General features: G+C 36.3%; 1 non-coding gene across 1 annotated transcript; it reads left to right on the top strand.

Moving 5' to 3' along the window:
- Nucleotides 1-77,031: 77,031 nt before the first annotated feature.
- Nucleotides 77,032-77,138, top strand: LOC117091159. The gene has a single exon (XR_004440279.1). It is a non-coding gene; the product is annotated as a U6 spliceosomal RNA (small nuclear RNA).
- The last annotated feature ends 67,041 nt before the right edge of the window (nucleotides 77,139-144,179 follow it).

Below are 144,179 nucleotides of genomic sequence, written 5' to 3'. Positions count from 1 at the left end.
GAGACTTTAACACCCCACTGTCAATATTAGACAGATCAGTGAGACAGAAAACTAACAAAGATATTCAGGACTTGAACTCAGCTCTGGACCAAGTGGACCTAATAGACATCTACAGAACTCTGCACCCCAAATCAACAGAATATACATTCTTCTCAGCACCACATCACACTTATTCTAAAACTGACCACAGAATTGGAAGTAAAACACTCCTCAGCAAATACAAAAGAACGGAAATCATAGCAAACAGCTTCTCAGACCACGATGCAATCAATTAGAATTCGGGATTAAGAAACTCACTCAAAACTGTACAACTACATGGAAACTGAACACAGTGCAATCAAATTTGAACTCAGGTTTAAGATACTCACTCAAAAACGCACAACTACATGAAAACTGAATGACTACTGGGTAAATAATGAAATCAAGACATAAATAAATAAGTTCTTTGAAACCAATGAGAACAAAACCACACGAGAAAGTTCTGAAATTGGCACCCTAACATCAAATTAAAAGAACTAAAGATGCAAGAGCAAACAATTTCAAAGCTAGCAGAGGACAAGAAATAACTAACATTAGAGCAGAATTAAAGGAGACAGAGACACAAAAACCCTTCAAAAAAACCAATGAATCCAGGAGCCGTTTTTTTTTTTTAAAGATTAACAAAATAGGCCGCTAGCCAGACTAATGAAGAAAAAAAGAGAGAAGAATCAAATAAGACACAATAAAAAATGATAAAGGGGGTATAACCACTGATCCCACAGAAATACAAATTACCGTCAGAGAATACTATAAACTAAAACCTCTAGAAGAAATGGATAAATTCCTGGACACATACACCCTCCCATGACTAAACCAGAAAGAAGTCTAATCCCTGAATAGACCAATAACAAGTTCTGAAATTGAGGCAGTAATTAGTAGCCTACAAACCAAAAAAAGCCCAGGACCAGATGGCTTCACAGCCAAATTCTACCAGAGGTACAAAGAGGATCTGGTACCATTCCTTCTGAAACTATTCCACACAATAGAAAAAGAGGGACTCCTACATAACTCATTTTTTGAGGCCAGCATCATCCTGATACCAAAACTTGGCAGAGACACAACAAAAAAAGAAAATTTAAGGCCAATATACCTGATGAACATTGATGTGAATATTCTCAATAAAATACTGGCAAACCAAAAGCAGCAGTTCATCAAAAAGCTTATCCACGGCCAGGCGTGGTGGCTGTCACCTGTAATCCCAGTACTTTGGGACACTGAGGTGGGTGGATTACGAAGCCAGGAGTTCAAGACTAGCCTGACCAAGATGGGGAAACCCTGCCTCTACTAAAACTACAAAAATTAGCTGAGCACAGTGGCAAGCACCTGTAATCCCAGCTAGTCAGGAGATTAAGGGAGGAGAATTTCTTGAACCTAGGCAGCAGAGGTTGCAGTGAGCTGAGATTGTACCATTGTACTCCAGTTTGGGCAACAGAGTGAGACTCCATCTCAAAAAAAAAAAAAAAAAGATTATCCACCACAATCAAGTTGGCTTCATCCCTGGCATGCAAGACTGATTCAACATATACAAACCAATAAATGTAATCCATCACATAAACAGAACCAATGACAAAAACCACATGATTATCTTAATAGATGCAGAAAAGGCCTTTGATAAAAATTAACACCTCTTCATGCTAAAAACTCTCAGTAAACTAGGAGTTGATGGAATGTATCTCAAAATAATGAACACTTTATGACAAACCCACAGCCAATGTCATACTGAATGGGCAAAAGCTGGAAGCATTCCCTTAGAAAACCAGCACAAGGCAAGGATGCCCTCCTTCAACATTCCTATTCAACGTAATATTGGAAGTTCCGGCCAGGGCAATCAGGCAAGAGAAATAAATAAAGTGTATTCAGAAATGAAGAGAGGAAGTCAAATTTTCTCTGTTTGCAGATGACATGATTGTACATTTTGAAAACCACATTGTCTTAGCCCCAAATCATCTTAAGCTGATAAGCAACTTCAGCAAAATCTCAGGATACAAAATCAATGTGCAAAAATCACAAGCATTCCTATACACCAATAGTAGACAAACAGAGCCAAATCATGAGTGAACTCTCATTCATAATGGCTACAATGAGAATAAAATACCTAGGAATACAACTTACAAGGGATGTGAAGGACCACTTCAAGGAGAACTACAAACCACTGCTCAAGGAAATAAGAGAGGACACAAACAAATGGAAAAACATTCCATGCTCATGGATAGGAAGAAGCAGTATTGTGAAAATGGCTATACTGCCCAAAGTAATTTACAGATTCAATGCTATCCACATCAAACTACCATTGACTTTCTTCACATAATTAGAAAAAACTACTTTAAATTTCATATGGAATCAAAAAAGAGCCTGTATAGCCAAGACAATCCTAGGCAAAAAGAACAAAGCTGGAGGCAACATGCTGCCTGACTTTAAACTATACTACAAGGCTATAGTAACCAAAATAGCATGGTACTGGTACCAAAAAAGATATATAGGACGGAGGCCTCAGAAATAATGCAACACACCGACAACCACCTGATCTTTGACAAACCTGACAAAAACAAGCAATGGGGAAAGGATTCAGTATTTAATAAATGGTGTTGGGAAAACTGGCTAGCCATATACAGAAAACTGAAACTGGACCCCTTCCTTACACCTTATACAAAAATTAACTCAAGATGAATTAAAGACTCAAATGTAAGACCTAAAACCATAAAAACCCTAGAAGAAAACCTAGGCAATGTCATCCAGGACACGGGCATGGGTAAAATCTTCATGATTAAAACACCAAAAACAATGGCAACAAAAGCCAAATGGGATCTAACTAAATTAAACAGCTTCTGCACAGCAAAAGAAACTATCATCAGAGTGAACAGGCAACCTACAGAATGGAAGAAAATTTTTGCAATCTATCCATCTGACAAAGGGTTAATACCGAGAATCTACAAGGAACTTAAACAAATTTACAAGAAAAAAACAACCCTATCAAAAAGTGGGTGAAGGATATCAACAGACACTTCACAAAAGAAGATAGTGATGCTTCCAACCAACATACAAAAAAAAAAAAAAATCTCATCATCACCGATCATTAGAGAAATGCAAATCAAACCACAATGTGATACCATCTTATGCCAGTTAGAATGGCGATCATTAAAAAGTCAGGAAATGACAGATGCTGGAGAGGATGTGGAGAAAGAGGAACGCTTTTACACTGTTGGTGGGAGTGCAAATTAGTTCAACCATTGTTGAAGACAGTGTGGTGATTCCTCAAGGATCTAGAACTAGAAATAACATTTGACCCAGCAATCCCTTTACTGGGTATATATCCAAAGGATTATAATCATTCTGCTATGAAGACACATGCATACTTAGCTTATTGCAGCACTATTCACAACAGCAAAGACTTGGAACCAACCCAAATGTCCATCAATGTTAGACTGGATAAAGAAAATGTGGCACATATTCCATGGTGTCATGGAATACTATGCAGCCATAACAAGGATGAGTTTGTATCCTTTGCAGGGACAGGGATGAAGCTGGAAACCATCATTCTCAGCAAAGTAACACAGAACAGAAAACCAAACACTGCATGTTCTCACTTATAAGTGGGAGTTGAACAATGAGAATATGTGGACACAGGGAGGGGAACATCACACACAGGGGCCTGTCATGGGGTGGGGGAATAAGTCAGGGAGAAATACCTAATGTAGATGATGGGTTGATGGATGCAGCAAACCACCATGACACGTGTATACCTATGTAACAAACCTGCATGTTCTGCACATATATCCCGGAACTTAAAGTATAATAAAAAATATATTTCAAGACAAAGGTACAAAAAAGACAAAGAAGATTATTATATACTAATAAATGGATCAGTTCAGCAAGAGGATATAAAAATTGTAGGCACATATGCACCAAACCCTGAAGCATGCAGATATATCAAACAACTATTAGAGCTAAAGAGAGAGCTAGGCCTCAATGTAATAATATCCAGAGACTGCACCACCCCACTTTCAGCATTAGAAGGATTATTCAGACAGAAGATCAACTAACAAACATCAGATGTAACCTGCACTACAGACCAAGCAGACCTAATAGATATTTGTTTAATATTTTATCTGATGCCTACAGAATACACATTCTTCTATCCCATATGGATAATTCTCAGGGATAGACCAAATGTGAGGTCACAAAACAATTCTTAAAAATTCAAAATAGTAGAAATTATGTCAAATATCTTCTCTGACCACAATGGAATAAAATTATAGATGAACAATTTTATTCTTTTTCATATGGATATCCCGTTTTCCTAGCACTCTTTATTGAAGAGACTCTCCTCTTCAACATATGTTATTGGCACCTTTGTCAGAAATGAGTTCACTGTAGATGTGTGGATTTAATTCTGAGCTCTCTATTCTGTTCCACTGGTCTTTGTGTCTGATTTTATGCCAGTACCATCCTGTTTTGGTTGATATAGCTCTGCAGTATAACTTGAAGTCAGGTACTGTGATTCCTTCAGTTTTGTTCTTTTTGCTCAGGATGGGTTGGCTACTCTATGACTTGTAGTTTCATATGAATTTTAGGATTTATTTTTATTTCTGTGAAGAATGTCACCGGTATTTTGATAGGGATTGCATTAAATCTGTAGATTGCTTTGTGTAGTATGGACATTTAACAATATTAATTCTTCCAATCCATGAGCCTGGAATATTTTTATTCATTTATTTATTTATTTGAGGTGGAGTCTCACTCTGTCACCCAGGCTGGAGTGAAGTGGCAGGATCCCGGCTCACTGCAACCTCTGCCTCCCAGGTTCAAGTGATTCTCCTGTCTCAGCCTCCTGGGTGACTGGGATTATAGGCAGATGCTGCCATGCCCGGCTAATTTTTTGTATTTTTAGTAGAGATGGAGTTTCACCGTGTTCCCCAGACTGATCTCGAAATCCTGAGCTCAGGCAATCCACCCGCTTCGGCTTCCCAAAGTGCTAGGATTACAGAAGTGAGTCACCGCGCTCAACCCTTCAGTTATCTTTTAAAAGTTTTATTAATTATTAATTTTATTTTATTGTGATAAGAGCTTTAACGTGAGATCTGTGATCTTAACAAACTTTTAAATATACTATATAGTATTGTTGACTACAGGACTGATGTTATGTCACAGCTCTCTAGAACTTACTCATTTTCTTTAAGTGAAAGTTTATGCCTGTTAAATAATAACTCCCAGTTTGCCCCACTCCCTGCTCCTGGCAACCACTATCCACTCTTAGATTCTATTAGACTGTTTTAGATATCACATATAAGTGGAATGATGCAGTATTTGTATTTCTGTGACTCGCTTATTCCACTTAGCATAAAGTCCTCAAGGATCATCCATGTTGTCACATACGCTTTTTTAAAGAGTGAATAATATTTCATTATATGTATATATATGTATACACCACTTTTCCTTTATCTATCATTCTTTTTATGTATTCTATCAGTATTATCATTATATTCTTTTTATCTGTCATATTAGAATCCTAATATGTCTTCAAAATACTGACTTCAGTTCTTCTGGATAAATACCCAGAAGAGGCACTGATAGTCATTTGGTAGTTCTATTAATAATTTTAATTTCTTGAGGAACTTCCACTGTTTTTATAGTAGTGGAACATTTTTACATTTCCACCAACAATGTACAAGGTTTCCAATTTCTCTACATTCTTGTCGGCGCTTATTTTTTTTTTTAATTTAGACATACACTGGTTATCATAATGTTGGTAATACAGTATCTCATTGTGGTTTTGATTTGTTTTCCCCTGATGATTAATGGTATTAAACAAGCATCTTTTCGTATGCTTTTTGACTATTTGTACATCTTATTTGGAGAAATGTCTACTTAACTAATTTGCCCATTTTTTGGGTCAAGTTACTCTTATTGTTCTTGAGTTGTAGGAGTTCTTTCTATATTCTGAATATTGACTTCTTATCAGATATATAGTTTGAAATTATTTTTTACCATTCTGTCTGTTGCCTTTTCACTCTGTTAATTGCTTCCTTTGTTTCACAGTATTTTCTGAAGTTAGATATACTCCCATTTATATGCATTTCGTTTTTGTTGCTAGTGCTTTTGATGTCATATTCAAGAAATCACTGCCAAATATAATGTCATGGAGGTTTTCCTCTGTTCTTTTTCTAAGAGTTTTGTAGTTTCAGGTCTTACATTTAGGTCTTTAATCCATGTTGAATTGATGTCTGTATGGGGTGTAAGTTAAGGGTCTAACTTAGTTTTCTTATGTGTAGATATCCAGTTTTCCCAGGACCATATTTTGAAGAAACTACTCTTTTCCCATTTTGTAGCCTTGTCAAAGATAATTTGGTCATATGTATGAGAATTTATTTTGGGACCCTCCGTTCTGTTCCATAGATGTGTATGTGTGTCTTTATGTCAGTACCATAGTATTTTCATTACTATAGCTTTGTTATGTTTTGAAATCAGGGAGTGTGAGGCCTCCAGATTCATTTTCCTTTCTCACTATTATTTTTGATTCTTCATTCAAAAATAATTTGTTCTTTGAGATTCCACATAAATTTTGGGCTAGCTCCTTTTTAGTCCTGCAAGACTTTTATTTAATTATTTATTTTTTTAGACAGAGTCTCATTCTATCACCCAGGCTGGAGTACAGTGGTGGGATCCCAGCTCACTGCAACCTCTGCCACCCAGGTTCAAATTATTCTCCTGCTTCAGCCTCCCGAGTAGCTGGGATTATAGGTGCCTGCCACTGTGCCCAGCTAATTTTTGTATTTTTAGTAGAGATGGGGTTTTACCATCTAGGCCAGGCTGGTCTTGAACTCCTGATCTCATGATCCACCCTCCTCGGCCTCTCGAAGTGCTGGGATTAGCGTGAGCCACCGCACCCGGCCGGTGTAAACATTTTAAGACATTAATTCTTCCATTCTATGACCATATGAAGCTTTTCCACTTATTTGTGTTCTTATTAATTTCTCTCATTAGATTGTATAGTTTTCTATGTATCAGTTTTTTTGCCTTCTTAGATAGGTTTATTCCTAAGTGTTTTATTCTTTTTGGTGTTATTGTAAATGGGATTGATTCCCTAATTCTTTTCAGAAAGAACATTGTTAGTGTATATTAACTCACATGATTTTTTGCATGTTGATTTGTATCTTGCAATTTTATTGAAAATTTTCATTAATTCTAATAGCTGTTTGGTGAAATCTTTAGGATTTTCAATATATAAGATCATGGCATCAGTACACAGGGATAATATCATTTCTTCCTTTCCTACTTGAATGCCTTTTATTTCTTTTCCTTGCCTACCTTCTTTGGCTGGGACTGCCAATACTATGTTTAATAGAAGTGATAAGAATGAGAATCCTTGCTTTGTTCCTGATCTTAGAGGAAAAATTTTTAGTTTTTCACCATTGAGTAAGCCTATGGAAAAGCTTACAGCTTTTCATATATGGTCTTTATTATCTTGAAATTTTTTCCTTCTAATTTTAGTTTGTTGACAGTTTTTATCATGAAAGAATGTTGAATTTTATCAAATATTTTCCCAGCATCTATTGCGACCATGTGGTTTGATTCTCTATTCTGTAAATGTGGCATACCAGTTTGATTGATTTTCACATGCTGAACCATAGCATCATTCCAGGGCTATATCCTACTTGGTCATGATGTGATTCTTTTACTGTGCTGTTTGATTTGGTTTGCTAGTATTTTGTAGAGGATTTCTGCATCTAAATTTATCAGGAATACTTGCTCTTAGTTTTCTTGTCTTTTTGTAACTTTGGTATGATGATAATTCTGGCATCATAAAATAAGTTGGGAAGTGTTCTCTCATCTTCAATTTTTTGGGAGATTTGAGAATTGCTGTTAATTCCTTAAATGTTTGATAGAATTCATGAGTGAAGCTATCTGGTCCTGGACTTTTCTTTGTTGTTTCAATTGATTAAATCTCCTTGTTGTTATAGGACTTTCTAGTCCTTCATGATTTGGTCTTGACAGGTTATATCATCATAAGAATTTTCTTTCATGTTTAGAAAAGTTATTTAGTTGTTGGCATATAATTGTTTATAGTAGTCACTAATAATTATTTTATTTCTGTGGCATCAGTTGCAATATTTCCTCTTTTTTGATTTTATTTATTTGAGCTTTATTCATTATTTTTAAGGTAGTCTAAGGGTTTGTCAATATTATTATTATTTTTTAAACTTAGTTTTGTTCATTGGTTTTTTATTTTTATTTATTTATTTATTTATTTATTTATTTTTGAGACGGAGTCTCGCTCTGTAGCCCAGTCTGGAGTGCAGTGGCTGGATCTCAGCTCACTGCAAGCTCCGCCTCCCGGGTTCACGCTATTCTCCTGCCTCAGCCTCCAGCGTAGCTGGGACTACAGGCGCCCGCCACTTCGCCGGGCTAGTTTTTTTGTATTTTTTAGTAGAGACGGGGTTTCACCGTGTTAGCCAGGATGGTCTCGATCTCCTGACCTCGTGACCTCGTGATCCACCCGTCTACGCCTCCCAAAGTGCTGGGATTACAGGCTTGAGCCACTGCGCCCGGCCGGTTTTTTATTTTATCCATTCTCTCTTTTTCATTTATTTATGCTCCAGTCTTTGTTGTTTCTGCTAATTTTGTGCTTAGTTTTTCGTTTTTCTAGTTCCTAGGGGTGTAAAGTTAGGTTGTTTATTTGAAGGCCTTATTTCTTTTCATATAGGTTTTATTGCAATAAAACTTTTAGAACTTCTGCTGCTGCATTCCATAAGGTCTGGTATGTTTTGTTTTATAGTTATTTGTTTTAAGGTATGTTCTTATCTCCTTTTTTATTTCTATGACCCAAGGGTTGTTCAAGAATATGCTATTTAATTTTCTCATATTTGTGAATTTTTCAGTTTTTCTTTGGCTATAGATTTCTTGTTTTAGTCCATTGTGGTTGGAAAAGATGCGCTGTATGATTTCCAACTTGTTAAATTTGTTAAGGTTTGTTTTGTAAACTAACGTGATCTATCTTAAAGAAAGCTTTATGTGTGTTTGAGGAAAATGTATGTTCTACTCCTGATAGGTTAAATTTTATGTATTTGCCTCTTAGGTCCATTTGGTCTATAATGTTGTTCAGAATTTTCTTTCTATTTTCTTGATGATCTTCTGTCTAGGCAGTGTGTTCATTCCTTAAGTTTCCTACAATTATTGCATTGCTGTCTATGTCTCCCTTCAGTTCTGTCAATGTTTTAATCATATATTAGGTGCTCTAATGTGTGTGCATGTGTTTATGGTTGTTATATTTTCCTTGTGGTTTGACCCTTAATCATAAAATGCCTTGCTTTGTCTTTTGTGACAGTTTTTGCCTGAGAGTGTATTCTGTCTGCCATAAATACAACTACTCTTGCTCCCTTTTGGTTACTATTTGCCTAGAATATCTTTTTCCATCCTTTTGCTGTCTGCAAATGTATATATTCTTAAATCTAACACGAGTTTCTTGTGCAAAGCATGTACTTGGGTCTTTTTTTAAAATCCATTCATTCACTTTATGCCCTTTTGTCAGGGAGTTAAATCTGTTTACATTTAAAGCAATTATTGATAGGGAAGGGTTTAATATTACCATTTTGTTAATTGTTTTCTCTGAGTCTTGCAGTTCTCTGTTCCACTGTTTCTCTCTTGCTGTTTTCCTTTGTATTTTATTATTTTTTGTATCTCCCTTTTCCTTTTCTGTAAATCTATAGTTTTTTGTATGTTTACCTCTGGGCTTACATAAAATATTTTATAGTTATAGCCATGTATTTTAAGCTTGTAACAACTTAATTTCATTAACAATAACTCTGCACTTTGTCTCCTGCCACATACTTTATGTTATTGCTGTCACAATTTGCATCTACTCATATTGTGGATTTCTAAACATAATTTTTACTTATAGACCTTTGTAATCATTATGTCTTTTAACTTTTTTACTAGAAGTAAAATTGATTTAGCTACCATGATTACTATAATACAATATTTGGCATTTGTTAATAATATATATGTATTTTTACTATTAACAGTGAGTTTCACACTGTCTTATGCTGTTGTGTTGCTGTTTAGTATATATTTGTTCAACTAAAAGTACCCCCTTTAGCATTTATTGTAAAGCAGTTCTCAAAGTGATAAGTTCCTTTAGCTTTTGTTTGTTGCACATAGCTTTTCTCTCTTTTGTTTATGGAGGACACTTTTGCAAGGCATAAACTCTTGGTTAGAAGAATTTTTCCTTTAATACTTTGAATATACCATTCGATTCTCTCCTGGCTAATAAGGTTTCTACTAAAAATCTGATAGACTTGTGGAGGTTCCCCTTATTATGACAAGTTGATTTTTCTTGCTGCTTTCAAACTTTTTTCTTTTTTTGATTTTAATAATTTGATTATAATGTTTCTAGGCATGAATTTCTTTGGGTTAATTATTTTGTTGTCCTTTGGGCTTCTTGGATCTCAATGTTTATTTCCTTCCCCTGATTTGGGAAGTAGTCAGTCATTATTTCTTTAAATAATCTTTCTGTTTTTTCTTACTCTCTTCTCTCTCTGTCAACTAAGTATATTATACTTGGTAAAACTATCTTCTGAAAATGAAGAAGAGATAAAGACTTTCCCAGACAATCAAAAACTGAGAGAGTTTATTATCATCAGACTGTTTTGCAAGAAATGATAAAGGGAATTCTTCCAGCTGAAACAAAAGGATGCTAATCAGCAGCATGAAAACATATAAACATATAAAACTCATTCGTAAAGATAAATATATGACGAATATAGGATACCCTAATATGATAAATGTGCTGCATATATTACTTTTATTTCTAGTACAAAAGTTATAAAACAAAAATGTTAAAAATAACTGTGGGCATAATAATTTATTAATGGATACACAATATAAAAAGACATACATTGAACATCAATAACATTAAAAGATGGGAGAGAAGTAAAGGTGTAAAGGTTTTGTATATAAAAAAGTTATAGGCTTAAAGTAGACTGTTACAAGATTTATAATGTAAGTCTCATGGTAATAAGATAGAAAAAGCCTGTAGTAGATGCATAAAAGATAAATAGAAGGGAATCAGAGCATAATATCGGTTGAGCATCCCAAATAAAAAAAATTCCAAATCTAAAATGCTCAAACATTTAAAATTTTGTGAGCACTGACATGATACACACAAAAAAAATGCTTGTTGGAGAATTTCAGGTTTCAGATTTTCAGATTTGAGATCCTCAGCTGGTAAATAAAATGCAAACATTCCACAACTCAAAAAAATCTGAAATCCAAAACACTTCTGGTCACAAGCATTTTGGAAAAGACATACTCAATCTGTATCATAAGAAATGTTCAAAACACAAATTAAGACAGCAACAGATGAAGGAACAAAGGAATTATAAAACAGTCAAAACACAGTGAACACCATGGCAATAGTAAATCCTTACCTATTGGTAATTATTATAAATGAAAATGAGTTAAATTCTCCAATGAAAAGACAGAGTGGCTGAAAAAATTATGAAAAACTAACATATAATTATATACTGTCTATAAGAAACTCACTTTAGTTTTAAGGGCAAACATGTGACACTAAAGATATGGAAAAATATTTTCCATGCAAATGACTGAGAGTGGTGGGTGGCTATACCTACATCAGACAAAACAGATTTTAAGTCAAAAATTGTCACAAGAGACAATGAGGGTCATAATATAATAATAAGGAAGTCAATTCATCAAAAGGATATAGTAATTGTTAATATATAGCTACCCAACATCAGAGCTCATAGATATATAAAGCAGATATTAACAAATCTGAACGAAGAAATAGATAGCAATAAAGTAATAGTTTGGGACTTTACTACCCCAGTTTCAACAATAGGTAGGTTATCCAGACACAAAATCAGTAAGGAAAGAGTGGATTTGAACAACACTGTAGACCAAACGAACCTAACAGACATATACAGATCATTTCTTTCCAGCAGCAACAGAATATACATTCTTCTCAAGTGTACATGTATTGTTTTCCAAAATTGATATTGTATGTTAGGCACAAAATAAATTTTAACAAATTTAAGAAGATTGAAATCATATGAAGTTTCTTTTCTGACCACAAAGGTCTGAAACTAGAAATTGGCAACAGGAGGGAAAAAAAAACCTCACAAATACATTAAAATTAGACAACATATACTGGAACACCAAATGGAACAAAGAAGAAGCCAAAAAAAGAAATTTAAAAAATCTTAAGACATATAAAAATTACAAAAAATACCAAAGCTAATAGGATGCAACAAAAGCAGTTCTAAGAGAAAAGTTTGTAGTGATAAATGCTTACACTAAAATCTCAAATAAGCAACCTAAATTTATACCTGAGGGACCTACAAAATGAAAAAGAAACAAATCCCAAAGTTTGCAGAAGGAAGAAAATAATAAAACTTAGAACAGAAATAAATGAAATAGGGACTAGGAAAATAATAGAAAAGATTAGTGAAATAAAGACTGAGTTTTTTGAAAAGATAATAAAATTGGCAAACTTATTTTATCTAGGGTATCTAAGAAAAAAATCAGAGAAGGCTCACATAAAATCATAAATGAAAAAGGAGATGATGCAACTAATTCCACAGAAATGTGAAGAATTATGAGATGATACTATGAACAATTACGTGCCAACAAATTGAATAACCTAAAAGAAATTGATAAATTTTTAGGAACATACAATCTGCTGATACTGAATCATATAGAAACAGAAAATATGAACAGACCAGACCAATAATGAGTAAAGAGATTTAATCTGTAATCAAAAGTCTCTCACCCAAAGAAAAGCCCAGGACCACACGGCTTCACTGATGAATTTTACAAACATTTAAAGAGGAATTAACACCAATTGTTTTCAAATTCTTTGAAAAAATATGAGGTAGAGGAAACAGTTTCAAATCCATTCTAGGAGGGAAGCATTACTCTGATAAAAAGCCAGACAGGGACACTACTATAAAAGAAAATTATAAGCCAATATCTTTTAGAAACACAGATGCAAAAATCTTCAACAAAATATACTAGCAAAGTAATTCAAGAGGATATTAAAAGAAGAATACGCTGTGATCAAGTGGGGTTTATCCTGGAGATGCAAGGATGATTCAACATACATAAATCAATAAATGTGATTCACCACATTAAAAGAATACAGGATAAAATTATATGACCATCTCCATAGATGAAGAAAAAGAAGGTAACAAAATGTAACATCCTCTCATGGTAAAAACTCTCAGGAAATTAGGTATAGCGGGGATGTATTTCAACATCATAATAAAGGCTATATATGATGAACCCACAGCTAACATCATACTCAATGACAAAAAGCTGAAAGATTTCCTGCAAGATCCAAAACAAGACAAGTATGTCCATGTTCGTCACTTGTAGTCCACATAGTACTGGAAGTCTTAGCTAGAGCATTTAGCCAAAAAAAGAAAAAAAAGTAAGATTATCTGTTTGATGATAACATGATATTATATATAGAAAACCCTCAAGACTCCATCAAAAACTGTTAGAACTAATAAACTTACTAAAATTGCAGGATACAAAATCAACCTAAAAAAATCAGTTGTGCTTTTATACCCTATAACTGACTATCTGAAAAAGAAATCAAGAAAACGGTCCCATTTCCAGTAGCATAAAAAAAGAATAAAATAGGTGTAAATATAAGCAAAAAGACAAAATATCTATACACTGAAAACTATCAAACACTGATGAAAGAAATTAATGAAGACACAAATAAATGATATGATATCTTGTGTTCATGGTTTGGAAGAATTAATGTGGTTAAATGTTCATACTACCCAATGTATCTACAAATTCATTGTAGATCTGTTGAAATTCCAATGGCATTTTTCAAGAATTAAAAAAATCTAAAATTTATATGAAATCAATAAAGATTATCAGTAGCCAAAGCAATTGGCTTCAGAAAGAGCAAAGCTGGAGGCAATTATGCTTCTTAATTTCAAATTATATTACAAACGATAGTAATTAAGAGTATGGTACTTACATAAAAACAGGCATGTAGACCAAGGGAGAATAATAGAAAGCATATAAATAGACCTACTCATACATAGTCAACTAATTTTGATAAGGGCTCCAAGAATACACAATGGAGAAAGGATAGTTTCTTCAATAAATGGTGTTAGGAAAGCTGGATATCCACATGCAAAAGAATAAAATTAGACAATTATACCAAATACAAACATCAACTCAAAGTGGATTAAAGACTTAACCATAAGACCTGAAACCATAAAATCCCTAGAAGAAAACTTAAGAAAAATCTCCTGACAATAGTTTTGGCAATGATTCCTGGATATAATAGCAAAGGCATGGGCAACAAAAGCAAAAATAAACATGTGGGATTATATCAACCTGAAAAGTTCTGCACGGCAGTGATAACAATCAACAAAACGAAAGGCAACCTGTGGAATGGGAGAAAATATTTTCCAACCATATATCTAATAAGGGTTTAAAATCCAAAATATAGAAGGAATACATATGACTGAATAGCAAAACAAACAAACAAACAATACTAAAAAAAACCCCACTAGCACAACAAAAATCATGTAACCAGATTAAAAAATGGGCAAAGAAATTGAATAGGCATTTATTCAAGGAAGACACACAAATACCTACTGGTATATGAAAAGGTGCTCAATATAATTAATCATCAGGGAAATGCAAATTAAATTCACAATGAAATATCACCTTACACTTGTTAGAATAGGTACTACTTTAAAAAAAGATAAGTTTTAGTAAGGATTTGGAGAAACAGTATGGAGTTTCCTTAAGAAGTTAAAAATAGAACTACCATATGATCTAGTAATCCCAATTCTGGGTATATAGCCAAAGAAAATAAAATCACTTTCTTGAAGAGATAGCTGCACTCCTATGTCCATTGCAGTATTATTCACAATAGCCAAGATGTAGTATCAACCTAAATGTCTATCGAAGGATGAGTGTACAAAGTATAGTATGTACATACAATGCAATATTTTTCAACCTTAGAAAGGAAAAAAAGTCCTGCTAATTTCCATAACATGAATGAACCTAGAGGACATTATGCTAAGTGAAATAAGCCAGTGATAGAAAGACAAATATTGTATGATCTCATATATGGAATCTAAAATAGTCAAACTCATAGAAACAGAAACAGATAATAATATGGTGGCTGCCAGTGGCTTGGGGGAGTAGGAAAGAGGGAGGTGATGTTTAATAGATACAAAGTTTCAGTTATACAAGTACGTTCTGGAGATCTACTATACAGCATAGCACTTATAGCTAACAATACCGAATGTTATACTTAAAATTTCTAAGAAGGTAGATCTTACATTAAACGCCCTTACCAACAAAAAACAAAACAATAACAATAACAAAGGGCATGGTGGAAACTTTGGGAGGTAATGGATATGTTTATGGCCCTGATGGAGGTGATGGTTTCATGGGTGTATATGTTTTTCAAATTCATCAAGCAAGTTGATATGTAATTAAGTTGGAATTGTTGATGGGGTCATGAAAGACAACATTGAGGAGATTGTTAAACAAATCTTGTCTCTATGAGAACTGAATTTCTATATTTGTGTGAATTTAGGATGCTACATCTTATTCATCATTGTTTCATTAATATCTTTATTTATGTGTTCACTTATTTCCTCAATAAGAATTTATTGGTCACCTAGCAAGTGGTGTATTCAGTCTGGTAAATGATCACTAGAATTGGCAATCCACATTTAGGTCTAGGTCTACCACAACACATGACATCTGAGAAATTACCATTTCATCGATAAAATAGGGATGTGGATAAAGGAGGTTTGAACTTTGGTGATCTATGAAGCCTCTTTTGATTCTGTAAATCCATTTTTTTTACATATTTGTACAAGAGAATCTGACCTCCAGTTATTTACAACTTAACAAGAAGATTAAAAAAGGACATATTATGTTAAAAAGACAAGACAAATAATTTTTAAAATATTAATCAAAGTTTGAAACAATTCATTTCATAAGCAAAGGTACTGCAGAGTCAGGCAGTACGTTCAGGAATCTTTGGGGACAATAATATAGATTTTCAAGTCTGGAGTCTTGATCGTGAGTGTCCCCGTGACTCACCCGAACCAAAATCTAGAAGAGCTACACATGAGATTTTATGTTTACTAACATCTGGGTTCACGGCCTGATGCATCCAAGTCAATGAAATAAAAAAACCTGAAAGTAAGTCAAAACTCTGTAAATCACCTTACTCACTCTGGCCATGTAGATTTCTGGCTGACCAATCTCACAGATATATCTCTTAAGCTATATCCATAAATACTACTAAGGAACACTCATATCTTGTGGATGCATTTATATCATTTTTCCTATCTTTGCTCTATTCAGTAGTATAAAATTTAGAGTATATGTCACTAAAGACAATATTAGCCATCAGTCATGTATGTTCAATAACTTGTGCTGGAGAAGATGTGAAGCCTTTTTTTTCATTTTTAACTTTCATTTTAGGTTTGGGGGTACATGTGAAGTTTTGTTGCATAGGTAAACTCATGTCACAGGGGTTTGTTGTACAGATTATTTCATCACCCAGGAATTAAGCCCAGTACTCAACAAGTATCTTTTCTGCTCCTCTCTTCCTCTCCCTGATCCCACCCTCCACCCGCAAGTAGATCCCAGGGTCTGTTGTTTCCCTCTTTGTGTTCATAAGTTCTCACCATTTAGCTCCCACTTACAAGTGAGAACATGTGGTATTTGGTTTTCTGTTCCTGTATTAGTTTGCTAAGGATAATAATCTCCAGTTCCATCCATGTTTCTGCAAAAAAAAGTGAAATCATTCTCTTTATGACTGTATAGTATTCCATGGTGTATATGTAACACATTTTCTTTATCCAATCTGTCATTGATGGGCATTTAGGTTGATTCCATGTCCTTGCTATTTTGAACAGTGCTGCAATGAACATTTGCATGCATGTGTCTTTATGGTAGAATGATTTATATTCCTCTGGGCATATACACAGTAATGGGATTGCTGGGTATATACCAGTAATAGTAGTTGCTGCTTTTAGCTCTTTGAGAATCACATACTGCTTTCCATAATGTTTGAAATAATTTACACTCCCACCAAGAGTGTATAAGTGTTCCCTTAACTCCACAACCTTACCAGAGTCTGTTATTTTTTGACTTTTTAATAATAGCCACTCTGACTGGTGTGAGATGGTTTCTCATTGTGGTTTTTATTTGCATTTCTCTAATGATCAGTGATATTTAGCTTTTTCATATGCTTGTTGACAGCATATATGTCTTCTTTGGAGAAGTGTCTGTTCATGTTCTTTACACACTATTTATTTGGATTGTTTGTTTTTCTCTTGTAAATTTGTTTAATTTCCTTATAGATGCTGCATACTAGGCCTTTGTCAGATGCAGAGTTTGCAAATATTTTCTCCCATTTGGTAGGTTGTCTGTTTACCCTATTGGTCATTTCTTTTGCTGTACAGAATCTCTTACGTTTAGTCAGATCCCTCATGCCAATTTTTGCTTTTGTTATGATTGCTTTTGGTGTCTTTGTCACGAAACCTTTTCCTGTTCCTATGTTGATATGGTTTGGCTCTGTGTTTCCACCCATATTTCATCTTGTAGCTCCCATAATTCCCACATGTTGTGGGAGGGACGAGGTGGGAGATGAATGGATCACGAGGGTGGGTCTTTCCTGTGCTGTTCTCCTGATAGTAAATGGGTCTCATGAGATGTGATGGTTTTGAAAACAGGAATTGCCCAGCACAAGCTCTCTTTTTTTGCCGACTGCCATCCATATAAGACATGACTTGCTCCTCCTTGCCTTCTGCCATGATTGTGAGGCTTCCTCAGCCACGTGGAACTGTGAGTCCAATTAAAACTCTTTCTTTTGTAAATTGCCCAGTCTTGGATATGTCTTTATCAGCAGCATGAAAATGGACTAATACATATGTCCACAATGGTATTGCCTAGTTTGTCTTCCAGGGTTTTTGTAGTTTTGGGTTTTTGGGTTTTACGTTTAACTCTTTAATCCATCTCGAGTTGATTTTTGTGTATGGTGTAAGGAAGGAGTCCAGCTTCAGTCTTCTGCATATGGCTGGCCAGTTATCCCAGCACAATTTATTAAATACGGAGTCTTTTTCCCATTGCTTGTTTTTGTTAGCTTTGTCGAAGATTCATTGTTTGTAGGTATGCAGCCTTATTTCTGGCTTCTGTATTCTGTTCCCTTGGTCTATACACCTGTTTTGTACCAGTACCATGGTGCTTTGGTTACTGTAGCCCTGGGGTATATTTTGAAATTGGATAATGTCATGCCTACACCTTTGTTCTTTTTGCTGAGGATTGCCTTGGCTATTGGGCTCTTTTGTGGATCTATATGAATTTTAAAATAGCTATTTTCTAGTTCTGTGAAGAATGTCATTTGTAGTTTTATAGGAATAGCATTGAATCTATAAATTGTTTTGGGCAATATAGACATTCTAATAACATTGATTCTTCCTATCCATGAGCATGGAATTTTTTCCATTTGTTTGTGTCATCTCTGATTTCTTTGAGCATTGTTTTGCAATTCTCATTGTAGAGATCTTTCACCTTCCCAGGTAGCTGTATTCCTAGGTATTTTATTCTTTTTATGACAGTTGTGAATGGTATTGCCTTTCTGATTTGGCCTTTGGCTTGGCTGTTGTTGTTGTATAGGAATGCTATTAATTTTTGCACATTGCTTATGTATCTTCAAACTTTGCTGAAGTTAACTTGTACAGTATATAAAACCTGTTGGCGAGTGATAATATTACTTGAAACTTTTAAAAGTTTGATATTACAGCAATTGTTTTGGTTATTTTTGTACTGGCTTACTGTTTGGGACATTAAGATAAGTGAACTATGTTCTCTTTCTTAATTAAAATTGCCAACATTTCAGATTTTAAAAGCTTTGTATCATAGATTATTCAGTTTTACAAGTATGTGATGGAAACTAATATAATCAGGACAACATAATCATATTTATTATACATTGAAGACTTTCCCCTAGATTTTTATGATGTTAAAATAGTTATTGATTAAATTGTAGAAAGTTGAGTTGTTATATGATCAAATATATTTTCACATATATACCCTGGACTATATGAGCTTTTAATTGAATCATTTTGATAATATAGCACAATATGTTGACCACATTGGTACACATCAGTATAGACTGTTAAATTTTCCTGTATTACTATTTCTGCAAGTTCATTTGGCCTTTATAGCCAAGAAATGTTTGTCACATTTTTAATGATTGGTTAACTATTATCTCTGTGCTCCACATCCAATTTTCTAGCTTCTCTCCTCTCATTTGGAGCAGGAACTCTGCAAATCCTATTATTCAGATTCATTGGCTAGAGGGCTTCTGCCAGTAGGAGGCACTAGGTTTGTGGGTCTTAACCTTGGCTGCATAGTGGAATCATTTGGAGCTTTTGATTTTTATGTCCACAAATTCAGATTTCATTGTTTGCAAGTGTGGAGTGGGCATCAGAGTTTTAAATATTAAGTGATTCTAATGAGCAGCTAAATTAAGAAACATTACACTACATATAGGGTCATGGTCAGGGAGAGGGTCTTCCCTCTTATTTTTGATCATCCTTTACCACATGTGAGTGGCAGCAGTCACTGCAGGAGTGGCAGTTGGCTTCTGTTTTCAGCCTCTTTATGTGCACTCCTAGAATCACTCTCATTCTGCCCCCTCAAAGTTACCAGTGAAAGCTGGATGGTGCTGCTAACCCTTTCTCAGAGGCCTGTGAACTCCCCTTTAAGCTCTTAAGGTACTAGTAGCAACCAAGATGCTTCCTTCCTTTGAAAACCTGAGCTCTTACTTTGCAGAGCCTCACTTCTGAATTCCTAATTTCTGAGAACCCAAATCTTGTATTTTTATTCCACCAGCTTTGGGGTGGTAGCTGATACCTACAGTGAGCACCATCTTTTGGTCTTATAACACTCCAAAACTTGTGTAATCTATTTTCTGTATTAAAATGTCTTTCATGGAAATGTTGAATGTTGTCTATTTTCTGGACTGGGCCCACCTGTAGCCAGTGCCACGGCTCTAATTGTTGTAGGTTAAATTGGAAATGGAAAGATATTAACATGTGTCATTGGATTACTCAATTAAAATCATGGGGAAATTTTCTCCAGCTTTTGAATGAGGACCTATGAAAGCAGAGCTGGAGAAAACAGAGGCAAGCATTGTATAAACCCCAGGGGACACGGGTGAGCTGGTAGTGAGATGTGCATAGATGCAACCCTATCTCAGAATATAACTATGATGATATTTATGTGTGGTGGGTGTATATCAAGAGACTCTGCCCAGAGACGAAAATTTCCCTTAACTAAAAAGAGCCTAAAATTACTTTCAAAATGAATTACTTAAATAAATCACATTGCTACCATGGTCAGAAATTCAATATAAAGAATGGAAATATAAGTGATTGGTATAAATCTGCCTTTTATAAAAAGTGAATACATTTTTGAAAGTTAAACTTTAAAAAATACTTATATTAAATATCCCACTTTCTGATTGTTTATAATATTCTGTTTAAGATGTCATAAAGTCGACAACATTTAAAGCAGGAAAAACATGATGTCTGTTCCAGAACCACATGTCCTAGGGAGCACAATCACCCTTGCCTTTCCGTTTTTAAACCATGCTCTCAGAGTGAAGAACAGAAACCTACGCTGTGTGAATGTGGAGGATAAATGAGACACTGAACTTGCCTATGTTGCTTCAAGTTGCACACAACAAGGCCTTCCACTGCCATTTCATCCTTAAGAAGCAGCTCATTTGTTGTCACTGGCTAATTAGTGTAACCATTTAAAAATTATTTAGTTTCTTACAGAATTGGAGCCAATGGAAGTTAAGAAGATTGGGAGAGGGAGAATAGGGATTGGATGTTAGCTGGAATAGAGCTCATAGGTCATATACATCAGGGAAGAATAGAAAAATGGGAAGCATGGCCCCAGGAAAGTATTGGGACCTTCCAAATATACTTTGACCTAATTTAACTTTGGCCTAAGGCAAATTGAATCTGCTTCAAATTGTAGGCTTTTGGGAAACTTATATACTAGGCAGTTGTATAAGAAGGAGACTATCTGGACTTAGTGGAAGAAATGGGATTGCAATAAATTATTTGAGTATTTAGTTCAGCTCTAAAAATTAGAATAAATGCCTCATCTTTGTTACTGATCTTTAAAGTTAGATTTTGGTTGTGGTGACTAAATTATGTCTCAATTTTCAGGGAAGATGTATGTTCTCAGAAAGATTACTTTGCTGTCACTTAATGTTAGATATCCTGATATGCATATTCTTATACGTGTGTGTGTGTATATATATATATATATGACTATATGTATTCTTATATAAATGTGTAAGAATATATAACATTAAAAGTATTTATATAACATCAGCAATATTAGAATCTCTCTCTCTCTCTCGCTCTCGAGAGAGATTTCTGTCTCTATCATTATCTACTACCTATCTGTCATCTGTGGATATAACTAAAATTCAAAATGAGAAACTTTATCTTAGAACTGGATTGTAATTTAAAGCACCTAGTACTGCTTAGTATGGTATGTGACTGATTAACAAAAACGATAACGCATTATCATTTAAATTTTTGCTTTTAAAGGAACAATGAGGTTGTTTAAGAAAGGGATTGCAATTAAGAGTACTATACTAAGACTTGCCTTTAGGAAAATAATTTGACAATATTTAAAATATTCTAATTTAGACATATATATGTTATGTATTAAATAACTCAAAACAAGGTTACATATATTTTCCATATGGGATATTTCAATGCAATTATTTTACTATTTCTTTTCTATGCATGAATATTTAGAATTCATAGAGAGACTCACTGGAGCATTCAAATGTGATGAGAACATTTTTGTTTTTCCCCCTTTATGTTCATTAAAATCTTAATATGGCTGTAAAACAAGGATTGATATCCTTGATTGCTAAATCATAAAATTACCTCTTTCAAGAGAGTGGGTAATAGTATCCATTATATGATAGTATTGTGGTTGGGAAACTAATGAGAGGTGTTTAACTTTTAAAAACAGTTAGTTATACTGTTGCCCAAGAGCCCTCTGAGGTGGGTATGGCAGATATTAATGAAGTCCACATTGCTTTATAGCATGAAATGCTGGAGACGTTTTTTAGTTAGACACAGAGCTAAATAAAGCACATACATGTGCCTATTTTCCACATGAAGCATCAGAATTTACTTTTAAATAGCCACCAAAATAAAAATACTCAGTATAGAATAATTTGACAAAACAATTCATTAAAAATAAACATTAATACTAATGGATTGAAAGAATAGTCATAAAACTATACAGGCTTAAAAGGGCAAATTTCTAAAAGCAAAATAATTTAAAACTAATTTGTAGTTGTTTATTTTATGAAAAATGTACATCACTGAAACCTTTATGCAGATGAGTAACAATACATGAAGACATCAAATTCTTTCGAGAAGAAGATAATACAATAAATAAGTAAAACCTATCTATTAGGTGGTGACAGTACTTCTTACAAGAGAAATACAACTTCCTTCCTAATAAAATTTTCTAAGTCACTAGCATTATTTGTGTGATTACTAATAAAACAAGACCTTAGTTTAAAGGTTGTAATTGATTAAAGTTGTAGTTGATTAAAAGTAATGGCAGGTTTTGCTATTACTTTTGCTCCAAACTAATATTTCAAATGCATTTTACCACAGTACATTTAATAAAGAGCAACTTCATTTTAGTTCTGAGCAGAGAGCATTGGAATAGATTATGAAACAAAATAATTTAATGGAAAAAAGTAATCAACACATGGAAAAAGTTTATTTTAGAATGTCCTGCATTTTAAATAAGACAAATATAAATGGACAACCGGTAAACTTGTCAATACTTTTTGTTAGTATTTCACACTATAATGACTTTGTGGAAATTTCTGTTTCTGTTACAATCCTCAAGATATCTCTTTTATTCTTTCACAGCATGATAAAAGGAACCTGTTATAATTTGGTGAGAAAGTCATTTATATGGATTAGAAATCTAGATATAGTAACAAATTTAACACACCTTTAATAAACTTAGTCTTTCTATCTCTACACATAATAAATGGATTTTCCAGGACTTAGAAACTGATTTTTTCCATACAAGATTATTAAAATATGTATGATATGGAAACATTCTAACTTTGTTTTCGCCATAAGCTAAATGATGAAGATAGAACTCTGTGATACCATTACACTTAATAGAGTTAGAAGGTTTCTAATATCTTTAATAGCAAGTTTTATGAGTATTCAATAAAGCAGGTAACTTTTTCTCTTTAGTAAGACACTTGTAATATTTACATAGTATACTTTTGAGACAAAATTTCTTCTAAATATTTCAGTTTCAGATTAAGACAAAATGCATGGGTGTCAAAAAGACAACCAAAACAAGAATACTAAGGAATTGTTGTTAACTTATTACCTTTTAGTGAGCATATTTTAAATGAATGCAAGCTGTATGAGGATTTTAATTATTTAATTTTTGTAGCAATCTTCATCAGATATAAGAATTAGTAATCTTGGGAAGTAATAACTTACAGTAAACATTTTAGTATAGTTTCTTATTCATTCTTGCAATATCACTGATGAAATGACTTGAATTCTAATTTTTACTTATGTTGTAATATCAGTGTATATTTCATAATTTATTGTCCTTCAGTGGGGAAAGAACAGCTTTGATGCTCTCAGTACTTGAAAAGGTGGTATTTATAAATGCAGAATGATGACTCATACAGTTAATTAAATTATAGTTCTTGACACATTTAAAATTCAAACAGACAAATTTCGCTGTTGAAGAAATGATCCAATTTCAAAATGTACAGCATGGAAGATGTATGCAGCAACAGGTTTTAAATGTTATTTTTGCTTTGTGTAATGGATGTACCATGATGAAAATAGAACAAAATAAAATATTAAGCCAAGTTGCTCACATATTTCTTACTTTATCCCATGGGAACAAGTTGCTATCTGGATAGCAAGTAGAAGAGTCAGAGCAGAAGAGGCAAAATTTTTAAAAAGTTCCTGGTTCTAGGCCAACACCAACCCAAAATTAGCCACAATTATAGAAGAAAAAACATTCATAATCATGATCTGCTAAGACTGAAAGGAGATGTTTCTGGCACTTTGAGATACTGTAGAAATAAAGGATCAGAGATGTTCTTGAAATTTACAATTGCATTGGAAATTATTGAGTCAGACAAGATGGTATCCTATTAATTTTAATGTTTTTAACATTGGCTAAGTGGAGTTACAATTATTCTCTCTTATACAAGTCATATTTCAAATGACATTGGGTCTGAATAGTTGTTAGCAATATTGTTTATGTTCATTTTCCTGTTTGCTCAGATACTTTATTTGGTGCAGGACATTTTAATGCCTTTACAATATTTTGTGCAAGAAAATAATATTTACTTTTTCACTTTTATAATTGTGGAACTAAGGCACAGAAATCTTAAGTAATAGAACAAAAACCAGTGATAAGTCAGTAACAGACTCGAACTAGTTAGGTCCTTTGTTTCCTAACCTTTAGTGACAAAAAGAAAAAAATTCTGTAGAAGTAATGGAGGTGCAATGGTATTCAACACAGACCACTCTGTTGTTGCTTTAAAATTTTTAACCTGCCCTGTGATTGAGTTATATGAGAAATGACTCAAGGTTATTCATGTAGTAGGGCTATACCTCAGGCTTATAGAAGTATTTTTTCTTTTTATATCTCCTGCACAGATAACTATGTCAAAATCTTTAAAAGAATGAAGCAATAGCTGGAAACTTTTTACTTGTTTTCATGTTTAGCTTTGCTTTCTTCCTCCCCAGCTCAATACACAGAAAGATAAACATTTGACTAGGCCCATGAACTCTTAAGTTGTCTTCAAAACATAGAGCAATACAGAAATCCAAAACAAAACAAAGCAAAACAAAACCCAAAACCAAAATGAGTTGGAGAAGAGGGTAAGAAACATTAAAATTTTTTTCTGAGCTCTGGTCTGCAGCTCCCAGCATGATCGATGCAGAAAATGGATGATTTCTGCATTTCCAACTGAGGTACCTGGTTCATCTCATTAGGACTGATTGGACAGTGGATGCAGCCTAAGGAGGGCAAGCTGAAGCAGGGTGGGACGTCACCTCACTTAGGAAGTGCAAGGGGTTGAGGGATTTCCCTTTCCTAGCCAAGGGGAAGCTGTGACAGACTACCTGGAAAAACGGATCACTCCCACCCAAATACTGTGCTTTTCCCAAAGTCTTAGCAACTGGAAGACAAGGTGATTATTTCCCCTACCTGGCTCAGGGGGTCCCATGCCCACAGACCCTTGCTCACTGCTAGTACAGCAGTCTGAGATCGATCTGTGAGGCTGCAGTCTGGCTGAGGTAGGGGCGTCCGCCATTGCTGAGGCTTGAGTAGGTAAACAAAGTGGCTGGGAAGCTCGAACTGGGCAGTGCCCACCGCAGCTCAACAAGTCCTACTGCCTCTAGACTCCACCTCAGTGGGCAGGGCATAGCTGAACAAAAGGCAGCAGAAAACTTCTGCAGACTTAAATGTCCCTGTCTGACAGCTCTGAAGAGAGCAGTGGTTCTCCCAGCATGGAGTCTGAGCTCTGAGAATGGACAGACTGCCTCCTCAAGTGGGTACCTAACCTCTGTGTATCCTAACTGGGTGACACCTCCCAGTAGGGGCCAATAGACACCTCATATAGGCGGCTGACCCTCTGGGACGAAGCTTCCAGAGGAAGGATCAGGCAGCAATATTTGCTGTTCTGCCATATTTGCTGTTCTGCAGCCTCTGCTGGTGATACCCAGGCAAACAGGGTCTGGAATGGAACTCCAGCAAACTCCAACAGACCTGCAGCTGAGGGACCTGTCTGTTAGACGGAAAACTAACAAACAGAAAGGAATAGCATCAACATCGACATAAAAGAAATACACACCAAAACCCCATCTGTAGGTCACCAACATCAAAGACCAAAGGTAAATAAAACTGCAAAGATGGGGAGAAACCAGAGCAGAAAAGCTGAAAATTCTAAAAATCAGAGCACCCCTTCTCCTTCAAAGGATCACAGCTCCTCGCCAGTAACAGAACAAAGCAAGATAGAGAATGACTCTGATGAGTTGACAGAAGTAGGCTTCAGAAGGTTGGTACTAACGGACTTCTCTGAGCTAAAGGAGGATGCTTGAACCCATCACAAGGAAGCAAAACCTTGAAAAAAGATTAAATGAATGGCTAACTAGAATAAACAGTGTAGAGAATACTTAAATGACCTAATGGAGTTTAAAACCATGGCATGAGAACTTCACAACTTAGGAACAAGCTTCAATAACTGATTTGATCAAGTGGAAGAAAGAGTATCAGTGACTGAAGATCAAATTAATGAAATGAAGTGAGAAGAGAAGTTTAGAGAAACAAGATTAAAAAGAAACAAACAAAGCCTCCAAGAAATATGGGACTATATGAAAAGACCAAATCTACGTTTGATTCGTGTACCTGAAAGTGATGGGGAGAATGGAACCAAGTTGGAAGACACTCTTCAGGATTTTATCCAGGAGAACTTCCCTAACCTAGCAAGGCAGGCCAACATTCAAATTCAGGAAATACAGAGAACACCACAAAGATACTCCTCGAGAAGAACAAACCCAAGACACATGATTGTTAGATTCACCAAGGTTGAAATGGAGGAAAAAGTGTTAAGGGAAGCCAGACAGAAAGGTCGAGTTACCCACAAAGGGAAGCCCATCAGACTAACAGTGGATCTCTTGGCAGAAAGCCTACAAGCCAGAAGAGAGTACGGCCCAATATTCAACTTTCTTAAAGAAAAGAATTTTCAACCCAGAATTTCATGTCCAGCCAAACTAAACTTCATAAGTGAAGGAGAAATAAAATCCTTTAGAGACAAGCAAATGCTAAGAGATTTTGTCACCACCAGGCCTGCCTTGCAAGAGCTCATGAAGGAAACACTAAACATGGAAAGAAACAACTGGTAGCAGCCACTGTAAAAACATGCCCAGTTGTAAAGACCATTGATGCTATGAAGAAATGGCATCAATTAACAGGCAAAATAACTGTGTCTTTTTATTGGGGCATTTAGCCCGTTTACATTTAAGGTTAATATTGTTATGTGTGAATTTGATCCTGTCATTATGATGTTAGCTGGTTAAATTCAACAGTCCTTCATGCTAAAAACTCTCAATATACTAGGTATTGATGGAACGTATTTGAAAATAATACATGATATAAACGTTATGCACATGTACCCTAGAACTTAAGTATAATAAAAAAATAAAAAAAGAAAATAAAAAAAAAAAAGAAAATAATAAGAGCTATTTATAACAAACCCACCGCCAATGTCATACTGAATGGGCAAAAACTGGACACATTCCCGTGAAAACTGGCACAAGACAGGGATGCCCTCTCTCACAACTCCTATTCAACATAGTGTTGGAAGTTCTGGCCAGGGCAATCAGGCAAGAGAAAGAAAGAAAGGGTATTCAATTAGGGAAAGAGGAAGTCAAATTGTCCCTGTTTGCAGATGACATGATTGTGTATACAGAAAACCCCATCGTCTCAGCCCAAAATCTCCTTACCATGATAAGCAACTTCAGCAAAGTCTCAGGATACAAAATCAATGTGCAAAAATCACAAGCATTTCAATACACCATTAACAGAGAGCCAAATCATGAGTGAACTCCCATACACAATTGCTACAAAGAGAATAAAATACCTAGAAATCCTACTTACTAGGGATGTGAAAGACCTCTTCAGGGAGAACAACAAACCACTGCCCAATGAAATAAAAGAGGATAAAAACAAGTGGAAGAATATTTCATGCTCATGAATAGGAAGAATCAATATTGTGAAAATGGCCATAGTGCCCAAAGTAATTTATAGATTCAATGCCATCCCTATCAAGCTACCAAGGACTTTCTTCACAGAATTGGAAAAAACTACTTTAAAGTTCATATGGAATCAAAAAAGAGCCCGCATTGCCAAGACAAACCTAAGCAAAAAGAACAAAGCTGGAAGCATCACACTACTTGACTTCAAACTATACTACAAGGCTACAGTAACCAAAACAGCATTGTACTGGTACTAAAACAGAGATATAGACAAATGGAATAGAACAGAGGCCTCTGAAATAACACGACTCATCTACAACCATCTGATCTTTGACAAACCTGACAAAAACAAGAAATGGGGAAAGGATTCCGTATTTAATAAATGGTGCTGGGAAAACGGGCTAGCCATATGTAGAAAGCTAAAACTGGATTCCTTCCTTACACCTTATACAAAAATTAATTCAAGATGGATTAAAGACTTAAATGTTAGACCTAAAACCATAAAAACCCTAGAAGAAAACCTAGGCAATACCATTCAGGACATAGGCATGGGCAAGGACTTCATGTCTAAAACCAATGGCAACAAAAGCCAAAAATGATAAATGGGATCTAATTCAACTAAAGAGCTTCTGCACAGCAAAAGAAACTACCATCAGAGTGAACAGGCAACCTACAGAATGGGAGAAAAATTTTGCAATCTACCCATCTGACAAAGGGTTAATATCCAGAATCTACAAAGAACTCAAACAAATTTACAAGAAAAAAAAACCCCATCAAAAAGTGGGCAAAGTATATGAACAGACATTTCTCGAAAGAAGACATTTATGCAGCCAACAGACACATGAACACTTGCTCATCATCACTGGTCATTAGAGAAATGCAAATCAAAATCAAAATGAGATACCATCTCACACCAGTTAGAATGGCGATCATTAAAAAGTCAGGAAGCAACAGATGCTAGAGAGGATGTGGAGAAATAGGAATGCTTTTACACTGTTGTTGGGAGTGTAAATTAATTCAACCATCGCAGAAGACAGTGTGGCCATTCCTTAAGGATCTAGAACTAGAAATAACATTTGACCCAGCCATCACATTACTGGGTATATACCCAAAGGATTATAAATCATGCTACTATAAAGACACATGCACATGTATGTTTATCACAGCACTATTTACAATAGCAAAGACTTGGAACTAACCCAAATGTCTATCAATGATAGAGTAGATTAAGAAAATGTGGCACATATACACCATGGAATACTATGCAGCCATAAAAAAGGATGAGTTCATATCCTTTGTGGGGACGTGAGTGAAGCTGGAAACTATCATTCTCAGCAAACTATCACAAGGACAGAAAACCATACACCACATGTTCTCACTTATAGGTGGGAATTGAACAATGAGATCACTTGGACACAGGGCAGGGAACATCACACACCAGGACCTCTCTCGGGGTCAAGGGGTGGGAGGGGGATAGCATTAGGAGAAATATCTAATGTAAATGATGAGTTGATGGGTGCAGCAAACCAACATGGCACATGTATACCTATGTATCAAACCTGCACGTTATGCACATGTATCCTAGAACTTAAAGTATAATAAAAAAAATTTTCTGAGCCTACTGACTCATTCCCATTAAGACTGTCTTCTGATTCTTAATAAGTCAATTTAGATTTTCTTTAAAGCTCTGCTCAAGTGATCCCGTACTTGTTTTCATAGTTAGTGTGCAGTATTTCTTTACTAGACCTCTTAAATATAGGTTTTATGTTCGTGGTAACTTAACAAAACTTCAAGTATGGAGGAAAATGAAAAAAGATCCAGAAATAGATGGCACTGACTGGGAGTTGTATTATTAGACATTCTATTATTAAAACTTAATTTTAACGGAATCAAGGAATGGGCAGTATCAAAAGAAGAATGTTATTAAATTTTAAGCTCCTTCAGCAGAGTGCTTTAATACACTTATTTCACTCTTTGGTAAAATTTATTTATTCCTATAGATTTAGGTAGATGGGTATGGAAAAATCACAGCGCTTTTCATTTTCTTCACCTATTAAGCTTTACTTTCAAGTGAATTGGGTCATCACTATCAAATATCATCTTTATTTTCTGCCCTTATATGGCATCATTCTTTAAATGTCATGGTAAAGAATGAAGAATGAAGAATTCTTCATTCTTCATAAAGGAGAAACTCTTCTGTTTTTAAATGCCTCTGAAAGGAAAAACATTCTATGATCAGTTGTATGTGAGATTGGCTGTGTCTCGTATGTGTAGATGTGGTATTGGTTATCTGAGATCTTATGTTTCAAAAAGAAATATTAGAATGCAGAATCAGGAGCTGTTCTTAACCCTGTGTTTCCTTTCCTTCTTCATGTATGCAGGATCAGATTAATCTAGTTGACAGGTGGGCAAAACAAAAGGTACAGCTGCCTCAGTATGAAGAACTTTATCCATTGTCAAATTCCATTCTTGTTGTTGGTTCTTGCTAAACCCTTCCAGGTCTTTTGCTGCACTGTTTCTCCCAACTGACCTTCTTGTTCAAGTGAAAGTGCTATCCTAATATTTTCATTCATTAGCCTTTTGCTTTTTTTTTTTTTTCTTTTCGGTCCAAATCCCAAAACAACTTTAGATGAAAAAGCAAAAATAATTTGGGCTTAAGCTGTAGGGGAAATTAATGAAAACATACTAGACAAATGAATTTATACTATATTATTTACTTACCACCCTTATCTTCACTGTAGCATATTTATTTTTCCATTCACATTTGCATATCTCAGGCTTCTTGGCTAACTTTTCTGCTTATATTTATAATTCCAGATCTCAGATGTTGGAAGGATATTTGCAAACATTCACTACTCCCTTAGAATCAGTGACCACCGTTGTGTCTCATTACTATTCCAAGAGTTACTAACAGTCTCCCTTGTTACGCTGATGTGGTATTCAGTCTTTATTTTCTTTGACTCTAAAATTTGGAAGTCCTATCACCCCATTATTCCTGATACTAATTTGTTGTCATTCTTAGACCTTCCCGACTGTAACTTATTGTCTTCTCCATTCCCCTTCTGTAGTTCACTGGGCACTGAAAAGTGGAAACATCTAGGGAATATCATATTCTACTGGAAAGATTACTGGAATTAAAAATCAGATACTGAGAATTCCAATTCAGGCTCCTTCACTTACTATGAATCAATTAGCCTTTTTGGTCTTTAATTTTCTCATGTTTTATTTTATTTATTTTTTTGAGACAGGGTCTTTCTCTGTTTCCCAGGTTGGAGGGCAGTGGCACGATCTCATCTCACTGCAACCTCCACCTCCTGAGTTTGAAAGATTCTCCTACCTCAGCCTCCTGAGTAGCTGGAATTACAGGTGTGCGCCACCACACCCTGCTAATTTTTGTATTTTTAGCAGAGACAGGGTTTCACCTTGTTGGCCAGGCTGGTCTCAAACTCCTGACCTCAAGTCGTCTGCCCATCTCAGCCTCCCAAAGTATCAGGATTACAGGTGTGAGCCACCACGACTAACCAATTTTCTTATATTTCAAATTAAAATAATGGTAATAACATCTATCTTGCATAATTTTTCCATGAAATTCATAAAAGTTATTATATGTAAAAAAGATCAACAGTTGTAGTTGTGGATGGAAATTCTTTGAGGACAATAAGGTGCCCTAATAGATTGCAACTGGTCCATAAGTGATGAACAAACACATTTATAAATGGATTTTTAACTGTAAATGCTAATTGCTTTTACATTATTATGTCACTCAATAAACATTTATGGAATACTTACTGGGTACAATGCACTTGACTGTAAATTTTAGATAATACAAGATGAATAAATGCTTTATTCCAAGGAGTTCACCATCATAGACATTCCTGAATACTAGAATTAAAAGGGACTATAGAGACTTTCTAGTTCAGCCCCCTCATTTTGCATACAGGAGAAATGAGAAATAGGGAAATTATAAATTTTGCAATGTTAAGTAGGGAAGCATGGACTCTAAAATACAGTGCGAAAGACAAGCGTGTTTACAAATAATTTAAGTACACGGCAGATGTGTGATGTGGGCTATGACAGAAACATGAATAATGGTTCCATGGTTATATGGAATTCATGTTGTATGATCAAAAGAGCTGCACTGTAAAGGCCATTCCAGATTACCATTTACTATGTGACCTAAAAGTTACTTAAAGACAGAGACTAAGATTTTTTTATCTGTAAAAGTGATAGAATAATAAAGATCTTGCAATATTGTGTGAGTTTTAGAAATAAAATGAGCACTTAATAATATTAGTTACTTTTTTTGTGATGAGGGTATAGCATTCCACAAATTTAAACAAGTAACAGATCAGACTTTATTATCAGCCAAATGTATGTGTATATATTTACATACAGACACAGACATACACTCGGTATTAATTCCTTTTAAACTTAGAAAGTTCTGTTTGTGTATGGTGTCTTACTGAAAACCTAGTAACAGTTGAAATATTCCTACTCACCAAGGGTTAGAAGGAAGCCTACCCATGATAGAGGAAAGCCTGGACCAGAGATTGAAAACTAGACCTCAGCTTGGTAAGAAATGTATTTGATAGAAGGAGGGGAGATTAAAATTGAAGGGCAAATGGTTCATATCCCTTTCATCTCAAACAAAACAAAACAAAACAAAGCAAATAATGTTACATATGAAGTAAAATTACTAGAAGTTGGTGATGCATTGCATATAGTGTGTGAGAAGTTTCAAAGATAACCTCCAATTTTTTGGTAAGTGAGAGTCCTTCACTACTGCAGGAAACACTGGAGAAGTGAGTTTGGCTTTTGTCATGGTCAGATGTTTTTGGGACATCTACATGGAACTGCCAATTACATGGCTGGATACAGGACTTGAACTCAGTGGAATGGGGAAGGGGAGAGCATGGATTAAATATGGACAATGAAAGGTAGCTGCAAATTATTTTATATTTATACTTTGGAGAGGCTGTGTTTACTCCCCTTAAATCTTGGCAGGGTCTCTGACTGCTTTGACAAATAGAATATACTGGAACTAATTCTGTGGCAGTTTGCAGGCCTAGAACGAAAGAAACTGGTAGTTTCCCATTTCTGTCTTTTGAAATAGTTTCTTAGGGAAATGCAGCTGCTGCATTAGAAGCCTATCTTGAGACTGTCATGCTATGAAGAAGCCCAAGCTCCTCATGTGGAGAAGCTATGAGCAGAGGCCCACCTCGCTTCTGTTGTTCCAGCCACTCCTGCCCGAAAGCCCAACATGTGAGTCAAGAAGTCCTCTTGGCCATTCCTCATTAGGTAGTGATGGGAAACACAGCAAAACTGTCACCCAAGGCAATACAGAAAACAGGAGCTTCACCTACGGATCTGAACTGATGGATCTATTTTAGGGAGTTTTCAGACAGAATGTCAAAAGTGCCAGCAGGCTTCTTTTAGTTGCTAATAATAAGGTACAGATAGAGAGATATCATATAAAGTTATTATTCAATCTTCATGAAGAATTTAAAGGTAATATAAAGGAGCCAGGATTTGCTGACATAGAAAATGAAACTTATGGCCAGGTGCGGTGGCTCACACCTGTAATCCCAGCACTTTGGAAGGCTGAGGCGGGCAGATCACGAGGTCAGGAGTTCGAGACCAGCCTGACCAACATGGTGAAACCCTGTCTCTACTAAAAACACAACAATTAGTTGGGCATGGTGGTGTGTGTCTGTAATCCCAGCTACTCAGCAGGTTAAGGCAGGAGAATCGCTTGAACCCAGGAGGTGGAGGTTGCAGTGAGCCAAGATCACGCCCCTCCACTCTAGCCTGGGTGACAGAGCGAGACTCTGTCTCAAAAAAAAAAAAAAAAAAAAAAAAAAAAAAAAAAAGAAAAGAAAATGAAAATTTTTTATTCCAGTCTCTTTTTAGCAGTAGATTCTAGAAGTGAGATAGTGCATCAGGGCAAAGATCAAGTGTGCTATCAGGAAAACACAGTTTCCAGATAAAGATGAACCCAAACGTATAATGAATGTGACTGTAAAACTCTTCGTTGAGAGTTCAGAAAGATTTAAGGGCATGCTTTGCAGATGCTCTTCATTAGGCAGCACGGTTTCTGATAATCCTCGTGGGTCATTTGAAGGTTCTCTTCTCAGCACTAAATTTAGTACACATGTAATTTTTTAATGAATGAGCTGAAAGACCATAAATTATTTTATAAAGAAGTGCGTAGTGAGCATCCTCTAACAAAAGAAAAGTGAATCGTTGTTTGTTTTATATGCTACAAAAAGTCAAAGAAAGAAGTGGGGAATACTTAGTCCTAACAAACATCCCTGTGGGCAATATCAAGCAGATATACTAAGAATAGCAAATATTCCCAGAAAACTGTTAGTCCTGTAAAGGTTAAAAATCAATGTTTGGAAATAGGCAAAATTTTCTTCATGTACAGGTGTGAGAATAGCAAATATAACCGACCTAAATGAGCTAAAGAACCTTAGTTTTGGTGTCTGCATCACAGCTAATTAAGCGTTCCAGCTTCCAGCGGTCAAATCAAGTTTGCTATGGGTGAGCTTTTAGTCAGAATCAATTGCATGTGTTTAAGAAGAACATGGGTTGAATTTAATATCATTTATTGAATTTAGGATGAAATTCTTATTGCCTTGTATGGTATAAGTGACCCATCATTTATTTTATGAAAAATGTGGAACAACTTTACTCCCTCGCTGCCATATTTCTGAGAAAAATATTTGAAAATTCAGAATTATTAAGCAAGAATTCCTAGTATACTCATTTGATACTGTCAGGTTAAACCATGTCTATTTCTCATTCTTTTGTCAGAGGTAGGTTCTCTATGTATGACGGCTAATGCTCATCTTTAATTCTATCAAACATTCAAGGGCTGAAATCGGTCTGATGTTATGCAGACAGGGGGAGCTAAGAGATGTGCATATGGCTTGATACAGATAAATGGTATTTTCCCCCAATATGTGCTGGGCTAAGCTGTCCTTACTTGTTAACTTAAGGTATTTTTAGAATAAATATTCTTCATCCTTGGTGTAAACAATTGCCTGCTAGTGTCTCTTTTCCTTCTAGAGATGAAGTTATAATGGAAATATGAGTATATTGGCTGATGCAAAAACAAACAAGCAAACAACCACCCCCCCCAAGGAAAGGAAAAAAAGAAAACAAGCTAAATATAAAAAGCTAACAGTAAATGTCAACTGTAATATTGTTTTTATTTTTTCATTTTGAAGTGTAACATATTTTAAACCCGTGCAAGAAAGTTGAGAGTTCACTATATATTTTGGATGAAAAATAATTTATTTTAATGCACATATCCATAATATGATAATTTTAATCACAGAGCCTGAGAGATCCAAACCCCATCACAGTCTCAGTCTCTTTTCCTTCCTCTTTTCTAATCTGATTTCCTTTAAAAAAAAAAAAAAAAAAAAAAAACTCAGCAGCATCAACTTTAATGTGGTCATTGATTTCCCATGGGCTAAGGTTTCAGAGAAACATACCAGGGTGTGTTCACAGCTGATCACAAAGAGCCTTCTCTGAAATGAAATTTGTAAAGTGAAAGCAACAGTGTTACTCTTTCCAGAGGTTACTTACCTCTTCTATTCCCAGGACTAAGAGAAAACCATCAGCTGCTAAAATAAAAAAAGTAAGTGCTTTTATTGATTGATTGATTGATTGATTGGCAAGCAGGGCTTTATGCAGGAGAACTTAGAATAAGTCAGCACAAATATAGAAGTCTTTTTTTCAACTGATTAATTCCTAGGTACTGTAACATAATAGAATCTGGGGCTCATGGAGTTCAGGCCTGACAAGGTGCAACATTTAAAGACCTATAATAGACCAGGCACGATGGCTCAGGCCTGTAATCCTAGCACTTTGGGAGGCTGAGGCAGGTGGATCATCTGAGGTCAGGAGTTGGAGACCAGCCTGACCAATGTGGTGAAACCCCGTCTACACTAAATATGCAAAAAATAGCCTGGCGTGGGGGCGTGGGCCTGTAGTCTCAGCTACTTGGGAGGCTGAGACAGAAGAATTGCTTGAACCCAGGAGGCAGAGGTTGCAGTGAGCTGAGATCCCTCCACTGTACTCCAGCCTTGGTGACGGAGCCAGACTCCGTCTCAAAAAATAAGTAAATAAATACCTGTAATAATAACAAGCAAAAAAGAAGTTTACAGGGGTTTCACTATTTTACCCAAAGCATGTAGAATATTATGAGGTATACAGTTTATAACCCCACCCCAATAAAATTTTTCATGCCTTGTTCTAGAGAACCCCATTCCAGAGGATCTCAGTAATTGGCACCCTTCCCTCAAACTCCTCCAAATATCTCAGACTGCACTGAGGTCTTAACGTAGACTTTTGATAAATCACTTCTCTCCTCCTCCTGCCTTATCTATATTTCTCCATATATAGTTTTTGATATCATAAAAGTTAGTTCTAGGTGTGACAAATGATTCTCCTGGGAGAATATATATGATCTCTCTCTCTCTCCCTAAATACACACACACACACACACACACACACACACACACACATATATATATATATATATAATTCTTCTCCCAAACCCATATAAGCCTTCTATTATGGCTCACAAGTTATCATTTTCCTAGGTATTAAAGAAATTATTTATTGTGATCCTCAGTGTTTCCAGTCTCATGTTCATTACTCAGCAACATGTATCGAGCATTTACCATGTGTGAGTCCTTGTGTAAAGCATTCTTTGCTAGAACCTGGAAGGAACACGGAGAGGAATAATTTGAAATAGTTTGCCTTTAAGGAGCTCCATGTCTAGTGGGAAATAAAAATAAGATAATTCATAATCATAATGTAAAAATAAGGAAATGTGTGTTAAGATGGAGATATACTCTCTTTTATTATTTTTTTCACAAATACCTTAAGACAATATTGATTGATTGAAAGTTCTTTCAACTAAGTGCATAAGAAGAGCAAGAAAAAGAGTAAGTGGGTCAGATTGTAACCCACTGGAGTTGCGAATATTTATATTTGATTTATTTCCTGTGATTTAGAGAGTAGAGATTATTTACACAAAATTTAAATAAATTAATTCTTTATTGTTTCATTTCAAACCTTAACATATATTGAGTGTCAGCAAATATTTAAATGCTGTCTTGGTAACTAATTATTTGATTCTTTAATGTATAATTCTGTTGTTGTGATTATAGTTAAGAAATAGAAATTATAAAGAGCAAGTACTTCATGCTCATTTTTAAATAAATGTACCGAATGCTCTGAATCTAGGCACTCTTTGTTTTTTCACCTTAAACAAAGGTATGATTTATGTAAATTTAAAACAATGGTAAGAGTTCCTAATGTACGTAGGCAGACATCCTTAAACATGGAGATTTCCTTAATAGATGTAATTAGTTTTTACGAAAGGGTTTTAAGATAGCCAATTAAATTCCAGAAAGGTGTATTTTAATTTAGTAGGTGTTCTTTTTAACTTAGCTACTGTTTCTTAGCTAAAATTATTGAGTTCAGGGTGGAACCCATTAAGGAATAGGGCAAAGAAAGCATTCTCTAGGCCTGGACTCAGCATGGATAGATCTGAAAAAGGAGCAAGCCTGTTTTACCTGAGGGACTACCTCTTATAAGCACTTTCTGTAGGACAGTTTTCTTTTCATCTTTGGGGCAGGATAGTAACTAAGCCAAAAGGTTAGCAGATTTAATTTTCCTTATCAGTTAGTCACTTAGCTTTTTATTTGTCTTTAATAAAAATATTGAAATCTTTTTAAAAGCTTCTGCCTATCAATAGGCATCCCTAGATGAGACACTAATTTGAGAGCCCTCATTTTCAAATGCACTTCTTCAGTACAGTTTGTGCATTTGGAATCTTCCACTGTAAGTAATCTTTAGTAAGATTTTGCGATTTCTGTAAGACTTTGCTGCTTCCAGGGCCTAATATTTATGCATGTGTAAGCTGGAAGGTACTCAGTTCTCTAGAAACTAAGGATCCCATTTTTACCTCACATATTTACTTTGGTTTTCAGATCTCCTTGATCAACTTAGCCAATGATGTTTTTTTTCCTACCCAAGCATGCAAGAAAAAGAAAGGTGGTAGAACACAAAAATCCCTGCAAACTTTTAAAAGCCAAAGTTTATACCCTCTGCAATATTGCTATTTACTACTAGTTTCTTTCTGATCCAGTCAGACATAAGAGGCCTCTTTTATGGATCCAAGCCAGTTAATATAGAATCCAATCCTGGACTCAGTTAAGTTTCTGTCACAACTTCCAAACCCAGTTTGGATCAGAAATTTGCTCAAAGAAACTTGGAGAGCTCAAAACAAAAATCTATGGAGCTTCAGAGTCTGAGAGAGAACTTACCATGATCCCAGTTGCTGTGAGAGAGCAATGGAGACAATGGGTGCAGTGGGTACCTTTCGTGGTCACTCAGCACTCCTGGGGGTCATTAGAAGCAGTACTTCAGATCCTACTTCTGACACATCTGTTAAAACAAAATTCTTAGCCAAATAAAGTTTAACAGAATTTAATTGAGCAAAGATTGATTCACGAATTTGGAAGCCTCTTGAGCCAGGGGAAGCTCAGAGAGACCCTGTAGGCACACTTTTCTAATGGCACTTTTGCTCTTTTTGCACTTGGGTATTCTAGGTAAGTACTATTTTCTCTCCCTTCTGTGTTCTTCTATTCCTACCCAAAGGCAATCCTTGCGTACTTTGTGTCTGTCATCAATTTATTCTTTCTTCTGATCACCCATCTTTAATTCACATCTGTCCCCTGGCCCATTTCCCCAGAGACCAGCTCCATCATTACCCAGGGCTGTGTTTGGCAGTTAGATTTTGGACGTGTAGACTCCTGAAGGGGTTGATGTTATTGCTGATACATGTATAATTTAAGGAAACCATAGATTCTTTCCCTCAATAATAATACCATAACACCGCATAACTTTATGAGGTGCACAGACCTAACTTTAAATCTATTTGAAGCTCTCCTTAAAACAGATCTTTTGCCTGTATTTTTTTTTTAACCTATTCCTTAGTTTGTTGGAAGCAAAAATCTCATGGTACCGTCTCTCTCATCTTCCCCGCCTTCATTCAAAAACACATTGCTAAGGGTTCATGGGCAGCATGGCAAATCAGATTTTAATTACCTAACTGCTTCATGGGATAGTCTTATCAGTAACATGTTTGTGTTCTAATAGAGCTTTGATCAATTTAATAAGCAGTCACACTTCATAAGGATTAAATGTAAGCTTTCCCCCCCAAAAAATTGTTACCAACAGCGCCTTGTCAAACCCCTTTCCATCTGGAGAGCATGCTCCCTTAAAAGCATGGCAATCTGATTTCTAGCCATTTGCTAGAAATAAATACCATATTTCTAGCCATTTGCTGGAAATAAATACCATGAATAAATACCATAAGACTCCCCCAACGTTCCATCCCTCCTTGGCACTTTATTTATTTTATTTACTTATTTATTTTTTTATTTTTTGGCAGTGTTTGTTTACTTTAAGTTCTGAGTTACATGTACAGAATGTACAGTTTTGTTACACATGCCCAGGTGGTTTGCTGCACCAATCAACCTGTCACCTACATTAGGTATTTCTCCTAATGTTATCACTCCCCTAGTGCTCCTACTCACCGACAGGCCCCAGTGTGTGATGTTCCCCTCCTTGTGTCCATGTGTTCTTGCCTGCCAAGATGGCTCTCTTCCTCTGTTCTTGATCATATTCCCTGCCTCCTGACTCTATTCTCCACCTCCTCTTCAAGGATGTTGCTCTATCTGTTGTCCCTTAAAATATTATGGGATTTATTTTAAAATCATCTCACTTCAATTTTGGGTTTAATTCTGTACATTTAAAACTTTGCTTTCCAGTTTATTCAAAGTTTTTATTTCCCCCAAGCATAAGTTACACACATGACACTGTGGCTATGCTTTGACTACATAGCTCCACGGTATGGGTTCTGACCTATTGTTGGGGCAAAGAATGGAGCAAGCAAGACACATGTTTCCTATAGGATTTCCTGCAGTGAAGTTGCTGTTGAGTCATTGGATTGATTGATCCAGCTTGGCCGACTTGTCCAGGGTCACCGTTAGAATACCAATGGGCCCACACCTGACCCACATGGAAACAAGAAAGATTCCAACTTTCTTAGGCAAATATGGGCTCATTTTCTGAATTACTTGGTGTGGAACCTAGAAGAGCAGATTCTGACCGCTATCCCTTGGCCACATCTCCAGTGTCCTCTCTTCTGCCCCATTGGTCCAGATGCAGGTGAGCAAGCTTAGTAGCAAAGTGAAGTGAATGTCCCACCAGAAAACAAAATGTTAATCTTTCCTCACTCAAAGCCTTTCTTTATTGATTTAAGGAAGCCAGGATTTGAACAAACACATTATAGCTCCAGAGCCCCCATGTTCAACGAAAGTAGTATGTCCTACTTCCAAAGGTAGAAATAGACAATATTTTAGAGCAACCACAAAAGCAAGGATTCTGTCCTCTTGTACTTTATTGAAAATATTCAGCTAGAACTAGTTATTGTGTGCTGTGCCTCTTTAGACATGATTAAAATTTACTGCTTATTTCTTTCTAAATCTCATTTATAAATTAATTGAAATTTTTTTATAATTGATACTTATCTACATAAATGATGAGAAAAAACTCAAATTGTACAATATATATTTCATATCATCTAAAGGAAAAATGGGAATAAGAATTCAGGCTGCCATTTAAAAATATTAGTGCTGCTATTCACATCTTAATAAGTCAAGAACCCATTGAAAGCCACATAATATCTTTCATTTCTTTTTAATTTTTCAATTAGTAGTTACAAAACACTGTATGTAACATACATATACTCCATATGAACTAGGTCATTATCAATTCTGTTGTATTTTCTTTGTGAATCCTCCCCTGCCTTCCGACAAAGAATCTCATGAATTTTATGTTTGCAATACACAAAAATAAAAATTAGTTTTAGAATATCTGCATATCTATTTGAATACTATATTTTCAAGTTTGATTATCTGCAAATTTTATAAAACTGCTTTGTATTACAAGTAGTCTTCTGAGACTTGCTTTTCTTCCTGTCTTTTTTTCTTTTTTGAGACAGGGTCTTGTTCTGTTGCCCAGGCTGGAGTGCAGTGGTATGATCACAGCTTACTGCACCTTGACCTCCTGGCTCAAGCAATCCTCCCACTTCAGCCTCCTGGATTACAGGCACGCGCTACCATGCCTGGCTAATTATTTTCATTTTTATTTTTATTTTTGCAGAGATATGGTCTCTCTACATTGTCTAGGCTGGTCTCAAATGGTCTCGAACTCCTGGGCTCAAGCAATCCACTGGCCTTGGCTTCCCATTATAAGCATGTGCCACCTCACCTGGCCCCAACTTTTTAAAAATTTCAATGTGTCAAAATTTATCAGTTTACAGCTATGAGATGAGAAGAGACCATTATAAATAGCAATTGGAAATTATGATACTATGGGGTAACAGGATGAATAATTTCAGTGGCACAATGAGAGCAGGAATCAGATGTGCATTGAGACTCAGAAAGGAGTGGAAGTTTAAAAATCCAAACAGAATGTAGGTTTACCTTCAAAACATCTTATGAAAAATGAGGCCGGGCGCGGTGGCTCAAGCCTGTAATCCCAGCACTTTGGAGGCCGAGACGGGCGGATCACGAGGTCAGGAGATCGAGACCATCCTGGCTAACACGGTGAAACCCCGTCTCTACTAAAAACTATAAAAAACTAGCTGGGCGAGGTGGCGGCGCCTGTAGTCCCAGCTACTCGGAGGCTGAGGCAGGAGAATGGCGTGAACCCAGGAGGTGGAGCTTGCAGTGAGCTGAGATCCGGCCACAGCACTCCAGCCTGGGTGACAGAGCGAGACTCCGTCTCAAAAAAAAAAAAAAAAAAAAAAAAAAAAAAAAGAAAAATGAATGGAATGAGGTGGGCCAGGAGTTGGAGGAAGAAGGATCAGATGAAAGGTACTTAAAGACGAGGAGGACTTGAACTTGTTATTAGATGGGATTCAAGGAATCGGAATGTGAAAGACTGAAGATCCAAAAGAAGGGACAATAGATACAGCAAAATCCTTGAGGAGAAGGTGGAGAATAGAGTCAGGAAGCAGGGAATACAATCAAGGACAGAGGAAGAGAGCCATCTTAGCAGGCAGGAACACGTGGACACGTGGAGGGGGACATCACGTGGGGCCTGTTCATGGGTTGGGGGCTAAGGGAGGGATAACATTAGGAGAAATACCTAATGTAGGTGACAGGTTGATGGGTGCAGCAAACCACCTGGGCATGTGTAACAAAACTGTACATTCTGTACATGTAACTCAGAACTTAAAGTAAAAAACAAAACAAAACTAAACAAAACAAAAAACACCAAATAAATAAATAAGCAGAAATAAAAAATAAAAAAATAAAAAAAAATAACGTGTCAAAGAGGGATGGAAAGTTGGGGGAGTCTTATGGTATTCATTTCCTTATGTAAGCATTAAAGTGAAATCATCTGCTGAAAGTGAGGCAGGTAGGAATGAGTTGGAGTTAGTGGTGTGGAAAAGGTGATAAGTGACCTGGACAGAATAAGAAGAAAGCTGGTGTTGAATGAAAAGATTAGAGAGGAAGGTTGAGATCAGTTGCTAATGGCTGTTAGTGGAAAATCACTGAATATGTCTGTTTTGCGTTCATTTTTTGTTTACAGGTAAAGTGAATTCAGATACTCATTTTTTCTTCTTAATTACGTAAAATAAAAACATGATAATTTTTAAAGATTTAAAACAAATCTATTTTTCCCAGTAGAGTTAAACAGATTTTACAGCTTAATTATGCTAGAGAGGAGTAATATTTCATCAATAATAATTTCCCGTTACCTGCCTTTAAAACTTTTTATTTCAGAAAATTTAAATAATATCTAGATAACATACATAGAAAACTACCTGAAGAAAATTAAACCTTGAGAGGGATCAATACAATTATAATGATTTTTTATTTTTGTAGCATCTACTATTTGATAACATCTAGTTTCTTATATTCTCTTTAAAAATAATGTCAGATATGCAAAAAAGAGGAACTTCAGTCGACAACTGTTTATTGAAAACCTAATAAATGCCCACTAAATGGGACCTGAGAGTGGAAAAACAGGCACATACTGGTGATGATAACAATTATGGCAACTTTGAGGCTTCATCTTACTTATTCTTTTTAACTTCATGAAGTAGATACTATTTTTATCCCCATAATATGGGGACAATGAAGTTTATGGGGGTAAAGGAGTGACTTACCTGAGTTCCTAGAGGTAAAACTAAGAAAAATCCACATTGCTTTGGTGTACAAGAGTCTCAGTGCTTCACCAGTTTCATATCTTTTCTCTGTATATAGATTTGGGAACCTAGAGGCAAGTGCTTAGCCTAGTGAAATGATGTAGGGGGTCCCTAAAGTAGCCAATTCATGTACCTAGAAAGAGTGAACTTTAGTAGGAGAAGAGTGGCAGTGGGGAGGGAGCTGGTTTGGAACTAAGGCATAAATCGAGAAATCATGTCTTGTTTTCCCAGGGAATAAAATGTGAGGCAGGGAGTAGAAGAAAATTAGGCCAACAGAGATCAGATCAGAACTTCAAATGTCATCCTAAGGGGCTTGGGCATGTTGTAACTGAAAGTGAGAAAATTAGGCATAAAAAGAAAAAAGAAGTAAAAGGCATCCAAATTGTAAAGGAAAAAAGTAAAGTTATCTGTGTTCTCAGATGACATGATTATATACATAGAAAACCCTAATGATTTCACACACAAAAAAATCTGTTAGAACTAACAAACACAGCAAGCTTGCAGGATGTAAAACCAATGTTACAAAAACCAGATGTGTTGATATACACTAAAAACAAACTTTATGAAAAGAAGACTAGGAAAGGAACTCCATTTGCAACAACACCAAAAAGAATAAAATACTTAGAAATAAAGGTGGCAAAAGACTTTTACACTAAAATAACAAATCATTTATGAAAGAAATTTAAACAGAAATAAAAATATTCATGTTCATTAAAGACTTAATATTGTTAAAACGTGCAAAGCAATTCTTAGATTAAATGCAATCTTTATCGAAATCTCAATGATTTTTTTTTTTGCAGAGGTAGCAAATCCAATCCTAAAATTCATATAAAAATCCCAAATAGCTCTGAATAGCCAAAACAATCTTCAGAAAGAAAAACAAAGCTGGCAGCCTCACATTTCCAGACTTAAAAACATATCACAAAGTTATAATATTCAAAACAGTATGGTACTGGCATAAAGCAGACATATAGATCAATGGAACAGAATAGAGAGCCCAGAAAAATGCCTTACATATATAGTCAAATGATCATTAACAAGGGTACCAGGACTACGCAATGGGCAAAGGACAGTTTCTTTAAAATGGTGCTGGGAAAACTGGTTATTCACATGCATAAAAATGATATTGGATCCTTACTTACATCTTATATGAAAATTAGTTCAAAATAGAATAGAGACCTAAACATATAACATGAAATAATAAAAAAAACTTAGGAAAATACGTAGGAAAAAATTCTCTTGACATTGGCCTTGGCAATGATTTTTTGGATATCACACCAAAGCTCAGGAAACAGAAGCAAAAATAGAGAAATGGGACTACATCAAACTAAAAAAAATCTTCTCAGTAAAGGGAAAAATCAACAGAGTGCAAAGGCAACCTATGGAATGGGAGAAGTATTTGCATATCATATACCTTAGAAGAGATTTATATCCAGAATATAACAAGCTCCTACAAGTTAATGGCAAAATAAAACAAATATCCAATTAGAAAATGGGCAAACAACTTGCATAGACATTTCTCTAAAGAAGTTGTACAAATAGTCAACAAGCATATGAAAGGATACTCAACATCACTAATCATCAGGAAAATGCAAATCGAAACCACAATGAGACATCACTTTATATCCTTTAGCATGGCCACTATCAAAAAAAACAAAAACAAAACAAAAACAGAAAATAACAAGGGTTGGTGAGAATATGGAGAAATTCAACCCTTGTGCAGTGTTAGTGGAAATGTAAAATTGTGTAGCCACTATGTAAAACAGTATAGAGGTCTGTCAAAAAATTAAAAGTAGAACTAAGGTCATGTATCACATAACGTTTTGGTTAACAACAGAACACATATACTACATTTGTCCCATAAGATTATAATACATTTTTTTACTGTATCGTTTCTGTTTTTAGATATCTTTAGACAGACAAGTACTTACCATTGTGTTATAATTGCCTACAGTACTCAGTATAGTAACATGCTCTACAGGCTTGTAGTCTAGGAGCAACAGGCTATACCATATAACCTAGATGTCTAGTAGGCTACACTATCTAAATTTGTGAAAACACACTCTTACGATGTTCCCCAAATGACAGAATACCCTAATGATCCAGTTCTCAGAATATATACCTGTCATTAAGTGATGCACGACTCTACCATATGATTGAGCAATCCCACTTCTGGGTATACGTCCCAGAATTGAAAGCAGGAACTCAAAGAGATTCACTGCAGTATTATTCACAACAGCTAAGAGGTAGACACAATCTAAATGCCCACCAATGGATGAATGGATGAGGAACACACAGTAAATACATTCAATGCAATATGATTCAGCCTAAAAAAGAAGTAAATCCTGTCCCATGCTACCACATAGATGAACCTTGAGGGTATAATGCAAAGTGAAGTAATCCAGTTCCCCCTAAACATATGCTTCATGACTGCACTTATATGAGGTATGTAATCAAACTCTTTGAAACCAAAAGTAGAACAGCAGTTGCTTGAGTTGGGGATGAGAGGAAAGGGCAGTTGTTCAGTGAGTTTCAGTTTTGCAAGAAGAGAGCGCTCTAGAGATCTATTGCACAGGGTGCATATAGTTAGCACGAGTCTATTGTACACTTAAAAGTGGTTATGATGGTAAATTTTATGTTATGTGTTTTTTACTACAATTAAAAAAAAAAAAATCCTGGAGAGGAAACGTAAGCAATAATTTTGAAGGAAGGAGAGATGTGCCGGCAGAAATATTGCCAAAATGGATGACAAAACATAGTTTAATTTCTCTTCTAAGGGTTCTGTGAGCCACAAGAGGGCACGAAGACCCAGAGTACAAGCCAAGGATGAGTAAAGCTCCAATTCTATTCTTCTTCATGTTCTCCGTGTTTGTCTGAGGACAGAATACCAAAAAAATGTGAAAATTTGAGTTGTTATATAGTGCTACATTTTTAAAGTTTATTAACTTACAATATTATTTTCATTGATAATAATTAAAAATTGTAAAGCAAGTGACCAAAACAGAGTTGCTGAAGCTGTTTGCCAAATTTGAGTTTTCATTGCTTCCTAAAATAAGCTAAGAAAAAGTAAAATAATCCTGTTCACTTCCAAAGCAAGAGATGATTCATATTACCAGCATATAATGGCAAAATGATCCTGGGGAGAGTAACCATATTGTAATAACCTGAGCTAAAGAAAATTACAACATTAGAATTAGAAACTGAATACAAAATGTCCAAATTGCTAAATTTTTACTTCTAGGACAATTGTTTGAACTGAAACTTTAAAATTTGTGTATATTTTTCCTTGATTCTATGGTTTAGAGCTTCTGCCTCCAGAAAAGTCTAAAATACAAGCTTGGCCATGTCACATCTCTGGCTAAAAGACCTGTGCTAAATAGTGTACAAAACTAAATTCTGAAAAAAAGTATAATTTTGATATACTGTAATTATGCTCTCTATTACTTTGAAGCTCAATCTTTCATTTTGTAGAAAATCATTATGTGTTCATCTATTCTTGCATTGCTACAAAGACATACCTAAAGTTGGGTGATTTATAAGGAAAATAAATTTGATTGGCTCATAGTTATGTGGGCTTTATAGGAAGCATGGTGCTGGCATCTGCTACTGGTGAAGCATCAGGAAGTTTCCAGTCATGGCAGGGGTGAAGGGGAGTCAGCATGTCACGTGGATGAGCCAGAGCAAGAGAAAGAGAAGGGGAATGTCCCTAACTCTTTTGAACAAACAGATCTTGAGTGAACTAAGTGAGCAAGAACTCACTCATCACCAAGGAGATGGTGCCAAGCCATTCATGAGGGATCCACTCCCACGATCCAAAAACTCCCACAAGGCTCCACTTCAACACTAGGGATTACATTTAAACAAGAGATTTGGAAGGGACAAATGTCCAAACCATATCATGTTATTTTATGCAAAACAGTAATTCTTTAAAGTACTGAGCAGATTTTTAATTAACATGAATACATGATTGATTAGTTTTTCATAGGATTTTATTGTCATTGGCACTGTTCTAGGCTCCTCATACAAGACAAAGACTGTGCTTTCTGAGGGTCTGTATTCTAGGGGGATTGAAAAATGGGATAAACAAAATAATAAAATACCAATTAGATAGTGATGTCTTTTTCTTTTATATTACCAAGAAAACATATATACTTTCACAGGAGACTGTAGTGGAGAGTGTCACCAGTCATCATTCTAGTGATCTTTCATTCCAGCATACACCTGTGTCCAGCACAAATTGAGGAGCTTCCCAACCGTGTTCCCACTCCTGGCTTATGGGTATTTTGGATCATTGTATACACACAGAATAGTCAGATGTGGACCATGCAAAGTGTGAATCTTCCTTCTTAGACAGCAGTTGAGGCCTGGTGTAGAAGGAGTAAGAGTTCTCTAGTCTAAAAGGATAACAAACTGGAAGAGATTATTCAGATGTTAAAACAGTGCACCAAATGTAATATGTACAAAACTGAGTTCCTATTATTCCCTCCATTTTTTTTTCCTTCTTATGAGTCTTCCTAATCTTACTTAATGGGAATTCTATCTTTCAGGCCAGAAGCTATAGCTTTATTTTGACTCTTCTGTTTATCTTACACTCACCCACATCGGCAAATTCAACTATTTCTGCTTTAAAATAGATCCAGACTCTGATTACTTCTTACCACCTCCTATGCTACCATCCTGGTCCAAGTCACTCTAAACTCTTGCTTTGGTTTTATAATGGCCTCGTCACAGGTTTGTCTGCTTCCATTCTTTTCCTGTGTCTTTGTCAATATAGTGGCCTGAGCCATCTTATTAAAGCATGTCTAGTACATTTTAAAATACAAGGCATATCACTCCTCTGTTGAAAATGCTGTTAATTGCCATTCATCTCACTCAATGAACGCCACATTAATATTTGTCAACCTTACAAGGGTTTTCATAATCTCTAATACAATCTTACCCAGTCACTTCTCTGACTTCTTATCCTATTCACTTGTTTTCAAAACAAATGTGCCTCTAATAACAGGTCAAGCACCCTCCCACCTGGCCCCTTTGCCCCAGCGGTGCCCTTAGGCTGGGATGCTCTTTGCTCAGATATCCATATGTCTTTGCTGCCTCTTTCCTTCCTGTCTTAACTCGTATGTCATATTTTCAGTGAGGCTTTCCTCAACCAATTGAAAGTGTCAGTGCCCATCGCTTTCTGTTTTATATTTTTCTCTTGATGATCATAATTGTTTAGCATCTATATCTTTATGTATTTACTTTGTATATTGTCTGCACCTTTGTCTAGAACCTATGTTCCATAAAGATGTGCATTTTCTTTTTTGTTTTTCTGCATCACCATTGCCTAGAACATAGTAAATATTCAATAATTAATGAAAGTGGTTTTAAGAATGAAATCATTTCCTTTGCAGCAACATGGATGTGGCTGGAGGCCATTATCCTAAGCAAATTAAGGAACAGAAAACCAAATACCACATGTTCTCACTTACAAGTGGGAGCTACACATCGGGTATTCATAGACATACAGATGGCAGTAATAGACACTGGGGACTACTGGGATGGGGAGGGCAGGGGGCAAGGGTTGAAAAACTACTGGATCACTACTGGGGTGACAAGATCATTTGTACCTCAAACCTCAGCATCATGCAATATACCCATGTAACAAACCTGCACCTGTACCCCCTGAATCTAAAATAAAAGTTAAAATTATATATTTTAAAAAGGAAAGTTGTTGTAGAATAAGCTCTGGTTGTAGTAGGTGGACAAAATCTCAACTGACTTTTCATGTATGTAATGTAGCAAAGGAAGAAAAACAAAACAGTTTATTTTCCTTATTAAGCAAACCAAATGATTACTATTGTTTACTTTAACACTTGGGTGCTGAATAAATCACATCATGATTAGAAAAAAAACAACAACCAATGTTTGGAAGGAAAGTATTTGTTGCCTTAAATATATGCCCCTAATCAGCATTTTAAAGTCATGAAATCTTTCCCAACTGCATAAAAATTGAACTTTAATGCCCACAAATTGCTCCTAACTTCTATTCTTAATCATATTTGACCTACTAAACACAGTACTTTTCTAGTTCTTATTGATTTTCTATCTCAGGTACACTTTCCACTTAGAACTTCAAATCATACTTGACTCTGGCATCCAACACCAGCAATCCTTCTTGGCCTCCTCTGGTCATCCCATCAACAGTGCCCCAGAATAAATATCTCACCTCCACAGCCTGCACCCTGGTGCTGGCTCATAGCATGGCCCATGCATAGGGAAACATTTTAGTATTTGGGCATCCATGTGTCTTGGACCAGGAAATTGAAGGATTCTTTTAAAGCATACCTTAATATGTAGATAGACTCTGCATTTCTGAAGAATTGAAATTTTGTGCATATTAATAATTAAAGGTTCTGAAAGGGAACCAATATTTTTACCTTTTTACCAACACATACACAAATAAAAGGTCAGGTCCACAAACGCAGTCCTGTTGTTCGCTGACCTCATGAAATGTGATGGATATAAGAATTCTGCTGTTCCTGCTCTCTTCTGTTGCCAACCAGCCTCTTACTGTGCCACATGAGCTTCCTGCCCTGTGCCTGGGCCCCAGTTACTTCTCTCTCACTAGGGCTCTGATGTAGTTTTCTTAGCCACCAAAAATAAAACTTCAAATGAGGCAATGAAATAATAACCTTGGTATGTGGAAAGAAATGCATATTTATTTCTAACATTCTTATGAATGAATTTTCAACATGGAAAACTTTATCCATCTTGCTATCAGTAGGCATTGTGCCAAGACTGTGGTTGTGTATTTAAATAAGAGGAAATTTGCTTATAATAATAACAAGTGTTCTAAAGAACAATGATGGTGCCAGGAGAGGAAAAGAAGTGTCAGAGAAAAGAACTTCCCAAAGAGAAATACAAATAACATAATTAGGATTTTTCTAGACTTTTCATATGCCTTTTTTAGTACGTATCAATATTTTTCTTTCTCTTTGATTTTTATCAATTGAAAGAAATTAAACTTAATTTTTAAAAGGGGCCTACTATTTCTAAGAACTATGGAGCTTTGAGGCTTGTATAGGTCTGGTGACATTTGCCACTGAATCTTATATGTGAGATATTCATAGAATGACCACATAACTTATCATCCTACCTGATGTACTCTTGAGAGTGAAATATTGGGAATATCCATATGATTGTCCTGGTCATTTCCCAAGGCCTTTACTAAAAAGAAGCAAGGCAGGCTGTGTTTACCAAGAACCTTACAAAATTATTTGAAAGGCTACACACTCCAATTAGGTTGTAGGACCTTAAAAATACACGGGATTTTAAAATTTATATCCCATAAAACCATTACTAGAAATAGATTTATGGTACTACCGATGCCACTTGTAGGAAGCTCTATCTCATGTGATTAGATATTCATAGCGATAATATATTTTTTCACCTAAATTTGATGTTTACAGATGTGTCCAAAGACAGAGGTAAATTTTACATTGAAAAATTCAATCTAGTGATGTTTTCTTTATTCATTTCTTTCTAGTTCATTTAACTAAAATTATATATTTTAGGGTGAGTTGCTGGTGCTTCATTTTGGAAATCAGCAGGGTATAAATGATAGGTATGTGTTATTGGATATGTATGTAGTATATATACTGGAGTAAAGTTCAGAACTCGTACAGTACGTACAAAACAATTGTCATGTCAAATTCTGGCCTACAAGTCTGTGTATATATCTGTTTTTGTTTAATGAAAAATAAGTGACAAATTTCTACAAAATTGTGCCTTTGTCTGTGGATAGATATGTCAAGGTAGAAGTTTTTATCTAAACATAAAGTCACTCACACACACAATCTTCCTTCAGTTCTCAAAGATTTTCTGGAACATAAATCTTAAATCAGATTTGTATCAGGTAACATTTAACAATATTAAGTCAATTCATCCTGGGATAGCCCTAATAGAAATATCAGATTTCACATCTGGATTAAATGAGTTTTCTTCCCTTTTGCTCATGCATTTCCAGTCCCTTTCTTCTCCTAATCATCTTTGGTATACAGTTTCTACTAGCTCCTTAACTGCCCAGAAAATTACTGTCCTGAATTTCCTATTTTGGGGACCTGTTGGCCTCATTTTAATGTCTTAACTGATCCCCAATTAATTAAATTTCTTTTCTCATCTCATCTCTTCAACTTTCGTTCTCAATCCCACTCCATATATGGAACAAAAAATATTATTTGAACCTCATGTCTTTAATCATGTTTATTCCAAAATACTAAAAAAACAATAGTGGCTGAAGTATGCTTTTACATTGGCTAGTAAGTTTCAGCTAGCAAGTATTATGATTTTTCTGTACTATCTTTGCAACATCTATATTTTAACAGTTGCTTATAATTTTCTAGAAGATTGGAATCCAACATTTCACCTTTTTAAGACATTTTTATATTTTTAAAATTTTATTCTTAATTGACAAATAATTGCCAATTGTCTTTGGGGTACAATATGAAGTTTTGATATATTTACATTGTAGAGTAATTAAATTAATTAACATTTATCATTTCATATCTTTATCATATTTTCATGTGTGGTATAGACCAGCACATTTTATATATTACCGTAAGTATTTTTAAACAGCTTTACTGAATGACATACAATAGACTTCTCATACATACATAAATGACATACAATAGACTTCTCATTTTTAAGTGTTCATCTGTGTATACCTGTGAAATTATCATAATGAACCTGTGAACATGATGAACATATCTGACATTCCCAAAAGTTTCTTCAAATTCCTGTTATGCCCCACCCTTCATCCTTGCCACCCTAAACCTAGGCTGAAGGTGATATGTTTGTAGCCACTATGGATTAGTTTGCATTTTATAGAATTTTATTTATATGGAATATGAATTCTTACTGTCTGGCTTCTTTAATGCAGCATAATTATGTAGAGATTCATCTGTGTTTTTTGTGTATCAATAGTTTGTTCCATTTTATTGCTGAATAGTATTCCATTGTATGGATGCACCAACATTTGTTGATGGGTATTTGGGTAGTTTTGGCTAATCCAATAGTGCTATAAACATTCACATTTGATATGGTTTGGCTGTGCCCTCTCCTAAATCTCATCTTTAATTCTCATGTGTTGTGGGAGGGAGCCGGTGGGAGTTAATTGAATCATGGGGCAAGTCTTTCTCATGCTGTTCATGTGATAGTGAATAAGTCTTATGAGATATGATGGTTTTGAAAAAGAGGAGCTCCCCTGCACGAGCTCTCTCTCTTTGCCTGCTGCCATCCATGTAAGATGTGACTTGCTCTTCCTTGCCTTCCACCATGATTGTGAGACTTCCCCAGCTATGTGCAACTGTAAGTCCATTAAACCTCTTTCTTTTGTAAATTGCCCAGTCTTGGGTATGTCTTTATCAGCAGCATGAAAACAGACTAGTACAGTAAGTTGGTACCAGTAGAGTGGGGCACTGTTGAAAAGATACCCCAAAATGTGGAAGCAATTTTGAAACTGGGTAACATGCAGAGCTTGGAACAGTTTGGAGGACTCAGAAGAAGACAGGAAAATGTGGGAAAGTTTGGAACTTCCTAGAGACTTAGTGATTGACTTTGCCCAAAATGCTGATAGCAATATTGACAATAAAACCCAGGTTGAGGTGGTCTCAGATGGAAATGAGGAACTTGTTGGGAAGTGGAGCAGAGGGGACTCTTGTTATGTTTTAGCAAAGAGACTGGTGGCTTCTTGCCCCTGTCCTAGAGATTTATGGAACTTTGAACTTGAGAGAGATGATTTAGGGTATCTGGCAGAAGAAATTTTTAAGCAGCAAAGCATTCAAGAGGTGAAGGGTGCTGTTGAAGGCATCCAGTTTTAAAAGGGAAACAGAGCATAAAAGTTTGGAAAATTTGCAGTGTGACAATGTGATAGAAAATAAAAATCCTATTTTTAAGGAGATATTCAAGCCAGCTGCAGAAATTTGCACAAATAACAAGGAGCTGAATGTTAATCACTAAGATAATGGGGAAAATGTCTCCAGGGCATGTTGGAGACATTTACAGTAGCCCCTCTCATCACAGACCCAGAGGTATAGAAGGAAAAAATGGTTTCATGGGCCGGGCTGAGAATCCCTCTTCTGTGTGCACTCCAGGGACTTGGTGTCTTGCATCCCAGCCACTCCAGTCATCACAAAAATACGCCAATGTATAGCTCAGGCTGTTGCTTCAGAGAGTGGAAGCCCCAAACCTTGGCAGCTTCCACATGGTGTTGAGCCTGCCAGTGCACAGAAGTCAAGAATTGAGCTTTGGGAACCTCTGCCTAGATTTTGGAAGATGTATGAAAACTACTGGAAGCCCAGGCAGAAGTTTGCTGCAGGGGTGGGTCTCTTATGGAGAACCTCTGCTAGGGCAGGTGCAGAAGGAAAGTGTGGGGTCAGAGCCCCCACACAGAGTCCCCACTGGGGCACTGCCTGGTGGAGCTGTCCTCCAGACCCCAGAGTGGTAGATCCACCAACAGCTTGCAACATGCACCTGGAAAAGCCACAGATGCTCAACACCAGCCCATGAAACCAAAGCCACAGGGGCAGAGCTGCTCAAGGCCGTGGGAGCCCACCTCTTGCATCAGTATGACCTAGATGTGAGACAAGTAGTCTAAGGAGATCATTTTGGAGCTTTAAGATTTGACTGCCCTGCTGGATTTTGGACTTGCATGGGGCCTGTAACCCCTTTGTTTTGGCCAATTTCTCCCATTTGGAATGGCTGTATTTACCCATGCCTGTACCCTCATTGTATCTGGGAAGCAACCAATCTGCTTTTGATTTTACAGGCTCATAGGCACAAGGGACTTGGCTTATCTTGGATGAGATGTTGGACTGTGGATATTTTAGTTATTGCTGAAATGAGTTAGGACTTTGGGGGACTGTTGGGAAGGCATGATTGGTTTTGAAATGTGAGGACATGAGATTTGGGAGGGGCCTGGGCAGAATGATGTGTTTTGGCTGTGTCCCCACCCAAATCTCCTCTTGAATTCCCACGTGTTGTGGGAGGGACCCAGTGGGAGGTAACTGAATCATGGGGGCAGGTCTTTCCCATCCTGTTCTGTGATAGTGAATAAGTCTCATGAGATATGATAGTTTTAAAAAGGGGAGCTCCCCTATACAGGCTCTCTCTCTTTGCCCACTGACATCCATGTAAGATGTGACTTGCTCTTCCTTGCCTTCTGCCATGATTGTGAGGCTTCCCCAGCCATGTGGAAGAGGTCCATTAAACCTCTTTCTTTTGTGAATTTCCCAGTCTTGACTATGTCTTTATCAGCAGCATGAAAATGAACTAATACAATATTCAAGTATTCTTTGTGTACATATGCTCTGTTTTCATTGCTCTCAGGTAAACATTTAGAAGTGGAATGATGTATGTTTAAATTTTAAGAAAATGAAACCTTGCGTTCCCAATTTGCTATGCAATTTTACATTCCAAACAGCAGTGAATGAGTGTAACAGTTGCTCTACATCCTTACCAAGATGTGGTATAATCATTGTTTTACTTTTTAGCTATTCTAATAGGTGTGCAGTGGTATCTTATTATGGTTTTCATTTCTATTTCCTTAATGAGTAAACATGTTGAGCATTTTTGCATGTGCCTATTTACTATTTGCACATCTTCTATGGTGAAATGTCAGTTCAAATTGATTGGCTTTTTTGCTTGTTTTTATTGAATTGTTTGCATTCTTATTATTGACTTTTGAAGATTCTTTGTATATTTATACTGGATGCAAATTGTTTATCAGAGATATGACTTGAAAATATGTTATATGAATCTTTACCTTATATTTCGTTCACTTAACTGTGTCTGGTAGAGAACAGCACTTAATTTTGAAGAAGTACAAATCATTAATTATTCTTGTATAGTTTAGCTTTTGTTTCACATCTAAGAAATATTTTTCTAAAACAATGTCACAAATATTACTTGTCAATTTTCTTGCAGGAGTTTTTTAACTTTAGATTTTACATTTAGGTCTATGATCCATATTTTTAAACTTTTTGTAATATGGTGTATGATGTAGAGAGGTTCTCTTTTATTAACATGCAGAAACCCAATTTTTCCAGCATGATTTGTTAAAAAAAAAAGCTGTTCTTTTACCATTGAATTGTATTTGCATTTCTTAAAAACAGTTGATCATATATATTAGGATATATTTCTGGACTGTCTATTCTACTACAGTTATCTATTTTGCTACTTTAAGATTTATGTCATGTCATGTTATCTATATTACTGACACATTTTAGTTCTTGAAGTTAGGTAGTCAAAGTCCTCCAAAATTATTACTTTTTTCTCCAAAGTTGTGTTAGCTATTTTAGGTACTTTGTATTTTCATTTATGTTGAAAAATCAGTATGTCAATTAAAAAATTAAGCTCATTGGATTTCCGTTTAGATTTCACTAAATCCGTAGAAAAACTTGAAGAAAACTGACAGTCTTAACAAGTTGAGTTCCCCTATCCATGAATGTCGTACATTTCTCCAGTTGGTTAGCCTTGTTTAATTCCTCTCAGCAATGGTTTGTAGTTTTCTGTGTATAGGTCTTATACAGTTTTGGGTCAAATTTATCAATAAAATTTAATTATTTTATGATTTTGAAAATAATACTTTTTCACTAGTTGCAAGTTCCAATTCTTCATTATGAGTACACAGAATTACTACCTTTTTTCCTAGTATATAATGTGTGTTAAGTAACCCTGCTAAACTTACCTATTAGTCTTATTAGATTTTTGTAGATTCCAAAGAACTTTTTGCATAATCATATCTAGAACAAAGAAAGATAGTTTTATTTCTTCCTTTCCAATTCTGATGTATTTTATTTCATTTTATTTCCTGTTTCTTGGCTAGAACTTCTAGCATAATGTTGAATAGAAGTGCTGAGATTAGACGTCTTTAACATAAGGGGAAAGCAGTTAGCTAAACATGTTAAACATAAGGCTACAGATCTTTACATAGATGCTTTTTATTGGACATAGAAAGTTTCTGTTCCCTTTTAGTCCCTTCTATTCCTAGTTTACTAAAAGTTTTATTAGAAATGAATGTGAAGTTTTGCAAGTGTTTTTTCTTCATTTATTTACATGATTATGTGTTTTATAAATGCTTGAGTCATTTAACGCGGTGAACAATTTCAATTAATTTTGAATGTTTAACCAACCTTGTCCCTCTAGGATACAGTCCATTGGTCATAATATAACTTTGTATTTGATTTGCTAAAGTATACTGGTTTTGTAAACTGTCATTATTTTTCTCTCCTTCCATTCCCCTCTACATGCATAATTTTAAAAATTGTGTTATAATGTAATATAATATTGTGTGTAATGGATGATAAGGAAGAGACAAACTGATTTGCTTGTTTTAAGGGTCAAGTTTTTATTTGTTTGCATGTTTTAAGCAATGCCCTTATTTTATTCTGGACCAGTGCTTGGATAGCTAAGCTGCTAACAAGTTCAGATACAATTTACTGTTTGATGCTGTATGGACTATCTAGGAATAGAGAAACTATTTTATTTTAGTATTCCATATCTCAAAGAAGAAATGATGAGAAATTATGTAAAGTTTAAGAACATTCATTAAAGATAAATAAAATATTTATTTATATCTTTATAGGTGTGCAGTGGCATCTTATTGTGGTTTTCATTTGTATTTCCCTAATGAGTAATCATGTTGAGCATTTTTGCATGTGCCTATTTACTATTTGTGCATCTTCTATGGTGAAATGTCCGTTCAAATTGATTGGCTGTTTTGTTTTTATTGAATTGTTTGCATTCTTATTATTAAATTTTGAAGATTCAATATCTAGATATATATCAATATCTAGATAAATAGAATGGTGAGTATTAACAAGCTGATTTAAAATCAGACAGACTGTTTTATGGAATGTTACAATACATGATAACAAATCTCAGCCAATATTATAGGCACAATTTAAATATCTAAATAATACCATCATTTAAATGTTTCATAAAGACATGAATGCAAATGCAAATCTCAAATTGAAGTAGATGATATCTTAAGGTTACTTATAGTTCAAAGACCTGTAATGCCATGAGTTAGTGAAAAGAGCAACTAAATCCTGTGTTAATGTAATAGAAACTCCGGTGTCTTGCTACATGAAATAAATGGTAATTAGATAATGATTATACAGGAATTGTTCTATTGCATCATAATTTTCATGATTTTTTTAACAAGAGTAATTTTGCATGCAATTGTGTATATACTAGATGTTTATTCACTGGCCTTTTGCAATTTAGGTTTATATAGTCAGAACCAATATTGCTTTATTAAGGAAACAGATTGTTACTTAATAGATGGTTCAGCCTTAATGTCTATGATTGTTTAATTTCCTTGATTTCATTTTCCTTAATTTAATTTTGCTCCTCTTTCACATTCAAATGTGGAGTACTGCTTGAAATACTACCTAAAGACAAAAGGATGCCAAGTGAAATCATTAGATAAAGCAATATGAAACACAAAAGTGGTACATGCCTCACTAGGGAATTCGCCTCAGAAATTAGAGACACAAAGTGAATTTGTCCTAGAAATGAAGAGTAGAGCACAAAACAAAACAAGACTATAGGAGTCTTCTTTGTTTGTGTTTCAAGTCAAAGAATGAAAACAGCAAAAGTTTAAAAATGAGAATAGCTTTTATTACTGACACATTTTCTCTTTTGGTTCAATTTCTACAGTGATGCTAGATGCATTTCTTTTCCAGCTTCATGTTTACTACTAGGTACAGATGATGTTTGAACCTCCGCCATGCCAAAATCGGAAATCTCCAAGGGCATTGTGGAATGCTTATTCTCTGGCCTACCATATTAATTTTCAGCCATCATATTGCTCATAGAGTTATATAATTGGCCCATATTTGGAACAAGAGTTAGGTAATTTTGATTACCTCTAAGATTTGTTGAGAAATAATTTAATCAGAATTCAACAAATGTAACATTATATTAGGCATAAATTTTTAAGTAGTGATAATTGGATATTTGGATTTATTAAAGAGAAGACTTATTCATGACATTTGTTAAAGAATGATAAGGCAGCCAATTCAGGGGGACTATCAAGATAGGTATAGAAAGTCACAATGGAGTGTTACAGAAGGGAAAGACATTGAGGTCAACTCCAAATAAAAGGAAGGAAAGTGGGAATGTATAGTCAAGGAGTAGGGTGGGTGGGGAGGTCAGTGGACAGAACATTACTAAGAGGATGTGATGGTTAATACTGAATCAACTTGATTGGATCGAAGGGTGCAAAGTATTGATCCTGGGTGTGTCTGAGAGGGTGTTGCCAAAAGAGAGTAACATTTGAGTCAGTGGGCTGGGAAAGGCAGACCCGCCCTTAATCTGGGTGGGCACCATCTAATCAACTGTCAGTACGGCCAGGATATAAAGCAGGCAGAAAAATGTGAAAAGCCTAGACTGGCTTAGCCTCCCAGCCTACATCTTTCTCCCATGCTGGATACTTCCTGCCCTTGGACATAAGACTCCAAGTTCTTCAGCTTTGGGACTTTTATACTGGCTTCTTTGCTTCTCAGTCTGCAGATGGCCTATTGTGGGACCTTGTGATCATGTGAGCTAATACTACTTAATAAACTCCCATACATACGTATGTATATATATGTCCCCTATTAGTTATATCCCTCTAGAGAACCCTAACTAATACAGAGGACACATCAGGAGTAAGGAGGATTCTGGTGAAACTGGCCTAACAGGATTCTTGCTGCAGGGTGATCAGATATCATTTGGAGGGTGGGGGAGGAAGAAGAACATGATTCGATATTGAGGGTGATCAGTTATCAAGGGTGAGGAATTCTGGTTAAACTGACATAGTAGGAGCCTTGCTAAAATTGTACAATACAGAGACAAATATGAAAGCCCAAAAGGTAGGGCCCAGTTGAAGAAAAAGTTCAGAGGAGTCTGACAGAGTTTGGTGTAGAAGATAATCTTCGACAGGTTATAAAACAAATAAAGCTATATAAAAGTGACATTGCACTTAGAAATATAAAAACCACCTTTGCAAAAATTATGAGAGTGAAAGAAATCTGACCTTACCAATTCCATCTTACTTCTAGCCTTCAAGCTGCTCTTGCTCATTCATGACCAAGCCAACCATGGGAGTAATTTAGTTTATAGCTTAACTTTCAAACAAGGATAATAACAGCCCCTTTCCAAAACAAACCGTCTCCTTGCTTGGAGATCAGACCACCTTTGTAAAACTGACAAACTAGCCACCAGGTTAGAAATTATGGCTCAGGAGTCATGTAACTGGAGGCCATAAGATTCCTAACCTCCCCAATTGCTCCCATAGATTAACATCACTATCGGAAAACCTAAGATTGGTTTGAAGCATTTTTCTGACCCTACGTTCTGATGAACCAGCTGGTTCCACCCAGACCAGTAATTGGCTCATCTGTTCTTGGTTCTGTATTTAAATTGTATATGTGCCACTTACTAAGAGTACTCTGGCAAAATATGTAATTTATTTAACATTGGGAAAAATATCTAATTTATTTAAGCAACAGTTTTCTCATGTGGGAAGTGATTTGATAACAATGTCTATCTTTTGGATTTCTATTGAGAATGAAATATTTTATATAAAGCACTTAGCATAGTTACTGATATATAATAGGCACTCTAAAGATTCAAGCTGTTCTGCAGATGATTTGTATAATAAAGTTAATGGATGATGATGTAAACCAATAATTCAAGAATAAAGAAAAAGGAGGAAACAAAATATCAGTCCTAAGGGATAACAAAGTTGCTGTGTCTTGAGGATAAAAATTTACTCTGAAATCCCTGACAACTCAGACAAAAAGGAGCCAAGATACATTTATAATCATCTTCATTATACAAAAGGGGAAGCATGCCAGTTTGTCAGAAGAAAGGTAATTACTTTGGATATATTCTGAAAAAATTTTCACTCAAGATTTTTTATTATGGACATTGAGTGGCATAATGGGTAATTTTATTATGAACATAGAAGTAGAGTTATTAGATCATTCTTGTGTCATGGTTTCATTAAAGTTGAAGACATGATATTACAGAGGAGGTGATGCTGTGAAGAGCTAGGCTATTGTGTTTCAAGTACCAGGACTAACTCAGCCCAGGGTTAGCATTCATTATGCCTACAGAAGGATATCCACTAGGATTCCCAAAGGCTTGCTCTCAAATCTGGAAGATTATTAGCATCATCTGGGAAACTTTAAAAAGTACAGATTCATAGGCTCATTGCAGATTGTGATTTTTGTGGATTGTGAATAGGCCCAGGAATCTGCTTTTTTAAAATAAGCCTTCTAGATGGAGCTGAGAGTTAATTCAGTTTGGAACTATTGTTTCCCTAAATTTCATCCCTAAATATTCTTTCACCTAGGCTTTTGTGAAGCATTAAAAATTAGACATGAGATCTTATTTTCTGATTGCTTACATCTCACGTTGCTGATTTAGGAAAGATGATGATGTTGTGAGACTACACAACCATGGACAGTGTTGCTTGTCCAATGTGATAGCTGAACACCAGAGATCATTTTCTTCTGATGGATTTCACTTGCATGTGGATTTCTTTGATCATGTAGGCAAAATGAGATTCTTCTCACAAGGGAGCTCCAGAGCTAGTTCAATATCTGGACAAGTGATTGATGGAGACCTTAAAATTACACCCGTTAGAATATATCAGACATTGTGATACTTTAGAAAAATCGTCAAGGCAGGTGCCACATGTAGCCTGTCATCACCACAAAGTTATACACCTCAGAGTGCCCCGTGGACTGTTTGCTTCTACGTTTCAGGTTCTCCTGAGGAGCCTGCCAGGATGAATCAGATGCTACATGTACCCTAAACAAACGAGTTGGGAATAATTCCTTGTTTTTATCAGGTGTGACTGAAAGAAGTTAGTAAATTTACTCTTTGTGAAATGCTGAAATATTGCAGAAATGTATAGTCCATTTAAGGAATTGGTACTTAACAGAGTGAAGGTGTACTGATCATTTAAACAAAGAAAATGAATCTAAACAAAGACTCATTTTCTCTGATCTATACCAGGAAAGAAAGAAAAAATTTTAGGGTAAGTAAGTAGAATGTTTGGCTTTTAATTGGCAAAATTGAGGCCAGTAAATTGTTGACTTACTGTCAGATATAAATTTACAGATTATGTTACATAAACATTGTTTTGAAAAAATAGCATACATATTCTACTCTTACAGCTGAGTCAAATGTTAATCCTTATTATTTTCTTGTTATTTACTATCAGAAACTCTCTTTTGTACTTTAAAACGTGCATGTTGGAGATCAAAGCTGGAAAGTGGAAAGGAAATTCATGAGATATATACTATGTTTTACTGAAATTCAGTTTTCCTCTTAGAAGTTCTTCTATTTAAAGCATTCCTCAGAAGTCTGATTCTTTAGTTGTCAGAGGCTTGGTTTATTTTCAGGGTTGCATCATTACCTAAAAGGGCATGGTTATTTTGAAAACTTTGTGAAGTGGAAAGAGCGTGGACTTTGGTGTCAGATTAAACTGGATTGAATCCTTACTCTGACACTTATCAGGTGTGAAACATTTCACAATTTATTACATTTTAATTTGGGGAAGATACAAGTCTTTGTGGTCACTGTGACTACTAAATAGAAAAATATACGTAAAATGCCTTGAATATCATGAGCAATTAATAAATTAGTTTTCTTTCCTCAGGTGCTGTTTCCCTTCATGGAAAACTTTTAAAAGCAGGAACTTTTGATCCCAACAATATTAAAATCTTATTCAGTGCTAATTTAAATATTATTGTAGTTTTTGCCTCACTCGTAGCATACCTGATTTTCAGAGCCATTTTGTAAAATCTTTGGTAATCTCTTCTGATTCAAGAATATTGTAAAAATCTACTAAAACTGTTTTATTGTCTGAAAACCCAATTTATTGAAGTTATCTATGTAGGTTGCATTTTCAAAGCCCTACAATTTTCAGAGCTCCATATCTCTTCATTACCAGAAACATATGTACACATAATTGCTCTGTCCTTGTCTTTACTTAAACAGTTGATCATAGGACCAAGGAGCAAGATTATCTTTACCTTACTATATTTCTTAAGTGGCTAGATGATTGCCCACCCTTAGAAGAAATAATGAAAACTCCTAACATGCTTCAGTTATTGCCCTAGATTCTATATGACATTGATAGGCATTGATAAATACTTATATAAATATAAAAGTAGAATTGATTATTCATTATGCAGGAATAAAAGACATTGGATTTCAAATTTAAATATAACCAGAGTATTAGCACCACATTTACCAATTAGTTATTTAACATAACTAGTCACTACCCATCTTCAAGCCTCAGCATTTTTGTAACCATATGATGAGATATGTATTATTATTATGCCCATTTTACAGACCAAGAAACAGTAATTGAAATGCAAGTTCAGCCACTTGGCACTTGCCACTTGCCACTTGCCACTTGTTGCTAATTGGACACTTATAGAGTCCAATTAACAACAGTGAGGTCTGGCATAATGTGATTTTTTATTCCAAAACTGCCTTAGTGGAAGTGCAGTTTTCCTGCTTAACGGTACAGCTTCACTTTTGGAGCAGAAAGCAAGCACTTTTATAGGGGGCTGAACATGAAAAACGTGGTAGGGGGTGGGCGGTAGGTAAGCTGGCAGGGGATCTTTGTATTAGCTTGGTGCCTTGTCCACCAGGCAGTCAAGCTGGTGATTGATGACATTTTTGTTGACCGGCATATTTTGGATTGTAAATTGGCTGTTATCTCTTGAGGCAACCTCCTGGTGGGTGAGAGTTCCTTTCTGAAACTACTAAGCACATAGTTAGATGAACTTGCCCTGTAGTCAGTGTCTGCTGAAAGGGAGGTAAAAGGCTATATTTGCATTTCTAAAGGACTAAGTAGGAAGTGGGGAAAAGGAGGAAAGAGAAAAGAGAGAGAAAAATAAACTATCTCTTAGAAAAATAGGGGTTACTGGCTATAAAACAAGTTTAATGACAGTAACTCAGCTACTTAGACATCATTAAGATGGCTGTTTAGAGGTGCCCAGTGCTCATTTCCTTTGCAAAGCAGGACAAAAGCAACAAATAAGTACACTGTGAGTAGAGTGTCTAAGGAGGAATACTGAAATTAGGAAATGATGAAAACGTTCTAAAGCATGAAAACTTGGGATAGCACAATACAGAAGGCAGTGAAGCACCTGGCCAAGATCAGTTCAGAACCCAAAGGGTCTTCCTATTGCAGGGTGAAAGGTAAGCAGAAGATTCCCAACAGCTCCTATTACTAGAACAGAAACCTGAAATTCTAGTTAAAGGAGAGCCCCCACATTTCTCCCAGGCCCTGAGCCCGGTATAGGAAGCTGCTTGGAGTCCACATGGTTGCATTGCTTAAGAAAAGGAACCCCTTCTGGGTTCTCTACACTCCCAGGGACCTAAGCTACTATGGCAAATGCCATTTTGAGAACAGGACCACTGTTAGAGCGCATCTTGCCCTGGGGGCCAATAACCCTTGAATCTCCACGTTTCTGAGACCTTACTATCATTCCACCATTCCCACACAAAAGGCATGGTATACAATCAAGCAGTGCCATGACCCCAGCTAGACCCAGCAGTACAACCATGACCCCAACACTTGAGCCTGTGCAGCTCCCTGCACTCTAAGAAGCAGGCAGTACAGCACAGTGGTGAGACAGCCCCTAAGATAGGAGAACTGATGCACACAGACCCCAGGGTCCAAAGACCATCCCATCCAGCACTCATCATTGCCAGCAATTCCACCTCCATGACCAACAGAGCCAATGTGCCTGGTGTGTGCTCCCATCAGTTCCTGAGAACCTGCCCACTCAGTGGCCACCACCCACAAAAAAGTCATGTGACTATCTCCACAAAAACATAGTTTAGGCCACTGAGGCACTTGCAGACACCACTGTCATCGATTATAGCAAAATAAATCACATGGAAACTACACTATTGTACCCAGCCCGAACCAAAGTCAAAGAACCTTACTCAATCAACAATATAGGGTACATCTATAGGTAAGAGTCTTTCCCTTCAAAAGTTACTCTGTAAAATTGGAAGAGACATCTCTTCCACCAGATATGCAGATAGTGTAGGGACACAAGAAACCTGAAACACAAGAAAACATAACAGTTCCAAAGGAACACCATAATTCCTCAGTTATACATCCCAAAGAAAAGTAAATATATGAAATACTTGAAAATAAATTCAAAATAATAGTCTTAAGGAAACTCCATGAGATACAAGAGAACACAGATATACAATTCCACTGAATCAGAAAAACAATTCATGATGTGAATGAGAAATTCAAGAAGATATCATAGATATCATAGAAAAATTCAAACAGAAATCTCGAAGCTGAAGAATTTAATGAATGAAGTAAAAATTATACTTGATAGCATCAACAGACTAGATCAAGCAGGAGAAAAATTTCTGGACTTGAAGACAAGTCTTTTGAAATAACTGAGTGACATACAAAAAAAAGAAAAACATAATAAAATTTAAAAAGCCTATGAGACATATGAGACACCATTACATGAACAAATATTTGTGTTAGAGGAACTTCAGAAGGAGAAAATATGGGAATAGGCATAAAAAACCTATTTAACAAAGTAAATGCTTAACACTTACCAAGTCTTGGAAAATATATGGACATTTAGGTCCAGGAAACTCATTAGTTCCTAAATAGATGCAAAACAAAAAGTTTCTCTCTGAGGCACATTATAGTCAAGCTGTCAAAAGTCAAAGACAAAGAGAATTCTAAAAAGAGTAAGAGAAAAGCATCAAGTTAAATATAAGAGAGTCCACATTGGACTAATAGCAGATTTGTTTATTTCTCAAAAAGAAAACTTACAGGCTAGAAGAAAAGGCGATGGTATATTCAAAGTACTGAAGGGAAAAATCCCTGCCAGCCAAAAAATACTATACCCAGCAAAACTATCTCACAGAACTAAAGGAGAAATAAAGCCTATTCCAGACAAACAAAAAGTGAAGGAATTCATACTCACTATACTAGTCTTACAATAAATGATTAAGGGGTTCTACATTGGAAGCACAAGAATCATAGTTACTATCATGAAAACAAACAAACGTACAAAAGTCAATGACAGAGCAGATATGCAAATAAGAAAGAGAAAGGAATCAAAACTTATCACTACAAAAGACCACTGAACCACAAAGATAAACAATAAGACAGAATAAAGGGAGCAATATGCTGCCTACAATAAACTCACTTCCCCTATAAAGACACACGTAAAGTGAAGGGATGGAAAAAGATAGGCCATGCAAATGGAAACCAAAAGCAAGCAGGAGTAACTGTATTTATATGAGATAAAATATACTTTAAATTAAAAAATGTAGAAACAGATAAAGAACATCATTATAAAATGATAAAGAAATCAATTCAGCAGGAGTATATAACGTATATATATAACACAAATCCCCAACACTGAAGTACCTTGATATATAAATTGAATATTGTTAGATCTAAAGGGAGAGATAGACTCCAGTAAAATAATTGAAGACTTAAACATTAAACCCTCACTGGACAGATCATCTAGACAGAAATTCAACAAAGATACACCAGGTTTAAACTGCACTTTAGATTAAATTTCATCCAACTGCTGCAGAATATACATTCTTCTCACCAGCACATGAAACATTATTAAGGTTAGACCATGTGTTAGGCTACAAAACAAGTCTCAAAAAATTTTATCAAAATCAAAATCATATCAAGTTTGTTTTCAGACAATAATGGAATAGAACTAGGAATCAATAAACAAGAGAGATTTTGGAAATTGTACAAATACATGGGAATTAAAAAACATTCTCTTGAATAACCAATGAGTCAACTAAGAAATTAAGAAGAAAATTTAGAAAACTTTTGAAGTAAATGAAACTATGAACAAACCTAAACCTGTGGAATACAGCAAAAATAGTAGTGAGAGTGAAGTTTGTAGCAGTAAATGCCTAGATCAAAAAAGTAAAAATATTTTAAATAAACAAATTGATGCATGTCAAAGAACTAGAAAAGCAAGAACAAACCAACCCCCAAATTAGTACATGAAAATAAATAATAAAGATTAGAGCAGAAATAAACAAAATTAAGACTAAAAAGCAGTACAAAAGATCAAGGAAATAAAAAGTTGGTTTTTGGGAAATATAAAATTGACAAATCAATGCATTTTACAGCCAACTAGTTTTTGACAAGGATGCCAAGAACATATATGGGGGAAGGGAGAGCTTCTTCAATAAGTGATGCTGGGGAAAAAGTCTACTAAAACTAATTTATTGTCATTATACAGGAAGGATAATGGACATTCATATGCAGAATAATAAAAATAGACTCATCTTTCACCATATACAAAAATCAACTCCGAATCACTTAAAGACTTAAATATGAGACAATAAACTTAAAGACTTAAATATCTTAAAGTCTTAATCACTTAAAGACTTAAATATGAGACAAAAATTCCTCCTATGGAGAAATTTTTCTGGACATTGTTCTGGGCAAAGATTTTATGGATAAGAACTCAGAAGTACAGGCAACAAAAGTAAAAATAGACAAATGGAATATTATCAAACTAAAAATATTCTACGCAACAAACAAAACAAACAAGAGTGAAAAGACAACCTGTAGAATGGGAGAAAATATCTGCAAACTATTCATTTGACAAGGGGTTAATATGCAGAATAAACAAGGAACTCAGACAACTCAACAGGAAAAAAAAAAAAAAAACAAAAAACCCAAATAGCCCAAGTAAAAAATAAGCAAGTGGTCTGAACAGACATTTCTCAAAACGAGATAAGCAAAAGGCCAGCAAGTATGTGAAACAGTACTCAACATCACTAGTCATCAATGAAATGCAAATCAAAATCACGAGACACTATTTCATCACAATTAGAATGGTTATTATCAAAAAGACAAAAAATAACAAATGCTGGTGAAGATGCAGAGAAAGGGGAACTTTCACATACTGTTGGGAATGTAAGTTAAGTCACTCATCATAGAAAACAGTATGGAAGTTCCTCAAAGAAAAATAGAACAACCTCATGATCTAGTAATCCCACTACTCGGTATATATCCAAAGGAAAGGAAATCAGTGTATCAAAGAGATATTGGCATTCCCATGTTTATTACAGCGTTATTCAAAATAGCAAAGATATAGAATAAACCTGTGTCCATCAGCAGAAGAATGGATAAAGAAAATATGGTTTATATGTACAATGGAATACTATTCGGCCATAAAAAAGAATGAAATCCCATAATCTACAGCAACATTGATGGAACCGGAGGCGATTATATTAAATGAAATAAACCAGGCACAGAAAGACAAATAGTGCATGTTCTCACTCATATATGGAACGCAAAAAAGTTGATCTCCCAGCAGGAGAGACTAGAATAGTGATTACTAGAGCCTGGGAAGGGTTGGTTAACAAATACAAAATTATAGCTGAATAGAGTGAATAAGTTCTGGTGTTCTATAGCACTGTAGGGTGGCTACAATGAACAACAATTTATTGCATATTTTCAAATAGCTAGAAGAGAGGATTTTGAACGTTCCCAACACAAATGACAGATATTTGAGGTGATGGATATGTTAAACCTTGATGTGATTATTACACATTTTATATATGTATCAAAATATTATACTGTACCACATAAATATGTGTATTATGTGTCAATTTAAAAAAATACATAAAAACCTGTATAACACCAGAGCTTAGTCAAAGTGACTGAATCTGTGAGGATACGGAAGGCACTTTGAACACTTGTACAGTGTCTAGGCTATTATTGTTTATATTAATTAACATTGTACTAAGGCGAATGTTAGCAGAAATTATTATAACGGGTATGTTGTCTATTTGGTTTGCTATAATACACAGTCTTTCTTTTGCATTTCTAATAAACCCTGTTCTCTTATTTCTTAACAGAAAAGTAATGCATGAAACACGAACTGAGCCAATGTAATACTACCTATGAGGCACCATTCTAGTCTCTGAAGATTTGCTAGTCTCTGAGTTTTGCTTTGTAAAATTTTTAATTTAAAAAAAATTTTTGACTCTTTTGTAATAACAGCTTAAAACACAAGCACATTGTACAACTGTACAAAAATATTTTCTTTTTAAATATTCTAATTCTATTTATCTTTTCCTCTTTTTAAGCTTTTTGACAGAAAGTAAAACACAAACACACACACTAGCTTAGTCCTACACAAATTCTGGATCATCAGTATCACCATCTTTCACCTCCACATCCCGTCCCACTGAAGGACTTGCTTAAGGATGTTTTACAGCTTTTTTTGTTTTTGTTTTTGTTTTTGTTTTAAGTAGAAGGGGTACATTCTAAAAACAATAAAAAGTTTAATATTGGAAACACATAAACCAGTTACATAGTCATTTATTATCATTGTCAAGTATTATGGACTATACATAATTGCACATTCTATATCTTTATAGCACTGGCAGGACAATAGATTTGCTTACACCATCATCAACACAAATGTGAGTAATTTGTTGTGCTATGACATCATGACGTCACTAGGTTATTAGGAATTTTTCAGCTCCATTATAACCTTATGGGACCATAGTTACATATTCAGTCCATCAGTGATCTAAATGTCATTTGCTCATAACTCTATCTGCAAAACACCTTCACAGCAGTACTTATATTAGTGTTTGTTTCAACAACTGAGAGAAAGTGTGTATACACCAAGGGCAGAGAAATTTGAGGGCCATCTCAATTTTCTGACTACCATAGGGCCTGTATTTAAAATCAGGTTTCCAGTAGTGATCATTCAAGTTTTCAGATTTCTAGAGAGCAAATATGACTTTTGATTATAAATAAAAACAAAAATAAAAAATCCCCAAAGTATAAAGAAATTACATTTTTTCCTATTGAAGTAATTAAGGATTTTAAACTAAATTTAACGAAATCTGAAAGCTGTTCCAACACTAATTCTGCAGCTCAGCAGGTAACACAAGTAGCCTGGATAATATTAACTGAAATTCAAGATAGAAGATAAAAGACAACCTCTGGTTAAGTTAAATCTCTGATTAAGCTACAACACCTACTAGATTTTAAAATAGTTAATGTATCTGGTTAATATTCATAGCATGCTCTTCATTTCTCATTTGAAATGTTCCCTTTCAAATTGCACTATCATTGCTTAAATGAACCAGTGAGCAAGTTAGTACAGGTATATATTTTTTGGAAATGCATATGCTTTGTAAAATTTAGCAGCTTATTTTAATATCCTTTATATAATTTCTTTGCATTTATAATGTAATGTTTTAAAAATATGAAATATATTTTTATGCACAATGTAGTAGCCAATATGTAAATAATTATAATGTAAAAATACTGGAAGAAAATATATCAGAAGCCATGTATAAGTTTTTTAGAATAGTGACAATACTGTAGTTCTCTAATAAAAAATTTTAAATGTGTTTGTATTACCTTAGAAATTAAAATATTTAGCATAAACCTGTTAAAATACTTTGTTTTCAGACAAACTTCCTTTTCTCTGTTAAAATGATGTGTTTGATATTACAGTTAAGTTACATTCATACTCAATACATCTTATCAGAAAGTTGTATTTGATTTTTAAGATATAAAACTCAGTGTTCCTTTCCTACAATAATGTATCTATTATTCATTAAATTTAAGTGACTCATAGGAAGATTCACTCATCATTTTTTTCCAAATTTCCAAACTTTGTCCAGATGGTTGTCAAATTTGAAGCATGGAATTCTTTAGAACTGATTAGAAAAAGAAAAACTTTTAACCAGTCCACCAAATCATAGATATTTACTGACCCCCTCTATATATTCAGGACTGTGTCAAGTGCTTACGAAGTGAGAAAGATTAAGATCTTTATACTTATATGATCTTAGATTATTATATCCAGCCCTAAATACTAAGATATTTTCTTGTTACTTAGCTTATTTTTGCCATTTTCAGTTGATACTTGCTAACAAGTATTGATGTAAAACATTTTCCCTGCCTTTGAGATTTATGCCCTTTTTGCTCATGATACTATCTGTTCTATATATTGCTGACATTTCCTAAGATTGTTAGCTATAATTTTTATTTCATGCAATGTCTCTGCCAGAGGTTGATGTCAGGACCCTGCTGGCATCATGTAATGAATAAGCAATGTTTATTTTTATATTCTGAATAAATATGTACATTTTGTAATTTTTCTTCCACAATTTTTGGTAGAATTTACTAATAAGCACGTATATGCCTGGTAATTTTTTGTGGGAAGGTTTTTGATAACAAATAGGAACTTTTTGAAAATTATTAGGGCAACTTATATTTTTTATTTCATTTTGTATCAGTTTTGCTAATTAGCACTTTTCAAGAAATTTGTTCAATATTTCTAAGTTGTTAAATTTATTGGCATTTATAATATTTTCTTATTATAGTTTGGTATCTGTGAGATATGTAGGAATACACTCATTCTTAATGATAGGAATCTACTTTTCATTTTTTTGATCAATTAATTTTATTTTTTCAAACATACATTAGGCTTTATTGATTTTCTCTATTTTTGGTTGGTATTCCATTATTTGATTTCTGGTTTTTATTGCTTCTTCTAGTTATTTAGTGTTTTTGTAATTAAAATTTTTAATTTGTTTTACCTTCATTGAAGTATAACTGACAAATTAAATTGCATATAGTTAATGCTTACGATGTGAGAATTGTATGTACATATACATTGTGAAATGATGACCACACATCCATCACTTCTCATAGTTATGTATTTTTTCCCTTTGGTGAAAACACTTAAGATCTACTCTTTTACCTTAACAAATTTCAAGTATAGAATATAATATTATTAACTATAGTCACCATGCTGTACATTAGACCCTCAGAACTTATAACTGAAAGTTTGTACTTTCATCTTATAACTGAAAATTTGGACCCTTTACCAACATCTCCCCATTACCTAATCCCGCAGCCACTGACAACCTCACTGTACTCTGTTTCTATGAGTTTGATTTTTTTTTTAAAAGAGTCTTCATGTAAGTGGAATTATTACCTTAATGTAATAAAAGCCATCTGTGACAAACCCACAGGCAGCATAATACTGAATGGGGAAAAGTTGAAAGCAATTCCCCAGAGAACTGGAACAAGAGAAGAATATCCACTCTCACACTTCTGTTCAACATGGTGCTGGAAGTCCAAGCCAGATCTGTCAGACAAGAGAAAGAAATCAAGGGCATCCAAATCAGTAAAGAGGAAGTCAAACAGTTGCTGTTTATTGATGATATGATCACTTACCTAGACAACCCTAAAGACTCCTCCAGAAAGCTCCTAGAACTGATAAATGAATTTCAGCAAAGTTTCAAGATACAAAATTAACGTACACAAATCAGTAGCTCTGCTATACAACAACAGTGACCAACTGAAAAGAAAATCAAGAACTAAATCCCCTTTACAATAGCTGCAAAAAAATAAAACAAAATACTTAGGAATATACCTAACCAAGGACGTGAAAGACCTCCATCAGGAAAACTACAAAACATTGCTGAAAGAAATCATAGATGACACAAAGAAATGGAAACACATCACATGCTCATGATGGGTAGTATCCATATTATGAAAATGACCGTACTGCCCAAAGCAATCTACAAATCCATGCAATTTCTATCAAAATACCACCATCATTCTTCACAAAATTAGGAAAAACAATCCTAAAATTCATATGGAAACAAAAAAGAGACTGTATAGCCAAGACAAGCCTAAGCAAAAAGAACAAATCCGGCGGCATCACATTATCTGATTTCAAACAATACTATAAGGCCATAGTCACCAAAACAGCATGACACTGGTGTAATAATAGGTACATACACCAATGGAACAGCATAGAGAACCCAGAAATAAACCCAAATACTTACAGTCAACTGATCTTTGACAAAGCAAACAAAAACACTAAGTGGGGAAAGGACACCCACATGTAGAAGAAAGAGTTATTAGATTTTGTGCCTGGAGTTGTTTAACTTTGTGCAGTTTGTATTATGGTTTTCAGGTTTACCAGAGGGATATATCTGTTAATTGCACAGAAAACCTGTATATGTAATTGTTTGTGCTCTGTCAAGGGGAGCTATAGGCTTCATAATTATTTTAATTGAATACTACTGCTCCCTTTGTGCTACTTTGTTTGTATTAATGAAGATTTGAGTAATTAGATTTAGAAGAACATAGCATCTTTGCTTGTCTGCATATGAAATTTCAGTGATGTTTTCTCAAATGGATTGAGAATAATACTGAAATGCTGAAATCTTGTGATATATCAGTGGAACGTCTATGGGCTTTTAGTAGATAAAGGAAGAATAAAATCCTGCACTCTTTTCTTTCTTTGTATAATATATACACACATACATGTATGTATATATGATACAGATACACATGGTATATGTATTCTAATATTTAGAAAGAAATACAGACAACCCTGTATTCCTGATGATAGTCCAACTTACGACGGTTTAACTTATACTTTTTTTTACTTCTGGTGGGTTTATTGGGGTATTAAATACATTTTTGACTTATGATATTTTCAACTTACAATGGGCTTATAGGGATGTAACCCAATCATAAGTCAAGGAGCATCTGCATATGTATATTTCTATATTTTAAAAAGCATATTGTTTTTTGATATACTCTGATGTAACACATATCCAATTACACTCTATGATCTCCTGGAAAATATTAGTTATATTTAAAACAATATTTTATTATGCAAACAATATATTTCAGAGTTGGTTAGCTCTACTTCAAAAAAATGCAAAACTAAAAAAAAAATTGGGTATATGAAAACAATGGTTAATAAAGAGTGATTAAATCTCTAATTCCTGCTACTTATACACCTAGCTAAATCATTCACTCGTATATTAGTCAGTCAGTCATTTATCCATTTGGAGAATGATGGTAATAACTATATATGCTTTCTGGATTTCTTTTTATTTTTCTTTTCATGTCCTTGTTGTTTTAGATGCATATAAATTTATTCTTTAGTTCAAAACTTGTCAAATCTTGTTGGAAACATGCAGGACGTGAAAAAAGCAGAGCAAAGTATAAAAGTATAAAATTTCATATTTATTAATTCAATTTTGTAAAGTATGCTGGAAGAGATAGAAAAGAGGAAGGAGTCATAGAGCCCATTGTTAGTGAGATTATGCTTTTATAAAGGCAAAATCCTTAAATTGTTACAGACAAAATTCTAATATGCATTGTCAGCACATCATATTTTTACTTTAATCATTAAGATGATAACTAACAGAATAACAGAAGGTTGAAATGGATTTTAAAAACTAGGATGATAAAACTAATAAAAAATGTTGAAATAATATTTCTAAATTAGTTACAAAAGTGAATTACACCCTGTAGTATGATAAAAGTTTTTTTTTTTTGAGTGTTTTCTCTCCTGCATGTCAAGAACTGTGAAGTGTCTAATATATTACCCTACATTTACACTGCCATATTCACCTGTCGTATTATGCTTGCAGAAGGTATAAGGGTCCTGGGTCAAAGAGAAAGGAGTTTATTACTATGGAAGAATGGGTAATATAAGCATCAGCATATTTTCATCAATTCCCTTATTACCCCAAGTTTTATAGGACCCAGAGAGATGCTGGACAAAGAGTGGATTATGTTAAAGGAGAATGCTGAACTTAGGAAACCCAAATCTTTTATAATCGGTGGTAAGAAGGCCTATCATTTTACTACAGAGGGAACAATTATCTTTATTATATTAAAGAGTAAGCATAAGCAAACCGATTCTTTCCTCTGGAGAGTGGTACAGTCTTCCAGAGGCTGTTCATATTGTATTCTTGAAAAGACAGTCCTATAAAAGGAAGAGCAATACCTCACTCACAATCTATGTAGAAAAGTAAAAGAGAAATAAAGGTTTGTTGTTTTCTACACTATCTTGACTTCTGGCAAATTTTCCCCTGAGGATGCCACTCTGTTGGTGACTGTGATTAGTCTGGCAGAGGCTGGTAGTTAGTGTATCTAATTGGTCTTATACAAGCATTTAATTAAGGCTACTACCAATAGGATTCAAATCAGTGGCTGTTGACCTTCTGTGTTGGCTTAGCTATGCTTCCCAGGGTCCAAGAACCAACAGAAATAAAAGTCATAAACCATTACAGTCTGTCTTAGAAGGCCATGTGGCTTTCTTCTTAAGTTTCTGTATTGATGGCTCCAGTTGACCTGGGACATTAATACAGTTACAAAAGCAATTGCACAGACCTCATCTTGGTTTGCAACTATCTATCCATAACAACCCTGGCCAGTAAATTGAGCTGACCTGATGACTTCTAGGACTAAAGTGGTATCATTGACTACTTCAGCTAACGTGAGAAACAAATTTCATACCACTGTTTCTATTTGAATGACCACACTATAGGGACAACTGCTTACAGAGTGTGCAAAAATAACAAGTCAATTATCCCTCCAGTTAGCTCCAATTATCCAGGTAGCTCCTCCAAGTAACCATGTGTAGTTTCATTTTAGAGAGGTTGCTATGGTCATCTAAAGATTACATTATAATCCATTGCTGGTGTTTCCTTTAACACTGGAAAATCTCTTATGACCACCGCTAAGGTGCAAGTTGCAGTGTTTTTGGGAGGGAGGGAAGTTAATGTCTGGCTTTCAAACAAGAAGTACAGTCCCAAGGGTGTATGTGGTACCACTGGAAACAAAGGTTTGCTAACAATTGTTGGTAACCTCCAAGTAGAACCTACATGAGTAGGGGCAGAATTTTATAGTGTCTTCAACATGACCTCTTGGTCAGCTGATAAACTGTAAGATTCTTAATTCAATTTGAGTAATTGAGTCTAGTCCCGATTTTTGGAAGGATTTCCTGAGGGCACTCAGCCCAAACTGTCCTATATATTTGTGCCACCAGCTGGGTGGCATTTGTCCAACCCATGAGTGGTTGAGTAGTGGCTATGGGAATGGGAATAGAGAAGATATCTGGAGATACTGATAGGTTTTGCCTGAGAGGTTCAGGAGTTGGGGTCATCCTCTGGTGTTTGGCAGATTTCTTGGAAGGATTAAGGGAAATGGCTATCATAAAATAGCATCAGCGGGGTTGAGAGTTGTGATTAGACAGACCCATCAATCAATTAAATTTTAGACACTTACAATGGTTTAGGAGAGAAACATCATGTTTTTAGTAACGACGGTGGCTACAAGATGTTTTGATGAAAGTTCGTTAATGCTCCACTTGCTCCATACCTCCAAGATGTAAAATACTATTTTTCTCATATGCCTGGGTTGTTTGTTTCCTCCACTATTACTAAACAAACAAACAAGCAAATATGTCCAAATTCAATAGCTATAATTTTACTTCTTCTTCCAGTCATCTTCAATTTGCAACCAGATACGGAGGGGATGTGTGTGAGAGTTAAAGGACACTTTTATAAAATTTATGGAAACACACTGTATCATTTATCTTACTTTGCTTGAGCCAATACAGGGAGACTCAGTGAGCATTGTACTCAACATAATAGTGATTATTTTTATGATGTGGGATCATGTCAGTCCAACCAGAGAATGCAAGTGGCTGAACTAGAATTAAATTGGAATCCTCTGGGACCCCTTAAAGTGTATAACAAGAAGACCAGCTTCAGTTTGTCATTAGAGAAAAAAAAAAGTGTCATGCTCAAAAATAATCAAGACACAATCTTACAATCTCAAAATAGGTCTATATAATTCTTCAATACTTTCATCCCATTCATTACCCAGAAAGTCTCTAAGAAGAGGTGATTCTTTTCTTGGGACAGCTGTAATTAGTGATTAAAGTGTCTTGTCAGGATGTGTGGACCAGGAGACACTGAGGGAGAGAGAACTGTAAACTTTTAGAGTCAATTTTTGATAAGCCTCTATACATGCTCAACAACATCAGATGCCTATTGATGGCAGTGAATTGAGGGTCCATTGAATACTTTGACTTTTAGTCACTTGTCAAGTTTTTATTTTGTAATAAAAAGTGTACCATTATCAGTCCTAATCATCTGGAGAGCCAAACATATGATACAGATTAGTTCCAATGGTCATAACTGTGTGGCCAGAGTTAAGTGATTAGTTGAGAAGTGCAAAACATAACAAGAAAAAGTGTCAGTTTGCAATGAGGCATCACCAATAGCTCTGAGAGAGAATCAAAGGGTTGTTAAATTCAATCTGCTAGCAGTAGATGGGAGTAACACTCCATGCAGTATGACATCTCTCATTAGGAGACAAATGTTTTAAACAGGAAGTTGCAAGGGAAATTAGAAAATAAGATGAAAGAAAATGAAAACACAACATTCCAAACTTATTGGATGTAGAGACAGTAGTACTGTGAGGGAAGTTTATATCTGTTAATGTCTATATTAAAAAAGGAGAAAGTTTAGGTTATTTTGAGATAACCTAAACTACCACCTGAAACTCCCTCCTTCCTTCTATTTGCTTTGTGGAGTTGGGGTAAATTTCTGTTGGGGCAGACCCTGTGGGGTCATTCACACCAGAGGATGACCCCAACTGCCAAAGCAAATAGAAGGAATAGAAGGAAGGATATAACAAAGATGAGAGTGGAAATTGATGAAATAGAGACTGAAAACAAAGATGATATTTAAAAACCCAAAAGTCAATTCTTTAAAATATCTACAAAATTGACAAAACTTTATTTAGGCTGATCAAGAAAAAAGATAAAGCAGACTCATATTACTAAAATCAGGAAGGAAAGAGGGTACATAACTATTGACCTTAGAGAACTAATGGTGGCAGTGCATATACTAAAACTGGAATGATACAGAGAAGGTTAGCATGGCCCATGCACAAGGATGACATGCAAATTCTTGACCATTTTATATAGTTACATAATGGTAAAGGGTTCAATTCCATAAGAAGACCTCACTATCCTAAATATATATGGACATAATAAAGGAGCACCCAGATTCATAAAGCAAGTTCTTAAAGATCTTCAAAGAGACTTAGATTCCCACACAATAATAGTGGGAGACCTCAACACCCTGCTGACAGTATTAGACAGACCATCAAGTCAGAAAATTAACAAAAATGTTAAAGAGCTGAATTCAACTCTGGACTAAACGGACCTGATAGACATCTACAGAACTCACCACCCCAAAACAACAGAATATACATTCTCCTCATTGCCACATGGCACATACTGTAAAATTGACTGCACAATTGGATATAAAATAATCCTTAGCAAGTGCAAAAGAACCAAAATCACACCAATCACTTTCTAGGACCACCGTACAATAAAAATAAAATTCAAGACTGAGAAAATTGCTCAAAAGGATACAATTACATGGAAGTTAGACAACCTGCTCCTGAATGACATTTGGGTAAACAATGAAATTAAGGTGGAAATCAAGAAGCTCTTTGAAAGTAATAAGAACAAAAATACAATATACCAGAATCTCTGGGATGCAGCTAAGACAGTGTCAAGAGAGAAATTTATAGCACCAACTGTCCATATCAAACAGTCAGAAAGATCTCAAATTAACACCATAACATCACAACTAAAAAAACTAGAGATGCAAGGCAAACCAATCCCCAAACTAGCAGAACAAGATATAGAACCAAAATCAGAGCTGAACTGAAGGAGACTGAGGTATGAAAAACTATTCAAAAGATCAATGAATCCAGGAGATGATCCTTTAAAAGAATTAATAAGATAGATAGACCACTAGCTAGACTAAAGAAGAATAAAAGAGATATCCAAATAAATACAATCAGAAAAATTCAAAGGAGAAATTATCACTGACCCCACAGAAATAAAAATAACAATTGGAAACTATAATAAACACCTCTATGCACAAAAATTAGAAAACCTAGAAGAAATGTATGAATTCCTGGACACATACATCCTCCCAAGACTGAAGAAGGAAGAAGTTGAATACCTTAACAGATGAGTAACATGCTCCAAAATTGAAACAGTAATAAATAGCCCACCAACAACAACAACAACAAAAAAAGCCCATGACCAGACAGCATCAGGGCTGAATTTTACCAGATGTACTAGGAAGAGCTGGTACCATTCCTATGGAAAATATTCCAGAAAAATGAGGAGGGACTCCTTTTCAACTCATTTGATGAGGCCAGCATCACCCTGATACCAAAACCTTGCAGAAATACATAAAAAAAATGAAAATTTCAGGCCAATATCCTTGATGAACATCAGTACAAAAATCTTCAATAAAATATGAACAAACCAAATATAGCAGCATATCAAAAAGCTAATCTACCACAATCAAGTAGGCTTTTTCCCTGGGATGCAAGGTTGGCTTAACATATCCAAATCAATAAACATGATTCATCACATAAACAGAACTAAAGACAAAAACCACATGATTATCTCAATAGATGCAGAAAAGGCTTTTGATAAAATTCAACATCGCTTCATGTTAAAAACTCTCAAAAAAACTAGGTATTCAAGGAATGTACCTCAAAATAATAAGACCAAATATATGACAAACAGAAAACCATTATACCGAACGGCCAAAAGCTGGAAGCATACCCCTTGAAAACAGGCACAAGACAAGGATGCCCTCTCTCACCACTCCTATTCAACATAGTATTGGAAGTCCTGGCCAGGGCAGTCAGGCTAGAAAAGGAAACAAAGAGCCTCCAAATAAGAATAGAGAAAGCCAAACTACCTTTGTTTGAAGATGAAATGATCCTATATCTAGGAAGCCCCATAGTCTTGGCCCAAATACTCCTTAAGCTGATAACTTCAGCAAAGTTTCAGAATGCAGAATCAACACACAAAACTCACGACCATTCCGTACACCAATAGCAGCAAAGTTGAGAACCAAATTAAGAACACAATCCCATTTACAATTCCTACAAAAAGAATAAAATACCTAGGAATACAGTTAAGCAGGGAGGTGAAAGATTTCTGTAATGAGAATTACAAAACACTGCTCAAAGAAATCAGAGATGACACAAACAAATGGAAAAAAAAAAATCCATGCTCATGAATAGGGAAAGTCAATATCATTAAAATGGTCATATGGCCTAAAGCATTTTATAGATTCAGTGCTATTCTTATCAGACTACCAATGACATGTTAACAGAACTAGAAAGAACTATTTAAAATTTCAAATGGAACCACAAAAGAGTCCAAGTAGCCAAGACAATCCTAAGCAAAAAGAACAAAGCAGGAAGCATCATGCTATCACAGTAATCAAAACAGCATGATACTGATATGAAAACAGACATGTAGACCAGTGGAACAGGACAGAGAGCCCATAAATATGGCTGCACACATACAACCATCTGATCTTTGATGAATCTGACAAAAACAAGCAATGGGGAAAAAAATCCCTATTTAATAAATGATGCTGAGACAACTGGTTAACCATATTGCAGAAGATTGAAACTGGGCTCCTTCTTTGCACCATAGACAAAAATCAACTTAAAAGTCTTTTCACCATAGACAAAAAGTCCTTGCACCATATACAAAAAGTCTTTGCACCGTAGACAAAAATAAACTTAAGATGGATTAAGGACTTAAATGTAAAATGAAAAACTATAAAAACCCTGGAAAACAACCTACACAATACCATTCTGGACATAAGAAATTGCAAAAGTTTCATGATGAAGACTCCCAAAAGCAATTGCAACAAAAGCAGAAATTGACAAATGGGATCTAATGAAACTAAAGAGCTTCTGCACAGAAAAGGAAACTATCAACAGAGTACACAGGCAATCTACAGAATGGGAGAAGACGTTTGCAAACTATGCATCTGACAAAGGTCTAACATCTAGTATCTATAAGGAATTTAAACAAATTTACAAGAAAAAAAGTCTATTAAAAAGTGGGCAAAGGACATGAACAGTTTTCAAAAGAAAACATATATGCGGCCAACAAGCATATTAAAAAGCAGCTCTACATCACTGATCATTAAATAAATGCAAATAAAAATCACAGTGATATACTATCTCTAACCAGTTAGAATGGCTATTATTAAAATGTCAAAAAACAACTGATACTGGCGAGGTTGCAGAGAAAAGGGAATGCTTACACACTGTTAGTGAGAGTATAAACTAGTTCAACCATTGTGGAAAGAAGTGTGACAATTCCTCAAAAAGCTGAAAACAGATCTACCATTTGACCCAGCAATCACATTACTGGGTATGTACCTAAAGGAATATAAATTGTTCTAGTATGTAAACATCCACACATATGTTCATCACAGCACTATTCGCAATACCAAAGACGTGGAATGAACCCAATCACCTGTCAATGGAAGATTGCATGAAGGAAATATGGTACTTGTACACCATGGAATACTATGCAGCCATAAGAAAGAATGAGGTTATGTCCTTTGCAGAAACATGGATGGAGCTGGGGCATTATCCTTAGCAAACTAATGCAGGAGCAGAAAATGAAATACCACATGTTGTAACTTACAAGTGGGAACTAAATAATGGTAACACATGGACACATAGAAGGGAACAACAGACACCGAGGCCTACCTAACATTGGAGGGTGGGAAGATAGAGAGGAACAGGAAAAATAACTATTGGCTATTAGACTTAGTTCTTAGGTGATGAAATAATCTGTACATAAACCCCTGTGACATGAGTTTACCTATATAACAAACCTGCACGTGTGCCCCTGACCCTAAAATAAAAGTTAAAAAACAAAAAAGAAGGACGAGATTACAAAGGAATTATATGAACAATTTTAGGCCAATGAATTTGATAACCCAGATGAAATGGAAAATTTTAGTAAGGTACAAACTACCAAAACTGAGTCAAGAAGAAATAGAAAATTTCAGTAGACCTGTAAGAAGTAAGGAGATTCAATTTGTAACTAAAACTCTTCTAACAAAGAAAAGCCAAGGCCAAAAGATCCCAGTCATAAATTCTACCAAATATTTAAAAAGGAGTTAGCACCAATATTTTACAAACTCTTCCAAATAATAGAAGAGGAGGAGGTAACACTTTCCAGCTTATTCCAGGAGGCCAGTATTACCTTGTTACAAAACCTAGACAAAGACATGGGAGAGGGGAGCAAAAAGTTACAGATCAAAATATCTCTTATCAATAGCTAGCAACAACCCTTAAAAAATATTAGCACCAAATCCAGCAACATATGAAAAGGACTATAGGCCAGACGCAGTGGCTCATGCCTGTAATCCCAGGACTTTGGGAGGCCAAGGAGGGTGAATCACAAGGTCAGGAGTTCGGGACCAGTCTGGCCAACATGGTGAAACCACATCTCTAGCTGTGGTTTAAATACAAAAAATAGCTGGGTGTAGTGGTGGGCACCTGTAATCCCAGCTATTCGGGAGGCTGAGGCAGGAGAATCGCTTGAACCTGGAAGGTGGAGGTTGCAGTGAGCCGAGATTGTGCCATTGCACTCCAGCCCTGGTGACAGAGACTCCATCTCAAAAGAATAAAAAAAGGATTATAAATCATGACCAAGTGGAATTGATTTTAGGAATTCAAGGCTTATTTAACACATGAAAACCAATTAATATAATACACTGTATTAGTAGAATAAAGGACAGAAAGCACATCATCTCAGTAGAGACAGAAAAAGCATTTGACAACATCCAACATCCCTTACAAAAATGGATCAAATACCTAAACATAAGAGGTAAAATTATAAAACTCTTAGCAGAAAACTTACATGTAAATATTTATGGCCTTAGATTGAGAAAGACTCAGATATGACACTTAAAGTATGAGCAACATATGAAAAAATACATACCTTTTTTAATTTTATCAAAATTAAAAACTTCTGTGCTTCAAAGTTTACTATCAAGGATGTGAAAAGGCAACTACATAATGGGGGGAAATATTTGTAAGATTCAAATGTCTCATAAGGATCTTGTATTCAGAATGTATAAAGAACTCATGAAAGTAAATAAGAAAAATAAAAATAAACCAGTTAAAAATGGGCAAGGGGTTTGAATAGACATTTCTTCAAAATGATTATACAAATGTCCAACAAACGCATGAAAAGATGCTCAACATTACCATTCATTAGGTAAATGCAAATCAAAACCACAAAGAGATACCACTTCAAACTCACCAAGTAATGAAAAATAGTAACAAACAAAAACCTGGAAAATAACAAATATTAGTGAGGATGTAGAGAAATGTAAGAATAGTGTTCAGGTCAAATAATTTGCAACAATGTTTGAAGTTCACAAATACTAATAGTTATTTTTTTAAAAAAAATTTACATTTTAATACAATTAAGTACATATATTTGCATTTTTATAGCTTAAATATTTCTGAAAATAAGGAAAATAAATCTGACTCATGAAGCCAGTATACAAAATTTAAATTATTCAAATTAATTAAGTATTCCATGAGAAAACAAACACAATTTTATATAAAATGAAATGCCATGTTGGTAATATTCTATACTTTGATAAATCAGAAGGAAGACATTTAATTGTATTTTTAAACCCAAATAATCAAACCAGTCTGATTTATTCAGTGATTCCCTTTGATTAGAAACATTACATAAACCTGGATCCAGATATAATTCTGCATTTATTTACCAAATATTTTAGTGAGCTCCACAGTTATTTTATTGTATATTTTTGTTTATTAATTGTTAGCTTAATGTTCCTTTGCATTACTCTTCCTTCCTATTGGTGATAGAGCTATTTGAATCAGATGTTTCTGCAGTCCTAACCAAAGAGAGTTCTGTGGTCAATTAATGTTTCATAGTTCACCTAAAATGCAGTCCACAGATGCTAAAGGCTGCTATTACAAACAGGCCTTTGTAAATGACTTATTAGTTTCCCCATATGAGGAGAAGGAAAGGTTTTCCTCACTTACAAAGGCACAGAGAATTGGCAGCATCAATGTGACAACTTCAGTCATGGGTCGAAAGCAAATACAAAAGAACACTGAATTGAAAACAGGAATGCGAAAATGTGAGGTAAGATTTGCTGCCCAGAATGTCAACCAAAAGAAGAAACTGTAGTTAATTAGACCTGAACTTTTTTTTTTTAGTCTTTTTTTTTTCTTTTTAATTATTATTATACTTTAAGTTCTAGGGTACATGTGCATAATGTGCAGGTTTATTACATGTGTATACTTGTGCCATGTTGCTGTGATGCACCTATCAACCCGTCAGCACCCATCAATTCGTCATTTACATCAGGTGTAACTCCCAGTGTAATCCTTCCCCACTCCCCCCTCCCCATGATAGGCCCCAGTGTGTGACGTTCCCCTTCCCGAGTCCAAGTGATCTCATTGTTCAGTTCCCACCTATGAGTGAGAACATGCTGTGTTTGGTTTTCTGTTCTTGTGATAGTTTGCTGAGAATGATGGTTTCCAGCTGCATCCATGTCCCTACAAAGGACACAAACTCATCCTTTTTTATGGCTGCATAGTATTCCATGGTGTATATGTGCCACATTTTCTTAATCCAGTCAGTCACTGATGGACATTTGGGTTGATTCCAAGTCTTTGCTATTGTGAATAGTGCCACAATAAACATATGCGTGCATGTGTCTTTATAGCAGCATGATTTATAATCCATTGGGTATATACGCAGTAATGGGATGGCTGGGTCATATGGTACTTCTAGTTCTAGATCCTTGAGGAATCACCATACTGTTGTCCATAATGGTTGAACTAGTTTACAATCCCACCAACAGTGTAAAAGTGTTCCTATTTCTCCACATCCTCTCCAGCACCTGTTGTTTCCTGACTTTTTAATGATTGCCATTCTAACTGGTGTGAGATGGTATCTCATTGTGGTTTTGATTTGCATTTCTCTGATGGCCAGTGATGATGAGCATTTTTTCATGTGTCTGTTGGCTGTATGAATGTCTTCTTTTGAGAAATGTCTGTTCATATCCTTTCCCCACTTTTTGATGGGGTTGTTTGTTTTTTTCTTGTAAATTTGAGTCCTTTGTCGGTTCTGGATATTAGCGCGTTGTCAGATGAGTAGATTGCAAAAATTTTCTCCCATTCTGTAGGTTGCCTGTTCACTCTGATGGTAGTTTCTTTTGCTGTGCAGAAGCTCTTTATTTTAATTAGATCCCATTTGTCAATTTTGGCTTTTGTTGCCGTTGCTTTTGGTGTTTTAGACATGAAGTCCTTGCCCATGCCTATGTCCTGAATGGTCTTACCTAGGTTTTCTTCTAGGGTTTTTATGGTATTAGGTCTAACATTTAAGTCTCTAATCCATCTTGAACTAATTTTCATATAAGTAGTAAGGAAAGGATCCAGTTTCAGCTTTCTACTTATGGCTAGCCAATTTTCCCAGCACCATTTATTAAATAGGGAATCCTTTCCCCATTTCTTGTTTTTCTCAGGTTTGTCAAAGATCAGATGGCTGTAGAGGTGTGATATTATTTCTGAGGTCTCTGTTCTATTCCATTGGTCTATAGCTCTGTTTTGGTACCAGTACCATGCTGTTTTGGTTACTGTAGCCTTGTAGTATAGTTTGAAGTCAGGTAGCGTGATGCCTCCAGCTTTGTTCTTTTGACTTAGGATTGTCTTGGCAATGTGGGCTCTTTTTTGGTTCCATATGAACTTTAAAGCAGTTTTTTTCCAATTCTGTGAAGAAAGTCATTGGTAGCTTGATGGGGATGGCATTGAATCTATAAATTACCTTGAGCAGTATGGCCTTTTTCAAGATATTGGTTCTTCCTATCCATGAGCATGGTATGCTCTTCCATTTGTTGGTGTCCTCTTTGATTTCACTGAGCAGTGTTTTGTAGTTCTCCTTGAAGAGGTCCTTTACATCCCTTGTAAGTTGGATTCCTAGGTATTTTATTCTCTTTGAAGCAATTGTGAATGGAAGTTCATTCCTGATTTGGCTCTCTGTTTGTCTGTTACTGGTGTATAAGAGTGCTTGTGATTTTTGCACATTAATTTTGTATCCTGAGACTTTGCTGAAGTTGCTTATCAGCTTAAGGAGATTTTGGGCTCAGGTGATGAGGTTTTCTAAATATACAATCATGTCATCTGCAAACAGGGACAATTTGACTTCTTCTTTTTCTAACTGGATACCCTTGATTCCTTTCTCTTGCCTGATTGCCCTGGCCAGAATTTCCAACACTATGTTGAATAGGAGTGGTGAGAGAGGGCATCCATGTCTTGTGCCAGTTTTCAAAGGGAATTTTTCCAGTTTTTGCCCATTCAGTATGATATTAGCTGTGGGTTTGTCATAAATAGCTCTTATTATTTTGAGATGTGTTTCATCAATACCGAATTTATTGAGCATTTTTAGCATGAAGGGCTGTTGAATTTTGTCAAAAGCCTTTTCTGCATCTATTGAGATAATCATGTGGTTTTTGTCTTTGGTTCTGTTTATATGCTGGATCATGTTTATTGATTTGCGAATGTTGAACCAGCCTTGCCTCCCAGGGATGAAGCCTACTTGATCATGGTGGATAAGTTTTTTGATGTGCTGCTGGATCTGGTTTGCCAGTATTTTATTGAGGATTTTTGCACCGATATTCATCAGGGATATTGGTCTAAAATTCTCTTTTTTTGTTGTGTCTCTGCCAGGCTTTGGTATCAAGATGATGTTGCCTCATAAAATGAGTTGCGGAGGATTCCCTCTTTTTCTATTGATTGGAATAGTTTCAGAAGGAATGGTACCAGCTCCTCCTTGTGCCTCTGGTAGAATTCAGCTGTGAATCCATCTGGTCCTGGACTTTTTTTGGTTGGTAGGCTATTAATTATTACCTCAATTTCAGAGCCTGCTATTGGTCTATTCAGGGATTCAGCTTCTTCCTGGTTTAGTCTTGGGAGAGTTTAAGTGTCCAGGAAATTATCCATTTCTTCTAGATTTTCTAGTTGATTTGCATAGAGGTGTTTATAGTATTCTCTGATGGTAGTTTGTATTTCTGTGGGGTCGGTGGTGATATCCCCTTTATCATTTTTTATTGTGCCTATTTGATTCTTCTCTCTTTTCTTCTTTGTTAGTCTTGCTAGCAGTCTATCAATTTTGTTGATCTTTTCAAAAAGCCAGCTCCTGGATTCATTGATTTTTTGGAGGGATTTTTGTGTCTCTATCTCCTTCACTTCTTCTCTGATCTTAGTTATTTCTTGCCTTCTGCTAGCTTTTGAATGTGTTTGCTCTTGCTTATCTAGTTTTTTTCATTGTGATGTTAGAGTGTCCATTTTAGATCTTTCCAGCTTTCTCTTGTGGGCATTTAGTGCTATAAATTTCTCTCTACACACTGCTTTAAATGTGTCCCAAAGATTCTGGTATGTTGTATCTTTGTTCTCACTGGTATCCAAGACCATCTTTATTTCTGCCTTCATTTCATTATGTACTCAGTAGTCATTCAGGAGCAGGTTATTCAGTTTCCATGTAGTTGAGCAGTTCTGTTTGAGTTTCTTAGTCCTGAGTTCTAGTTTGATTGCACTGTGGTCTGAGAGACAGTTTGTTATAATTTCTGTTCTTTTACATTTGCTGAGCAGTGCTTTACTTCCAATTATGTGGTCAATTTTGGAATAACTCTGATGTGGTGCTGAGAAGAATGTATATTCTGTTGATTTGGGGTGGAGAGTTCTGTAGATGTCTATTAGGTCTGCTTGATGCAGAGATGAGTTCAATTCCTGGATATCCTTGTTAACTTTCTGTCTCGTTGATCTGTCTAATGTTGACAGTGGAGTGTTGAAGTCTCCCATTATTATTGTATGGGAGTCTAAGTCTCTCTGTAAGTCTCTAAGGACTTGCTTTATGAATCTGGGTGCACCTGTATTGGGTGCATATATATTTAGGAGAGTTAGCTCTTCCTGTTGAATTGATCCCTTTACCATTATGTAATGGCCTTCTCTGTCTCTTTTGATCTTTGATAGTTTAAAGTCTGTTTTATCAGAGACTAGGATTGCAACCCCTGTTTTTTTTTTTGTTCTCCATTTGCTCGGTAGATCTTCCTCCATCCCTTTATTTTGAGACTATGTATGTCTCTGCATGTGAGATGGGTCTCCTGAATACAGCAAACTGATGGGTCCTGACTCTTTATCCATTTTGCCAGTCTGTATCTTTTAATTGGAGCATTTAGTCCATTTACGTTTAAGGTTAATATTGTTATGTGTGAACTTGATCCTGCCATTATGATATTAACTGGTTATTTTGCTCGTTAGTTGATGCAGTTTCTTCCTAGCCTCGATGGTCTTTACATTTTGGCATGTTTTTGCAATGACTGGTACCGGTTGTTCCTTTCCATGTTTAGTGCTTCCTTCAGGGTCTCTTGTGAGGCAGGCCTGGTGGTGACAAAATCTCTAAGCATTTGCTTATCTGTAAAGGATTTTATCTCTCCTTCACTTATGAAACTTAGTTTGGCTGGATATGAAATTCTGGGTTGAAAATTCTTTTCTTTAAGAATGTTGAATATTGACCCCCACTCTCTTCTGGCTTGTAGAGTTTCTCCTGAGAGATTTGCTGTTAGTCTGATGGGCTTCCCTTTGTGGGTAACCCGACCTTTCTCTCTGGCTGCCCTTAAGATTTTTAGCTTCATTTCAACTTTGATAAATCTGGCAATTATGTGTCTTGGAGTTGCTCCTCTTGAGGAGTATCTTTGTGGTGTTCTCTTTATTTCCTGTATTTGAATGTTGGCCTGCCCTACTAGGTTGGGGAAGTTCTCCTGGATGATATCCTGAAGAGTGTTTTCCAACTTGGTTCCATTTTCCCCCTCACTTTCAGGCACCCCAGTCAGACGTAGACTTGGTCTTTTTACATAATCCCATACTTCTTGCAGGCTTTGTTCATTTATTTTTCTTCTTTTTTCTTTAGATTTATCTTCTGGCTTCATTTCATTCATTTGATCCTCAATCGCTGATACTCTTTCTTCCAGTTGATCGAGTCCGTTACTGAAGCTTGTGCATTTATCACGTATTTCTCGTGTCATGGTTTTCATCTCTGTCAGTTTGTTTATGGCTTTCTCTGCATTGATTATTCTAGTTATCAATTCTTCCACTCTTTTTTCAAGATTTTTAGTTTCTTTGCGCTGGGTATGTAATTTCTCCTTTAGGTCTGAGAAGTTTGATTGACTGAAGCCTTCTCTCATCTCATCAAAGTCATTCTCTCTGTAACTTTGATCCATTGCTGGCGATGAGCTGTGTTCCTTTGCAGGGGGAGATGCCTCTCATTTTTTGAATTTCCAGCTTTTCTGCCCTGCTTTTTCCCCATCTTTGTGGTTTTATCTGCCTCTGGTCTTTGATGATGGTGACGTACTGATGGGGTTTTGGTGTGGGTGTCATTCCTGTTTGTCAGTTTTCCTTCTAACTGTCAGGACCCTCAGCTGTAGGTCTGTTGGAGATTGCTTGAAGTCCACTCCAGACCCTGTTTGCCTGGGTGTCAGCAGCAGAGGCTGCAGAAGATAGAATATTGCTGAACAATGAGTGTACCTATCTGATTCTTGCTTTGGAAGCTTCCTCTCAGGGGTGTACTCCACCGTGTGAGGTGTGGGGTGTCAGTCTGCTCCTAGTGGGGGATGTCTCCCAGTTAGGCTACTCAGGGGTCAGGGACCCACTTGAGCAGGCAGTCTTTCCATTCTCAGATCTCAACCTCCATGTTGGGAGATACACTGCTCTCTTCAAAGCTGTCAGACAGAGTCGTTTGCGTCTGCAGAGGTTTCTGCTGCTTTTTTGTTGTTGTTGTTTGTTGTTGATTAGCTGTGCCCTATCCCCAGAGGTGGAGTCTACAGAGACAAGCAGGGCTCCTTGAGCTGCTGTGAGCTCCACCCAGTTCGAGCTTCCCAGCGGCTTTGTTTACCTACTTAAGCCTCAGCAATGGTGGGCGCCCCTCCCCCAGCCTCGCTGCTGCCTTGCAGTTAGATTGCAGACTGCTGTGCTAGCAATGAGGGAGGCTCTGTGGGCATGGGACCCTCCTGGCCAGATGTGGGATATAATCTCCTCGTGTACCATTTGCTAAGACCCCTGGTACAGCACAGTATTGGTGTGGGAGTTACCTGATTTTCCAGGTGTTGTGTGTCTCAGTTCCCCTGGCTCGGAAAAGGGATTTCCTTCCCCCTCGTGCTTCCCAGGTGAGGCGATGCCTTGCCCTGCTTCAGCTCTCACTGGTCGGGCTGCAGCAGCTGACCAGCACCGATTGTCCAGCACTCCCTAGTGAGATGAACCCAGTACGTCAGTTGAAAATGCAGAAATCACCTGTCTTCTGTGTCACTGGCGCTGGGAGCTGGAGACTGGAGCTGTTCCTATTCGGCCATCTTGCTCTGCCCTCGGACCTGAACTTTTTAATCATACTCATTTTTACTTTTATTGAATGTGAGTGATGCAAACTATTCAATTGTCAGTAATATAGTAACTAAAATCTGAAGGCAAAGTTCAAGTGAAAATGTTTGTAACGTTGATATCATTTCCAATTTTGAATATTAAGAAGTACAAACTTTTTATTAATAGAAACTTGTTTTCTTCCCACCTACCTAAAAACTGTCGGAAAAAATCTTTTATATGTAAATAGTGTTGGTTTAAAGGAGGACCAAATGATTAGACATGCAGGACAATTACTTGTCTCTGTCCAGCTAAGAAAACATTCTACAACCTTCTGAAAGCTTTATTAGCTACTTTAGTTATTATTTCCAGAATGACTGTGCTTGAGTCTTTCATTCAATCTGAGCATTCTGGATGCTACGTTGGTGTGTTGATTTCTATGCCTGTGTGGTGATGGAGGATGTGTTTTTTGCTCCTTTCTTAAGCATGAAATTTCTTTTCTGATTGGACAGAAATATGGAGACCAAAATATTTTCTATGTCACATTGTTAAAAAACCTTCCTCTAAGTCCAAAGTTGGATCAAAGGTATTATTCAAATGCTTTATGGTATATGCCACTGAAAGTTTCCACACATTGCAAAATGAGGGTAAGCTTTTATATTATTAAACTAAACTTACCAATATAGAAAATAAAACAGACTGTAGTGACCTATTGCATCCTAAGGAACTGGAGTTCAAAGTTAACAAAATTTATAAATTCCCTATGTAATCAGTTATATAGAACAGGTTTTTGAGCAGTGCTAACTTCTACATTACAGCATTAAAGAAACAACTTTAAACATAATATGATCACTGATACACTTGTTACTATGTTTGAAAATATATAAGAACTATGGATCATGGGCTGCATACCTTCTTTCTCAGCAATATAAACTTGTTTACATAGCATCATAGCTCAGTTGCTGAAAGTCACTTAAAATGTAGGCACAGTGGCTTTTAAGGATTACACAAACTTTTCAGTATATTTCATATCATCTTGAACTAATTTAGTGAAATCTAATTTTTAACGAGGAAGAGTATATATTAACCAAATTTGAGAACTACTTTGTGACCCAGAGAAATAAAAGCAAGCTCCTTACTGAAGTCACAGATATCTACTTCTACACCACATGCTGTGTAACATAGAATTCTATTCATTGGGTTTTCCCTTTTCTCATTTACTCTTTCATCACTCAAACTGAGATTTCCTTGTCTGTTATTAAATTTATTAAAATTACCTTTCACAATTTAAAATGTGCATTATATACACAAACCTCAGGAATGACAGCAGTGACATATTTTACTTTGTTTATGATGCATTCTCTACAAGAACATTTCTCTTTAAGAAGCTGTACTTAAAATAGTATCAAAACATAAACTTTCCTATGATAATAAAAAAAATTGGTCAAAGTTCATACTCCCAAGAATAGGAGCGTAATTAAAATTGCTTCTCTAGGCAGCTACCTAAGAGTCCACTCTCCTTTGTGGTTCTGTATATAACAGACACACAAATACATATTCAAAAAATGAGAACAAGATTTCGGTTAGAAAAGTAAGATTTCGGTTAGAAAAGAAACAGCCATGTTGGGGGCAAAATGGTCTGGGAAATTTAGATGATGGTAAGACTCATTCAATACAAGAGGAAAAGTCCATGTTAGATCAGATCAGATATTTTCTCTGCCAAAGTTCTGGATTTAGGTGAATTATATACTATCTCTCATTTAATCCCTACTTCAGTCCTGCATAGTGGTTGTGTAGATCTATTTTTTGAAAAATAAAACTGAGGCTCAGTGAGACAACGTGACTTTTCTAAGATTATATTGCCAGTAAGTAGCAGAACTTGTATTCAAATCTTGGTCTTTGTCTTTAAGGACTGTGCTCTTGGTTACTACACTATCTTACTTTTTGTTGGGTTCCAGGAAATCCCATTAACTGTAGCTCTATGACTACAAAATCTGATTTTGGCATTTTCAGTAAAATTAGTTTGGCTACATTACCTGCTAGTTAGGTCAGAAATTGACCACCAACATGACCCATGGAAACCATGGTGACCTGCATGCATAAGGAAGGCCTCTTGTAATCTTCCCTTTGGGAGATTTTTGGATATTTTATTTGTTTCAAAATGAGTTAGAGGTGAATTAAAAGCATCATAAATCTGGGAGCCATATTTGGAAAAGGCCTGGATTTGACCTCGATGACTCCTTAGTTTCCATCTCCTGGACATCCTAACCTCCATTATGTCACAGGGCCCATGCACGTGCTTTTCCAGCTTCCTTTAACAATCTCCTCCCATAGTTTGAGTGGCAAATGTGTTGTCATCCTTCAAGTCTCAGTCGTACGTCATCTCTTTAAAGAAGTTTTTCCTCACAATCATATCCAAAGTTACTTGCTATCATATATTTTTTGCAGTTATCATATATTGTTAAACACATTGCAGTTGAGAATAATTGTATTGAAGTGTCTACTTATTAGATGAAACTTCCATGAGAATGTTATTTACATGGGAGAATGAATTGCATATCTATATTTTTCAGTACTTTATGCTCATAGCTGTGACAGTACCATGTGCTCAAAAGGATATTTTAATAAACAAATAAGTTATAGACAGAAAAAAATGCTTTGAATTTCAATTTCTTCATTAATAATTTGGGATAATGGCCTCTCCTGTTTGGGGTGATGATTTACCTCCATTTCCTACAAGGTAACGATGAATGTAATAAAGTACACTGTATGTAAGGGCACATTATAAACTTTAGAATATTACTCAAATGTAGAACAAAGCTAAGTGAAATTTATCCTACATATGGTTCCACCGCCTGTTTGGGACTATTCTTGTTTTCTTGGTGTCTTCTCCTTCCAGCATGACATATCCCACTGCCTTCATGTGATTCCTGATTGAGCAAGGCCCCACTGTAGTGCTGCCCTTGTCTTCCCAGATTGTGGACTAACCAGTAGGCAGATTTTGACTCGACTCTTTCTTGAAAAACTCACTTATCAGTGCATTTTCCCATTCCCACAAGGTTTTGTAAAGTGACTGGTTAGTTGATTTAATATATTTTATGAAAATATATTGATAATAGTTTCATGGCTTACCTTTTTCTCGAATTACATTAATTTTAACATAGGTCTTTGGTAAGTGACTTTTGGGGACATTGCAAGCTCCACTGACTGAAGCTAGTAACGTAATTTTGGGTAAGGCTGACACAGGATGATTCTCTTGAAAAATGACTGAACCTGTGACTGTGTAAATTTAATGTGAACTTAGTTTTAGAAAGATATGAAGAATTAGTTTTTTTTTTTGAAATGGAGTCTCGCTCTGTCGCCCAGGCTGGAGTGCAGCGGTGAGATCACAGCTCACTGCAAGCTCCGTCCCCTGGGTTCACGCCATTCTCCTGGCTCAGCCTCCAGAGTAGCTGGGACCACAGGCGCCCACCACCACGCCTGGCTAATTTTGTTTGTATTTTTAATAGAGACAGAGTTTCACCATGTTAGCCAGAATGGTCTTGATCTCCTGACCTCGTGATCCACCCGCCTAGGCCTCCCAAAGTGCTGGGATTACAGGCGTGAGCCACCGTGCCCGACTGAAGAATTCCTTCTTATCACAACAGATGCCTTTACGATTTAATCAATCAACCCATGATTTGTGGTTTTCGTATGTTATGAATAAAACTGTCATAATACTGAAAAGGCTATGTGTGACAAAGACTCACGTCTGTAGAAGGTAAGAGGCATCCTATAGTACAAATACAACTGTCTAGACCTCTGTGGAACACCTTTTGCTCCTTTGGAATAAAACATTTTCTGAAACAATGCCATTTCTCTCCATGACAAATAGAAATGATATCTTTCTAGCTAAATAGTCTCTTTAATATATAGCTGTTTGATCTGAAATTACATTAAGTCCTAGGTATTGACCTAGAAGAGGTGAGGGACAGGTGCCATTCTTAAGTGTTATGGAATATTTTTGAAACATTCAGCAGGCTTACCCTGAAGTTTTTTGTCTCTAGGCTCTAGAAGAGCTGTTCTATGCTAGAACAGAAGAAAAATTCCACTCAAACTGAGCAGGAACACAGAAGTAGACAACTCTTTGTTTGAAAGGTGATATTAATGGTTCATTAATACTACTTCAGTGTTGGGAGAAGAGAACATTCTATTATTTCTATCACGCAGATTCAATAATGACAGATGAACAAAATCCAATAAAATTTTACTCTGAAATACCACCCTTTTCTTTGTGGTACTTAAACATTAATTTACAAAGCACATAATGGAAGATAATTGCAGCATCCTCAAGAATAATTTGATGAAAAGTTGCAGATAATGAGATAGATAGCTTTTCACTCTTAAATTATTACTTCAAATTAGATCAGCAGTAACCTGCAGGCAATTCAGATCTTTGTAAAATGAGTCTTCCATCTAATATCTCTTCAAGGCTTTGTTTGGTTTTCTAGCAAAACTAATGTTTCTTTTTTATTTCCTTCAGAAAGAAAAAATGAGAATGAATGATGCTATTGGTTGAATTTTATGAATATCTTTTTATTATTTTTTAGTGTATTTGAGCCTTATTGTCAAGTATTCTTGGAGATTTGAATTTAAAGCAGAATATTTTAGGAGAACATCCTTAGAATTTCACCATTTCAAGCTCAGTTTTTCAAGGGAGTTGCTAGGCTGGCATAGCTAAGACCTCTTTTGACCCCTTGTTCTTGTCTAGTTGCTGTATGTTTTCCTGAAACCACAGGAGTTTTTGTCAGGCTTTTGTTTGCTTTGGCTTATATATATGCAGCCTTGTCTCCTTCTATACTTATCCAATGCTAGGACTACACAAATCCTATTTCTACTTTTGGGATGCTTTGTAATTCTGGTAATATCGATGTAGATCAATTTTATTGACTTTTTTCTAGGTCCCTTCTGGGTAATTAGAATGTTTGGAAAATATTTGTTAATATTAGTGGTGACATATGTATTTTTAATGTCAGCTTGATTTAGGAATTGCAGACATTTAAGTTACAGCTGAACCTATGACCATGCAATCCTAACGCGAGAAACAAAAAATTATGTAATTAGGATTCAAAGAAATATGATGTAGTTCCTGATCTCAAGCAGTTTGTGAACTAGTCGGAGGAAATGTAACAAATGCATGTGCACATACATAAGAAAAGAAAACATGAGTTGAATAACAACACAAAACTAAAAGATTATTAGAATTAATACAATATTCTTCCAGGTTAATTGCCAAATGAGAAATATAGGCATTAGACCCATAGGTCAGGCATTTGAATATTTCTATGAATCAAGACCAGAGTCTGTGAAAGTTAACAAGGTCCGCCCAAGTTCTCAGTAAGATTTACTAATGGATTGACTGAGATTGACTAATGTGTGAACTATGGGAAAGGCATACAACTTGGCCACTTTTATACTCCTTTGTGGAATAACATGATCTGCCCTAGGAAAAGGAGTGCTTTTGTGAGAGGATTCAAAATCCAGAATCAGTCGTGATTAAATCACATGTCGATTTTTTTCTATGTATGGTTTTTGAGTCATTTTAAAAGATTTGTCATTGTTCATATGCACACGTATGTTTATTGCGGCAATATTCACAATAGCAGACTTGGAATCAACCCAAATGTCCATCAATGATAGACTGGATTAAGAAAATGTGGCACTTTGGGAGGCCGAGACGGGCGGATCACGAGGTCAGGAGATCGAGACCATCCTGGCTAATACGGTGAAACCCCGTCTCTACTAAAAAATACAAAAAACTAGCCGGGCGCGTTGGCGGGCGCCTGTAGTCCCAGCTACTTGGGAGGCTGAGGCAGGAGAATGGCGGGAACCCGGGAGGCGGAGCTTGCAGTGAGTTGAGATCCGGCCACTGCACTCCAGCCTGGGCGACAGAGCGAGACTCCGTCTCAAAAAAAAAAAAAAAAAAAAAAAGAAAATGTGGCACATATACACCATGGAATACTATGCAGCCATAAAAAAGGATGAGTTTATGTCCTTTGTAGGGACATGGATGCAGCTGGAAACCATCATTCTCAGCAAACTATCGCAAGAACAAAAAACCAAACACCACATGTTTTCACTCATAGGTGGGAATTGAACAATGAGACCACTTGGATACAGGAAGGGGAACATCATACACAGGGGCCTGTCTTGGGGTGGGGGGTGGGGGGAGGCATAGCATTAGGAGAAATACCTAATGTAAATGACGAGTTAATGGGTGCAGCACACCAATATGGCACATGTATACATATGTAAAAACCCTGCATGTTGTGCACATGTACCCTAGAACATAAAGTACAATAAAAAATTTAAAACAACACACAGAATAATTAAAAGTGAAAAAACAAAAAAGATCTGTCATCATCGTCTTTGGTGATTATACATTCAGCAAATATTTTTTGAGTACCTATTATATATTGGGCAGTAAGCCTAGTTTACAGGTATAATAGATGGACATAATACTTGCTTTTATTAAGTATGAAGCCTGGGAAAAATTAGACATTAAGTGGTAACACTGAATCTAAATAGCTTTTATAAATATGTAAAATTCCAATTCAGTAATTCAGCAAATATTTACTAAGCACCTGCTCTTAGTCTGTGGTTATGTTACCTATTGCAGGCCCTATGTGACTGAGCTGGAACCCTACCCCACTTTTGTTTCCCAAGGCAATGTCTACATGACATAGCTGAATTCCTGCTCAGCCTTAACTTTGTTAGGAAACAGCATGTCTGTGATCAAGAGTTTCTTCATGGAACTAAACCACTTGAAACTTGCAAAATCCACATTGGCAGTTTGCTTGACCTCTGATGAATCTCTAGCTTCATTGTAATCCAATTTTCATGAAAAATGACACACCTCTGGATGCCTTGACAGTTGATAATCGCCATGACAATGACCAGAAGAAATCAAAAAAGGACAGAAAAGAGATGACTCCTAGGAAATCTCCATTCCTTTCCAAGAAAAGCATAAATATTCCTCTACTTGCCTGTAATGCCCAGCCCCTTCACCGATGATACCGTATATCTGTAACTCCCTGGATCTCTCTCAGGAGGTGATAAGCTGATTTAAGAGCCACACTCCCTCTTCTGCATTTTGTGGTCATCAGATAAAGCCTGTACTGCCTAATGCTCACTTTCGGTTTTGTATACTTGCTTATTGACACTGAACAGGAAAAGGCCCATTTTGGGGAGTAACTGGGACCTCCTGGTAACAGAGTATATCAGAAATTTACCAAAAAAAAAAAAAAAAAAAAAAAGATGAAGATCATTCTCTTCATGAAGCTTATATTTCTATTACGAGAATGAAGTTACAAAATAAAAAACGAAGGAAGCTGGGAATGCTACAGTGCAGCAGGTGTGTGTGTGTGGCACTAAAGTAGGGTGAAAGGATGGGGGAATGAGCAGGGGTGGTGGACTGGTGGGGGTGAACCACTCTCCTAAATAGGGGCATGGTACAGCTCATTGAGAAAGTGACATTTGAGAAACAGGTAAGGGGTTAGCTATGTGGTTATATAGTGGAAGAATAATCAAGCAGAGCGAACAAACAGTGCAGAAGCCATATGGTGGAAATTTGCTTAAGTATTTGAGAACAGCATTGTGGCTGGAGTAGAATAAACAAGGGGAAATGGGTTAGAGATGATCAAGAGAGTAGTAGTTCAGACAGATGATATAGACCCTAGTAGGCCATTGTGTGAGGAGACGTTGGAATTTTGAGCAAAACAGAGACAAGATTTGAGTGTTGTAATCTGACACACGTGGTGAAAGGACCACTCTGTCTGCTAAGCTCTGGCTTCACTTCACTTAGTGGGGTTGGGCTTATAAAAACAAGAAGTTCTATTAGGAAACCACTGAAATCATTCACATAAGAAATGACAGTGGGTTGGAGCAGAGCAGTAATAGTGGAAACAATGGAAAACAATTAGACTCTGAATATATTTTAAAGAGAAAACAAACAGGATTTTCTAACAGATTGGATATAGAGCATAAGAAAAAGAAGACTCAATTTTTTTTTGTCCTGAATAAATGGAAAGATGAAGTGACCATCAACAGTGATCGAAAAGGCTGTATGAGCCACCTCAGGGGACAGAGGCATGGGCATCGGAGGCTCAGTTTGGATTTTTCTGAGTTTGAGATGTATTTAGACACCCAAGTAGAGATTCCAGTAGGGAGTTAAATAAACAAATTTCGATTGTTGGGGAGTGTTTTCGACTGGAGATTCACAATAGATGGCATTTAAACCCATGAGCCTGAAGGAGGCCACCTAGAGAGTGAGCATAGATAAAGAGAAGAAAAGCAAAGACAGAGTGCTGGCCTACTCCAACATTATGAAGTCAGGGAGAGGAGGATGAAATACCAAAGGAAATGGGTAAGGAACAATGTGTGAAGCAGCAGGAGAGCCAAGTGAGTGGTAACTAATGACACCATACTATCAAATGAACCTGCAGATAAGGTAGCCCTTTAAATGGATCACATTTGAAAGTGTGAAAACTTTTGTAGTTCCTCTTTGTCATATGCCACCTCACACCAGCCATGTTCAGTTTTGCCTCCATTAATGGGTCCTCCCTGCAAAGGATCCACACAGAGAACCCCTGCTTCCTCTCCACCACAGAATAATGGCAAGAAGCAGACCTAGCTACATGGGGCCTCATTCTTTTCCATCAGCTTCCTAGAAGCCTGTGGATTAATGTTAGAATCTGCTACTCCTTGGACCATAGAACACAAAACTTTGCAAAGGCTTTGATTAATTTGAATTTGATGGCCCTAGGGTGCTTTTATATTAAAGCTCTGAAAACGTTCAGAAACTTTGAAACAACCATGATAACATTTACAATTTATTTTTGACACTTTTAAGGTTTTTCAATTTGATTTTTTTCCTCGCAAGACAGGGCAAACTTTGTAATGATGATTAACAAGAACTCTGTGACACTTACATGGACCTGGAAAAGGGCAGAACGCACCCCTTTCCTTAAAGCACAGAAACAATCAGAACAGGTGAAAGCTGAAGGGTTCATGGGTTTGTAACCAAGTAGACCTATTCTTCTTGATTTATTGAAAAGGGCAGGACACACACCTAGGCATGTGCATTGGAGTAAAGAATAAGGTGGAATGTGGCCAAGATAGCCAGGTGTTTCTGCCCTGCAATGTTTTCCTGCTTTTCATTTTCCTTGCTCTCTTTGAAGGTTCTTATTAAATACAATGATCCCATTCTTTCAAAAGGAGTGGGGCATTTCCCATCCACTTTCTTCTAAGAGGAACCTGAGTTGTAAACTAAATAAAACCATGTGATCTTGCTGTCAATAAATATTCATCTTGGGTAAGTGACTATTTTTAATCATCTAATTCTTTGCTATCCAGAGAAGTTGAGGGTGACTGTACTTTTCCTAACCCACCTGTAAAACTACCTAAGGAATATATATATAAATATCTGTATATCTCTCTCTGTATATACTTGCTCCTGACTGTAATTATTCTTACTTATTACTATTTAATTTATATGGAACTCTCATAAACGATCTCATAAACTCACAAATCATCATTCATTAAATCTGACAAATATCAAGTCATGTACTGACACAACTGACAAATGGTTTTTATCAAAATGTATTTTTAAAATGTGCAGATCTATAAGGACTACAAAGGAAACATAAGTATTTACTACCTTGCTTTTCTAGTTAAGTCAGGGATAATAGCTAGCCAGTGCTTTCCACACTCAGAAGCAATTGTGTCAATAATAATTTTCATCCTGTTCTCTGCCCTCTGTTGTCAATTACAATTTAAATCAAGGCAGAACTAAAGATATTTGCAGTTATTTCCATAGGCATATCTTACATGCTTTTGGCTAGTACAGTTAGGTGGATTTCTGGAGAAATACTAGGTCTACAGCAGAAAAACCTTGAGGCCAATCTTAGACATGTTACATTTGATTTATTGTTGTAATATTCAGTTAGGAAGGTGAAGTCAGTAGTTAAGTAAATTGATCTGGAGCTTATAGAAGAGGCTTGGCTGGGAGAGAAAGATATATTTGAGAGTGATCTTTGTAAGGGTGGGAATTGAATCCATTAAATTAAATTAAATCATCTTAGAAAGAGTAATGAATGAGAAAAAAAAGGACTAAGGACCAAATCTTGAGAAGCTAAAACATTTAAAGATCGGGGAAAAGAAAATGAACATGCTAGAGACTCAGAATGAGAGGTCAGGGTGCTGGGAGAAGAACTGGGTGTTCTATGCTTTTGAAGCCAAAAGGCATGATTCTTAAAAATCCAGTAAGATTAAGACTACAGGCACTGAACAACTTTTTATTGAGCACCTATTATGTGTCAATCACTTAACTAGGTGATAAGATAAAATGATGATCCCAAACTGACACGGTCTCTCTCAAGAAGCTTATAACATAGAGGGGCAGTCAGTCCTATAAGCAAATTGTCATGCTAATAAATATGCCGTTATAAACCGAGGCACAAGCTCTGAAATATATAAACATATAACACAAGAAGCTACTTTAGACTTTAGGGACAGAGAAGACTTCCCTGCTGAATTGATCCTTGAGCTGAGGTTGAAGAATGAATAGAGGGCAAATAGGTGAAGGTGAAGGGTAAAGGATGGAGCATTCCAGGTAGAAGAAACTGTACAGGTAAAGACCATTGTGCCAAGAAGCAATATGAAGATATTTAAAGGGTTTAAAAGGCCAGAATGGCAGAAGGACAGAGAGCAAGGTGGAAAGTCAAGGGCGGTTGGCCTTCAGAGATTGTTATGGGCCAGATGTGAGGGCTTCGTTGTCCGTGCTAGAGGTTCTGGCCTTTATTTAAAGAGTGATGGGAGACTGTGTGTGCTCTTTAAACCAGTGGCTGTCAGCAAAAGAACCTGAAAAATAGAGACTAGTATTATAGGAGAGAAAACATACACACACACACACACGCACACACACACACACACAAGTATGGTGACTAAAAATCAAAAGGAGGGAGTGTAGGAAAGAAGACAGCAATCAACAGTATCAAATGGAAAAGTCCTGGAAGTCATCTGTGGATTTGGAGACATGAGATTATTGCCCTCCTTCACAGAACCACATCAGTGATGTCATTGAGAACAGAGAAGTAAATGGGAGGGTGGGGGAAGTGTTACCAGTTATTGTCTAGGTTTTGAGTAAGGAAAATATTTCTAGTTACTGAATCTATATAGAGTAATAAAACCTATATATATATTAATATTACCCTCCCCCAAATAATCTACTGTCTGAAAAGCATTAGTGAGCAAATTGAAGTGTAATGAAAATTCTACATGGATTGCTGAAATGCAAGATTTTCATCTCATACTGTGTAGAAAACAACTGGAAATCCTCCTTGGACCCCTCAGCTGTCCCTCTTCAGTCTCCTTCCTTCTGAGATCTTTCTTTACTTTTTTCCCTCCACAAAACACTAAACTTGGCTACCTCTTGTACCCTTCAAATCAGCCCCGGCCTCCAGCCCCATATCAATATTCCGCAAATGAGAAAGTTCTCCTGTCGATCCAGCCACCTTAGAAGACATTTTTTTTTTTGTGATCATCTTCTATTGCTTATTATGATTTTAGGCTTCAAATTCCAGATAAAAAGCAGAACAACCTCTAAATAAGGATTACATAAATTTAATTTTCCATTTCACTTATAATAAATACACATTCAGTTTGTATAACGTAGCTCTTTGTTAAGAGCCAGAATCGTTCCTCTTCTACCTATTTGATTTGATACATTGTTCTGCTTCTCAGTTACAGAATCATTTCCAAAATAGGACAAAGAGCTCTATATGTTTGGATTCCAATAAATTCCACAAACAACTCTAATCGTCAAACAAAATTTATTTCCACAAACATTTATGGAACCCTACTGTGTGGAGGGATTGAGTCAGGAATGGGAATACAAAATGATTGAAAGCATGATCCCTGCCCTGGAGGAAGCTGTATATAATACAACAACAGATAAATTATAGTTCAGAGTGGTAAATGCCACATTCAGGTTTCAAAGCTTCTATCAGCCTTTTATCCTATGTTGGATTTGTGGAGGGGCTTAGTAGGGCAAGGCTCTGATTTTGTAGAACTTGGTATTTTACTAAAAGATTACTGTTCAATGGGTTTTCATGCTTGTGGAGGGAAAATGTGGTTAATTACTCAGGATGCCTTGATTTTCCTAAATTAAGTTTGATGGGATTATAAACACACACACAATGAAACCAAAACAACAATTTTTGATCAATAATGGGATCGTGGGTAAAAATAGAAGATTTTTACAGTGTTCAAAATTATTTTAAAAGAGAATCATTTGTTAGGTACTGAGGAAAGGGCAGTGGAGAAAATAGCTACCTACTGTTATAAAACATAGTCTAATGAGAGAGACATGAGCAAAAAAAAAGCAATAAGTTTGAATAGTGATAAGGAACTGATAGAAAGATGTGATAAGGCATGCTGGTAGATGAAGGCTGATGAGACAGTTCAGAGAGTCCTGGATGAATAAGTGACATGTTAACAGATATGAGTGACAAGAAGCAACAAGCCACATGAAGATATAAGTGAAGCTCATTCAAAGAAGGAAGAACAGCAAATGTAAAGACTCCAAATCAGAAATAGTTTCATGTTCTGGAGAAATAAAGTGAAGGCCAGCCTATCCAAAGTGTAGGAAGTGAGGCAGGGAGTGGTATGAGTTAGAGATCAGAGACGAAGGGAGAAAATAGGTCATACAGAGTTTCTTGGGCCTTGGTAAGAATTTGGGGTGTGTGTAGGTCCAATGGGAAACTATTAGAGGATTTTAAACAGAGACAAGAAAGGTTTCATATGTTATAAATGATTACACAGGCTGTTGTGAGGTAAATGGATCATAGTGGTGCAAATGTAAAAACAAGAGCAGCGATATACTGGTATAATGTTTTAAAACATTCTTTCTGGAGAGGAGAAGAAGCCTTGGTTTGATTACTGATTTCTATGGTGTTAATATGTCAAATCGTGACCAATTTCAAATTACTAACATGACATATATTGACTTGGCAAACTCTTGAAAATTTAATAATTTGTTTTCATGAGTTGGTATGGGCTGCTTATAGCACTCTACTGATAAGGAAGCTAGTGCAGTAGTCCGATGAGGAGGTTTATAGAGGGTAGTCATACTACAAAACAGAGGGATGTGGACAGATACAAGACACATTTTGGAGGTAAAACCCACAGGAATCATTATTGGACTGAATTGGTGGGGGGTGACTGGAAGAAAAAGAAAACAATAAATTTGACCTGAGCAACTATGTATGAATGTTTTGAAGTAGGCGGTGGACTCGACTCTGGAGATGGGGCTCAGACACTGGACCAAATCGAGGACTAGCTAAAACAGGGATGGAACGGGAGCAGCTTTCCATAAGGCATGCCCACCAGTGGGGCATGTCAACTTACATTGCATGGCAATACTTGGGAGTTTCTGCTCCTTTCCATGGCAATGACCTGATGACCCAGAAGTTCCTGCCCTTTCCCTAGAAATTCCTGCATAAACCATCCCTTAATTTGTAATGCAATTAAACGTAGGTATAGATATGACTGCAGAACTGCCCTGAGCTGCTACTCTCGGCACACTGCCTAGGTAACCCTGCTCTGTGGAGCAGTCAGTCACAAAGCTGTAGCACTGCAGCTTCAGTACATCTGTTTTCTTCTACCCTGCTACTGGCTCAACCTTGAATTCTTTTGTGAGTGATGCCATGAACCCTTGAGGGCTAAGTGCCAGTTTGGGGCTCACATGTCTTGCATCAGTTCTTTTCCTGAAATCCGTCAGTTCTATTCCTACTGAGAGAGGGAGTAGGTTTTGGGAGAAGTGACTTCCAGGATGAAGTTTGGCTTTGGTCACATAAGGATTGAGCTATTTGACAAAATGAAGATGTCAAATAAGGTAATTAGAGCTAAGAATCTAGAGCCCACAGGAGAGGTCAGGGATAGAGATACAAATTTGAAAGTAAACAGCAGGAAATCTCTTAAAAATGAATTTTTACTCTTTTCAGGACAAATTGGAAAGCCAAGTTTTTACTTCCAATCAGTCTGTCACAGATACAAATCTCAAAATGCAAACTTAGGTATGCAATATCATAACTCCCTTTATTTTCCTAATGCCATTACATTTTTAACAATTAGCTGCCTGCCTGCAAGGTGGCAGAAATGTCATCTCATTTAATGCAGAGAACCTGTTTTGCCTGGAGTTGCAGCTCATTTTCTGGGGTCTTACATAACCCAGCTGTCATGGGTGAGAAGCATTCAGATTTTGGCATTGTAATTCATGGTGGCATCCAATAATATTTCTTAATTTGTGTGCTTTTTAAAATTTTTGTGTCCACTTAGTTTATTGTTGCATTGTTCATCATTTATGCCATTAGAGTCTGTTACATTTTCTGAGTTTCTCTCAGATTCTTAATTTATGTACAGATGACTCTGCTGGTTCCTGCCACACTTTGACCCAAAAATCTGTGGAACTGTCTCAAGTCCTTCGTCATTTCAGTGACATTCCAGGGGCACACAAGTCACTGTACTTTCCTGTAGGAAGCTCTCAGACCCTTCCTAAATTTATTTTACCTAAACACACTATCCAGACGTTTTTACTTTGGAGTGTTGAAGCCTCCTTTGAATCTACTCAGGAAGTAAGGGATAAGACTCTGTTCTCCAAGTCCACAAACTTCCCAAGAATTTCTGTTGCTATCCACTCCTAGAGCTTGATGAGATCTCAGTTTCCAAGGGTTTACACAGTTTCTTCCCCATTAGTTGCAAGTTGATACCTCTGAGTCAGATCAGGCCTGAAGCCTGACCTTCACAGTGCTGTTTCAAAAGTTGAATGAGTGACATTTACAAATGAGAAAACTTCAAGAGAATTCAAAATTCTTGCTTCTTTTGCAGTCTCCAACGTTTTAGAACCAATAGATCTTTGTTCCCATGTGGCAGTAATTGCCTGGACATAAATGGTGTCTTGTCTTTTGATGGGTTGACACTGTCCAGTTATTCATAGTTGCTTCTCTGAAGGTTGATTATACAAATTGGGTCATTCTTGTCATACCCAACTAAAATAGAGTAGAGATGCTGGAGTTGGGGAGGAGAAAGTGCTCAGGACACATAACATTGCTCCGAAAATGTAATTCTCCACAAGCCCAGATGCTGAAACTTCCTATTCTAATCTGAGATCAGTTATGTCTAATAGCTCTGAAACAAACTGCTATGATGCTTTAGACTAATTATACCCACTGTCAGTTACTCACCAATCAGAGCAGCTCCTCAATACCAATGAACTTTCTTTGAAGACAACACGTAACGTTTCTCTTTTTTATAACTGCCCCCCACGATCTTCTCTTTGTCCTTCAGACATATAGAAGACCACTGGGCCTGTGTGTATGCCCTGAATTGCAATTCTTGCTTTTCAAATAAAATGTTCATTGTAGAGACTTATCTTTACATTTTTATTTTGACTTTGGCACTTCCATTTCTATTGGCCCCTGAAATTGAGGATATGTGTCATTTGTCATCTGCCGCCACTCTTCTGCTGCTTTTCCCTGCACATCTGGTCTGCTTCACTCATCTACCGTAACTGCTTGACCTGTGTAGGCATTTGTTTATGATTGGATTTTACTCTTTTGTTTAGTTTTGACCAGCAGATTAACTGTTACTCATAAGGTATTTTTGATAGTCTGTTAATGTATGCTTTTTCTTTTGTGCCATAAGTGCCATTTATTTACTTTCATTTTTTTCTACTTTCTGTTATGAAATCTATTCCCTGAGCCAATAATTATTGTATAAACTAAAATACTGAATTGAAGGAAAGGTCGGGGGCTGGGGTGGAGAAGGAACTAAAGGGTAAAATGACGGCATAAGATATCAGTGATGTTACAATGTGTTTATTCTTTTTTTAGTGATATCAGTTAGACTATATATAATCAGTAAACAGCAGTCACACCATTTATTTTAACAGTGAATTTCATAGAAGAAGTTCTTAATCAGTTATTAGAGAATTGCAAAGGCAAAGAGTGGCCACAAAAATATGAAGTTAGCAGCTGCAGGAAGTAGTTAATTGCTCCCATGTTTGAGAGCCAGATGCCGTGGCTCATAACTGTAATCGCAGCACTTTGGGAGGCTGAGGCAGGTGGATCAGTTGAGGTCAGGAGTTCAAGACCAGCCTGGTCATTATGGTGAAACCCCATCTCCATTAAAAAATACAAAAATAAGCTGGGTGTGGTGGCAGGTGCCTGTAATCCCAGCTACTCGGGAGACTGAAGCAGGAGAATTGCTTGAACCCAGGAGACAGAGGTTGCAATGAGCCGAAATCACACCAGTGCACTCCAGCCTGCGAGATAGAGTGAGACCCTGTCAGAAGGGGGGGGGGGGGGTTAAATTATTTGGAATTATTAATATTTAGAAGCTTAGAAAAAAGTCCTTAAAAGAAGGAAAGAAAGAAAGAAGAAAAGAAAGAAAGAAGAAAGAAAGAAAGAAAGAAAGAAAGAAAGAAAGAAAGAAAGAAAGAGAAAGAAAGAAAGAAAGAAAGGGAGGAAGGGAGGGAGGGAGGGAAAGAGAGAGAGAGATAGGGAGAGAGAAAGAAAGAAAGAGAAAGGGGTTGGAATTGTTTGGTATTATTAATATTTAGAAGCTTAGAAGAAAGTCCTTGAACCCAGACCTCTGAGGAGGAGGTGCTGTCTATGAGCTCAGAGGAGAGGGTACTATGGGGTTGGGATGAGACCTCTGAGGTGGGTGCCAGCTCTCTGGTGCTGGTATCTCTGATTGTGGAGTGGTAATTTTGGTTGCAAGTGTTGTAAACTAAATTCAGCAGTTGTCAATGGAACAAACAGACAGTTTGTTCCATTGACAGCAGTTGTCAATGGAACAAACAGACACTTCCTAGTGAAAAAGAAGCCTTGCTGCAGTGACACCAACCATAGCAGAAAGCCAAACAGAGAAAGGAAAAAGCAATGTCTTGTTCTTTCTCTGGCCTTCTAATGTTCTGAGCAACTCATGCCAGACTGTAACATTGAGCCAACTGTCAAAAGAGAAATGTGCCTTGCAGACAGCCAGTAAGCAAAGCAGGGTAGAGAAAGGTGGGCTTGAAAATGAGGAATAATAACTTAATAACTAATATATTAACAAATCTTTTGTTCTCACAAACAGCAGCAGAAACAACAAAGCCATACGTGTCATCTGCACACTCCCCATCAACTGCTGAGCAAATAGTTCATATCCTAGGCCCCTAAAGATCAGATACACATAAATGAATTAGTTACAGTAAACATGAAACAGTTAAACATACCCTTATTATATATTTGAGATGATAGAAATTTATTTTTCTTTCATGTAATAATCTCAGATTGAAAATTTCAGTTTTCTGGGGTCAGGTGTTGCCATGTTCCAAATGATCATGCAAAGATTCAGGGGCCTTTCTCCTTATTTGGCACCATTCTTGGCAGTTGCTTGCTTTCCTGATTAAAGGGGATTATGGGTTAATTTATATTCTAGCTCTTGGGAAAGGGAAGTGGAAAGAAATTACAGGCAACAATTTTCTAATAAGAAGTGAAGAAGTTTTTCACATGCCACTTAACTCACATGCTACTGGAGAAAACTGGCACATGACAAGAACTAGCTGAAAGACAGGTTGAACATACAACCTGGGCAGCTATGTATTCATGAAGAAGGCAAAAAAGGATTTGATGGTTAGCTTGCAGTTTGGTCAGTAAATGTAGACAATAGGCAAGTTAAAAAATCATTTTTAAATTTTCTCCAAAAAGGTTTCATTCATACCTTTCCCTCTGTTCTCCTTCCCTGGACCTAAGGATCAGGGAGAACTTCACTTACACTGAGATAAACTTCTGGTAGACCCTGAATAAAAGTATAGATGCCTTTATGTTTGTAGAAGTGTCTTTGCTTAAAGGCAGTAAATGATGGCACTTCATCCTAAATCTTGTTATGACTTCTTCCTATGCACAATTATCTAATAGTTCTTGTAACTTCTAGCAAAAAGAGAAATAGATGCAAATAAGACATTTGGTTTTATGACTCTCATGAATCAACTCTTGAGCACTTTTCTGGCTGCCAAAAACACCCCAAACTTCTCTTAACTTTAGCATGACTAGCTGTAGGTTCTCTTTGCAGAGATGTCATTTCCTCATAAACAAAGCCCCAATAAAAGGTTATTTTGCACTCTTATACGTGAAACACTAAATTAGCTCATTATCATTTTTGTAGACCATTTATTCCACAGATTTCATCCCTTCCCTAAAGATCACGAGCCTGTCTAATTTTAATCAGTTCATACTACAGACAGGGAGAGCAATCTCAAACTCACATCAACTTTGTACGAGTTAAGAATCACAGGCCAATAACACAGACATGCAAAACACACGACTTTTATAGAACCTTTTTTTCTGTTCTGAGTTTCTGTCTTCTTACCATTGTATCCTCGGGATGTAGCCAATGCCTAACACAGCAGAGGTGTTCTATAAATATTTGTTAAACTAATGAATGCTAAGATCAAAACTGATCTAAATAAAGTAGCTACAATTTTTCTATAATAATAATTGGCAAAAAGAATTAAGGGGAAATTTAGAGCAATAAGTGTTACAGGAGAAATAAATGACCTCAGTGAATCTTCCCTGTGTCGAATAGATCTTTATCTGAAAGCAATTCTGAACTTATTTACTTCCTTTTCTTTGGCCTGGAAGTACTAAATAATTACAGTGAACTTGATATTTTAAAAGATTTCCTCTGTCTTCCCCTAAGGCCCCATACAATTTTTTTGTTTTACATAAATAACAATGACACCAACAAAGAACAAACTGAAATACTCTAAAGATGTTTGTTGTGATAAAGACATTGTGTTTGCATTTATGAAAACACGGCCACAAATTACTTTATAATAACAGTATTTACATAACTAAATACAGCAGGGACATCATTAAATGGCATAAGAGGGAATCAGAGCTAAAAGTTTGCCTTTGCCATTTCCCTAATCAGGAATTAGCGAACCTCCAGTTACAAGATGATAAAGCATTATATGCCAACTCTGGTAAGTTTTCATGACTACAGAGACTGCCGGGTTTTTTTCTTTAGTATTTAGAAAGGAAGAAGTGAAAAGGGGTAGAAGGAGAAAAATTGTAAGGTTTGATACCTTACTTTATTTTTCTTTTGTTTCTTGAATGATTGGGAGCTTTATTACTTGTGTTATTGTCTATAATTAAGACACAATATATGTGAATTTCAGAATTTGTAGGTATCAGTTGGTAAGAAATCTATCTCTCCAAATTTTTTTTCATAAATCAATTTTATTTATTTTTAGAAGCTCCATTTAACCAGGTACAGAAATGTAATCCTGGTCAATTCAAGACTTTCTTGCCAAATCCCCAGGACAGTGTTTGTACTTGGGGAGCAGCCTTAGTAGCAGCGAGCCACTGAGTGCTGGCAGTGGAGCATCTCTTCCTTACTGCATCCATGATGGAAGCATCCAATGAGAGCCCTTCATTCCCTCTGGTCCTCACTTATCATTCTGTGTAAGTTGCTGCTGGGTTGTCTCCTCACATTGGCATGTCATCTTCATCCCCTCGAAGCTTACATACTCCTTTGGGAAATAAGAAACCTTAAATAATAACACAAATAATTGTGTTATTATTTTCGCTAAAATGGAGAATACAAGTGAGTGAATCAAGAATCTGCTGTCTTCAAGAGACTCATATGAGAAAAGATGATGTAGAAGGGTATGCTTTAAGATGTACAATGCCATAGAAATATGTGGTTTTACTGGTACTTTTTCTAATTTACAAACTATTAGTCTATTGGAAAAGGGAAGTCGTAAAACTTACAACTATGTTAAGTACTATGGAAACAAGTACAAGGTGCTATGAAAAAACATAATAGCAAGACTTAGATGAGTTTAGGGGAGAAGCAAATATTTTCTTGAGGAAATGACCATTGAACTGAGGTCTGAGGATGAATAGTGATTAAAAAATTAATTATACAGAGTGGAGGCTAGTTGTGAAAAAACAAGCTGTGAAGAGAAAACAGAACATCTTCAAAGGTCTATGAATTAAGGCCAATTTGAGAAATTAAAGAAGTTCAGTGTGGCTTTAGCATAAGAATAAGGACAGAATGTTAGAGGTAACATTTTTGACAGCACTTGTAGGCATGGCAAAGATTTTGTTTTTTTAACCTAACATCAAAGGAAGCAGAATTATTTTAACTATCTGGTGTACGTGGGGCTACAACTCATGATTAGATTTGCTTTGAAAAGATTGCCCTGAAATGTGCAGAACAGATTGGAGGAGGTAAAAAATGTGTTTGAAGAAACAAGGATGGTGATAACATGAGCTAGGATAATGTTATAATAAAGAGTGGTAGCAGATACTACCAAGGCCAGTCTGATGACTTGGTGTATAAATTATATTTGGGAGTTGAAGGAGAATGTTAGGTCAGAAAGAACTCTCAGTTAGCAGGCTTCTAGAACAGAATAGATGTAACTGCCTATCTTTTGATAAGAGCAAGTTTAAGGATTGATACTAGACATTTAGTTCCTCTAATACTGGGTTTGGGTTGACTTTGAGCTATCCAAATACAAATGTTGGAAAGATCCTGAATTCATGAGAAAAACTCTCTGATGCCTTGTGATTCACAATTATTAATTGACTGAGGTATGGTAAATAAAACTGGCTAAATGATTCAGTATAACTTTTGCCATGGATATATACATGTTTCTATACCATGTCTGTGCAGATTAAAATCAAGTGAAAAATGGAAATGCCATATAGGAAAGGAAAAATGCTTTTGGGTAAAAGTTTGGAAAGATTTAACCTTAGCATTCTAATAAACTAAATAATCAGTGTTTTTTTTTTATTTTTTATTTTTTTTGAGACAGAGTCTGGCTCTGTCGCCCAGGCTGGAGTGCAGTGGCCGGATCTCAGCTCACTGCAAGCTCCGCCTCCCGGGTTCACGCCATTCTCCTGCCTCAGCCTCCGGAATAGCTGGGACTACAGGCGCCTGCCACCTCGCCCGGCTAGTTTTTTGTATTTTTTAGTAGAGACGGGGTTTCACTGTGTTAGCCAAGATGGTCTCGATCTCCTGACCTCGTGATCCGCCCGTCTCGGCCTCCCAAAGTGCTGGGATTACAGGCTTGAGCCACCGCGCCCGGCCAATAATCAGTGTTTTTTTTAACATCCTTCTGGCTGATATTCATGCAGACAATTTAGTTTTAAGGGTGGGGGCACCTACCAGTAATTTATTGTGTGAAAAAATGTAAAAATCTATAGGTAAAATAAAGAACCCATTCTGAAAAGCATCTGTAATTTAAAAATGAAAACATCTTCATGAAGATACTATCACAGGATTGCACAAACTTTATGTCAGATGGCAAACTCCTCAGGGAGAAGGTGTCTGATCTACTTTTTCTCTCTCTAATGCCCAGATTGGCAGCTAATACACACAGACACAACATTTCTTGGTAATTCCTGGAATGTATGCATGCAGCAGCACTGCACAGGGGTATATAAATTATGTTATGCTCACTAATAATTTTGCATAAAGTTTTTCTTTTGTTAGGCAAGCTTTTCCTCTCCAAAGAAGGATTTCTGAGGAGACAGAACTGGAACTTTCTGTCCTCCCAATACCTGTTGCCAGGCAACAAGCATCTGGCAGTTCTTCTGGTGATTTTCAGCAGCTAGCCCTTCAGTTGCTGAAACCAAACAATGAACACTTCAGGAAAGCACCTAAACCCAGATACTATCTTGGGGGCCATGAAGTTTTATACTTAGAAGAAATATTTAACTTATATAAATTATTTTTATATTTATTATAAGTTGTAAATATGTTATATTTATTATATAAGAAATATTTAAATTATATAAAAAGATTTTCAAAGTCACACTTCAAACTTTCTTTAAAGTGAAATGTCATTATTGTTCAATCATGAGTTCAATAAAATATTAAAGAAAGAGAAAAATATTTTCATAGAATTAAAAATTAAGAAGTACATAATAAAATGTCATTTTGGCTCATAATTTCAATAGTCAAAAAATTACAAATCATTATCATTTAATATTGATTTGTGGTTTATTCTCAGTTATTTATTTTATATGAAAGTAGTTTAATATGTAATAACATAGACATTTAAATATCATAAATAGTATTTACTAAAAATAGCAGACACCAAACTTCTGTGTATTACTAAAATGGAGTAAGAGGGCTCATATTTGTCCTCCCAGTTGAAAGAGTTTAAAAACTAGACAAAACAAATGAGATGAAAATTTTTTAGACACTGGATGTTAAACAGTGCTGGAAAATAATTACGGAGAGAGAGGAAACAAATGGTGTGAACCCCGCAGTTACTTCTTGGAGTGAATTTCTATAACAGAGCAGGGAGAAAAACTCAGACACAAAGCTTATTCGTCTTTCTGAGTTGGGGAAATAGAGCTGAGAGTTAGGAAAAACCAAGGAGGTTAGTGTAGAGGAGAGAAGAAAGCTTTACCTCCAGAAAATCACCGAAGGTCCCCCTTAACTGTTCAGGTGAGGGCTGATCAAAGACGTGTTTGAATAAATTACCTGAAGCTGGGGAAAGAACCACTCAAAAGACTTAGAGGGAATAGTCCCTGGTTCTTTCATAGGACTGGGAATAGCATCAGTACCCACTAGCCATGGTTGAGGAAGGGCAAAGGGTGGGCTATAATTTATGGGTACTGGTTAATCAGAAGGATATTGTCTCATTGGTGAATCAAAATTACCTGTAAACTTAATGCTCCTCTGGTAATGCCTAAAAATCCTTAAATCCAGTCTAAATGGATGAAAATATTTAACAGTAACTTCACCATTTCCAGAATAAGTCTACTTACAGTAATACAAAAATATTTAATATACAACAAGGTACATTACAGTGTCTGGCATCTAATCAAAAATTACAAAACTCACAAATAAACAAGAAAATTTTATTTATGATTAGGAGAAAAAATATTAAATTAAAATAAGCACAGTATGATACAGTTAGTAAAGAATAACATTAAAGCAGTTATTATAGCTATTCTATATGTTGAAGGATCTAGAAGATTGAAATGTTGAGTAGAGACATGGAAAATATTTTAAAAATTAAAATCAAACTTCTAGATATAAAAACTATAATGCTTAAAATGAAAACTACAGTGTATGTCATTAATGGCAGAGCAGACGTTGCAAAAGAAATATGAACTTGAAGAGATAGAATGAGCAGAGCATCAGTGAAATGTGGGGCAATTTCAAGCAGTTGAACATTCTTCTTGAAATGTAACTGAACCAGAATTGGACACATTTTGGAGAGTAGTGTGTGTGTGAAGGACATGGAGACCAAAAGGAGAGGACAAAGATGAATATAAAAAAATTAGAAGAAATAATGGCCATTTTACCCCCAAATTTGATGAAAACTATAAACTCACAGGTTCAAGAAGTGGAAAATCAAACTAAAAAGCAGGCATAGAACATGAAGAAAACAAAATCCAGGCACATCATAATCATATTGCTCAAAGGGAATAAGATATAAATGGGACAAATAGAAAACAGAAAGATGGTAGTTTTTAACCCTACCTTATCATTAATCACATTAGAAGGAAGAGATTCACATATTGGATAAAATAGCAAGATCTAACTACATGCTGCTCACAAAACATACATTTTAAGTGCAAAGACACAAATAGATTAGAAATAAAATGATGGGAAAAGGTATACCATGCTAACACTAACCAAAAAGAATCTATAATGGTGGTATTAAAATCAGAGAAATGCAAATCAAAACCACAATGAGATACCATCTCACACCAGTTAGAACGGGAATCATTAAAAAGTCAGGAAACAATAGGTGTTGGAGAGGATGTGGAGAAATAGGAACACTTTTACACTGTTGGTGGGATTGTAAACTAGTTCAACCATTATGGAAAACAGTATGGCAATTCCTCAAGGATCTAGAACTAGATGTACCATATGACCCAGCCATCCCACTACTGGGTATATACCCAAAGGATTATAAATTATTCTACTACAAAGACACATGCACACGTATGTTTATTGCGGCACTATTCACAATAGCAAAGACTTGGAATCAACCCAAATGTCCATCTGTGACAGACTGGATTAAGAAAATGTGGCACATATACACCATGGAATACTATGCAGCCATAAAAAAGGATGAGTTTGCGTCCTTTGTAGGGACATGGATGCAGCTGGAAACCATCATTCTTAGCAAACTATCACAAGAACAGAAAACCAAACACCGCATGTTCTCACTCATAGGTGGGAACTGAACAATGAGATCACTTGGACTCGGGAAGGGGAACGTCACACACTGGGGCCTATCATGGGGAGGGGGGAGGGGGGAGGGATTGTGTTGGGAGTTATACATGATATAAATGATGAATTGATGGGTGCTGACGAGTTGATGGGTGCAGCACAGCAACATGGCACAAGTATACATATGTAACAAACCTGCACATTATGCACATGTACCCTAGAACTTAAAGTATAAAAAAAAAAAAAAAATCAGACATGGTGGATTTCAAAGCAAAAATATCAGCAGATATATAAAGCATAACTTTATAATGATAAGGGGGTATATTCACCAAGAAAATATATTAATATTAAAAGTTTATATGCCTAAAACCAGAGCATCATAGTACATGAAACAAAAATGGATAGAACTGTAAGGAAAATAGACAAATCCTAAATGTCCAACAGAATAAGTAGACAAAAATGTCAGTAAGGACACTGAAGACATGAACAGCATAGCAACCAAATTGTCTAGTTGACATTTAAAAGCCCTTCACTTGACAACAACAGAATGTACATTATTTTCAAGTGCACGAACATTTACCAATATAGACCATATCTGAACCATAAAACCAGTCTCAAAAATTTGAATGGATTCAAGTCATGCAGTGTCTGTTCTCTTATCACCATGAAATTAAATTTAAAATTAACAAGAGAAAGATATATGAAAAAAATTCCCACATATTTGAAAACTGGAGAGTATACTTTTAAACAACCCACAGGCCAAATAATAAGTCAAAAGGTAAATTTAAAATTTAAAGGTACTTTAACTTTAAATTATGTTATGTTCACCAATAATTTTGTATAAAGTTATTCTTTATATAAGAAAAATTGAACAAAATACAAATACAAACATAAAAAATGGTGGGATGCAGCTAAGAAGTACTTAGAAGGTAAATGAATAAATAAACTGTAAACTATTTATAATTTGAAATATGACTTGGAAATAAGTAGGAATGGACTTTTGATATGTATAACCTAGGGAAATATTAAAATAATTATGCTGAATAAAACAAGCCAGACAAAAATAAATACATGTTCTATTATTCCATTCATATAAATGTCTAAAAATCCAAATTATCTATGGTGATATAAAGCAGATCATCATTGGTTTCCATGTGCAAGGGGTAAAGGGCAGGGATGGGCAGAAAGCAGAATTACATAGCAGAATCTGACGCATTTGGGGAGGTAGTGTAAAAACACCTTTATTACCTTGATTAAGTTGATGGTTTCTTGTATGCACATGTATGCCAAAACGTCAGCTTGTATATTTTGAATATTTGCAATTTATTGTATATCAAATATATATCTAATACACCTGTTAAAAATAAATAATGGCAGTAAATGGTGACAGTAATGAAATAAAATAGCATGGCCTATTTCTACATAAATCCTGAGAGAGGAGACACTGCACAAGACTTCTGGTTGTAAAAATCTCACCCTAGTAAACCTCCCTCTCCTGGTGGAGTGAAGAAATGTTCCTGAGGAAACAAGTTAGGAATTCAAATATAGGTTGCTTTGCCACTGAGGCATTGTACATTCTGTTCCTCAATGCTTACGGAAAATCTTCCAGCTATCATGTAGTTTCTATTTTAACTGAGCTTAGAATTTTCCCATTTGTAATGCTGTAATATCTGAAGATGTGATTATATTGTTAATTAAAACAATAAATACTGAAATAAACTTGATACTTGGGATGAGTCTTTAAAATGCATTTATACAAAACTCAGTAAGCTAAGTAAATAGATACTTTGTCTCTAATTAGGTGGTGGCAGATATCAACCAACATGAAGCTTGTAAATGATTCCTAGATTTTAAGGGCCACTAGACTAGTTTACTGACATCAGATGCCAAGCTTATTTTAGTCGGTGCTATATATCCAGAGTTTAGCATAGCATCTGTCACTAAGTGAAGGCTCAGCAAATGTTTTTTGAATAGCTTAATGCAGCACAAGTGGGATTGCAGAGTCTAGAGTGGAAATATCATTTGCATTGATAGGAAAAACAACAGCAGCAGCAGTAACAACAACAAAACACCTTCTATACCCATGGTACAAAAATTTACATAAGATGAAGTAATTTAATTTGTTTTTCCAAGGATGGAAAGATGTCTCAGGGACACATGTTAATGCTAGAACTCATATGGTTAGTAGGGTGTCCTGTCTCTGATGTTTTCTGGAGGAGTTTCTGTTAGTGAAATAGTTGATCCAAAGGTGGTAGCATCAGTGAGTTGTTGAGAATAGTCCCAATGATTTCACCTCACATTAAAGTTGAACTCCAGTGACTTTAGCATGTTCTACCTATAAGGTCCCGTAGGTTGTGGCTGTGGATATCTACCAACCTCAATTCTCACCATCTGTTTCACTGTGCCTACTATTATTTATCACACCTGCATCCTTATCACTCACAGAATGTGCTAAGTACATTCCAGTCATGGGACTTCTGCAATTCTTAATTGCCTTAATTGGAATATTCTTCTTTTTGGTATTTTATGGGATTCTTTGATTTTATCCCAAATTGAATTTAAAATTTAAAATACACACACACACACACACACACACACACACACACACACACCCCTAGATAGTTGTTTAGCTTTCATTTTCTGTAACTTTAAAACCAAAATGGGAAAGCCACCATACCTTGGAATCTGTGACAACTTGAAATGTACCTGGACTTTTTTTTTCAGCTATTTATGTTGACATAAATGCCAACCAACTTAGCCATTGTCTGTTCTACCTTAGACATAAAAGATATTAAAACCAGGATAAAAGTTTCTTATGTGATAGTATGGTGTGGGCATAGTCGAGTTTCATTTTGTGGGGTTCATTTTATGAATTAATTAGCGCGTAATTTAAAATGTCACCCACATACTTCAACATTGCCTATATTTTGATTTTACCATTGCACATCAATAGTATCTTCTTGATTCAGTTGTTTCATCTTTTGGTTTTGACAAAAAATCTTGTCTATATTTTGTGAAAATATAAATAAGCCTCTTTATTTTGATGGTAACATGTAGACTGAGATGTTCACAAGCTTTAAATATATCTACTAAATATTTACATATATATAAGCATATATAAATACTTATATTTATGTATAAATGTAGATATATTTATTTGTATACATTTCTCTTTATAATTATTTATCTTCCCCCATATCCTTCGTCTTCTCCTTTCTTTTTCTTTTTTCTTCCTCATCTTCATCTTCTTTTCCTTCTTCTTTCCCTCTTCCGTAAAATATCTTAATATCTTTGACCTGCTCTAGTTTCAATCTTGGTAATTGATTTTCACTGAAATAGAAGGTTTCTCTACCTTCATTCCAAAAGATAAAAAATTGAAAGTTGCATTTCTATTTGTACATATGAACTTTATTCTGTCCTATGAAAGAAAACCACAACTGTATTTCATTCAGTAATGGGAATGGTCACTGGAAAAACTAAAACTAAAGAAACAACTAAAGCTGGTAAAATATCTTTAATCCAATAAAAGCTAGAGTATATCATGGCTGTTATTCAAATAAACAGTATTTACTAGAGCCTCTGAAAGAAGCAAATTAAAAAGTCTATATTATGACAGGCAGAAAATATTGCAAAAATCTTATCTATAATTCATTTCCACAAATCTTCATAGCATCTACTCCCGTATCTTTCTCCACATTTTTCTCTTAACGTGTCTTAGAAATTCTCCTTCCTTCTACCTTATGCCTGTTCAATCATTGAACTCAATGAGGGAAGAAGAGTTTTACCTTTCTGGGTTAGAGCTTTACCTTCCACAATCACTCAATAAAAGCCCAGGTCCTGTGGCTGTCAGAGTAACGAGGGCCACTTCCTGCTTAGAAAGCATATCTTAATGTGTTTATCCCCATCTCTGTCTTATGTGTCTTTAGCGCTCTACATTCCATCTCTGCTCCATTATCTGCGATCTTGGCCCTCTTTCCCATAGAAATTTTCAACTGTATAAGGTTCCCTCACATTTAGAATAGAATAAACAAGACATTTATATACATTACAAAATAGATCTCAAGGCCAGGACAATGAAGAGTGGAGATGAAGAAATCACTGATGATCGACAAAAAGGGAACTGAGAGGGGTGTTTATATGGTTTGGCTGTGTCCCCAGCCAACCAACTCTCATCTTGAATTGTAGCTCCCATAATTCTCACATGTTGTGGGAGGGACCCAGTGGAAGATAATTAATCATGGGGGTGGTTTCCCTCATACTGTTCTGATGGTTGTGAGTATGTCTTTTGAGATCTGATGGTTTTACAAGGGGTTTTCCCTTTCTCTTGGCTCTCATTCTCTTTTGTCTGCCTCCATGTAAGATATGCCTTTTGCCTTCCTCCATGATTGTGAGGCCTCCCCAGCCATGTGGCACTGTGAGTCCATTAAACCTCTTTTTCTTAATAAATTACCCAGTCTCAGGTATGTCTTTACAGCAGCATGAAAACTGACTAGTGTAGATGTGTCTATGGTGGCACTCATACCACAGGACGTGAGAGAAAGCTTTCCAACAACTTGCTCTACCTGCTCTTAGGAACAGCTTAGCAATCTACTGAATAAATAATTGCCTTCAAATTTTTAGTAACAAAGTTCTCATAAGGTAGATATGGAAAGTGAAAAAGTGAAAAGGGTACACCTCTAGCAGTTGCAATATTGTGCAATTATTAATATAGTACAAAAGTCCATCACTTAAAATGTCAGTTTCAAGCAAGAGCAGTGACATGGAGATAGTTTGGGAATTAGATCACAGATCGTTGGTTGTTTTCAAGTTTCTAAAGATGATTTGCATAGCAGATTGATATAAAATCTAAATATTTGCTTTGACTCACTTCCTCTGTCTTATTTCATTTGTACGTATTTGAACTTTCAAAGGTTGTTCTGACCTGCACTCTAAGATTAAGAATTGACAGTGATTGGGAAGTGGATTCTATGTTACTCAAGACAAAACACCCTAAGATTGCCATTACAAATAAGTGATGTTTGTATTAGCATGAACAGTGAACTACCAAATTTATTTGTATTTCTTCTTAGGATAACATTTAAATAATTTCTTATAAACAAAATAATTGGATTAATGTGGAAAGAAAATAAAGTAAAAGGTTCTGAAAGCTCATGTTGCTTTAACTACTTTGGTTTTTTTTTCCCAGTCATGGGAAAACCAGAAGCTAAAGTCATTATTTGGGTAGCTAAGTAAAAGCTTATAACATTGAAAAGTGAGAGAAAAGGAGGTGAAGGGAGACAGTTTCTCTCAGTTATGTCAGCAAGACTACTTAGTAAGGAACATCATTCATATACAAAGCAAGAATTAGAGCTATGGCTAATAAAATACAAAGTTGAGAGCTATTATTTTTTAAAATTATACTTTGAGTTCTGAGGTCCATGTGCAGAACGTGCAGTTTTGTTACATAGGTATACACATGCCACGGTGGTTTTTGCACCCACCAACCTGTCACCTACACTAGGTATTTCTCCTAATGCTATCCCTCCTCTAGCTCCCCCATCCCCCAACAGGCCCTGGTGTGTGATGGTCCCCTCTCTGTGTCCATGTGTTCTCATTAGTTAAAAGCAAGAATCCCATCTTTAGCATTTTAATTAAACACAAAATGGTTGTGGTTAAACACAAACATTTAAAATGTCCATTTTTGACAAGTGGCCTCAATGTTTGAGGTGTTCTTTACAATGGGTATGCCTGTTTGGTTAAAAAAAAGTTTCTGTTATAATATAGTAAGAAGGGTGGAAAGGAAAGTCCTAGGCATCATTTAAACAATTTTTGTGGCAATTTTTTAGGAGAAAGAACTGAGGCCCCAAAAAACAGTGGTTCACACATTCATTTAATGTCAAAGGCCACACTGAAATCCAAGGCTGAATTTCAGGCCAATGATTTTTAGCTTTTCCCACTTTGAGACTACAGAACCAGAATAATTCAGCAAGCTCAAGGTAATGAGCAGTGGGAAGCCCTGGTAGAGAGCTGTTTTGATTAGAAATACTGATTGCTGCTCCTGGTTGAATTGTGAAGTACCCTACATGCATTTCACATAAGGCACAAGCTAATCAGCACAAATTGCAAATGCCACAATCTCAGGTGATAGAGAGACATAGCTGTACCTTGGGGAGGAGGGGAGGGATACCAGAATTATTTTTCTACTGAAAATCAGCCACATGGGCTTTTTGCTGGTTTTGTGAAATAGCACAGAGGAAAATTTTCCACTTAAGCCAGATTGCATGAGTAAAAGTGGAAGAAGAATTGTTTCATGAAGAAGAGACACTGGAAGTTTGTGGTCTTCAAGACAATGGTCAAATGGAGTCTGTTCAGAATCAGAGATGGTGTGAGGTGGATTCTTAGCAGACAGTGCGTGTACCAATTCACTGCTGCATTAAGCACATCCCGGAAATCATTTCCATTCACAGAATCCTGTAGAAAGTGCTCTACCACCTGCCCTGAGCCAGACTTGCAACCCCCAGCTGGTTCCAATAACGGTATGTTGGACCCTAAGGACTGAAGATATTGTTAGGGAAAATGTTTCTTATGTGTCACTGGATCCCCTATCTTCAGTCTTTCTCCATATCCTAATTCAAATTATTCTCCTTATTACTCCAGATTGGACCTGCTAATGGAAAAAAAATGTTTATATCCTTTAGCTGTTTACCAATACTTTAATAATGCACTGTCAATCACAGGATAACATCAAGATCCTCAGTAATTGTCTGATAACATTCCCAAATCTTACTTTTCTGCCATATTTCCTATATGCAACACTTGCTTTGTCCTGCCTCCAGGCCTCTGCAAATGCTGTACCCATTTTTTAAACTGTAACTTTATCTTCTTTAAGCTCTACAAAAATCTATGCCATATTAAAATATTAATGCAATTAGTTTTTCCTATGTGCAACTTTCTCATTCTCCATTAGGCTGGCTTGTTTTTTTTGATTAAGCTCTATAGGTGCAATGTCAATGGTATACAGACTTGCAAAGGCTCATCAAAAGTTTAGTGGAATGTGGTTACATTTATAACATGTTTGATATGATTTGAATTGGGGCTTCCAACAAAGGAGAGTACATAGGACCTACCGAAATTTTATTATTATTATTATTATTATTATTTTATTATACTTTAAGTTCTAAGGTACATGTGCATAACGTGCAGGTTTGTTACATATGTATACTTGTGCCATGTTGCTGTGCTGCACCCATCAACTCGTCAGCACCCATCAATTCGTCATTTACATCAGGTATAACTCCCAATGCAATCCCTCCCCCCTCCCCCCTCTCCATGATAGGCTCGGGTGTGTGATATTCCCCTTCCCGAGTCCAGCTGATCTCATTGTTCAGTTCCCACCTATGAGTGAGAACATGCGGTGTTTGGTTTTCTGTTCTTGTGATAGTTTGCTGAGAATGATGGTTTCCAGCTGCATCCATGTCCCTACAAAGGACACAAACTCATCCTTTTTTATGGCTGCATAGTATTCCATGGTGTATATGTGCCACATTTTCTTAATCCAGTCAGTCACTGATGGACATTTGGGTTGATTCCAAGTCTTTGCTGTTGTGAATAGTGACGCAATAAACACACGTGTGCATGTGTCTTTATAACAGCATGATTTATAATCCTTTGGGTATATACGCAGTAATGGGATGGCTGGGTCATATGGTACTTCTAGTTCTAGATCCTTGAGGAATCACCATACTGTTTTCCATAATGGTTGAACTAGTTTACAATCCCACCAACAGTGTAAAAGTGTCCCTATTTCTCCACATCCTCTCCAGCACCTATTGTTTCCTGACTTTTTAATGATTGCCATTCTAACTGGTGTGAGATGGTATCTCATTGTGGTTTTGATTTGCATTTCTCTGATGGCCCGTGATGATGAACATTTTTTCATGTGTCTGTTGGCTGTATGAATGTCTTCTTTTGAGAAATGTCTGTTCATATCCTTTCCCCACTTTTTGATGGGGTTGTTTGTTTTTTTCTTGTAAATTTGTTTGAGCTCTTTGTCGGCTCTGGATATTAGCCCTTTGTCAGATGAGTAGATTGGAAAAATTTTCTCCCATTCTGTAGGTTGCCTGTTCACTCTGATGGTAGTTTCTTTTGCTGTGCAGAAGCTCTTCAGTTGAATTAGATCCCATTTGTCAATTTTGGCTTTTGTTGCCATTGCTTTTGGTGTTTTAGACATGAAGTCCTTGCCCACGCCTATGTCCTGAATGGTATTACCTAGGTTTTCTTCTAGGGTTTTTATGGTATTAGGTCTAACATTTAAATCTCTAATCCATCTTGAATTAATTTTCGTATAAGGAGTAAGGAAAGGATCCAGTTTCAGCTTTCTACTTATGGCTAGCCAATTTTCCCAGCACCATTTATTAAATAGGGAATCCTTTCCCCATTTCTTGTTTCTCTCAGGTTTGTCAAAGATCAGATGGCTGTAGATGTGTGGTATTATTTCTGAGGACTCTGTTCTGTTCCATTAGTCTATAGCTCTGTTTTGGTACCAGTACCATGCTGTTTCGGTTACTGTAGCCTTGCAGTATACTTTGAAGTCAGGTAACGTGATGCCTCCAGCTTTGTTCTTTTGACTTAGAATTGTCTTGGCAATGTGGGCTCTTTTTTGGTTCCATATGAACTTGAAAGCAGTTTTTTTCCAATTCTGTGAAGAAACTCATTGGTAGCTTGATGGGGATGGCATTGAATCTATAAATTACCTTGGGCAATATGGCCATTTTCATGATATTGATTCTTCCTATCCATGAGCATGGTATGTTCTTCCATTTGTTTGTGTCCTCTTTTATTTCACTGAGCGGTGGTTTGTAGTTCTTGAAGAGGTCCTTTACATCCCTTGTAAGTTGGATTCCTCGGTATTTTATTCTCTTTGAAGCAATTGTGAATGGAAGTTCATTCATGATTTGGCTTTCTTTTTGTCTGTTACTGGTGTATAATAATGCTTGTGATTTTTGCACATTAATTTTGTATCCTGAGACTTTGCTGAAGTTGCTTATCAGTTTAAGGAGATTTTGGGCTGAGACGATGGGGTTTTCTAACTATACAATCATGTCATCTGCAAACAGGGACAATTTGACTTCTTCTTTTCCTAACTGAATAACCTTTATTTCTTTCTCTTGCCTGATTGCCGTAGCCAGAAGTGGTGAGAGAGGGCATCCCTGTCCTGTGCCAGTTTTCAAAGAGAATTTTTCCAGTTTTTGCTCATTCAGTATGATATTGGCTGAGGGTTTGTCATAAATAGCTCTTATTATTTTGAGATATGTTCCATCAATACCGAATTTATTGATCGTTGTTAGCATGAAGGGTTGTTGAATTTTGTCAAAGGCCTTTTCTGCATCTATTGAGATAATCATGTGGTTTTTGTCTTTGGTTCTGTTTATATGCTAGATTACGTTTATTGATTTGCGAATGTTGAACCAGCCTTGCATCCCAGGGATGAAGCCCACTTGATCATGGTGGATAAGCTTTTTGATGTGCTGCTGGATCTGGTTTGCCAGTATTTTATTGAGGATTTTTGCATCGATGTTCATCAGGGATATTGGTCTAAAATTCTCTTTTTTTGTTGTGTCTCTGCCAGGCTTTGGTATCAGGATGATGTTGGCCTCATAAAATGAATTAGGGAGGATTCCCTCTTTTTCTATTGATTGAAATAGTTTCAGAAGGAATGGTACCAGCTCCTCCTTGTACCTCTGGTAGAATTCAGCTGTGAATCCATCTGGTCCTGGATTTTTTTTGGTTGGTAGGCTATTAATTATTGCCTCGATTTCAGAGCCTGCTATTGGTCTATTCAGGGATTCAGCTTCTTCCTGCTTTAGTCTTGGGAGAGTGTAAGTGTCCAGGAAATTATCCATTTCTTCTAGACTTTCTAGTTTATTTGCTTAGAGGTGTTTATAGTATTCTCTGATGGTAGTTTATATTTCTGTGGGGTCGGTGGTGATATCCCCTTTATCATTTTATATTGTGTCTATTTGATTCTTCTCTCTTTTCTTCTTTATTAGTCTTGCTAGTGGTCTATCAATTTTGCTGATCTTTTCAAAAAGCCAGCTCCTGGATTCATTGATTTTTTGGAGGGATTTTTGTGTCTCTATCTCCTTCAGTTCTGCTCTGATCTTAGTTATTTCTTGCCTTCTGCTAGCTTTTGAATGTATTTGCTCTTGCCTCTCTAGTTTTTTTCATTGTGATGCTAGGGTGTCAAATTTAGATCTTTCCTGCCTTCTCTTGTGGGCATTTAGTGCTAGAAATTTCCCTCTACACACTGCTTTAAATGTGTCCCAAAGATTCTGGTATGTTGTATCTTTGTTCTCATTGGTTTCAAAAAACATCTTTTTGTCTGCCTTCATTTCGTTATGTACCCAGTAGTCACTCAGGAGCAGGTTATTCAGTTTCCATGTAGTTGAGCGGTTTTGATTGAGTTTCTTAGTCTTGAGTTCTAGTTTGATTGCACTGTGGTCTGAGAGACAGTTTGTTATAATTGCTGTTCTTTTACATTTGCTAAGGAGTGCTTTACTTCCAATTATGTGGTCAATTTTGGAATAAGTGTGATGTGGTGCAGAGAAGAATATATATTCTTTTGATTTAGGGTGGAGAGTTCTGTAGATGTCTATTAGGTCTGCTTGCTGCAGAGATGAGTTCAATTCCTGGACATCCTTGTTGACTTTCTGTCTCGTTGATCTGTCCAATGTTGACAGTGGGGTGTTGAAGTCTCCCATTATTATTGTGTGGGAATCTAAGTCTCTTTGTAAATGTCTAAGGACTTACTTTATGGATCTGAGTGCTCCTGTATTGGGTGCATATATATTTAGGATAGTTAGCTCTTCCTGTAGAATTGATCCCTTTACCGTTATGTAATGGCCTTCATTGTCTCTTTTGATCTTTCATGATTTAAAGTCTGTTTTATCAGAGACTAGGATTGCAACCCCTGCTTTTTTTTGTTCTCCATTTGGTTGGTAGATCTTCCTCCATCCCTTTATTTTGAGCCTATGTATGTCTCTGCATGTGAGATGGGTCTCCTGTATAGAGCAAACTGATGAGTCTTGACTCTTTATCCAATTTGCCAGTCTGTGTCTTTTAATTGGAGCATTTAGTCCATTTACATTTAAGGTTAATATTGTTATGTGTGAACTTGATCCTTCCATTATGATATTAACTGGTTATTTTGCTCGTTAGTTGATGCAGTTTCTTCCTAACCTCGATGGTCTTTACATTTTGGCATGTTTTTGCAGTGGCTGCTACCTGTTGTTCCTTTCCATGTTTAGTGCTTCCTTCAGGGTCTCTTGTGAGGCAGGCCTGGTGGTGACAAAGTCTCTAAGCATTTGCTTATTTGTAAAGGATTTTATTTCTCCTTCACTTATGAAACTTAGTTTGGCTGGATATGAAATTCTGAGATTAAAATTATTTTCTTTAAGAATGTTGAATATTGACCCCCACTCTCTTCTGGCTTGTAGAGTTTCTGCCGAGAGATCTGCTGTTAGTCTGATGGGCTTCCCTTTGTGGGTAACCCGACCTTTCTCTCTGGCTGCCCTTAAGATTCTTTCCTTCATTTCAACTTTGGTGAATCTGGCAATTATGTGTCTTGGAGTTGCTCTTCTGGAGGAGTATCTTTGTGGCGTTCTCTGTATTTCCTGAATGTGAATGTTGGCCTGCCCTACTAGGTTGGGGAAGTTCTCCTGGATGATATCCTGAAGAGTGTTTTCCAACTTGGTTCCATTTTCCCCCTCACTTTCAGACACCCCAATCAGACGTAGATTTGGTCTTTTTACATAATCCCATACTTCTTGCAGGCTTTGTTCATTTCTTTTTCTTCTTTTTTCTTTAGATTTCTCTTCTCGCTTCATTTCATTCATTTGATCCTCAATCACTGATACTCTCTCTTCCAGTTGATCGAGTGGGTTACTGAAGCTTGTGCATTTATCATGTATTTTTCATGTCATGCTTTTCATCTCTGTCATTTCGTTTATGACCTCTGCATTGATTGTTCTAGTTATCCATTCTTCCACTGTTTTTTCAAGATTTTTAGTTTCTTTGTGCTAGGTACGTAATTCCTCCTTTAGCTCTGAGAAGTTTGATGGACTGAAGCCTTCTTCTCTCATCTCATCAAAGTCATTCTCTGACCAGCTTTGATCTGTTGCTGGCGATGAGCTGTGTTCCTTTGCAGGGGGAGATGCACTCTTAGTTTTTGAATTTCCAGCTTTTCTGCCCTGCTTTTTCCCCATCTTTGTGGTTTTATCTGCCTCTGGTCTTTGATGATGGTGACGTACTGATGGGATTTTGGTGTGGGTGTCCTTCTTGTTTGTTAGTTTTCCTTCTAACAGTCAGGACCCTCAGCTGTAGGTCTGTTGGAGATTGCTTGAAGTCCACTCCGGACCCTGCTTGCCTGGGTGTCAGCAGCAGAGGCTGCAGAAGATAGAATATTGCTGAACAGCAAGTGTACCTATCTGATTCTTGCTTTGGAAGCTTCCTCTCAGGGGTGTACTCCACCGTGTGAGGTGGGTGTCGGTCTGCCCCTAGTGGGGGATGTCTCCCAGTTAGGCTACTCAGGGGTCAGGGACCCACTTGAGCAGGCAGTCTGTCCGTTCTCAGATCTCAACCTCTGTGTTCCGAGATACACTGCTCTCTTCAAAGCTGTCAGAGAGTCGTTTGCATCTGCAGAGGTTTCTGCTGCTTTGTTGTTGTTGTTGTTGTTGTTTGTTGTTGATTATCTGTGCCCTGTCCCCAGAGGTGGAGTCTACAGAGACAGGCAGGCCTCCTTGAGCTGCTGTGAGCTCCAACCAGTTCGAGCTTCCCAGAGGCTTTGTTTACCTACTTAAGCCTCAGCAATGACAGGCACCCATCCCCCAGCCTCGCTGCTGCCTTGCAGTTAGATCACAGACTGCTGTGCTGGCAATGAGGGAGGCTCTGTGGGGTTGGGACCCTCCCAGCTAGGTGTGGTATATAATCTCCTCGTGTGCCCATTTGCTAAGACCCTTGGTAAAATGCAGTATTGAGGTGGGAGTTACCCAATTTTCCAGGTGTTGTGTGTCTCAGTTCCCCTGGCTAGGAAAAGGGATTCCCTTCCCCCTTGTACTTCCCAGGTGAGGCCATGCCTCGCCCTGCTTCAGCTCCTGCTGGTCGGGCTGCAGCAGCTGACCAGCACCGATTGTTTGGCACTCCCTAGTGAGAGGAACTCAGTACGTCAGTTGAAAATGTAGAAATCACCTGTCTTCTGTGTCGCTCCCGCTGGGAGCTGGAGACTGGAGCTATTCCTATTCGGCCATCTTGCTCCACCCCCCTATTTGGCCCTACTGAAATTTTGCTAAAATCAGTGCTAGTGGAGCCCTTCCTCATATTCCCACAACAATTTAGCAATACCTTTATTAGAGCTCTTATTATATCTTACTGTTGTTTTAGACATTTGCACGGCTATCTCTGAACTGCCCTGTTACATTTTTATAGAGAGATTATATTCCCAGTCCCTGGCTCAGTATATGTACTAATTTGGCTGATATTTGTAAGTTATATTGAATTTTAAGAACATTGCTTTTGCCCTCTGAGCACAGACGTGCTGCACATGATAGTCACAAAAAGAAACCTGGACCTGCCAAGAGCAACAAGTAGCAAACAGACCTTCGGTCCTCCAACCTCTCAACAGCAGTGTCTGGGTGGCAGTAGCAGGTGTCAGGTAGGGAGCAGTTTAAGAAGCACCCATCTTCTTGTGCTTTTTGAGAGGGAAAGTTCTCAGAGGAGATCAGGCCAATGGCTCTGGTGTTGTGTCAGTGGGAGAAGTGTTAAGTCATATCCAGGTGTTTTTGATGTTCAGTCATGGTAGATGCAAAGAGCTAATATCCAGAATCTACAAAGAACTTAAATTCACAAGAAAAAACCCAAACAACCCCATCAAAAAGTGGGTGAAAGATATGAACAGACACTTCTCAAAAGAAGACATTGATGCAGTCAACAAACATATGAAAAAAGGCTCATCATCACCGGTCATTAGAGAAATGTAAGTCAAAACCACAGTGAGATACCATCTCACACCAGTTAGAATGGCAATCATTAAAAAGTCAGGAAACAACAGATACTGGAGAGGATATGGAGAAATAGGAATGGTTTTACACTGTTGGTGGGAGTGTAAATTAGTTCAACCATTATGGAAGACAGTGTGGCCATTCCTCAAGGATCTAGAACCAGAAATACCATTTGATCCAGCTATCCTATTACTGGGTATATACCCAAAGGATTATAAATCATTCTACTATAAAGACACACGCACATGTATGTTGACTGCAGCACTGCTCACAATAGCAAAGACTTGGACCCAACCCAAATGACCATCGATGATAAACTGGATAAAGAAAACGTGACACATATACACCATGGAATACTATGCACACATAAAAAAAAAATGAGTTCATGTCCTTTGGAGGGACATGGATGAAGCTGGAAACCATCATTCTCAGCAAAGTAACACAAGAACAGAAAACCAAACACCATATATTCTCATTCATAAGTGAGAGTTGAACAATGAGGACACATAGGCACAGGGAGGGGACCATCACACACCAGGGCCTGCCAGGGGGTGGGGCACTAGAGGAGGGATAGCATTAGGAGAAATAGTTAATGTAGATGACAGGTTGATAGGTGCAGTGAATCACCATGGCACATGTATATCTATGTAAAAAACTTGCACGTTCTGCACATGTATCCCAGAACTTAAATTACACATCTGAAACACTGACCTGTTGGTGGAATACTGTTCTTTTGTGAAATGTTCACCTCAAGTTAGTAAAAGGTCATTCAACTCTCCTGTGACATATAATGCCATTATTAAATATGTATGCAGCCCTATAAAATTTCTAAGCAAAGCAGGTTAGTAGGAATGAGACTTGTACATTATTACCAGAATAATCTCTTCATCATTTCTGGACAGAATTTCACCACTAAGTGCACTGTCTCCTATGTAAGTTGGTGAGAAGACAGTTTGACATTTATACTACTTTTATTTTTTAAGAGATTCTTTACAGCTTGTCAGCTAAGATAAAAGTGTGACAGGACATGACCTTTCTTTGATGTATAAACAGTGCTGCTAGGTGAGTACATGAATTGGGAAAATTCTTGTAGTAAGCTTCGTTTCTACTTCCTTTTCTGTTTGTTTTAGTTTTGTACACTTGTTTTCAAATGACATTTACAATGAGAAAAAGAGAAAAAATATACAAAGTGTGATGGCTTTAAATAAAATGTGAAATTATTTCATGATACATTTAACCTTAATTCTGTTTCCTTTTATAGCTCCACAAATTTATTTTTCTTAATACACTGTTTTTGGCAATGATAAAAATTGTATGCATTACTTACCTTGCTGTAACTTTCTCACAAAAGTATACATTCAAATCAGTAAAATGAAATAGTAAGAATTTTAGTCTTTGTTAAATTATCAAATTCCACTTATATTTTTTAGAGTTAAGAATATTGTTCTTTGGGAGTTTTTCCACTAAATATAAAATCCTACATAAAATGTACACTTAGTAACTTGTGTACCCAAATATGTCCTCATGCTCAGAAGACCCCTACAGTTTACAGAAAGATTTTTTCCATATGTTTGTAACTTGGTTGATAATTTGTTCACTAGCACAATATTAAGCCAAATGATTGGTTCTAAGACAACCACACAATCCCAATTAACCTGTAATTTATTTTACAAAACAATATATAGTGCATTTAACCTTATCATCAAGAACACAGGAATTCTCTTTCCTTCTTGGCTACTGTTATGACACTGTCTTCCCCAAAGCTCCACACTGCTACTTAGCTACAAGTAAAAGACTCGCATGAGTTCCGTACCTACATTCTTATTTTTTTCTGGATATTTTTAGTTGTTTCCTAAACAACGTAAACACATATTCAAAACGAAATCTTTCCCACCCCACCCCTACCATTGGGTCACCTTCTATTAAGTTCCTAGAGCCAAAACCTAGTCACTTCTCTCTCACACTTCCTACACACAATCAGTCACGTGGTTTTATGTAGTCTCCCTCCTTAAAATCTCTCAAGGCCATCTGCTTTTTTACATCTCCATTTCGACTGGTTAAATTCAGGTCATATGGTGATGATTTTAATATCCTTATGATCGCCCAGCCTTTAGAGCCCCCTCTCTGTAATCTTTCTCTCACAGCATTAACAGAAACCATTGTTCTTAAAGTTGTGAGGATAGTCTGAAAGCAAAAAATAGGCCTTTTGTAGGTCCAATAATTTTTCTCTATAAAGAACAGTGATTTTACTTGATTTGTAGTTCAACAACCACTTTGAAACCTCTAAAATACTCCAAGTACAGGTTTCCAAAAAATAAGACAGAAGTTATTCCATATTTTATTTTATTTCTTCACCAAGAAATGTGTACAATGAACAAAGTCATTCACCCTTCATTTAAAAATGATTACTCACTATGATGGTTCTAAATGGAAATCACAGTTGTATTTTGGCACCAAGCTGCTGACACATTTTTATTGTACAACACAGTGCCTATACTTAATAACAATGTATTGTATACTCAAAAATTGCTAAGAGACTAGATTTTAGGTTTTCTCACCACAAAAAAATAAGTATGTGAGACAATACATATGCTAAATAGGTTGATTTAGTCATTCCACAATGTGTACATATTTTAAAACATCATGTACATCATAAGTAGATATCATTTTACTTGTCAAATAAAATAAATAAAATATAAAATATAGTAATAATTGTTTCAAGAAAAAACAAGTGGATGCTCAAGTTTGATGAAAAACAGGATCTTACATAGTATCAAAATATTTCCCATATGATTCTTATTACTTACAAAGGTTAATACAATGACTACAGTAAAGTTACCACCTTAAGTGATCACAGTTAACATCCCCAGTAATAGGACCAATAATGTCAGGTGTTATCTGCTACCACGCACTAAGAAGAAGACAGTATCACTTTTGTGGTATCCCTGAAAAAATAATGCATAAGATAGGTCTGAAAATGTGTAAACATCAGAAAGATACATCCTATAAAATATCTGGCCTATACTCTTAAAATGTGCCAAGTTCATGAATTAAGAGGGACTGAGGAATATTCTAAATGAAAAGAGACTAAAAAGGTATAGCATTGAAATGCAATATGCAATCCTTGATAAACAACAACAACAAAAAAAACAGAATTGTACAACAACGGCATGTAAAACATTAGTTGGGCAGTTGGCAAAAATGCAAGAAGGTTTGAAGATTAGCCATCATATTAAGGTTAATTGTATTATTTAAACTATTGTACTGTGGTTTGTAAGAGAAAATCTTTGGTTTTAGGAAATGCACACTGATGTGTCCAAAAGAAAATGAATGTAAGATCTAAATATTTTTTACTTCACCACTTTTTAAACTATCTTAAATGCAATGTTGAAGCAAAAATCAGCATTTGTGTGCCACTTCTAAAAGGCTTTGTGTGCCATTTACTACTCTTTATTATATTTTCCTAAAAGCATCCCTAAATTTCTAAAAATTGATTACTGAAACTAATTTTATACCTGAATGACAATATCCATATTGACAACTAGATTGTTTGTGAATATCCCACATTTTATATGACATAACCCAGAATATATTTTAGATATTTCAAAGTATAATTGAAGTATTTTAAAAGGGGAGTCTTAAAAAATATATACATTTCTAAAGTTCTGTTATAGTAAATCTTGTTCAAACCATTTTTTTTTATTTTCTACTTATATCATGAATAAGAAACAGGTTTATAAATATCATTATGGTAGATTAGTTTATGAAAATACATTTAATGGATGTCATACTTGCAGATGTCTATCTTTAAAGATTGGTTGAGAATACAACTGTCTTTATGATAGAATCTTATTTTTAAAGAGATAAAAAGCTGGGTCTCCATATATTTCCCACTGCTGTTTTTCTGCATTTTAAACATTAATTATATTTTTCTATAGATAATTATGTTTCCAACAAAAATATTAATGTCTTAAAAGAAAGTTACATATTAATGACTTATTAGTAAAAATCTACCATGGGGAAAATAAGTTATTTTCATCCATGACCTCAATTACCCTGTATACATTGATGATTTTCTAACTAGAATGTTGAGCTTAATCTTCTCTTCTGAAATGTCATGCACAGTCCTTCACTTCCAACTGCCTCCCAGACAATTTCCTCTAGGTGTCTCAAACCTGAACCGAATTTATACTTGTTTCTTAAGTTGCACTTTATGCAACTTGAATGAATATTCCTTCATTAATAAAGCTAACTTACACTGGAAATAGAAAGACCATTCAAATGCTCTTATAGAATCATTTCCACCCAGAGTTATACCCCGCCTCCACTGGACTTAACTGGTACTGATATGGTTTGACTGTGTTCCCACCCAAATCTCATCTTGAATTGTAACTCCCATAATCCCCATGTGTCATTGGAGGGACCTGGTGGGATGTAGTTAAATCATGGGGGCAGATTTTGCCTGTGCTGTTCTTGTGATAGTGAATAAGTCTCATGAGATCTTATGGTTTTATAAAGGGCGGTTCCCCTGCTATGTTCTCTCGCCTGCTGCCATGTAATATGTGCCTTTGCTCCTCCTTTACCTTTCTCCATGATTGTGAGGCCTCCTCGGCCATGTGGAACTGTGAGTACATTAAACCTCTTTTTCCTTTATAAATTACCCAGTCTTGGGTGTGTCTTTATTGGCAGTGTGAGAATGGACTAATACAGTAAACTGGTACCAGGTAGGAGGGGTGCTGCTGTAAAGATACTTGAAAATGTGGAAGCAGCCTTGGAATTGGGTAACAGACAGAGCTTGGAACAGTTTGGAATGCTCAGAAGAAGACAGAAAATGTGGGACGGTTTGGAACTTCCTAGAGATTTATTCACTGGCTTTGACCAACGTGCTGATAGTGATATGGATGATAAAGTCCAGGCTGAGATGGTCTCAAATGGAGATGAGGAACTTATTGGGAACTGGAGCAAAGGTGATTCTTGCTATGCTTTAGCAAAGAGACTGGTGGCATTTTGCCCCCATCCTAGAGATCTGTGAAACTTTGAACTTGAGGGAGACGATTTAGCATATCTGGCAGAAGACATTTCTAAGCAACACAGTGTTCAAGATGTGACTTGGGTGCTCTTAAAAGCATTCAGTTTTATTCATTCACAAGGATATGGTTTGGAATTGGAACTTATGTTTTAAAGGGAAGCAGAACATAAAAGTTCAGAAAATTTGTAGCCCTGATGATGTGCTAGAAAAGAAACACCCATTTTCTGAGAAGTTCAAGCAGGCTATAGGAATTTGCATAAATAATGAGGAGCCAAATGTTAATTGCTCCTCATTATTAAATGCAGAAAATGTCCCCCAGGCATGTCAGAGGTCTTCACATCAGGTCCTCTTATCACAGGCTCAGAGGCCTAGGAGAGAAAAGGTTTCCTGTGCCAGGCCCAGGGCTTTGTTGCTTTGTGCAGTCTCAAAAGTTGGCGCCCTGCATCCCAGCAGTGGCTAAAAGGGGCTGATGTAGCATTCAGGCCATTGCTTCAGAGGGTGCAAGCCCCAAGCCTTAGCAGCTTACATGTAGTGTTGGGCATGTGGGTGCACAGAAATAAAAAAATTGAGGTTTGGGAGCCTCCACCTAGATTTCAGAGGATGTATGGAAACACATAGATGTCCAGGCAGAGGTGTGCTGCAGGGGCAGAGTCCTTATGGAGAAACTCTACTTAAGGCAGTGCAGAAGGGAAATTTGGGGTGGATCCCCCACACAGAGGCCCCACTGAGGCACTGCCTGGTGGAGCTGTGAGAAGAGGGCCACCATATTCTAGACACAGAATGGTAGATCCATCCACAGCTTATACCATGCATCTGGAAAAGCCACAGATACTCAATGCCAGCCCATGAAGCAGCTAGGATGGGGGTTGTATCCAGCAAAGCCATAGGGATGGAGGTGCCTAAGACCATGGGAATCCACCTCTTGCATCATTGCGACCTGGATATGAGACACGGAGTCAAAGGAGATCATTTTGGAGGTTTATGATTTGACTGCACAGCTGGATTTCAGACTTGCATGGAGCCTGTAACCCCTTCATTTTGGTCAATTCCTCCCATTTGTAATGGGTGTATTTACCCAATGCCTGTACCTCCAATGTATCTAGGAAGTAACTAACTTGCTTTTAATTTTACAGGCTCATAGGTGGAAGGGACTTGCCTTGTCTCAGATGAGACTTTGGACTGTGGACTTTTGAGTTAATGCTGAAATGAGTTAAGACTTTTGGGGACTGTTCGGAAGGCGTGATTCATTTTGAAAGTGAAGATATGAGATTTAGGAGGGGTCAGGGGTGAAATTATATGGTTTGACTGTGTCCCCACCCAAACCTCATCTTGAATTGTAGCTGCCATAATGCCTGCATGCTGTGGGAGGGACCCAGTGGGAGGTAACTGAATCATGGGGGTGGGTTTTTTCACTGCTATTCTCATGATAGTGTATAAGTCTCACAAGATCTTATGGTTTTTTAAAGGACAGTTTCCCTGCACATGCTCTCTCACCTGCCGCCATATAAGACATGCCTTTGCTCTTCATTCACCTTCCGCCATGATTGTGAGGTTTCCTCAGCCATTTGGAACTGTGGACCCATTAAACTTCTTTTTCTTTATAAATTACCCAGTCTTGGGTATTTTTTTTTAGCAGTGTGAGAATGGACTAATAGATACCTAAATAATAAATGTCTATGATGGAAAAGTTTTTGTGTTCTTGGGGTGCAGAAATATAAGGAAGATTTTATTTTCCCCTCAGTGAAAAAATATGATTGTAATGAAGATAGAAAAATTTTCAAAGATATGGTCCAAGAAAAGAAACACAAGAACCCATTATCTCCAGGTTTTAGTGATAGGATTGGGTATGGTAGAGGTGAGTCAGAATCAACTGTGTGAAACTCAATTGTATAATTTTGAGGTAACGTTTTCCAGATTTTTCTATTTATTCTCCCATATGGTCAGCTATTTTTTTTTATTATTGTGGAAAGTCATAGGTAGTTTTGGTTGTGCATATGGAGAATGTGAGATTGATTCAAATGACACTCAGAACTTATATATTGTGCTGAATATTTGCATGCAGTCTTGAGTTCTTGATCTCCTCACTTGCATAGAATATAGAGGAAAGCACATGGAAAGCTGGATAGCTGCTGACAGGAGAGCACCAGCTGAGCTGTTTTCTGAATTTATAAGCTAGCCAAAAAACTTTTCTCATCAAAATCAAAAACTAATCTCATCAAAAATGGTATAGGGTGTCGACAGAGTTTTATAAGGAAAAAGCTAGAAAAAGTTTCAGATGTCAGGATGCAATCTAGGTCAAGTATTAACCTGGTAGAGGGAGCTCGGGGAGGGATATTGAGCATCATGTAGACACTGAACAAATAAAAATTTTTAAAAAGAGGAGTAATCAAAATGATTGAACAAGAGTGCTAAAAGGGGCTAAAAGTTGGAGACTTTGCCTTGAACTCATAGACAACCTAGATAAAAGTGACATCGCTGCACTTGCCAAACACATCGGAGTGGCACATAAAATATGATAATAATAGTTAAAATCATTGAAAAGTAAATACTTAAGCTCAAAATGAGACAGGAATCCGTAGTGGCAGGGCCAGAAAGTGGAAGTTGGACTAGTAAGCATACAGTCTAAGAGGAAGATACTCTGGGGCACTATAACATTTGTTTGAAGTGGCTGAGGATTGTGTTCCTGGGGCTCCTAGGGTCAAATGGCCTTAGCTTCCATGAAGCATGGCTGAAACTGGGTCCCATGTATAAACTGGGACCATGGAGAGGTTTTGCCCTTCATGTAAAAGGAGTTACAAAAACTTGGTTTAATAGCAAAGGAATGTGGCAAGATAACATGTCTCCTTGGGTTCTTAGTTAAAAAAAAATTACCCCTCCAGACATGGAAACTCCAAGCCTTTAGTATGTAATGGTGAGGGATATTAATTCATAATGCTCACATATTGCCAGCCTTCCAGACTGAAAAATTAAAATCTAATTCTGGAGCAATGAGACCAGGAGAAGTAAACATAAAAATAGTCTATGTGAATATTTTCACATTTGAAATTGAATAGTACCATTCCATGGGGTATGGAGGAGCATGTGGTGAAATCTCTGCTGAAAATGAATTCCCAGTAAGATAATTACAAGCCAGACGAAGGAATAAATATTATAAATGGGAACCCAGAAAGAAAGTAAACAAGGGTTTCTGCACTTGAATAACTTAAAAAGATAAAATAATTTCAAAGAGGCTGTAAAATATGCTTGCATGATAAAGAGATAAAAGAAGAAATCAACATTTTAATGAAAGAACAATAGATTATGAGAAATAAGTTTAGATTAAAAAGCAAAACTTCTAGAAATTGAAACGTAATCGTTGAAATAAAAAATAATGGACTTTGAAACCTAAACGTACCAGGAAGTCAGCACAAAGAAATTGTTTAACAAAAAGGGTGAAAAATAACATAAAACCAGTTGACGTGTCCCAAAGAGTGAAAAGAAGTCTGTTCCAAAAACTCAGGCAGGCCAGGTACGGTGGCTCATGCTTGTAATTCCAGCACTTTGGGAGGCTGAGGTGGGAGGATCCCTTGAGCCCAGGAGTTTGAGACCAGCCTTGGCAGCATAGTGAGACCCCATTTCAAAATAAAAAAGGAAAAAGAAAAATAATCCACGAAAACAAAACCTCAGGTAGTAAAGATAATTAAAATAATGACTAGGCACTTACTGTGCATTTGCCCTTCTTCATATGACTTAATCCTTAAAAGAACTACGTAAAGTCATTGTACTTTTATTCCTATTTTACTCAGTACAAAACTCAAACTCTGAAAGTTTAAGTGATTTGCCAAAGCTTATTAATTAATAATTAATGGCAGAGCCAGGTAACTAGGAATATTTTATTTCCAAAGTATTTCCAGTCACTTATCATTTGGAAGCATTTGTGGCCACATTTATGGCACTTTACATGAGATTCGTTGTGGATGGATTGGAAGACATGAGTTAATCAGAAGTTTCTAGGTCTAGTAAAGCTACTTTATTATTTAGATTCCAGTTTCAAGTACTGGAGTCCTATCTCAAATAAATCAAGTGTGATAAATTTGCCAAAATGAAATCCGGGGGGAATTGAGCCTTACCACAGTAATAAAAGACAAGATATAAGACTCAAGACTAGAACCTCAGTGTCTGGTCACAGAGGATTCGTATGCTCCCTCCTACCTCCTTATCTACTTTCCTCTCTTCTTTCCTTCTCTCTGAATGTGTACATCATTTTTTGTTTTGTTTAATATCAGCAGATAGGAATGCAGGCAATTTTAGTTCCTAACCAGAGAGAAAGGAGCCTTGTTGTCCAATCTGAGCAGGTGAACCCTAATTAATGACTCTAATTATCCTGGAACAATTCAAATGTAGTCTGGGTCAGGCTCCTAGAAACAGAACCCGAGATGAGAAATTTTTTGTGCAAGTGATATAGTGAGGAAGTACTTGCAGATGAAACCTATAAAGGAGACTGTCAGAACAGGGCAAGGGAAGATGCTACTCAAGGTGTGGCTTCAGCAGACTAGCCTCAGCTTAATCGCTGGGGAGGTTTGGTGATACTGTAGTTTCCCGTTTGAAGCAATTGCTCTAGGCTTTTCTGTCTCCTTCATCACCCAATCATGGGATGAGAACCATCTCTAGAGGGGTCTGCTATGTACGTATCAGACGTCTCTGGGGACAGTTTCTGCTGTCCAAGGGCAATTTTCTGGATTGGATATAGCTGTAAACTGTGAGCTGCAATTACTTACAGATCATTACATAAGGAGCTCTGGGCGAGGCACCAAGAGCATCCTCCATAGACTGCCTAACTCGGGACCATTTAGTATAGTTGATAGGGGTACAATATTTGTCTGAACTTGGTTTACCTACTTTATTTATGCTTGGAAGTAGGGCTGTTGGGCTTGGAGTCTAGTATGAGAAAAAATACTGAAGAGGTGAGGTGCTAGATAGATTATAGATAGCCATTATTCCAACCGAATCCTTTGCCTCTGTGGATATCATCTATTTTCTACATCTCTGAAATCTCCCCTAGAGTTTCAATATAATGCTTCTTAATTAAAATATATGCATATTATATATCTATATTACATGTGTGTATATGCACACCCATATTGCTTAAGCATTTGCCTATCATATATAACCCAGTAAATTTAATTTTGAATTTTTAGTCTTTTCCACAATTCGATTTCTCCTTTCTTTATTACCAGTAATATCATCAGACAGTCAGCCTTAAATCATTTGAATTATCTCTACTTTTTTCTCTTGTTCTTCATCTCATATGGTATGAATCAATAGATCTTAAAAAAATTTTCTCATAATGCTCTTCACATGTAAGCCTTCTATTTTATCATCATTCCCATTCCAGTCCTCATCTTGTCACACTTTAACTACACCAAGAGTTTCTTAACTGACCACCTTCTCAGATCAATTCCTTGCCTTAATAGAGTGGTATTTCTGAGGTGCCTCTTTAAACACATCACATCCTGACTCAAAATCTTTAAATATCTTCCCCCCTTGCCTAAAAATGTATTTTTTTAAAATTTATATTTAAGTTCCCTCAATAATCTTGCCCCAGTTGGGTATGGTGGCTCACACCTGTAACCCCAGCACTTTGAGAGACCGAGGCGAGCAGGACACTTGAGCTCAGGAGTTCAAGACCATCCTGGCCAACATGGTGAAACCACGTCTCTACTAAAAATACAAAAATTAGCTGGGCGTGGCACCTGGCACCTGTAATCCCAGCTACTTGGGAGGCTGAGGCTTGAATACAGGAAGTAGAGGTTGCAGTGAGCCAAGATTGCCAACCTGGGCAACAGAGTGAGACTCTGTCTAAATAAATAAATAAATAAAAAATTTGCCCCATTGGACCCTGGTGCTGTGTTAATGTGTGTTGTCTATTTTTAATACTTTTGTAAGTTATTTTATCTAGCCATAAAAAGGAAAAATATCAAATTTGTGAATAAATTAAAATTAAGATATGAAAATACAAAACTTAACATGTTGAAATTTTGAAGTATTGAATGCCACAGTCTGAATTTCATGTATAAAAATAAACTTTGGGCGAGGTGATTAGAAATTACCACAACTGGGAAACAATTTTTTTTTAGTTAAAAAATATGTTGCTATTACAAAAAATTTTTAAATTAAAAATTAAAAAAATAAAATGCAATTTTAGACTATATTACAATAAATAAATTAGGTGGAACATATATTTTCAAAAGTTTGACCAAAGAAATATTTTTCAAAGCAAATTACACAGATTCCAAGCATACAAAACAATAAAAAGGAAACTATCTTACTATTAAAGTGAAGCTTCCTGGTGCTCCTTCTTTCTGCTTTCCTGCACCCACTCCAAAATTGTCTCTGAAGCCGTTCCACAGAATCCTAACTCTTCCTGGAAGTTTGTAACGCTTTGCTCTAGGTCAAGATTAGAAAATATGTTACATTTCACTGTCAGTCTATACATAAATATTGCAGTAAGTCCTTGCTGCTGTGCTCTAAGTAAGCTAAACTAAAGTTTATTTTGGAAGACAGCAAAATAACAGTGAGGTGACTGAAAATCACATAATGGGGATTAGTTGATTGATTGAAAGAAACAGAAATGTTGAGCAGAAGGACAGAAGAATTAACAGTAATATGATACTGGTTTTTACGTGTATGAAGGCTATCATGTAGAGTGGTTTTAGATAGCTCCAAATGTCAAGTAAAAAACCCTCTTGAAAGAATGGATGATTCAAATGATAGAAAGCATTAGGAAAATTCTAGGGCCTACCATTGGCTTATACCGTGTGTGTGTGTGTGTGTGTGTGTGTGTGTGTGTGTGATTCTAGGTATGTCTTTTGCCAGGCTATGTAGTTGGGATATATATGAAAAAAGCTATACTTCATATGATGGATGTGTTAATTCTTAGAACATTTAAATGCTTATTAGATGCTGGCAAAGTCTCAGACACTGTTCTAAGTGATGAGGATAAAGAGATGAACAAAACACAATCCCTGTTTTTAATCTGGTAAGTGAAACTAACATTTCACAAAAAAACTACAATGCAATATTAGAAGTGGTAAAGAGAGATATAAACAGCACTATGGGGAATAAATGAGAAAGAAAATCAGGCTTCTTGCAGTGAGTCAGTGAATGCTCACAGTGCTATTATATAGCTTGTTTTAAAGACTGAGCCTACTAAGTGATGACATGGGAAAATCTATCCCAGATGAGGCTAATGGTTTGTGCAAATATTCCAAGGCACAGAATTACACAGAACAGGTGGAAACCATTTAGTATGGTTGGAAATTAATGTATGTACCTGCAGTTGAGTGAGGTGGCAAGGACAGAAAAGTTGTTCCAGGGGAAGACAGAGACAAGAATTTGAACCCCCGGGTGATACACTTATACCCCGTTTTTCAACCTACTACATATGTGACAGATTTGCTGTTTTGGTGTATGGAGTGGTGAGAGGTGGGACTAGTCTTTACAAATACTTAAATATTACTTTTCACCACATTTTTAGTACACAAAAAAGTCACTAAAGAGAAATAGAATACTGCAATATAAGTATAGGTAGATTAGCTTTGCTATATTTTCTAATTATTTTAGGAACTTAATAAGAAGTATATTTTGTTGCTATATGATCAATGAAAACTAATCGGAGTTGTCTCCCATATAACAGATACAATTATGGTCAGATCAAATAAGGCTGTGAAACCATGAATTAAAAAATGAGATGAATGATTCTAAATAAGTGCTTTCTTAAGTTTTCCCTTTCATTTATTCCCTGATGATGAAAACCAAAGGGCTGCAATATTAGTAGATCATGAATACTGGATACAATTTAAAGCCCTAAGCAATAATGCTTTTGAATTTTCCAATATATAATAATTCTTAGCCTTTTAATATATTTCTACTTAAAACACAAGTTTATAAATTAAGTTTCAAAAAGAAATATTTTAGGAGCAGAAAGAAATCAAAATGATTTTTTCTGAAGACTCTTTTGCATTTTAAGACTAACTTCAATTTTACAGACCTTTCAGCTGAAGCATTGCAAAGCTTAATAAGGCATTCCAAGAAAATACATGTCTACATTTTATTTCTAACTTCTGTTGCAATAGAAAAAAATCACTATTGAGTACTAGGCTTAGTACTCGGGTGAGGAAATAATCTGTACAACAAAACCCCATGACATGAATTCACCTATATAACAAACCATCACGTACATCATGAATTTAAAATGAAAAGTTAAAATTAAATAAATAAAAAGTCAAGGAAAAAAAATGGATTGGCCAGTGTGATGGCTTATACCTGTAATCCCAGCACTTTGGAAGGCCAAGGTGGGAGAATCACTTGAGCCCAGGAGTTTGAGACTAGCCTGGGCACCATAGTGAGGCCCTCTCTCTATGAAGAACACAAAAGATTAGCCAAGTGTGGTGGTCTATAGTCCCAGCTACTTGGGAGGCTGAGGTGGGAGGATCTTTTGAGTCTGTGAGGTTGAGGTTGAAGTGAGCCATGATTGCACTACTGCACTCCAGTCTGGGTGACAGAGTGAGACCCTGGGTTTTTTTGGTTGTTGTTGTTTGTTTGTTTTGAGATGGAGTTTTGCTCTTGTTGCCCAGGCTGGAGTACAATGGTGCGATCTCGGCTCACCACAACCTCTACCTCCTGGGTTCAAGGGATTTTCCCACCTCAGCCGCCTGAGTAGCTGGGATTACAGGTATGTGCCACCACGCCTGGCTAATTTTTTGTGTTTTTAGTAGAGATAGGGTTTCTCCATGTTGGTCAGGCTGGTCTTGAACTCCCGAACTCAGGTGGTCCACCCCCCTGGACCTCCCAAAATACTGGGATTACAGGTGTGAACCACAGCACCCGACCTACCCTGTCTTTAAAAAAAGAAGAGAAATAAAAATTTGGATTGATAAGTAAGAATTTGCTTGCTTACATTGGTTTTTACTAACATGACTTGCATGGGGAAAGAGAAACTAAAGGAGAGATTGATTGTTATCAGGTGTAATTCTAGGCAGCTCTTTATGGTATATCTTAAGCCATCACTTAATGTCACCTCTCTACAATTTCACTTAATGTAACTTCCTTGCAATCTTCACTTAATTTCATTTCTATGCAATTCGTGGAGGAAAATAATTAAAAACATAAACCATTATTCTTGGTCTTCATATAATTCTAAACTAAAATGCAAATTGCCTTGCATTATGTGTTATTTAGGAAGTGGTGTGCATGCTGTAAAATTAAATAGAATGAAAGAAAAATAATACAATTTTATAAAACTTTGTTTCAAACAAAGAAATACATTTGTACTGATGAAAAAATACGTCACTTAAAAACATTAACCAACTCAATCATTCGTAAAAACAAAGGAATACTTTACAAATTAGACACAATTGCTTGGGATTGCTACATTCTCTACTTGGTAAGATTCTACTCGGATTCAAAATACCCCAATAGTTTCTTCAAAAATCTCTTCATTCACCACATCTTTACTTACTAGTACTTTTTGATCTAGTTCCTTTATTACTCATGTTCCCAAATGTTTTTTTTCTCTTAAGCATATAAACTATGCTTTTTGGGGGAACACTTTTAATTGTTTAATTGTTTTAATTGCTTAGAACTTTGCATGCTTTACCTTTTTTTAATGCTAACAACCCTGTAGGGAGACGGTATTGTTAGCCTCATTTCACAAGGGAGCTAAGCTACAGATAAATTGTCACTGGCTTGAATTTTTAGTGGCGCTCCTGACATGAGCAGTCTGGTCATAGAGTCCACGCTCTTAATCGCTATGTGGTGTTACCTACTATATGTCTTTTTAAGTAAAATATGTCACTCTTTTTTTAAATTCAGCTTTCACCCTAATTATACTGTGAACCTTTTATTTATCCATGTTGTTACTAAATGTGCCGCTGTGCCAAGCACTGGAGATAAAGAGAAAAATAAAGCAAAACCTGTGTGCTCATGTAACTCACAAAGTAGTGAAGGAAGAAGCTATGAAGAACAGGCAGTAGGGGGAATGCTATGGTAGATATAAATCCAGACTGTAGAGGCACCCAGAAGAGGCACTGTGCTGAGAGTCAGGTAAGGTTTCCTGACAAAAGTCATGCCAAAACTGAGTGGTTTTAAAAAATATTTTATGTATTGCATTGACAAATAAAATTGCATATGTTTACCATGTGTTAGAAGTTGTTCTGAAGTATGTATACATTGTGGAATGGCTGGATCAAGCTAATTAATACATGCATTACCTCACATAATTTTCATCTTTGTGGTGAGAATATTTAAATCTGTTCTCCTAGCAATTTTCAAGAACACAATACAGTTATTAACTAAAGCCACCATATGTTCATCAACAAATGAATGGTAAAAGAAAATGTAGTGTAATATACCCAATGAAATACTATTTAACCTGAACTGAATTGTGAGGAATGTGTGGGAGAAAACTGGCCACTGGAAAAATGAGGTGATAGGACATATCAGGCAGCCATGTTACTTGTCTGAAGGCTGGGCAGTGAGACTAAGCATGCAGTTTTGTGGATGTGCTAGTAGGTAAGTATGATTGAAGTATAAACTGTAAGGTGGGAAGTTGTCATAAATGAGGCTATGAAGAAAGTAGAAGATTTGTGTGTAGGAATGGCATGATGACATTTGCACCTTAGAAAAATGGTTCTAAGGAAAGGATTGGGAATGGTTTGTTTGGGGAGCACTCCAGATTAGAGTGAAGGAGCCCTGTTGGGAGGCCATTGCAGTGAACTAGGAGAGAGATGATGGTCACCTCGAAGTAGTTACACCAAGGATGGGTAAAATAGCCAGATCAGATAGATGTAAAGACTGATTTGGAAATGATAACTTTTGGTGAATGATTGAATTTGGTGTTGGGGGAGAACAAAGAGAAGTATGGTGGGATAACTAGATTTTTATCTTGTACAATTTGACAGGTGGTGATGCTGATTATCAAGATAAAAGACTGAATAAAGCTCATAGGTTTAGTCTTGGACAGATTAATTTGAAGTTTCTAAGTGACACCTGAGTGGAGAAATCAAGTAGTATTTGGGTATGTGATAAAGTTGGGGAGAAAGTTTGGAAGATGAGGACAGGAATCTTTTCATATTAAGAAGCATTTGGTGTATACAGCCAACCCTTCATATTTGAGGGGTATTTGCATTACATTAGATATAATAGCCTGGAGATGATAGAAAGTATACAGGAGGATATGCATAGGTTATGTAACAATACAACATTTTATATAAGGGACTTGAGTATTTGCAGATTTTGCTAACCAATGCAGTTATCAAGGGAAAACTGTAATATTTCCACACTCAGTAAACACTGGTTAAACAAGTGAATAAGCATTACA

Source organism: Trachypithecus francoisi, unplaced genomic scaffold (assembly GCF_009764315.1).
Source record: "Trachypithecus francoisi isolate TF-2019V2 unplaced genomic scaffold, Tfra_2.0 Lachesis_group11, whole genome shotgun sequence".
Lineage (NCBI taxonomy): Eukaryota > Metazoa > Chordata > Mammalia > Primates > Cercopithecidae > Trachypithecus > Trachypithecus francoisi.
Note: the sequence above shows the minus strand (reverse complement) of the source record. Positions and strands in the feature narration are given on the sequence as shown.